The following is a 144,179-nucleotide window of genomic DNA, read 5'->3' as shown; positions in this document are numbered from 1 at the left end:
GCTTTTCCAGCAACACATTTTCAGCTCTGATCTCCAGCATCTGCACACCTCACTTTCTCCTCGAAGCTTTGCAGATCAGACAAGAAATTTATTGTTCATTTTACAGTATGTTGAAACTGGATCATGGGGCACTGTCAAAGTAAAAAGATGAGAAAGGACCCCAGTCCCCGCCCAGTGAAGCAGTTGTGGCTGCCTTGTTGATTGGTTTAAGACAAAGATAGGTAGATTTTTGAACAGTGAAGGAACTAAGGGTTATGGTGAGCAGGCAGGTAAATGGAGCTGAGTCCACAAAAATGATCGGCCCTGATCTTATTGAATGGCAGAGGCAGGCTTGAGGGGCCAGGTGGCCCACTCCTGCTCCTATTTCTTATGTTCTTATGTTCGTCTTTCCTGGATAACACTTGCCACAATGCCAAATGCATTTTGCAACTCTATTGAAGCAATGAACGCATAATTCCTGACACCTTTCCCCATGTGAAAGGGAAGGACATGCGAACCAATAGTAGGATTTTTGAGTTAAGCTGTGAGGGCCGAGCCCTGATGACCTCAAGTCTGCAGAAAACTAAGTCACAGAAAATGATGACATGATAATAATTATTGTAGCCTTGTTTCTGAATAATAAACTTGCATTTGGACAAAGTACTTGACCCTGAACCATGAAAAATAATTCAAGGATTCCCTGACAGAGTGTGTAGAGAATGGTTTGGTTAAGGTTTTGACCCAGAAATCTCACTTGAATTAATAAACCCAAATAACATGAACTTAAATCTCTCATGAGCAGTTGGAGAATTTCATTTCAGCTGTTCTTAAAGCCATTCCAGTTCTTAAAAATTTCCTGTCAGTGAAACTGACAATGAAGCTTCCACAAAGACTAAATTATTATGTCTTGAACATTTACCACTCATTCCTCAACATTGTTGCAATGTGGTTTCTATCCAGTACCAACATGATTAGCTCTTCAATGAACACTATCGCAAAGTATGGCGCTGGAAAAATACAACCAATCAGGCAGCGTCCGAGGAGCAGGAGAGTTGACTTTTCAGGTATAAGCCCTTCATCAGGAATGTGGGGGGAAGGACAGGAGCTGAGACACAAAGAGGAGAGTGGGGATGGGAAGGCAATAGGTAGATGGAGGTGGGGGCGCGGGGGTTGATTGTGATAGGTCGGTGCGAAGGTGGAGAGGATAGTTGGGAAGGAAGATGGACAGGTACAACAGCCCAAGAGGGTGAAACTGAGTTGGAGGCTTGATCTGGAATGAGATTCGATCTGCGAAATGAGAAGACTGGTGAAGTCGGTGTTGATGTCACGTATTTGGAGGATTTTAAGGCGGTTCTTCCTCCAGTTGTCACACCGAAGTGTTCTAGTGTGCGTGACAAATTATTAATGGAATGGTTCAAGAAAACAGCCTATCATAAATTTCAGGTAAGAAGGGGTGATTGATAAATACAAAACACCTCAATTGTTGTCTTGTGGGTTTGGTCTCCACATCATCATCATCCATTGTCGCTCGTTTTGAAGACAATGTCCATTCATTTGTAAGCTTTTGCCATGCCATTTAAGAAATGGTTCCAGCACTAAGGAACTTCAGCTGCGAGGATCGATTGAAAAAGCTGGAAATGTTCTTTTTGAGGAGAAGGAGGCTGAGGGGAGATTGGATGAAATCCCAAGCAGGCTGGACAGAATAGGGCGGCATGGTGGCACAGTGGTTAGCACTGCTGCCTCACAGCGCCCGGGTTCAATTCCCGCCTCAGGCGACTGACTTTGCACGTCCTCCCTGTGTCTGCGTGGGTTTCCTCCGGGTGCTCCAGTTTCCTCCCACAGTCCAAAGATGTGAGGGTCAGGTGAATTGGCCATGCTAAATTGCCCGTAGTGTTAGGCAAGGGGTAAATGTAGGGGTATGGGTGGGTTGCACTTTGGCGGGTCGATATATGGACTTGTTGGGCCGAAGGGCCTGTTTCCACACTGTAAGTAATCTAATCTAAAAAAAAAGGAGAGATTGTTCCCACTCATAAAATAAAAATGATTTAGAGTGGTGTGCAAACGAAGCAATGTTGATATGAGAAAAAAACTTTTTCACTTCGAAGGTACTTAGAGTTTGGAATTCAATACTTAAAAATGTAATGGGGTCAGGATCAATTTAGGCATGCAAAAGGATGTTTATTTGGACAGGAATTCTGGGTAGGGATATGGGAAAATGGCAGGAGATTAGCATGAAGTAATGATGCTTATTTAATGAGCCAGTGCACACTCGATGGGCCAAATGACCTCCAATTGCACGAAAGCAAATTTGTTATTCTGGGTCTTGGCGTGACTGAAAAGGCCAGTTCTCTTCAGAAACAGGGGGCAGGACATCTCATGACGTAGTGGGATCTGGGGTACAGAATTTTCTATCTTTTATTTCCTCTTCTGCCTCTATTCAGCCTCATCATTAAAACATTTGGAGTCAGAGAGTAACACAGGTCTGATGGACATGTTAGTGAATGAATGAATGATTTTATTGTCACATTCATTTTACAGGTGAGAAAAACAGTAAAATATATTGAAAAGCTTCTCCACCATACCCACAATCTGGCGCCATTTTGAATAGTTTTAAGAGTAAGAAAAAAACACAGAAAAATATAGCATAAAGAGAGCCCATCAGACCTGAGCCAACTCATTATCAATGACAGCAGTGCCACCTTCTCTTCTCCTCTGCCTCACCGCTGTCTACACTGGATCCAACCAACATTGAACCAACTCTAACCTTCAGGCACCATCTTGCAGCACTAGGCCAAATCTCCTCTGCCACTATCTTGCCGGACTCGTCAACATCAGAGTCACATCTCTAGCCACTGGGCCCACCCTGAAGATGTATTAGGACAAGGGTTAGGTGGAGTGAAACAAAAACCTACCGGACTGAAATGTTTGTGGTGAAAATGGAGGAGAAAGTGGATTCACATGGGGCCAGCAGTGAGGGAAAGAAATTAGCTCTGAACCCACACCAGCTTGGTTTTCATTCCAGTCGCTAGTCAGGGGAGTCCATCTATGGCAGCCAACCTTCCACCATCTCCACACACTCAGCTTTATTTCTTCCAGAATATTCCAGCACGTGCCCAGCTTTTTGACAGCTGCACCAACTGAGAAGAAGCATGCAGTCAACACCCAAGACTAAGAAAAGCCCTGAACAACTCGAGACATAAAATACAGCATCCTCAGAATGAGTTAAATCAAAATCTAAAAATCTGAGTACGTTGTCTCTTCAGGATACAACCCATCCATTCCCTTAAGATTCTGGAATAATCTCTCCCCTGAGCCTTCTCTTCTCTGGAGTAAACAATTTCATGCTCTTCACCATCTCCTCAGAGATCAGATTTCATAAAATAAATGTTGGCATAAAAGCTCTCGCGCAATCGACAAATCGTTTACCAGCTTTTTTTCACAAGCTAAATTGCTGCTCTTACTGTTTTATGCCTGTCATGTCTCCAGATTTATTTTAGGTTACTTATTACAATTTTCTTTTAAAATTACTTAGGATGAGTTGATTGTCTTATGAGGAAAGACTAAACAGGCTAGGCCTCTATCCTCTTGATATTTGAAGAGTCAGAGTTGACTTAATCGAAACAAATAAGATCCTGAGGGGACAGAAGAAGCATTTTTTTTCTCTCAGACGGTTATGAGTCTTTGGAATTCCCTTCGTCAGATGCAGAATCTTTAAATATTTTGAAGGCAGAGGTAGATAATTCCTTGATTACCAAAGATTTGGAAGATGATGGGGGATATGTATGGAAATAGAGTTGAGGTTAAAATCAGATCAACCACGATCTTATTAAATGATGGAGCAGAAGTAGACTACTTCTTATTCCTTGCTTACGTGTTCACACAAATGTTTGCAAAGCATTTTTTTTTAAAAGCGCAACCTAGATTGTAGGGTTGTACTCGCCAGGCAATATCATTAACTCCTTCCTGATGAAAGGCTTTTGCCCAAAACATCGATTTTCATGCTCCTCGGATGCTGCCTGATGTACTGTGCTTTTCCAACACCACACTCTCGACTCTAAATCTCCAGCATCTGCAGTACTCACTTTTGCCTAATCCTCTTTGTGCCTAATCTTTTTGATTTACTCTGAGTTAGTAAAACTGGTAATAATCTCAAAGGCTGCCTCCCAATATTCCCTAATACCTGACCTCACTCCTTAAGGGACCAGACAAAACAAAGGGAAGTATCTTAGATGAAAGCTTACATAGTACAGCATTTTTCATTTTTTTAGGAATGTATTATCCCGGCAACATAACCTAATAGAAACATCGGGACAAGAGTAAGCCAATTAATTACATCATGGTTGATCATCTCTCTCAACACCTTGGCTATTCACTGTATCCATGCCCCTCATGATTTTATAAAAATCTGTAAGATCACCCTTCAGCCTCCAATGCTCAAAGAAAAAGCCACAACCTATTCGGCCTATCCCTATTACTCAAACCTCCAGTCCCAGTAACATCCTTGTAGATCTTTTCTGCATTCTCTCAAGTTTAACAACATCCTTTCTACAGAAGAGCAACCAGAATTATACGCAGTATTCTGTAAGGGGCCTCATCAATACCCTGTACATGACATTCGAATTCCTGTACTCAACATTCCAACCAATGAAGGAAGGCATGCCAAATGACTTCTTCACCATACTGTCTACCTGCGACTCCACTTTCACTGAACTATGCACCTGCACCCCTAGGTTTCTCTGTCTGGCAGCACTCCCCTTTACCCATCTAAGTTGTGCTCTAGCTTACCTCACCAAAGTGCAACACTTCGCATTTATCTAAATTAAACTCCATCTGTCACTCCTTGGCCCACTTGAAAAGTTGTGTCTATCTCTGGGGGGGTTATTTAGCTCAGTTTGCTGAACAGCTGGTCTCCGATGCAGACTGATACTAACAGCTTGGATTCAATTCAGCTTGACAGGGTAAATGCTGAGAGGATATTTCCCCTCATGGGAGAGTTGAAGACTAGAAGATATAGTCTCAGAATAAAGTGATGCCAATTAAAGGCTGAGATGAGGAGAAATTTCATCTCTCAGAGGGTTGTCATTCTTTGGAACTTCCTGAGGAATGTTGGACCAGCCATGATCCTATTGAATGGCAGAGCAGTCTTGACGGGTGGAACAGCCTACACTTGTTCCTCGTTCTGATGGTCGAATTCCTGTACTGACTGAGGTCCACCATGAAGGCAAAAGTGAGGACTGCAGATGCTGGAAACCAGAGTTTAGATTAGAATGGTGCTGGAAAAGCACAGCAGGCCAGGCAACATCCGAGGAGCAGGAAAATTGATGTTTCAGGCAAAAGCCCTTCATCAGGAATGTGGCCTGGGAGTCTCCAGCGTGCAGAGGTAAATGGGGGTGGGGGGGGGAGGATGGGGGAAGGTAGCAAAGAATACAATAGGTGAATGGGGGTGTGGATAGAGGTGATAGGTCAGAGGGGAGGGTGGGAGAAGATAGCAAAGAGTACAATAGGTCAATGGGGGTGGGGATGGAGGTGATAGGTCAGAGCAGATAGGTGGGAAGGATGATTGGCAGGTAGGACATGTCATGAGGTCAGTGCTGAGCTGGAGGGTTGGAACTGGGGTAAGGTGGAGGGAGGGGAAATAAGGAAACTGGTGAAGTCCACCAGTTCCCACCTTCTCAAATTCACCCTTCCCCTGAGCTACAGGCATTTCTGGTATAATGTGATCATTGCATTCTTGTGTGCAACCTTGTGCTATAGAAAATCAGTACACCTGTACAGTAGAAGGGTTGTATTACGAAACAGCATCCAACTTTGTCAATTGCTTTTTTGCCAATTTGCATTGACAAACCACGTGTAATATCTGTACAGTGACCCTCAGGTGAAACTCATCACCAGCCACCTCTCTTTAAAAAAACAGCAGCCCTCTGGGACTCTGGTGACTTTATCTTTTCATTTTTCTCTTGGTTAGGCCTGAGATGGAGTATTGTATTTAATGCTGGACAACACACTTTGGGAAGGATGTCATAACCTTGGAAAGGAGACACAGAAAATATACCAGGATGAAACCTCAGGGAGTGTTCACTGGCTCAGTTGCTAACACTGCTGCTTCATAGTGCCAGGGACTTGGGTTTGATTCCATCCTTGAGCAACTGTCTATGTGGCATTTGGGTTTCTCTGGGTGCTCTATTTTCTTCCCACAGTCCAAAGATGTGCAGGTCAGGTGGATTGTCCACACTAAATTACCCATAGTGTCTAGGGGGATGTATAGACTAGATGGACAAGCCATGGGAAAAACAGGTTTATGGGGATGGAGTAGGGGGTGAATCTGGGTAGGATGCTCTTTGGAGGAAGAGTGTGGACTTGATGGACTGAATGGCCTGTTTCTGCACTGAAGGGGTTCTGTGATTTTATGAGTGACATCAGTTTTGTGGAGACACTAGTGAAGCCAGTATGTTCCCCTCAGAAAGGAGAAACAAAAGGAATAACCTAATATGACGTTGTAACATTTGGAAAGATTTTGATAAATAGGGGAATCTATTTTTACTGATAAGTGGGTCAATAACAAGATGACACTGATGTACGATCATTGGCCATAGAGTCCGAGGAGTGTTGAGGAAGAATTATTCCACAGTAAGTTTTGATTTGAAAGGGCGGTGGAAGTAGATTTGATATTCAATTTCCAAAACAAACTGGATAAATCTTTGAAGAGGAAAAATTGTGAAGAGCAGGGGTATGAGACCAAATTAGTTTTTCGTTGACTCACAGGACATGGGCATTATTGGCTGGCCAGCAGTTAAGAAGGTGCTTGTGAACTGCTTTCTTGAACTGCTGTAGTTTACAATCTATAAACAGACTCAGAATAACATCAGAGAGGAAATTCCAGGATTTCAATCTCGCAAGAGTGGAGTAATGGCGATATATCTCCAAGTCAAGATGGTAAGTTGTTTGGAGGGTCAACATCTTATTGAATATGAAAAAGATGGCATAGAAACAACTGGCTGAATGGCCTTAATCTGTACTCTACAGTTTTTTAAGACCATAAGACCATAAAACATAGGAGTGGAAGTAAGGCCATTCAGCCCATCAAGTTCACTCCACCGTTCAATCATGGCTGATGGGCATTTCAACACCACTTACCTGCACTTTCCCCGTAGCCCTTAATTCCTTGCGAGATCAAGAATTTATCAATCTCTGCCTTGAAGACATTTAGCGTTCTGACCCCCACTGTGCTCTGTGACAATGAATAATAATGCTGTGCCCAAGGGTCCTAATCTCCCTGCCTAATGGAAACAACTTCCCAGCATCCTTCCTTTCTAAACCATCCTTGTAATCTTGTAAGTTTCTTTTAGATCTCCCCTCAACCTTTTAAAGTCTAATGAGTACAATCCCAGGATCCTCAGCCATTCATCATATGTTAGGATAAGGTTCTATTGCACATAAGTTTTAAGTTTGAAAGCCCTACAAATAATGCATATGGTTAGCAATAAATCTATGTCCATTAACCTACATGTAGCAAAATTAGCAATTAGCACAGTGGCTGAGTGGTTAGCACTGCTGCCTCACAGCGCCAGAGACCTGGTTTGATTCCATCCTCAGGCGACTGTCTGTGTGGAGTTTGCACATTCTCCCCATGCCTGTATGGGTTTCCTTAGGGTGGTCTGGTTTCCTCCCACAGTGCAAAGATGAGCAGGTTAGAGTTGATTGGCCATGAGAAATCCAGGATTTCAGGGATAGGGTAAGTTTGGATGGGATGCTCTTTGGAGGGTCGGTGTGGAACCAATGGCCCGACCCTACATTGTAGGGATTCTATGAATTGAAGTGCGCAATTGTCTCGATGCATTGTAATCTGCACTTCTCAACTAAATATCTGAGCAATTTTGGATCATTGGTGAACTCATATTGATGTGGATTGTGAAGGGCCAGATTGCTAACTCTGATTGCTGCTGGCTTCAACAGCAATCAGAGTTGTTGTGTCAAATTCTATGACTCTGGTAACTGACCAACACTCACTGCCCTTGATCCAGCGCAAAGTAAGCTGACAGCATGGAAAGTACTTGAAGCTGAGCTCTGAGCATAAATGCAGGCATATCACGATAGAGAAGCTATTTTAAAACTGTTGTAAATAACTTGTTTGCATATCAGAAGCTTGTGCCCCCTCTGCAGTGCTGTCAGATAGAGGAGATATACAGCAAACGTCACTAACAATTAACCCTTGTAGAGAATTTTCACCTCAGAGTGGATTTCCCTCCCTTGCCCTTATTGAGAAACTAAAGCAAAGTGATGCCAGCTTCTTATTGCGATTGAACGTTCTCTGTGCCTGCTGAACCTCCACAAGTCCAGTGCATGTCAGCACATTGCTACAAAATAAGAGGACACTTGCTAGTAAAGACGCACTGTTATAATGCAAACACCTTGTACTTTCACAGATGAAAGAGATGGGATCCCTTTGGGGATTGAATCTATCGGCAGTCCTTACACCTTCCCCTGAATCCTGCATCGTTTTTCCTTATCATCAGTGAGAATAATCTGCAGCATGTTCTACAGTGGTATCTGTGTTACTCTGTACAACAGGGAATGCCAACACATGTCAAAGACACAGCACAAATCATTCTGAACGCCCATTATGAACACTTATTGGAGGGGCAGAGAGGATGAGGCCGTGCTAATTATTCTTAATATCCAACCAGTAATTTAATATGCTAATAGCCTTCACCACCTGCACCACAATTACTAATGCCACATTCACTAAATTGTCACTGTTATGATATGACCAGCTGGCCTCAGACATCAGTGTAAAAGAGAGAGTACAGAAATAGAAAAGACAAGGAAGAAAGACTTTTATTTTTATAACGTGTCGTCGTGTCTGTAAAAATTAAATCAAAACTCTCCACGTAAAAGAAGTTACTTTGGTATATGTGGTTCTTTTGACGGTGTTTGTGAGTATGTGATTGTTGTCGCTAATTCTCTTTCCTTTGAGCCTGAAAGCCTCATTGGTTAACAGCAGTAGAAGACCATGACATTCAAGGCTATGAGCCAAATGTTGGAACGTGAGATTAGTTTAGATAGATTTGTGTAGACTCAATGGGCTGAAGGATCTCTGAACTGAACTTTAATAAGAAGAGGATATTAATTAAACAAGATATGGTTTACTGTATGTTAGCAGCTCAGTACAAGTGACATTAGATATTGCTACAAAGACAACAAGCAGACCTGTGGATTTTTGTTTTATTCATTCAAAGGATGTGTGCATCACTGGCTAGGCCAACATTTATTGCCCATTGAGGGCAGCACGGTGGCACAGTGGTCAGCACTGCTGCCTCACAGCGCCAGAGAATTGGGTTCAATTCCAGCCTTGGGCGACTGTCTGTGTGAAGTTTGCACATTCTCTACATGTCTGTGTGGGTTTCCTTGGAGTGCTCCGGTTTCCTCCTACAATCCAGAGATGTGTAGGTTAGGTGAATCAGCCATGTTCAGTTGTGTTCAGGGATGTTTAGGTAGGTGCATTCGTCAAGGGTAAATATAGCGTAATAGGTTTGGGTGGGACACTCTTTGGAGAGTCAGTGTGGACTTGTTGGTTTGAATGGCCTGTTTCCACACTGTAGGGTTTCTAAGATTCTGAGGGCTTTTAAGAGTCAACTACATTACTGGAGTCACATCTCGTGTCAGACCAGGTAAGGATGGTAGTTTCCTTCCCTCATGGACATTAGAGAACCAGGCGAGTTTTCCCAATAACTGGCAATGGATTCCTGGTTATCCTTAGACTGTTAAATCCAGCTGCTTATTAAATTCAAATGCCACCATGGCAGGGATTCGAACCTGGGTTCCCAGGTCGTTACCTCAGTTTGTGGAGTAACAGTCCAGTGATAATGCCATGAAGCCATCACCTCCCTTCGGTCTAGTTATCACAAGGCATTCTGTTTTATTCTTTTACAAACGTGTATGGGTAGAGCTTAACGTAGTCACAACATTAACCCTTTCTGAACCATGACCTAAAGCAATTGCTTCAAGGCAGTAGAAAATTCCAAACATGCTTCACAGGAGTGTCAAATAAAACTTAACACAGAGCTCTGTAAAGAGAAAGTGTTCAACAGCTTAATCATGGGTAGGTTTTAGGAAGAATTTTAAGAAGGGGAGGTGAGAAGGAAAATGTATGGGAGGGAATTTTGATGCTTAAGTCCTAGGTCCCTGAAAACATGGGTATGAAGGGTTATCAACAAATGGTTAATTGTTTCATTGGTGGCACAGTTTGAGGAGGCAATGTTGAAAACTCTCTTTGCGAACCTGTTCCAAACTATCACTCAATGTTCCAAACTCTCCAGACTACCTTCTTCCTTGATAGTTTTTTGGTAATAATTGAGTGAACTGCTCGAATTTGACTTTTGCATTGTGCCTTTTCATTGATGCTCTGATAATAAAGGGACATGTGAATGAAAAATGTTCACACTTTTTTATGTTAACTTATTTCTTCACATCTTTTAAGCTTCTGCAAATTCTCACTGCTGCGCTGCTTATCCATTAAAGAATATCTGACGCAGATGATTAGGTCTATTATTTAATTTAGATTACTGGACCTTGTATTGACAAATTAGCAGCTGTATTTCCTGCATTTTAGCAGTAATTGTAACACAATGGTTATTCACTGGATGGCAAGCAACTTTTTTATATCCTAAAGATACGAAAGGCACGAAAAATGCAAGCGTTCTTTTACATACATGAATTCCTAAAATTTCTTCTAATCAATTCACTCCCATATATTGGTTCATTCTCAGTTTTGTAAAGCACGACACCGTAAGGTAATTAGTAACAAAAACAGAAATTCCTGGAAAAATACTCAGCAGGTCTGGCAGCACCTGTGAGAGAAAACAGAGTTAACATTTAGGGTCGAGTGATCCTTGTTCAGAACAGAATGAGAATAATTAGACTCCAGTGAGGCTGCATAAGAAGGAAAGCAAAATTGTCAGGATTCGCATTCCAGATCACTACCCCATTATGATTCCTGGGAAGGAGGACTGACACATGAAGAGAGACTGGATGGGTTAGGAATATATTAACTGAAGAATGCAGGGGCTGTAGGGATAGGAAGTGCAATCTTGTGGAAACCTAAAAATTCTAATGGCACTGGACAGGCTAAATATGGGAAGGATGTTCAACAGTTCCAGACCTGGAGGCACAGTCTGAGAATAGAATGTAGGCCACTTGGGATGAGGAGAAATTTCTTCAATCAGTGACTGGTGAAAGTGTGTAATTCTCTGCTGTGGAAGATGGTTGATGCCAAAATATTGAAAGTTTTCGAGAAACAGTTAGAAGTAATTTTCAGAGTAAAGAGATCAAATGATATGGGAAGAAAGCAGGGGAACGGGGGGCTGAGTTGGATGATCAGCCATGACCATGCAGTTAGGTAAAAACAATGACTGCAGATGCTGGAAACCAGAGTCCAGATTAGAGTGGTGCTGGAAAAGCACAGCAGTTCATGCAGCATCCAAGGAGCAGTAAAATTGATGTTTCGGGCAAAAGCCCTTCAAAGGAATACAGGCAGAGAGCCTGAAGGGTGGAGCGATAAGCTAGAGGAGGGTGGGGGTGGGGAGGAAGGAGCATAGAGTACAATAGGTGAGTGGGGGAGGGGATGAAGGTGATAGGTCAGAGGAGGGAGGGTGGAGTGGATAGGTGGAAAAGAAGATAGGCAGTTAGGACAAATCATGGGGACAGTGCTGAGCTGGAAGTTTGGAACTAGGGTGAGGTGGAGGAAGGGGAAATGAGGAAATTGCTGAAGTCCACATTGATGCCCTGGGGTTGAAGTGGTCCGAGGCAGAAGATGAGGCGTTCTTCCTCCAGGCATCTGGTGGTGAGGGAGCGGCGGTGAAGGAGGACCAGGACCTCCATGTCCTCGGCAGAGTGGGAGGTGAAGTTGAAATATTGGGCCACAGGGCGGTGTGGTTGATTGATGAGTGTGCCCCAGAGATGTTCCCTAAAGCACTCTGCTAGGAGGCATCCAGTCTCCCCATGATCATGCAGTTTCCAATGGCTGAATAGTCCAACCCTAGAACATAGAATAGAGAACAATACAGCACAGTACAGGCCACTATCTCTGGATGACCTGACCAGGGCCCTCGAGTCCTTCGAAAAGAATAAAACTCCCGGAAGCGACGGCTTACCGGTCGAGATCTATTCCGCTCTTTGGGACTGGATTGGCCGGGACCTGCTGGAGGTGTATGTCAGTATGCTTCGGGCAGGTACCATGAGTGAATCCATGAGGAAAGGCATCATCACCCTCATCTACAAGCAGAAGGGGGAGAGGGACGAAATTAGAAATTGGAGACCGATCTCACTGTTAAACACAGACTACAAAATCTTGTCAAAGGTCATCACCAACCGGGTCAGGTCTGCTCTGGGAGCGGTGATCCACCCCGACCAAACCTGTGCTGTACTGGGCAGGAAGCTCTCTGAGAGTCTTGCACTCCTCAGGGACACGATCGCCTACGGGCAGGATGGGGGGGTGGACACCTGCCTCATCAGCCTGGACCAGGAGAAAGCCTTTGACAGGATATCGCATACATATATGAGGGATGTCCCTTCCAAAATGGGCTTTGGGGAGGGAATCTGCAATTGGATCAGACTGCTCTACACCAACATTGTCAGTGCAGTCTCAATCAATGGGTGGGAATCAGATAGCTTCCCAGTCAGATCTGGGGCCAGGCAGGGCTGCCCTCTCTCTCCTGCCTTGTTTGTGTGCTGCATAGAGCCATTTGCCGAATCCATCAGGAAGGATGCGAGCCTGAGAGGGGTGACTATTCTTGGCAGCGGGGACCTACAGGTTAAGGCCTCCCTGTATATGGATGACGTCGCCGTTTTCTGCTCGGATCCACTGTCCATGCACAGACTCCTGTGCATCTGCCACCAGTTCGAACAGGCCTCGGGGGCCAAGCTAAACCGAGGCAAGAGCGAGGCCATGCTCTTCAGGAACTGGACCGACCAATCCTATATCCCCTTCACCGTCAGGACTGACCACCTGAAGGTGCTGGGTATTTGGTTCGGGAGGGCTGGGGCGTGCGCCAAGACCTGGGAGGAGCGGAACAGGAAGATAAGACAGAAATTAGGCAGGTGGGAGCAACGGTCGCTCTCCATCGCAGGAAAAAACCTGGTCATCAGGTGTGAGGTGCTCTCAGTATTGTTATATGTGGCACAGGTTTGGCCTATCCCCAGAACCTGCGCTGCCGCAGTCACCCGGGCCATCTTCCACTTCATGTGGAGATCAAAGATGGACCGGGTCCGAAGAGACAACATGTACAAAGACCGGTGCAATGGGTGAAAAAACACTCCCAATGCCACCCTCACCCTGATGGCCACCTTTGTGTGTGGCTGCATCAAGCTGTGCGTGGATCCCCGATATGCAAACACCAAGTGTCACTACGTACTGAGGTTCTACCTGTCCCCGGTGTTGCGAAGGATGGGCCTGGCCTCGCTGCAGCGGAACGCTCCGAGTAGTTGGACTGTTCCGTACCACCTGTCCTTCGTGGAGAAATTTTTGAAGAAAAACACCTTTGACCACAAGTCCATCAGGAAGTGGTCAGCACGTAGCGTCCTTGAGACCCTTCGGGAAAAGGAGAGGGCTGATCCTGTTGAGTGGTTCCCTGAGCAGACTGTCAAAGCCATTTGGCAGAATGCCTCATTGCCAGAACTTTCCAACAAGCACCAAGACATGGCTTGGCTGGTGGTGAGAAGGGCTCTACCTGTGAGATCCTTTATGCACGCCCGGACTCTCTGCCGCACCGCACGCTGCCCTCGAAGCGGCTGCGGGGAGGACGAGACTGTCACACACCTCCTTCTGGAATGTGCCTATGCAGAGGAAGTCTGGAGAGGAATGCAGTGGTATTTGTCGAGGTTCGTCCAGAGCAGCACCGTGGCGCGGGACTCCGTGCTCTATGGCCTGTTCCCCGGGACGCACACCGAGACGAACATCAACTGCGCCTGGAGGATCATCAACTCGGTGAAGGACGCTGTCTGAGTGGTCCGAAACCTGTTGATCTTCCAGCTGAAGGAGTTGACCCCGATTGAGTGTTGCAGACTGGCACATTCCAAGGTCCAGGACTACGTGTTGAGGGACGCGCTGAAGCTTGGGGCAGCTGCCGCCAAGGCACGGTGGGGAAAGACCACCATGTAACATCTGCCTGTCTAAAGAAGAACAGGGGGCCCATGCAGTCATTTGGGTTCTGCTGACGCCTCAGCTCAATATATGGGCATATGAGCGAGAAATGCACAGACCTGTATGTAATAATGATAATTCTGAGCTGTGTATGTAAATGTTGACATATGTATGGCATTACCTAATGTCCATCAAATTATTTTATGATTATTTTACGAATAAAGTATATTTTTGAAATAAAAAAAATCTACATGTTGCATCAGGAACCCTTCCTGCACACACCTGACAAAAACTGCTCCATCCAAACTATTTGTATTAAGGAGGTTCCAATCAATATTAAGGAAGTTAAAGCCACTCATGACAATACCCCTGTTACTTCTGCACCTTTCCAAAATCTGCCTCCCAATCTGCTCCTCCATGTGTCTTGCTGTTGGGATGTCTATAGAAACTCCCAATAAAGTGACTGCTCCTTTCCTGTTTCTGACTTCCACCCATACTGAATCAGTAGACAAACCTTCCTCGATGATTCTGTAGCTGTGATACCATCCCTGATTAGCAATGCCATTACACCACCTCTCTTGCCTACCCTTCTATTCCTTTTGAAACATCTAAACCCTGGAACATCCAACAACCATTCCTGCCCCTGAGGTAGCCAAGTCTCTGTAATGGCCACAACATCATCATAGTTCCAAGTACTGATCGACACTCTGAGTTCATCATCCTTATCTCTGATACTTAAAATAGACAGATTTCAACCCATCACACTGATTTGTATCTTTGCCCTATAAAGTGCCTATCCCTCCTCACAAACTCCCTGCACACTGTATCTGGCTGTTCACTAATCCATTATCTGATCAGTAACTCCAGTCCCTGATTCTTTTTTCAGCATAGCCAATTCACTAACCAGCACATATTTGAACTAGGGGAGGAAACCAGAGCCCCCAGAAAGAAACCCACACAGACATTTGGAGAATGTGCAAACTTCACACAGGCACCCAAGGTTTGAGTCAAACCTGAGTCCCTGGTGCTGTGAGGCAGCAGTGCCAAACACTGAGCCATCATGCCACAGACAGTCTTTGGGTGAAGGCAGTATGTTCTACACCAGCATTCACAGGGAACAGATTTATTCTGGACAGCTCCTGAGAGTCCAAAAAATAATTGCTTTTGCTATTCTTTAAAAATCAGTTCACAAGATGTAAGCATCACTGACTTGGCCAGCATTTATTGCCCGAGTCAACCACATTGCATGGGTCTGGAGTTACTATAGGGTAGACAATTTCCTGAAAGAACATTACTGAACCAAATGCCTTTTTTCCCCCAAAAAAACACAATGGTTTCATGGTCATCATCAGGCTCTTAATTCCAGCTTTTATTGAATTCAATTTCAACCATCTAATGTGGTTGAATTCAAGCCGAACATTACCTGGGTCTCTGGATTGATAATCTCACAATAATACCACTCGGCCATTACCTACCCCGACCAGGCAACAGGCCAACTAATTAACTAAGAAAACTATCCTTTCTATTTAGACTATCTTGTACCACTGATAGTTAGACATTGAATAGACAATACCTCAAACAACCCCAACCTTGTGCCACATTTTCAATGGGCTAAGAGATAGACAGCACAAGGTGGCAGCAGTGGCAATTGGAGATAATGCCACAAAAAGGCGTCAACTAAATCCGATTCAATTGTCAGCATTGCCACTAACCACTAGGAGAAAGTGAGGACTGCAGAGGCTGGAGATCAGAGTCGAAGAGTATTGTGCTGGAAAAGCGCAGCCGGTCGGGCAGCATCTGAGAAACAGGAGAGTCAATGAGTCCTGATGAACGGCTTTTGCCCGAAACGTCGAAAAGCCCTTCATCAGGACTCATTGACTCTCCTGCTCCTCGGATGCTGCCTGATTGGCTGTGCTTTTCCAGCACCACACTCTTGACTCGTGTCACTAACAAAATTTATTATTCACTCACATTGTGGGCATTGTTGGTTGGGTCAGCATTTATTGTCCATCTCTAGTCACCCTTGAGAAACTGGTGGTGGGCTGCTTTCTTGAACCACTGTAGTCCATTTGGTGGAAGCACGCTCCACAGTGCTATTAGGGAGGGAGTCTCAGGACTTTGACCCGACTGAAGCTGTACAATCTCTTGTGAGTAACCCACTTGCCAATTATAAAGGCTGATATATTCCAGAGCTGGCAATGGTTTAGTAATTGAACAACTATAGTTACCAGCCTTAAACTTGAATATCAAATATGAAAACAATTAAACGATAAGTGTGATTCACAAAATCAATAGCAGAGATTATTCCTTTCACTCTTTTTACTGCCTGAGAAGTCTCAGTGTGTTTTATGGGACATACAGATGTAAGCAAAGACTAAGTAAGGCACAGTAATATAAAAGTGAAGAACAGACTGAGAAATGCATAGTCAAAGACTCCTAAAGATGCCCTTGAAGTAGAAAAAGAAAGCAAAAATATAGCAGGAAAGAGGGATGGTGTCATCAGTTGATGTAGTGAAATACATAGTGTAAAGAAATAATTTCTTCAGTCAGGTTAGCACTCACAGTGCTAGGGACCCAGGTTTCATTCCAGCCTGGGGTGACTGTGTGGAGTTTGCACATTCTCCCCGTGTCGGCGTGGGTTTCCTCTGAGTGCTCCAGCTGCCGTCCACAACCCAAAGATGCACAGGTTAGCTGGATTGGCCATGCTAAATTGCCCATAGCGTGCAGAGATGTGCAGGTCAAGTGGATTAGCCATTTGATAGGGTAGGGGGTTGGTCAGGTTGGGATCTCTTCAGAGGGTCAGTATGGATTTGATGGGCTGAATGGCCTGCTTCCACACTGCAGGGATTCTATGATAACTTCAAAACATCTCCAAATGCTTTGCAGACAGTAAAGTATTTTAAAGCACAGTTTCTTAATGGTAAAAATGCTGCAGTCAATTTGTTTACAGCAACATCCCACACACAACAATGAAGAAATTGTCAGATAATCTATTTTGCAATTTTAGTTGAGGTTTAAACATTTTCCAGGATATAAGGAAAAACATCCTCCTGTTCCTTACAATTGTACCTCACACTCCGTTATGAGAACAGATCAGAAATTCAGAAATCTGCAGAAGGTAAGAACTATCAAGCTTGGAGAGATCACAGAATTAAAAAGTTGAGAATCTTTAGACTATAGTGAGCTCCTGCAGTCTATCAGCAAGATAAGCATGGGAGATTTTGCTTTCTTCAGCAACCTTCACATTTGTGTAGTGCGTTGAGGTGCTTCAGTTAGAAGAGTGAGTATCAGATTGAGAGAATGTAACTCATTTTGAGTTCTGTAATGAACTAAATTAAATTTACATGAGCCTTGGCTCAACATTTCAATTATCTCCTCTCTTCCCGTGGCCTCATTTGTCTACTCAAATTGTAAAGCTTTGCAGAGCTTTTGACACAGTTGTTCTTTGCTATATTTGAGCCGGCATTATCCACAGATTGTGGGGGTCTTCTTGAGTCAGGTATCTGAAGTTTATTTATAACTGTAATTAGTTAGAAGACTAGGAGATCTCAGACGCATGGACTGAGTTCCATGCTTACTGAACTTATTATATATCATACACGTAGGTCTGCATCAAGATTGTTGTGCTGGAAAAGCACAGCAGGTCAGGCAGCATCCAAGGAGCAGGAGAGTTGACTTTTTGGGCATAAGCCATTAATCAGGAATCCTGTTTGATTCCTGATGAATGGCTTATGCCCAAAGCATCGATTCCCCTGCTCCTCATATTCTGCCTGACCTGCTGTGCTTTTCTAGCTCCACACTCTCGACTCTGATCTCCAGAATCTGCAGCCCTCACTTTCTCCTAAATAAGTCTGAGTGACTATACTGACACTATTCCAGAGAGAGAGAGAGAGAGAGAGTGACTGAAGGCAAGGCCGGAACTTGAAACCAGAACATCACAAGTCTTGAAGTCATATAACTGTCTGAAAGGAACAGTCCTGCCTACATAATAGAACAGTCAAAAAGTGCGGCACTGGCAAAGCACAGCAGCTCAGGCAGCATCCGAGGAGCAGGAGAATCGACAACTCGGGCATTAGCCCTTTACCAGGAATAGACTCAGGCCCAAAATGTTGGCTCTCCTGCTCCTCAGATGCTGCCTGACTTGCTGTGCTTTTCCAGCTACACAGTTTTTGACTCCAATCTCCAGCATTGGCAGTCCCTACTTTCATCTAATCCAGTTGTACTGTTTCTTAAATAAGGAGACAAAAACAGTACACAATACACAAACTGTGGCATCACCAATGCCCTGTGTCACCAAAGAAAACATCAATATTATGAATATCATTCCCCTTGCAATGAACAGCAATATTTCATTTGCCTTCTTATCATTGACTGTGCTTGTATACTAGCTTGATGTCAAAGCACATTCAGATCCTTGTCCTATATTCAGGAAAAATAGTCAATTTTCAGGTGCCACTTCAAGAAAGATACCATTGGCTCTGAGGCTGAAGATTTAAGACAGCAAAACAAACTTAATTCCTCACAGGAAATTACTGGGAATTATTCTCGAGGTAAACAGTCCCATTGACACTGCTCCAAGACTCTCAAACCCTGGAACTGTCTTCCTATAAACACAGCGAGGATTGCAACACCAAATGGATGACACACATTCAAGAAGGCTTCTCATCACCCAATTCACAGGGGTGATTATAAATGAATAATAAATGCCCATGTCCCAAGAACTAATTAAAAAAAAACACTTGGAATGAGGATTCTGTTAGAATGGTGGATGCATATACATTAGCAAACTGTTCAGGAGGGGACTGACGAGTATGTGATGGAGGAAACCATTTAGGGATATGGGGCCAGGGAAAAACTGGAGAGTTCTTCAAAAGAGCTATGACGCGGAGGTGCCAGTGTTGGACTGGGATGGACAAGGGAAGAAGTCAGGATCAGTGGTGCTGGAAGAGCACAGCAGTTCAGGCAGCATCCAACGAGCAGCGAAATCGGCGTTTCGGGCAAAAGCCCTTCATCAGGAGGGCTTTTGCCCCGAAACGTCGATTTCGCTGCTCGTTGGATGCTGCCTGAACTGCTGTGCTCTTCCAGCACCACTAATCCAGAATCTGATTTCCAGCATCTGCAGTCGTTGTTTTTACCAAAGGGAAGAAGTCAGACAACACCAGGTTATAGTCCAACAGGTTTATTTGAAATCACAAGCATTGCTCTTTGACAGCTTGTGATATCAAATAAACCTGTTGGACTATAACTTGACATTACCTGACTTCAAACGAGCTGGTACAAACTCAGTGAGCTGTGTGGTCTTTTTTTGTGCTACGCTACTATCAGATTCTAACTATGGTCCAACATTGAGGTCACTATACTCAAGAGAGGAGGGAAGCGAAAGGCACAGAGGAAACTGAATTGTGGTTTCCCAGTTTTGATTGCCACCAATTTCAACCATTTCTATCCTTTCCTGCTTTAGAAATGATAAATGAGACTGTTTCTCATTGACTGTTTTTATTAATATTTTAATTAGATTTCATGAGCTGAAATCCAATTAAAAAGAAAAAAAAATCACCACGGAATACATTAATTTCTTTCCACTTGCTTAATCTAAAATGTGTAATATTTTAAATTCTCAACTTTGCAGCGGATGTAAAATTATCTTCTACACCTAAAACCTTGAGAATGTGCGGTGTTGAACAATCAATAACAAGTGACAAATTAATCAATCACCTTATTTCTACCTCTCACTTTTACCTTTCTCTCTTCATTCGTTTTCAATTTGATTTTTTTTTCCTTCTTACTTACCAACTCACTTGAGTCATAGAGATGTATAGCATGGAAACAGACCCTTCAGTCTAACCTATCCATGCCGACCAGATATCCCAACACAATCTAGTACCACCTGCCAGCACCTGGCCCATATCCCTCCAAACCTTCCTATTCATATACCCATCCAAAAGCCTCTTAAATGTTGCAATTGTACTAGCCTCCACCACTTCCTCTGGCAGCTCATTCCACACACGTACCACCCTCTGCATGAAAAAAGTTGCCCGTTAGGTCTCTTTAATATCTTTCCATTCTCACCCTAAACCTATGCTCTCTAGTTCTGGACTCCCCGACCCCTGGGAAAAGACTTTTCCTATTTATTCTATCCATGCCCCTCATAATTTTGTTAACCTCTATAAGGTCACCCCTCAGCCTCCAACGCTCCAGGGAAAACAGCCCCAGCCTGTTCAGCCTCTCCCTGTAGCTCAGATTCTCCAGCCCTGGCAACATCCTTGTAAATCTTTTCTGAACACTTTCAAGTTTCACAACATCTTTCCGAAAGGAAGGAGACCAGAATTGCATGCAATATTCCAACAGTAGCCTAACCAATGTCCTGTATAGTTGCAACATGACCTCCCAACTTCTGGTACTCAATACTCTGATCAATAAAAGAAAGCATACCAAATGCCTTCTTCACAATCCTATCTACCTGCGACTCCACATTCAAGGAGCTATGAACCTGCACTCCAAGGTCTCTTTATTCAGCAACACTCCCTAGGACCTTACCATTAAGTGTATAAGTTCTGTTAAGATTTACATTCCCAAAATGCAACACCTCGCATTTATCTGAATTAAACTCCAAATGCCACTTCTCAGCCCATTGGCCCATCTGGTCCAGATCCTGTTGTAATCTGAGGTAACCCTCTTTGCTGTCCATTACATTTCCAATTTTGCTGTCATCTGCAAACACTGTCATAGTAAATGGTAATCCAGTGGAATCTCATCCAAATGTCCATTTTTAGCATGCAAAACAAGACTTTAAGAGTTCACAGTATCGTGACACAATATTTCATTGTCAAATGTGCTTTTCTCACTCCTAGGAAATCAGAGAGCTCTGAATAAACACCACAGCTTGAAGATATGACCATGTGATCTGGTCACCCTAAGGAGATCAACTCACAAAGAAACTTATTGGGACAATAGTTTTGAAACCTTTTCAGAACATTCCACAGAAAAGGACATAGAACATAGAACATTATATTACAGCGCAGTACAGGCCCTTCGGCCCTCGATGTTGCGCCGCCCTGTCATACCAATCTGAAGCCCATCCCACCTACACTATTCCATGTACGTCCATATGCCTGTCCAATGATGACTTAAATGCACTTAAACTTGGCAAACCTACTACCGGTGCAGGCAAAGCATTCCATACCCTTACTACTCTCTGAGTAAAGAAACTACCTCTGACATCTGTCTTATACCTATCTCCCCTCACTTTAAAGTTGTGTCCCTTGTGTTTGCCGTCCGCATATTTGGAAAAAGGCTCTCCCTGTCCACCCTATCTAACCCTCTGATTATCTTATATGTCTCTATTAAGTCACCTCTCAACCTTCTTCTTTCTAACAAGAACAGCCTCAAGGCCCTCAGCCTTTCCTCGTAAGACATTCCTTCCATGCCAGGCAACATCCTAGTAAATCTCCTCTGCACCCTTACCAAAGCTTCCACATCTTTCTTATAATGCGGTGACCAGAACTGTACACAATACTCCAAGTGTGGCCGTACCAGAGCTTTGTACAGCTGCAGCATAACCTCCTGGTTCCAGAACTCAATCCCTTTGTCACTCTGTTTGGCAACTTTCAGGGATCTGTGTACCTGGACACCGAGATCTCTCTGCTCATCTGCACTCCCAAGAATCTTACCATTAGCCCAGTACTTTGCATTCCGATTACTCTGACCAAAGTGTATCACCTCACACTTGTCCACATTAAACTCCATTTGCCACCTCTCAGCACAGCTCTGCATCCTACCATGTCTCTCTGCCACCTATTACATCCTTTGTCACTATCCACAATTCCACCGACCTTAGTGTCGTCCTCAAATTTACTAACTCACCCTTCTAAGCCCTCATCCAGGTCATTTATAAAAATGACAAACAGCAGTGGACCCAACACCGATTCTTGCGGTACGCCACTAGTAACTGGACACCAAGGGCTCCGAGTTTTAGGCCTCAGTCTCTCGGAAGACTTCGCGACGGCTGGTGGGTAAGTTTGGTCGTTTATTTAATAGTTAAAAATTTAAAGTTTTCTTTCAAAAAAAGCGGTAGCAGACCCGGAAGGCGCGCTAGGTTACTTGGGTAAGGTTTTTTTTTCTCCCCTTATTTAAACGCGGGCTCCGAGTTTTAGGCCTCAGTCTCTCGGAAGACTTCGCGACGGCTGGTGGGTAAGTTTGGTCGTTTATTTAATAGTTAAAAATTTAAAGTTTTCTTTCAAAAAAAGCGGTAGCAGACCCGGAAGGCGCGCTAGGTTACTTGGGTAAGGTTTTTTTTTCTCCCCTTATTTAAACGCGGGCTCCGAGTTTTAGGCCTCAGTCTCTCGGAAGACTTCGCGACGGCTGGTGGGTAAGTTTGGTCGTTTATTTAATAGTTAAAAATTTAAAGTTTTCTTTCAAAAAAAGCGGTAGCAGACCCGGAAGGCGCGCTAGGTTACTTGGGTAAGGTTTTTTTTCTCTCCCCTTATTTAAACGCGGGCTCCGAGTTTTAGGCCTCAGTCTCTCGGAAGACTTCGCGACGGCTGGTGGGTAAGTTTGGTCGTTTATTTAATAGTTAAAAATTTAAAGTTTTCTTTCAAAAAAAGCGGTAGCAGACCCGGAAGGCGCGCTAGGTTACTTGGGTAAGGTTTTTTTTCTCTCCCCTTATTTAAACACGCAGGCGAGTCACCCGAGGCACTACACGAGTAGTGCCTCCCACCCTTCCACCTCCTCTAACCTAATAATAAGACCAATTGTGACTAGCGGGTAAGTGCTGCATTTTCCTTGTTTGTTTCTTTAGATTTAGTTGGTTTTGTTGTTTTTTTTTAAGGAAAGCTTACTTTTAGAGGGATGGCAGTGCAGAGAGGGCAATGTTCCTCTTGCAACATGTATGAGGTGAGGGAAGCCATTAGCGTCCCTGCTGAGTACACTTGCAAGAAGTGCACCCATCTCCAGCTCCTCCAAACCCGTGTTAGGGAACTGGAGCTGGAGTTGGATGAACTGCGGATCATTCGGGAGGCAGAGGAGGTCATAGATCGGAGCTTTAGGCAAGTAGTTACTCCGAAAGTTCAAGATAGATGGGTGACAGTGAGGGGGAGTGGGAGGAGGAAGCCAGTGCAGGGACCCCCTGCGGTCATTCCCCTCAAGAACAAGTATACCGTTTTGGATACTTGTGGGGGGGATGACTTACCAGGGGCAAGCAACGAGGTTCAGGCCTCTGGCACGGAGCCTGGCCCCGTTGCTCAGAAGGGTAGGGTGGAGAAAGGTAGAGCAATAGTTCTTGGGGACTCGATAGTGAGGGGTACAGACAGACGGTTTTGTGGGGGCGACAGGGACTCACGTTTGGTATGTTGCCTCCCAGGTGCAAGGGTACGTGATGTCGCTGATCGTGTTTTCCGGGTCCTTAAGGGGGAGGGGGAGCAGCGCCAGATCGTGGTCCACGTTGGCACCAACGATATAGGTAGGAAGAAGGGTGAGGATGTCAGACAGGCTTTCAGGGAGCTAGGTTGGAAGCTCAGAGTTAGAACAAACAGAGTTGTAGTCTCTGGTTTGTTACCCGTGCCACGTGATAGAGAGTCGAGGAATAGGGAGAGAGAGCAGTTAAATGCGTGGCTACAGGGATGGTGCAGGAGGGAGGGATTCCGGTTTCTGGACAACTGGGGTCCTTTCTGGGGAAGGTGGGACCTCTATAAAAAGGATGGGCTACACCTGAACCTGAGGGGCACCAGTATCCTTGGGGGGAGGTTTGCTAGTGCTCTTTGGGAGGGTTTAAACTAACTCCGTGGGGGCATGGGAACCAGGACTGTAGCTTTAGGGTACAGGACCTTGAGTGTAGGGAGGTTAGGAATAATGCAGTGATCTCTAAGGAGGGTGCCTGTAACCAGAAGGGTGGATTGAAGTGTGTATACTTCAATGCCAGAAGTATAAGGAATAAGGTAGGTGAACTTGCAGCGTGGGTTGGTACCTGGGACTTCGATGTTGTGGCCATTACAGAGACGTGGGTAGAACAGGGACAAGAATGGCTGTTGCACGTTCCAGGGTTCAAATGTTTTAGTAGGATCAGACATGGGGGTAAAAAAGGGGGAGGCGTGGCATTACTTGTCAAAGATAATATCACAGCAGTGGAATGGACGATGGAAGAGGACTTGCCATCTGAGGTAGTTTGGGCTGAGGTTAGAAATAGGAAAGGTGAGGTCACCCTGTTAGGTGTTTTCTACAGGCCTCCTAATAGTCCTAGAGAAGTAAAGGATAATATTGCGAGGATGATTCAGGAAAAGAGTGAAGGTAGCAGGGTGGTTGTTATGGGGGACTTTAACTTCCCAGATATTGACTGGGAGAGCTATAGCTCAAGTTCATTAGATGGGTCGGTGTTTGTACAATGTGTGCAGGAGGGTTTCCTGACACAATATGTCGACAGGCCAACAAGAGGTGAGGCTATATTGGATTTGGTTCTAGGTAATGAACCAGGCCAGGTGTTAGACTTGGAGGTAGGTGAGCACTTCGGGGACAGTGACCACAACTCAGTGACTTTTACTTTAGTGATGGAGAGGGATAATCGTGTGCCGCAGGGCAAGAGTTATAGCTGGGGGCAGGGAAATTATGATGCAGTGAGGCATGACTTAGGATGTGTGGATTGGGAAAACAGGCTTCAAGAGAAGAACACTAATGAGATGTGGGGATTGTTCAAGGAGCAGCTACTGCGTGTCCTCGATAGGTATGTACCAGTCAGGCATGGTGTAAAGGGCCTTGTGAGGCAGCCGTGGTTTAGTAAGGAATTGGAGTCCCTTATGAAAGGGAAGAAGGCGGCATATGTAAAGATGAGGCGTGAAGGGTCAGTAGGGGCGATTGAGAGTTATAAGGTACCAGGAAGGAGCTAAAGAGGGAGCTAAGAGAAGCGAGAAGGGGACATGAAAAGTCTTTAGCTGGTAGGATTAGGGAAAACCCAAAGGCTTTCTATAGGTATGCCAAGAATAAAAGGATGACTAGGGTAGGTATCGGTCCAGTCAAGGATAGTAGTGGGAAGTTGTGTGTGGAGGCGGAGGAGATTGGAGAGACATTAAATCAGTACTTTTCATCAGTATTCACTCAGGAACAGGACACTGTTGCTGATGTGAATATGGAATCACAAATAATTAGAATGGATGCCCTGGAAATATGCAGGGAAGAGGTTTTGGGAATATTGGAAAGGATGAATATAGATAAGTCTCCTGGGCCTGATGGCATTTACCCCAGGATCCTATGGGAAGCTAGGGAGGAGATAGCAGAGCCATTGGCCTGGATTTTTATGTCGTCATTGTCAACGGGAATAGTACCAGAGGACTGGAGGATAGCGAATGTGGTCCCATTGTTCAAGAAAGGGAGTAGGGATAGCCCTAGTAACTATAGGCCAGTGAGTCTGACTTCAGTGGTGGGCAAAGTCTTAGAGAGATTGGTAAGGGATAAGATTTATGAACATCTGTGTAGGAATAACGTGATCAGGGATAGCCAGCATGGTTTTGTGAAGGGCAGGTCGTGCCTCACAAACCTTATTGAGTTCTTTGAGAAGGTGACTAAGGAAGTGGACGAGGGTAAAGCAGTAGATGTTGTGTATATGGATTTTAGTAAGGCGTTCGATAAGGTTCCCCATGGTAGGCTAATGCTAAAACTACGGAGGTATGGCATTGAGGATACATTAGAGGTTTGGATTAGGAATTGGCTGGCTGGAAGGAGACAGAGGGTAGTAGTTGATGGATTATGTTCATCTTGGAGCGCAGTTACTAGCGGTGTACCACAAGGATCTGTTTTGGGACCATTGCTTTTTGTTATCTTTATAAATGATCTAGAGGAAGGACTTGAAAGCTGGGTAAGCAAGTTTGCAGATGACACAAAAGTCGGTGGAGTTGTGGATAGTGAGGAAGGAAGTGGTAGGTTACAGCGGGATATAGATAAGTTGCAGAGCTGGGCGGAAATGTGGCAAATGGAATTCAATGTAGCTAAGTGCGAAGTCGTTCACTTTGGTAGGAATAACAAGATGATGGATTACTGGGCTAATGGTAGGCTACTTGGTAGTGTGGATGAGCAGAGGGATCTTGGTGTCCATGTGCACAGATCTCTGAAAGTTGCCACCCAGGTAAATAGTGCTGTGAGGAAGGCATATGGTGTACTGGGCTTTATTGGCAGAGGAATTGAGTTCCGGAGTCCTGAGGTCATGTTGCAGTTGTATAAGACTCTGGTGAGGCCTCATCTGGAGTATTGTGTGCAGTTTTGGTCGCCATACTATAGGAAGGATGTGGAAGCTTTAGAACGAGTGCAGAGGAGGTTTACCAGGATGTTGCCTGGAATGGTAGGAAAATCTTATGAGGAAAGGCTGAGGCACTTGGGGCTGTTCTCATTGGAGAAGAGAAGGTTTAGGGGAGATCTGATAGAAGTGTATAAGATGATTAGGGGTTTAGATAGGGTAGATACTAAGAACCTTTTACCGCTAATGGAGTCAGGTGTTACTAGGGGAGATAGCTTTAAATTAAGGGGTGGTAGGTATAGGACAGATGTTAGGGGTACTTTCTTCACACAGCGGGTTGTGAGTTCATGGAATGCCCTGCCCGTCTCAGTGGTGAACTCTCCTTCTTTATGGTCATTTAAGCAGGCATTGGATAGGCATTTGGAAGTTATTGGGCTAGTATAGGTTAGGTAGGATTCGGTCAGCGCAACATCGAGGGCCGAAGGGCCTGTACTGCGCTGTATCCTTCTATGCTCTATGTTCTATGTTCCATCAACTACAACCCTCTGTTTTCTTTCAGCAAGCGAATTACTGATCCAAACTGATACATCTCCCACATTCCCATTCCTCCACATTTTGTACAATAGCCTACTGTGGGGAACCCTATCGAACACCTTGCTGAAATCCATATACACCACATCAATCGGTTTACTCTCATCTACCTGTTTGGTCACTTTGTCAAAAAACTCAATAAGATTCGTTAGGCACGACCTACCCTTCACAAAACCGTGTTGACTGTCCCTGATCAGATTTTTTTTTCTAGATGGTGATAAATCCTATCTCTTATAACCTTTTCCAACACTTTACCAACAACTGGAGTGAGCCTCACTGGTCGGTAATTAGCAGGGTTGTCTCTACTACCCTTTTTGAACAAGGGAACCACATTTGCTATCCTCCAGTCCTCAGGCACTATTCCTGTAGACAATGATGGTTTGAAGATCAATGCCAAAGGCTCAGCAATCTCTTCCCTTGCTTCCCAGAGGATCCTAGGATAGATCCCATCCGGCGCAGGGGACTTGTCTATTTTCACACTCTGCAGTATTTCTAATACCTCTTCCTTGTGAACCTTAATCTCTTCTAGTCTAGATGCAAGTATCTCTGTATCTTCTTCACCAACATTTTCATTTTCTATAGTGAACACTGTCGAAAAATACTTATTTAGTGCTTCCCCTATCTCCTCTGACTCCACACACAACTTCCCACTGTTATCCTTGATTGGCCCTAATTTAACTCTCATCATTCTTTTATTCCTGACATACCTATGGAAGGCCTTAGGGTTAACCCTGATTCTATCTGCCAACAACTTCTTATGTCTCCTCCTGTCTCTTCTAAGCTCTCTTTTTAGGTCTTTCCTGACTTCCTTGTAACCCTCAAACGCCCTAACTGAGTTTTCACATTTTGTCCTACATAAGGCGCCTTCTCCTTCTTGACCAGGGATTCCACTTCCTTAGTAAAGCACAGCTCACGCATTCTATAACTTCCTCCCTGCCTGACAGGTACACACTTATCTAGAACACACAGGAGATTTTCCTTGAATAAGCTCCACATTTTTAAAGTGCTCATCCCCTGCAGTTTCCTTCCCCATTCTACGCTTCCTAAATCTTTCCTAATTGCATCGTAATTTCCCTTCCCCCAGCTGTAACTCTTGCTCGGTGGAGTACACCGATCCCTTTCCATCACTAAAGTAAATCTGACAGAATTGTGATCACTGTCTCCAAAGAGCTCACCTACTTCCAAATCTAACACCTGGCCAGGCTTGTTACCCAGTACTAAATCTAAAGTGGCTTCGCCCCTTGTAAGCCTGTCTACATACCAATGGTGCTCCCCATCACATCTCCTTCACTTCCCGCTCCTCCACCCTTGAGCCCCGCCCCTCCAATTGCCACCAGGACAAAACCCCACTGGTCCTCACCTACCATCCCACTAACTTCCATATCTTCGTAGGATATGTGGCACAGTCCATCTTCCACAGCTACACTGGCACCACCCCCCACCTTTTCCTCCGCTACATCGATGACTGTATTGGTGCTGCCTCATGCTCCCACGAGGAGGTTGAACAGTTCATCCACTTTACTAACCCCTTCCACCCCGAACTCAAATTTACCTGGACCGCCTCAGACTCCTCTCTCCCCTTCCTAGACCTTTCCATTTCTCTCTCAGGCGACCGAATCAACACGGACATTTACTATAAACCGACCGACACCCACAGCTACCTAAACTACACCTCCTCCCACCCTGCCCCCTGTAAAAATGCCATCCCATGCTCCCAATTCCTTCGTCTCCGCCGCGTCTGCTCCCAGAAGGACCAGTTCCAATACCATACAACCCAGATGGTCTCCTTCTTCAAAGACCGCAATTTCCCCCCAGACGTGATCGACAATGCCCTCCATCGCATCTCCTCCACTTCCCACTCCTCCGCCCTTGAGCCCCGCCCCTCCAATCGCCACCAGGACAGAACCCCACTGGTCCTCACCTACCACCCCACCAACCTCCATACACATCGCATCATCCGTCATCATTTCCACCACCTCCAAACGGACCCCACCACCAGAGATATATTTCCCTCCCTCCACTTTCAGCGTTCCGAAAAGACCACTTCCTCCGTGACACCCTCGTCAGGTCCACACCCCCCACCAATCCAATCTCCACTCCTGGCACCTTCCCCTGCAACCGCAAGAAATGCAAAACGTGCGCCCACACCTCCTCCCTTACTTCTCTCCAAAGCCCCAAGGGATCCTTCCATATCCACCACAAATTCACCTACACCTCCACACACATCATTTACTGCATCCGCTGCACCCGAGGTGGCCTTCTCTATATTGGGGAGACAGGCCGCCTACTTGCGGCACATTTCAGGGAACACCTCTGGGTCACCCAGACCAACCAACCCACCCAACCACCCCGTGGCTCAACACTTCAACTCCCCCTCCCACTCCACCAAAGATGTGCAGGTCCTTGGACTCCTCCATCGCCAGACCATAGCAACACAACAGCTGGAGGAAGAGCACCTCATCTTCCACCTAGGAACCCTCCAACCACAAGGGATGAACTCAGATTTCTCCAGTTTCCTCATTTCCCCTCCCCCCACCTTATCTCAGTCAAATCCCTCGAACTCAGCACCACCTTCCTAACCTGCAATCTTCTTCCTGACCTCTCTGCCCCCCACCCCCACTCCGGCCTGTCACCCTCACCTTGACCTCCTTCCACCTATCGCATTTCCAACACCCCTCCACCAAGTCCCTTCTCCCTACCTTTTGTCTTATCCTGCTTGGCACACTCTCCTCATTCCTGAAGAAGGGCTCATGCCCGAAACGTCAATTCTCCTGCTCCTTGGATGCTGCCTGACCTGCTGCGCTTTTCCAGCAATACATTTTCAGCTCTGTCGACATATTGTGTCAGGAAGCCCTCCTGCACACACCGGACAAAAACTGACCCATCTATAGTACTCATACTGTAGTGATTCCCAGTCAATATTTGGATAGTTGAAGTCCTCCGTGACAATTACCCTGCCTCTCTCACTTCTATCGAGAATCACCTTTGGTGTCCTTTCCTCTACATCTCTGGGACTATTTGGAGGTCTATAGAAAACTCCCAACAGGGTGACCTCTCCTTTCCTGTTTCTAACCTCAGCCCATACCACCTCAGTTGATGAGTCCCCAAACATCCTTTCTGCAACTGTAATACTGTCCTTGACCAACAATGCCACATCCCCTCCCCCTCTTTTACCAACTTCTCTGTTCTTACTGAAACATCTGAATCCTGGAACCTGCAACAACCATTCCTGTCCCTGCTCTAATCCATGTCTCCGTAATGGCCACAACATCGAAGTCCCAGGTACCCAGGAACGTTGCCAGTTCACCCCCAGGTACCAACCCACGCTGCCAGTTTACCGACTTTATTTCAGATGCTCCTCGCATTGAAGGACACACACTTCAAACCAAGTTCTCGCTTGCCAGTGTCAGATACAGTGACAGTTTCTATTTCGATTCGCAGGGACTCCTGTGGAGAAGTGAGTGGGTGATTTTATGCTCATAATGAAGGAGGATCTGGGAAAAGATGATTATTGTACAGGAATGGAAATCATAAGACCACAAGTTGGAAGAGCAGAATTAGGCCATTCAGCCCATCAAGTCTGACCCAAATTATCGCTCCTCATATGACAAGCCCTTCATTTTTGGAATCATACTTATGAAAATCTCCTCTTCAACGCCACCTCCCCCCCCACCCCCATTCTACCTCTCTCAAAATTAATACTAACATTGTTCTTGCCTTCCTAACTACCAACTGAATCTGCATGTTAACCTTAACCATGGGTGGCACGGTGGTACAGTGGTTAACACTGCTGCCTCCCAAAGCCAGAGACCCGGGTTCAATTCCTTCCTCGAGCGACTGTCTGTGTGGAGTTTGCACATTCTCGCCGTGTCTGCGTGGGTTTCTTCCGGGTGCTCCGGTTTCCTCCCACAGTCCAAAAATGTGCAGGTTAGGTGAATTGGTCATGCTAAATTGCCCGTACTGTTAGGTATAGGGGAATGGATCTGGGTGAGTGGCGGGTCAGTGTGGACTTCTTGGGCTGAAGGTCCTGTTTCCACGCTGTAAGCAATCTAATCTAAAAAAAATCTTGAACTTGGAATTCCAAGTCCCTTTGTGCTTCAGATTTTCAAAGCCTTTCCCATTTTGAAGGTAGCCCATGCCTCTATCCTCCCTAACAATGTGCATAACTTCACACTTTCCCACATTATATTCCATCTGCCACTTCTAAGCTTCCCAAGGTATGCCTTGTTGTGATAATTCTAACCAGGAAAATTCCAGCTGAGTTGAAAGATTGTCAAAAGATAGTTGAAGTTTCAACGGAGTGTGGTGGGAAGAAGCAAGAGGTGTGAATGACTGTAAACGTACATTTTGGCCAGAAGTGTGGCATTTTAAAATGAAAAAAAAATAATGCTTTATGTGTGTACCCTTGCCCTTTGGTTCTTCCTATTGGTTACTGGGAAATTCATCTCTTTTACAGTTATCTGTTCTTAAGGGAGCCAGAAAAAAGAAGTTTGTTCAAAAGTAGACTGCCTTGCAAACAATTCAATTTCGGTCCTTAGCTGACTTCTGGAGATGAGTACTATTCACTACAAACTTGGAACTCAATTATTCACAATATTTATTAATAACATAGATGACAGGACAGAGAGCTATATTTCCATGTTCTCTCATGGCACAGTGATAGATGGTGTAATATGAAATGTAGATGGAAGCATAAAATCAAAAAGAGTTAGTGGTGGATTAAAGTGAAAATGTAGCAAAAATGGACATCAATGTAAATAACCATGTGGTAGTTTACTTTGGAGCAGTAAGGGTAGGACAGGGCACTTTCTAAAGGAAAATTCAGTGAGACATGCATTTATATTTGATGAACATGATATGTCTCAGACACCTTACAGCCAATGAAGTACTTTGGACAATAAAATAAGACAAAATATGTTGGAGATGCCCAGCAGATCAGTCAGCATCTATGGAGAGAGAAACAGAGTTAAGGCTTATGCTTTGTACTTTGTAGTGAGTTTTGGTCAAATGTCAGAGATCGGGTACTTTGCGTGGAGCTTAATGGCCTCTCCCACTTGGTGGAGGTAGGGCACTGAATCAGGTGGGAGAATGGCAGATGAGGACCCATGATTAAGTCTGTGGTGGGAAGATCCCTGACTGGTCTCCCTGCTATCCATCCATTAAGGATCTTAGGTAGTCAATTAAAGTGGCTTTATTCTGGATTCTCTTGTGCTTGACACAGATGGCTCACAGCTGCAGGAATCCTAATAAGTTATTGATGGCTGATTGCTTGTCTTCCGGGACGGGTTAGTGTCATCTCCTCTAGGCCGGATTGAGGGACGTGGCATTAAAAATGATGGGAAGGAGCTAAAGGTTTTCTGACAGTCCTTGCCAGTTATTCCCTCCTCACTGCTGCCCCATGACTCACACTTTGTGGCTTCTGTCCCACCATCGGTCATTAGCATCAGGGACCCTTGCGGATTCCAGGCCACTTTTGTGGGAGTGGTATCAGTAGTGGCTCCCCAGTGGCACTGACACTGAATGAAGAACTGCTGGCCTTTGTGTAATAGTCCACGAAGCCAATACCCCATCACCAAATCACCCTTTATTTATACTTGCACTCTACATGGTCACTGACCAGCTAGCTCAGAGCCCATCCTGAGAATGAGGATAATCCCTAAGATTGCTGTTTGTTTTTCTTTACCTTTTTTGTGCGAAAAACAAGTGAATAAATCTTTATTTATATTCCACCTACAGGAATAAAGGAAACACCCAAGTGGCTAGAGACAAGTAGTGCATTTCTCAGAGGGCAATGCTGCGTGATCAAACAGTTAAGGAGAGGGGAGACGAGACTGCTGTTTTTTTTCTCCCCAGCTCTCAGAGGGAACAGAATCTCTTTTTTTTTCATTTTCCTCACACTACCACCTGACAGTGGGAGTGCTTATTTTTCTCCCCATACCCCATGTGTGTGCAGGTGTCAGACACAGTGAAAAACAACAAGTGTGGAAATCTTCATTTATATTCCAACACCAGGAAGAAAGGAAACACCCAAGTGGCCAGTGACAAGCAGTGCCCTTCACATCAAAGGGCCATGCTGTGTAACCAAACAGAGAAGGGGAGGGCAGGGATTAAAGCAAAATAGAGTTGAAGGGGGATATAATGCACTCCACTCCCTGCGGTGCCCACTTTTCCCTGAAAATCTCGGGGGTGTTGGTGGATACCATGTGCTCCTTCTCCAGGAACATCCAGCTCAGATGTAACCGCAGAAGAGGGGCAGGCAGTCAGCCCTAATGACCCCCTGCACGGCCCGCTGCCTGGACCTGTTTATGGCCAGTTTGGGCCAGGCCCAGGAGTAGACCCACGAAGAGATCCTCTGACCTATCCTTCCCCCCTCTGTACTAGGTGCCCAAAGATCTGGAGCGTGTGACTGAAGTGAACCACACCCAATATATACATGGTCCACAGACTCCACAGCACAAGCAGTTGGGTTGAGAGAGACTGCTGTTTATTTTTTTCAAAATAAACTCTTCCATAATGCGAAGAGACCAACACAAATCAGTCTCCTCTCCTCTTTAAAGAGCAGAGTCCTTCACTCCACGCTGATCCAGCTCCCAGAATGAACAGAACCCCTGACCCACATGTTCATTGTTTTCCTTTTTCACTCCCACACTCCTGCCTAACTGCGGTAGCGCTTATTTTTTTCCCCAGCATCCATGTTGTGTGTGCGCAGGTGTGAGACACAGTGACAGACACAAGGTGCACAAATCTTTATTCAATTTCCACCACCAGGAAGATAGGAAAACACCCGAGTGGCCTGTGACAAGCAGTGCCCTTCACATCAAAGGGCAATGCTGTGTGATCAAACAGTGAAGTGGAGGGCAGGGACTAAATCAAAATAGAGTTGGAGGGGGAAATGATGCGCTCCACTCCCTGCGGCGCCCACCTCTCCCTGAACAACTCCAGGGTGTTGGTGGAGACCGCGTGCTCCTTCTCCAAGACACCTGGGCTCTAATGTAACCGTGGAAGAGGGGCAGGCAGTCGGCCCTAACGACCCCCTCCACGGCCCACTGCCTGGACCTGTTTATGACCAGTTTGGCCAGGCCCAGGAGCAGACCCACAAGGTAGTCTTCAGACCTGCCCTTCCCCCTCCGTACTGGGTGCCCAAAGCTCAGGAGCGAGGGACTGAAGTGCAATGAAAAACATAGAAGGAGGTTTTTTTAGGAAAATCAAAAAGAGAGTGCAAGTGCCTACACCCAAAATATACATGCACAGACTCCACAGCACCACAGAACATGCAGTTGGCACCTTACCGAGGGAAAAGAGCAGAGCCCTTCATTCCGCACTGCTCCAGCAAAACTGCTGTTATATATATTTTATTAAACAATTCACACTATACAAAACAATTAACATTAACAGCTGTATACAGAGAAACAGCAATTTGACAAGGGAGAGGAAAGGCAAAGCCAAATCCCAAACCCTGATATTTAACCAGTTTTCCGGGAGATGAGGACAAACCTCAAATCCTAGTTTCAATCATTATTACTGTTTGTAATGACATTTATACATAAAAGACAGTCCAATTACATAACAGTGCATACAGTACAGACCCCCAGAAAGCCCAGCAAGGCCTCCAATCCTCCTACCTTCCAGCCAGTCTAAGGCAGCCGGCACCTATACACCTTCTGGCTCTCTGTCCACCCCATGCCTTTTCCAGTTCTCGGACCGCCCTGACACACCTTTCAACCACCTCTAGGACAGCCCGTCCCGATTACCCCTTCTCGGGACAACAGCGCTCAGAACGGCCTACCCATCTTCTGGCTCTTGGGGCGACTGGCATCAGGGTGGCCTACCCACCCTCCGGCTCTCAGGGGTGACAGCTTTCAGGATGACCTATGAGCCTCCCAGCTCACAGTAAGGCCTGCCAGACCCAGGGACACACAAGACAGTGCAGGTGATAAGCCTGACAGGAAATTATGAACAAATTCCTTTCTGGTACACACATTGTCCAGCTATAGAGTCTTCAAAAATATAGAGTCCATTCCCAGGAACAGAGTCCACTCCAGTTTACAAGGTGCATTGTCAGAAATGGAGTCCACTCCAAACCGGAGAGTCCACCGCTAAAAAACAGGGTCCACAACCAATGCCAGCGTTCACTTCTGGAGGCATCAATGCACACCCCACAGCACACAGATTTTCAGACTCCATGGTGTCTTCGTCCATCCTTGGAGAACCAGGCCCACTCCCAGGAACACAGTACATTGTACAGGTGCAGTTAACTCACAGGGGTTTTGGTCCATTCCTGAAGGCAAGGTCTTCTCCCAAACTCCAGGATACAACAGGTGCTCACCTCCCAGCACATACACAGCCAGGTGTTCAATCTTCAGGGGCCCAGTCCCAGGGTTAGGCCTCCCCACAGGAACAGCTCCTCTGGTAAAATGTATGTCTTCCACAAGGGCTCAGTCCAAACACCAAAACACTGAGGGCACGTACAAAAAAATACAAAGAAAAGTAGAGTGCAAGGGCTAAGTCCTAATACAAAATTAACATTGTCCTTTTCTCAAAAGTGAAAGAGAGAACAGAGTAACACGTAGGCTGTAACCAGCCAGTGAAACAACAACCCCCTAATGAGAACTGAGTTATACCTGAAACACATTATGTGCATTAGGAGTTTAGAAATCAATCTTCACTAAAGGAATTCCAGTTAACAAACTGGCTAAATAATTCAGCCAGTTCAGGAATCAAGTTTCCTTCTCCAATGAAAAGCAGAAACCAACAGTAACAGTAACACACTGATCGCAGCACAGAGTCAGTCCCCTAAACTGAAAAGATTCTGAATCTCCTGTTTATATCCTGTCAGCCGGGGCTCCCTGATTGTCCCAGATTAACAGTTCTCATCAGAGAACTCGCACTGAATGGCCCACATCCGCCTGGCCCACAGGTCTCTGAGGTAGAGGAGGCAACAGGTTCTTTTCACATAAAACCAAGACAAGCTGTTTGCATTTTTAAACATAATCTCATGAAGAGGTGACTCTGGAGTAATCAAACCTATTGCCCTGTTGAAAGTGGTGATAAGCCCAGTTCACATCATCCCTGATAGAGACACATGCTCACAGAGCACTCCAACTTCAATAGTTTCCCTCCCATTTCCTTCTAATTTTTTTTATGGATCTCAAACATGAGAGGAACATAATATTTCAGATGGCAAAAGCTTGTTTCTCAATTACTGTGAGGATTTGAAAAGATGTTTCTTTCCTGAGAACCTTCTTTGCTAATATGTAAGTGCATTGCAGTGTAGTTTCCACCAATCTTTAGTTGAAAAAAAACAGATAAACAAATCAATAATCTCCCAACAACGACCTGTCATTTTCTGGGTCATTTATAATTGCAAAGTGCATAATTAAATTTGGAGCAAAGTCCTTCACAATGAAATTTACTCAATAAAACCACTTCATTTATTTTTGGTATTGTGATTGACAGATGAAATCATTTAGTTTGTATGCCTCCTTTTACTGTACACATTCCCTATTCCAGTTTAGGGGGAGGCGGTGGTATATTACTTAGTAATTTAAGTGGGGCCAGTCATATCATCTGATGGGTATGGGTTTAAACACCAATAGGGCAGTTGGTATAGTGTGAATTTAATTAAATCAATCTAGAATTGAATCACCATGAAGCCATCATCAATTGAAAGGAAAGTTCAAAGTTTGTGAGAAGATTTGCAGCTCGGGTGCTCGTTGTTGTGGTTCTGTTCGCCGAGCTGGGAGTTTTTTCTTGCAAACATTTCGTCCCCTTTCTAGGTGACATCTTCAGTGCTTGGGAGCCTCCTGTGAAGCGCTTCTGTGCTAATTCCTCCGGCATTTATAGGAAAGGAAAGTGAAAGCAGCAGGGAACATGGATTTAAACAGCAAGATAAGCGACAGGATCGCATGTGTGCAGGTGAGTTTAAACTCAAGGTAGACTAGGAATGCAGCAAAAAGGAAGGATAACTTAGGACATCTTATGATTTCCAATATCTCTGACAATGATGAGAAAATTACCATTAAGGCACTTTACCTGAGTGCATGTAGTTTTCGTAACAAAGTTGATGAATTAATGGCAGAAATCATCGTGAATGATTATGATATGGTATGCGTGTTTGCAGGGGGTTCAGGACTGGCAGTTAAATATCCAAGGATTTACAACTTATCGAAAAGACAGGGAGGTGGGCAGAGGGGGCAGGATTGCCTTGTTAGTTAAGAATGAAATTAAATCTATGGCATTGAATGACATAGATTAGATTACTTACAGTGTGAAAACAGGCCCTTCGGCCCAACAAGTCCACACCAACCCGCCGAAGCGCAACCCACCCATACCCCTACATTTACCCCTTACCTAACACTACGGGCAATTTAGCATGGCCAATTCACCTGACCTGCACATCTTTGTGACTGTGGGAGGAAACCCACGCAGACACGGGGAGAATGTGCAAACTCCACACAGTCAGTCGCCTGAGTCGGGAATAGAACCCGGGTCTCAGGCGCTGTGAGGCAGCAGTGCTAACCACTGTGCCACCGTGCCGCCCAATGATGGGGAGTCTGTGTGGATGGAGTTGAGGAACCACAAGGCAAAAACAAACTATAATGAGTGTTATGTACAGACCTCCCAGCAGTGGTCAGGAACAGGGGTGCAAGATGTACCAGGAAATAGATAGGGCATGTCAGAAAGGCAAGATCACAATGATCATGGGGAACTTCATTGTGCAGGTGGACTGGGTGAATAATGTTGTTGAAAGGGAATTAATAGAATGCTTACAGGATGGCTTTTTGGAGCAGCTTGTGATGTAGCCCACAAGGGAGCAGGCTATTCTGGACTTTGTGCTATGTAATGAGCCAGAATTTATAAAATTTTCCCTTAAAGTAAGGGAACACCTCGGAGGCAACGATCATAATATAGTAGAGTTCAGTCTGCAACTTGAAAGAAAGAAGACAAAATCGGATGTCATGGTGTTACAGTTAAATAAAGATAATTACGGGGCATGAGAGAGGAACAAATGAAAATCGACTGGAAGAGAGTAGAGCAACAATAGCAGGAGCTTCTGGGTGTAATTGAGGACACAGTACAGAAGTTCATCCCAAAGAAAGGAAAGACTATCTGGGAGTTGGAGGTTGGGTGGGATTAGACAGTCATAGCAGACAAAAGAAGTCAGGAAATGTATCAAAGAGAAAGAGAAAGCCTATAAAGTGGCCAAGAGCACTGGGAAATCAGAAGATTGGAAAGAGACAAAAAAAAACCAGATGATAACAAAGAAAGAAATAAGGAAGGAAAGGATCAAATATGAAGGTAAGCTAGCCAGTAACATTAGAAATGATCGTAAAATTTTCTTTCAATACATAAGAAACAAACGAGAGGCAAAAGTCGACATTGAACCACTCCAAATTGATGCTGGAAGCCTAGTGCTGGGAGATAAGAAAATAGCTGAAGAACTTAATAAAAACTTTGCGTCAGTCTTCACAGTGAAAACATGAGTAATATCCCAACAATTAAGGAGAGTCAGGGGGTAGAGTTGAGTATGGTAGGCATTACAAAAGCAAAAGTGCTAGAAAGTTGAAAGGTCGAAAAATTGATAAATCTCCTGGCCCTGATGGGATATTTTCTGGAGTTCTGAGGAGGTGACTGAGGAAATAGTGGAGGCATTGTTAGTGATCTTTCAAATATCACTGGAGTCAGGGAAGGTCCCAGATGATTGGAAAGTTGGTGTTGTAACCTCCTTGTCAAGAAAAGATCAAGAAAAAAGATGGAAAATTACAGGCTGGTTAGCCTAACCTCAGTTGTTGGTAAAATTCTGGAATCCATCGTTAAAGATGAGATTTCTAAATTCTTGGAAGTGTAGGGATCGATTAGAACAAGTCAGCATGCATTTGGTAAGGGGAGGGCTCTGCCTGACAAACCTGTTAGAATTCTTTGAAGAGGTTAAAAAGTAGGTTTGACCAGGGAAACCCAATTGATGTTATCTACTAGACTTCCAAAAGGCCTTTGTTAAGGTGCTAAGTAAGGTGAGGGCCCATGCTGTTTGAGATGAGCTACTGGCATGGGTTGAGAATTGGCTGTCTGACAGAAGGCAGAGAGTTGGGATAAAGGGTTCTTTTTCAGAATGGCAGCATGTAATAAGTGGGGTCCTGCAAGGTTCAGTGTTAGGGCCACAGCTGTTCACTTTAGATATTGGATCTGGATGAAGGGACTGGGGGCATTGTGGCAAAGTTCACTGATTATACAAAGTTAGACCATCAGGCAGGTAGTCCTGAGGAGGTGGGGAGGTTGAAGAAAGATTTAGATGGTTTAGGAGAGTAGTCAAAGAAATGGTTGATGAAATTCAACATGAGCAAATGTGAGGTCTTGCACTTTGGAAAAATGAATACAGACGTGGACTATTTTCTAAACGGTGAAACAATTCATAAAGGCGAAGTACAAAGGGATCTGGGAGTCCAGGATTCTCTCAAGGGTAACTTGCAGGTTGAGTCTGTGATTAAGAAAACAAATAAGAAAACTGAGAGGGGATATGATTGAGACATATAAGATTATGAAAGGATTGGACACTCTGGCAGCAGGAAACATGTTTCCGCTGATGGGTGAGTGCCGAACCAGAGGACACAGCTTAAAAATACGGGGTAGACCATTTAGGACAGAGATGAGGAGAAACTTCTTCACCCAGAGAGTGGTGGCTGTGTGGAATGCTCTGCCCCAGAGGGCAGTGGAGGCCCAGTCTCTGGATTCATTTAAGAAAGAGTTGGATCGAGCTCTCAAAGATAGTGGAATCAAGGGTTATGGAGATAAGGCAGGAAGCGGATACTGATTAGGAAAGATCAGCCATGATCATATTGAATGGCTGTGCAGGCTCGAAGGGCTGAATAGCCTACTCCTACACCTATTGTCTATTGTCTACTGTCTAATATAATGTTGTCATTTATCTCAAGAGAGTTGGAATATAAAAATAGCAATGTGCTTCTGAGATTTTACAAAGCTCTAGCTAGGCCCCATTTAGAATAGTGTGTCCAAGTTTGGGCCCCACACCTCAGGAAGAATATACTGGCACTGGAGTGTGTCCAGCGGATAATCACACGGATGATCCCTGGATGATCCCTGGAATGGTAGGCTTAACATATGATAAATGTCTGAGGGTCCTGGGATTGTATTCATTGGAGTTTAGAAGGTTGAGGGGAGATCTAATGGAAACTTACAAGATAATGAATAGCTTAGAAAGGATGAACACTGAGAATTTGTTTCCATTAGGTGAGGAGACTAAGACCGGTGGGCACAGCCTTAGAATTAGAGGGGGTCAATTTAAAATGGAAATGAGGAGACATTTCTTCAGCCAGAGAGTGATGGGCCTGTGGAATTCATTACCACGGAGCACAGTGGAGGCCGGGAAGTTGACTGTCTTCAAGGCAGGGATTGATAAATTTCTTGATCTCACAAAGAACTAAGGGCTATGGGGAGAGTGCGGGTGAGTGAAGTTGAAATGCCCATCAGCTATGATTAAATGGCGGAGTGGACCCGATGGGCTGAATGGCTTTACTTCCACTCCTATGTCTTATGGTCTTAATTATTGTCATTATTCAACAGGTTCACAATTGTCCTTGAGGGAATGAAACATGCTAGCTTGGTATGTGATTCCAGATTCATTGCAGCGGCCATTCTGGTGAGTGAATCAAAAGTGTCTGCACTGGTGTAATTAACAATGGCCTTGATTAGCAGCAGACATATCCCATCATAACTGTGGTATGGGATGGAAGAAGACTATCTGAGAAAAGGCTCTTGGTTTTTATATGCTCTCTGACTGAACGTCAACTTGGGACTTCTCCTTCTAATTATTAGCACCCCATACAATCTGCAGCTGTAATTAGTGTTGCAGCTCAAAGGATTTCAGAGCTGATACTGCTTTGTTTGTCTTACCAGGTCTGAAACTAACTATTGTTTCTGCCTTGTTAAATATTGTCACAAGAATACCTTCTGCAGGGTTTTCAACTGCTCAACTCTTTCTGCTGCTGAATATTCACCTGAGCAACCACTTCAAAGGGTTGTGTGAGAAAATCTTCAGATCTCCACAGCAGCCAGCTTTTTTGTAAGGTGTAGTTAAGTACAGACCATACCAGTGCCACATTGTTGTAAGAGGAATCCTCACCATAGCTTATCATGGTGTAAAGCCCATCTCGTGGATTTATCACCACCATCCTCTTTCCTGGTAGGAATCTTCAGGAACTGCAAAGTCCATTGTGTTAGTGGAAAAACGATCCAGTAGTCAATTCTTATCTTGTATATGCTATTATTTATTGCACGCTAGTAGCAAGGTATATTTCTACATTAACTACTGTTAGTAAGACTCTGAAGAAGAAATCAATATTACTTCTTTGAGATCTAAAGCCATTCACCCAACTCAATTCATTATATTGGATTCTTAAGATACTCCTCAGCATTAACCCCTCTAGACTCTTATATTCTTATCAAACAGTTGCCATGAGGTTTTCTTTACTTTATTCATGGGATCTAGGCATTGCTGGCTGAACCAATATGTATTACCCATCATTCATTGTTTCTCCCTGGAGCTGTCTTTTTGAACTGCTGCAGTTGTTAGTGTGTAGTGACTACAACAGTGCTGTTGGGAAGGAAGTTCTAGGATTTTAACTTAGCAACAATGAAGGAGGACCAATATACATCCAAGTCAAGATGATGAGTGGCTTGGAGGGAGCTTGTTACCATTAGTGAGACTAGCTTTCTAATCCAGTGTTTTTTATAATGAATTCACTTCCTGCTGTATTGGAGATTGAGTTCTTGTCGGAGTACATTTATCATGGATCTCTGGATTACCAGTCCAGATCGGTGCAAATTTCCCCTTGCAAAATTCAAAGAGCAGAGCTGTCTGTTATGGCTGGTATTTATCATTGAACCAACATCGCTCAAATGCATTATCTGCTCATTATCATGTTCCTGTTTACAGGAACTTGCTGTGCCCAATTAACTGCTATTATAACCATTACTCTTGGGAAGTGCTAGGGTCTGAGCAGTACATATGTACAAATATGCAGTAATCTGGATGGTATTGTGCAGGACTCTCACCAATTGTTCCCTTTAAAATTTTAATGGGGCACTAAAGTATGCAAATAAATTTAAAGGTACCATGCAGTAAAATCGATGGCCTCACACCACAGTAAAAGTTCAGAGGTAAAATCAGCTGTCTTGCCTTCCATGTCTTGTGATATATAGTGAGGATATTCAAATTAAAGTTGTTGTTATGAAAGTTGTTACTCAAATAGAAATCTTTATTTTTCAATTCAATGTCTCTTCACTGAAATGACCAGGTAATTGGATCTTTTACATTTAATCCCTCTTTTTCTATTGTATTTGTGTTACTCAATTTCAATTACAAATAATTCAGCACAAAAGAATAACTTATATTGTCTTTATTTGGCATGCACAACAGAAAAAAAAACGTTTCTTTCTACAGAAATCCTGAAATTGAATCACATGTGAAGAAGCTCAAGTCAGCACCTTCAATCTAATGTCCACTGTGTCTTGTTTAAATAAGACAATATCTACCACCGTATCCCAACTGACTGCAGCTGATATTGGACTGAAGCTGGAGGGATCAGCTATCAATACTATAGATTTCCCACGCGAGAACTTGGAAGAAAGTATCAAATTTCTAATAACAATTAATTTGCACAGGTATGGATTATGACCCTGCAGAAATACTTCAAATGAAAATCATTGCCACTTCTGTTTGAAAGAAAAAGAACTCATTGAGGCAATTACAGTAGAGAAATGCCAGTTTAGTTTCATAGAGCTATAAAATTAAAGATTCAAACAGGATAGAAACAGGCCCTTTGACCCACCATATCTGTACTGACAGAAAAACTACACTAATCCCTTCTATCTGCATTCACCTACACATCTTCAGGGACCTATGGATTTGTGCATCAAGATCCCTTTATTTCTCAGCACTCCCTGAGGATCTAACATTCATGTGTATGTCATTCCCTTGTTAGACTTTAGAATGGAGGTAATGAGAAGCTTCTTCAGCCAAAGAATGGTGAATCAATGGAATTCACTGTCACAGAAGGTTGTGAAGGCCAAGTCATTGAGTATATTTAAGACTAGGATAGATAGGTTCTTGAGTATCAAGGGCATCAAAGGTTACGGGGAGAAAGCTGGAGATTGAGGTTGAGAAACTTATCAGTCATGACTGAATGACGGAGCAGATTCAATGGGCTGTTAATTTCTGCTCCCATGTCTTATGGTCTTATAAAATGCATTACCTTATATTTATCAGTATTTTATTCAGTTTTATATAGTAATTCCAACCCTGTAAAAAGCCATGCTGATGTCATGGAATCCATGTGTGCCTCCTGCCACTCTCTTCCATCTCATACAACAGGATATCATGTTGTTAAATCTGAGATATACAAATTTTGGTTAGGCAATGTTCAGGGATACAGGTCAAAGGCAGGTATAGGGAGTTAGGTCACAGATCAGCCACAATCTCATTGAATGAGTAGAACAAGCTTGAGGGCTTAATGGCTTACTCCTTTTCCCATGTTCCCATATTTCCATATCCCTTTTCCCCACATGTAATCTAGGAACAGAAGTAGGCCATTCGAACCTGTTATGTGTTTTCTATTCAAACTATCTGCATTAATTATCTCATGTGGAAACAAATTCCATATCCTCACCTCACTCTACAGACAAAGAAAAGTTTTCCTCGAATTTCTACTTTTATTTATTTTTGACTATTTGTAATATAACTAAATTGTGAAACACCTTTGCAATCTTGAAAACCCGAGCAGACTGCTTGCTTCCCATTGGCAGGATGGATGTGGAAAGTTTGTTTCCTCTTGTAGGACATAATCTCAGGATAATTTAAGACAGAAACAAGGAGGAATTTCTTCCCTCAGAGGCGAGCACATATGTGCATTTTTTTTAATCCCAGAGGGTTGTTGAGGCTGAGTCTTTGAGTGTCCTGAAAGTTGAGATAGATCTTTAATTAGTAACAGAATAAAGGCTGATGGCGAATTGGCAGACTGTGCAGTTGGGTTCGGGAAAGCACTGAGATAACAGTAATGTCATTGAGCTGGTAATCCAGAGCCCAATGATAATATTTTGTGAGCATAGGTTTGAATTTCACCGTGACAGATGGTGGAGTTGGACTTCAAACAAATCTGGGATAAAGAGTTGACCTAATGGTGACCATGCGACTAATGACAATTATCTTAAAAACATATCTGATTCACCAATGCTGTTTAGGGAAGGTAAATGTCATTCTTGTGGTCTAACCTAGATGTAACTCCAGGCGAAAGTGAGGACTGGAGATGCTGGAGATTAGAGTCAAGATTAGAGTGTTGCTGGAAAAGCACAGCAGGTCAGGCAGCATCTGAGGAACAAGAAATTTGATGTTTCGGGCAGGAGCCCTTCATCAGGAATTCCTGATGAGGGCTCCTGCCTGAAACGCCGATTTTCCTGCTCCTCGGATGCTGCCTGGCCTTCTGTGCTTTTCCAGCACCACTCCAATCTTGAATCAAGATGTAACCCCAGACCAACAACAATGCAGTTGACATTTAACTGCCTTATAGCTAATTAGGGACAGGGAATACCATTGGCCCAGAATCCACTCATCCAGCAAGTGAATTTAAACAAAGGGCCTTCAAATCAGCCATCATCTCATTGAACAGTAACGAGGACTCAATGGGCTGAATGGTCAAATTCAGCATTTTATGGTCTTCTGCATTTTTTAGAGAAACCGACCCAAATCCATATCAATTAAAATGTAGAAGTTAGGTCTCCTGACCCCTGGACTCTGTCTGGGGGAACTGTCTGCCACCACTGCCAGGAATGTGGGTACAAATAGTTGGAGACATGGCATGCTTTGTACATTCTAACCTCCTTTAGTACCTCATCATACATATCAAATAGGAACTGGCGCTTACACTTGACAGGTACAGTAACCCACAGCAAATTAACATATCTAGAAATTCTTTACACATTATCATTTTGACATTTAATTATTTTACCCTGATTCAAAGAGAAGAATTATGCTATGAAGCTTCATTTAAATGGTAGATGTCACAACTGGGTGGATGGGGGAGAGTGAGGGAGGGAGCGAGGAAGCAAGTCTTGTATTTCTGCAACATTTTTCACAAGCTCAGAGCTTCCGAAAGGGTTTTACATTTCCAGCCAATGCAGCATTTTGGAAGTGTAGGTTCTGTTGTAATCTTCATATTAAACACTGTGGGATGTCTTATCCTGCTCTAAGAATAGGAAATGGTGTTAAAATATGGAGAATGTCCAATCCACCTGATATTCTCATCTGGCAAATCAACTGTGGACTGAATTGATGGAGATGATGCCTTTTTCATGAGAAGCTTAACTAAACCTTCCTTTGCTTGTTGGGATAGATGTAAGATGCATTCTGGATTAGTGGTGCTGGAAGAGCACAGCAGGTCAGGCAGCATCCAAGGAGCAAGAGAATCGACGTTTCGGGCATGAGCCCTTCTTCAGGAATGAGGAAAGTGCGTCCAGCAGGCTAAGATAAAAGGTAGGGAGGAGGGACTTGGGGGAGGGGTGTTGGAAATGCAATAGGTGGAAGGAAGTTAAGGTGAGGGTGATGGGCCAGAGTGGGGGTGGGGCCGAAGAGGTCAGGAAGAAGTTGCAGGTTAGGAAGGTGGTGCTGAGTTCGAGGATTGGGACTGAGACAAGGTGGGGGGAGGGGAAATGAGGAAACTGGAGAAATTTGAGTTCATCCCTTGTGGTTGGAGGGTTCCTAGGCGGAAGATGAGGCGCTCTTCCTCCATCCATCATGTTGCTTTGGTCTGGCGATGGAGGAGTCCAAGGACCTGCATGTCTTTGGTGGAGTGGGAGGGGGAGTTGAAGTGTTGAGCCACAGGGTGGTTGGGTTGGTTGGTCCGGGTGTCCCAGAGATGATCTCTGAAACGTTCCGCAAGTAGGTGGCCTGTCTCCCCAATATAGAGGAGGCCACATTGGGTGCAGCGGATGCAGTAAATGATGTGCACCTTCCTAACCTGCAATCTTCTTCCTGACCTCTGCGCCCCCACCCCCACTCCGGCCTGTCACCCTCACTTTATCACCCTCACCTTAACCTCCTTCCACCTATCGCATTTCCAACGCCCCTCGCCAAGTCCCTCCTCCCTTCCTTTTATCTTATCCTGCTTGGCACACTCTCCTCATTCCTGAAGAAGGGCTCATGCCCGATTCTCCTGCTCCTTGGATGCTGCCTGACCTGCTGCGCTTTTCCAGCAACACATTTTCAGCTCTGATCTCCAGCATCTGCAGTCCTCACTTTCTCCCAAAAGAAAAGAGATTCCTTGTCTCTTATCCAAGGATGTTGACTCAAATAAGATGCCAAAAAACAAATGAGCTGATCAAAGGACTCTGCAAGTACCATGCAACCAACTAGATAACTGCATTGCAAGAAGTTATACAGTCACAGAAACAGGCAACTGAAGAGGCCACTCAATTATTCCTATTCTTGTCCAACAACAAATATTATGTCGATAGAATCCATCATAAAACAACGTTGGTTGTTTCTAATTTTCTTGGTGGACATGAACAGGTCAGACACATGCCCTACCATTGGAAGCAGAAGAAAAAACTCATGTGCAAAAGTCTACCCAGAACACAGTTCTGGAGGCCCAAGACATGAACAGAATAAACCCATGCCTCCTATCTAGGCCCTGGATCAGTGGTGCTGGAAGAGCACAGCAGTTCAGGCAGCATCCAAAGTGCAGCAAAATCGACGTTTCGGGCAAAAGCCCTTCTGAAACGTCGATTTTACTGCACTTTGGATGCTGCCTGAACTGCTGTGCTCTTCCAGCACCACTGATCCAGAATCTGGTTTCCAGCATCTGCAGTCATTGTTTTTACCTCACCTATCTAGACCCAACAGGCAGGCCGCCTCTGCTACCAATCCAGATCTTGTTTTCCTTACTGCGAATATGAATGTCATTGAAATTCTAGCAATTGTTGCCCTTAACCAATTACCTTTGATCTGAGTGATGTCATGGGCCAATTTGCAGGGCAGCTAAGAACCAATCATTTAATGGTAGATTTGGAGACACATTTTGGCAAAGCCATACACAATTTCCTAACCTAAAAGGCTTTTTGTACCAGCTGAGCTTTTTGCGTGGTCAACAATACTGAAACTAGTTTCATAGCCCAATTTATGAATGCTTTAAAATTCCTGTTGGTATTTGAACCCATTCTTAGTGGACTTCCTCATGGTATTTGAACCCATTCCCTCGCACTGCACCAACCCCTATCACCCTACAGCATTAACCTAGATCTTTAGTTTACAAACCCATAATTATAATTATAATTGAGCTATCACCACCGCATGATGGATGGTTTATCTACAGACTGAAGTGATAGGCTTTTCAGGCAAATGCCTCAGCCACATATGGAGTACTGTGGGGAGAAAATTAAGCACTACCTACTTTCATCCATTTCTCCAAGACACTCTGCCCCACAAAATCTCCTCCATAATATAAAAGGGGCATATGGCACAGAGTGAAAGGAAACAGCATTACTTTAAGCTGTTGTATATCTTTGATCTGCAAAGGAGTCACTGGTCTTTGATGTGGACAGCACAAATTAGCTTGTTCATGACCAGAATAAAATACAGCCATCATTTCCTTCAGCATTACTGTCACCCCACAGTACAATTTATTGAGTAGCGCTTGGAATTTTACGACCAAGTGAAGTGTTAAAGAGAAAGCATTGCTGTGGAGGGTTATGATAATATTAATGATATCTCTATGTTGGCTTATATCATCAGGCTCTTGAATTTTGAGGAATATATATTTATTTTTAATGTTGGGGAATGTCATCAACAGTCGCTGAGAAAATACAAATCTGTCAAGGATAGATGAAGAGATGAGGTTATATTTACAACACAGAGGCCTAACTTTCGGAGACTTCTGTATCACTTGATCCATGTCTGCCTTCTCCTTTTGGCATTTCATTCTGTCTTTAGGTTTTCCATTCAACCTTTTGACAAGCTCATCCATTTCTTCAATTAGCTGGAGACATCTGTTTCCCAATACGACATTACCCTGTACTCCCAGTTTGACTGTTTCTTACTCTGATCTTCAGGAAGAGTAATAATGTAAAAATATTATTGTCAACCACCTGATGAAGGAGCAGCATTCTGAAAGCTAGGGCTTTCAAATAAAGCTGTTAGATTTTAACCTGGTGTTGGGTGATTTTTAACGTTGTACACCCCAGTCCAATACTGGCACCTCCAAATCATAACTTAAGAAAATGTATTGATTTCCCAGTGACCAATGCAAAGAATTGCCCAACAAAACCTAAAGATTTCAGAGTAACAAACTCATATCAACACTGACTAAACATTACTTAGTAAGCTGTTAATTTATTATATTACAGAAAAGGTACTGCCCATTAATTTCCTCATACCATGAGCTTCACGGGTGGCTCTGTAGCTCGCTGCCTTACAGTGCCAGGGACCCAGGTTTAATTCCACTGTCAGACAGACTGTCTGGATGGAGTTTGCACATTCTCCTTGTGTCTGTGTGGATTTCCTCCCACAGTTCAAAGATGGACAGTTTAGGTGAATTAGCCATGCTAAGTTGCCCACGGTGTCCAGGGATGTGGACCAACCATGGGAAATGCAGAGTTACAGGGATAGGGTAGCTCTGGGTTGGCGATTTCTCAGAGAATCTGTTGATGTGGAATCAATGGGCTGAATTGCCTGCTTCCACATTCTAGGGATTCTAAACAATGGAATACCCATTGGCATGGTTACATAATAAACTCTTAGCTAAGATGTCATCTTGTATTTGATATTCCCAGCACCTGTGCCAGCAGGATAAATGCTCTTTGAAAACCATCCCTTCGCTCAAACTTTTGAGCAGCAACGAATGGACGTCTAGCATCAAAGCACTCTCTGGTGACTACTTGGTCATTAACGCAACGCAAGTCTCATTACTTCAAATAGGAAACTGGTTTTGTTCAGGATGCTGCTTGATGATTAACACAATAACATCTGCACGGCATAACATCTTTGGTTTCAATCTATTTCCCCAAATCTCTCTATTTGACTAACATTGAGAGTTTTGACATAAAAACAAAAGCACTTACCTCCTCCTTTGTGTCTCATTAAAGCTTGGTCCTAACTTCAAATAGCATTTGATCTGGATCTCCGTCCCCATTTCACTGAGGTCACACGGGCTTGTCATTGGTCTGTCTTCATTCCCTTCCTCCATTTTTACTTGTTCTGAAGGATACAGTTTAAAACGTAACCAGCAGTTACAATATTGAAATATCTCTTGTCCCATAACTCTAGCTTGACACAAACACCTCTTACACAAACACTCAACTGAGCAATACTTTACTATGCCCATCTGATTTGTCCACATTTGATATATGGCTGTGCTAAAGGATGACAATATGGAAGGCTTGAGTAGTGAGGCATTATGGGTGGATTTGAGAAATAAGAAAGGTGCAGTTACATTGTTGGGGCTGTATTACAGGCCTCCCAACAGTGAGCATGAGGTGGAAGAACAAATAGGTAAACAGATTATGGAAAGTTAAAAATCACACAACACCAGGCTATAGTCCAACAGGTTTAAGTGGAAGCACACTAGCTTTTGGAGCGCCACTCCTTCATCAGGTGATTTCTCTTGTCATCCATGGTTCATGAATCTTGCCTTTCCTATCCTTTACTTACAATGGGACATGCCTATCCTGCACTATCGTTAACCTATCTTTGAAAGCCTCCCACATCTCAAATGTGAACTTCTCTTCAAGTAGCTGAATCCAACCACCTGATGAAGGAGCAGCGCTCCGAAAGCTAGTGTGCTTCCAGTTAAACCTGTTGGACTATAACCTGGTGTTGTGTGATTTTTAACTTTGTACACCCCAGTCCAACACTGGCATCTCCAAATCAAGATTATGGAAAGATGAAGAGGCAACAGGGTGATGGTGATGGGATATTTAAAATTTCCCAACATTGACTGGGATACACTTAGTGACAGAGGTCTGGATGGGACAGAATTTGTAAGAAGCGTCCAGGAGCATTTTCTGGAGCAGTATGTCAATAGTCTGACGAGGGAAGATTAGATTACTTACAGTGTGGAAACAGGTCCACACCGACCCGCCGAAGCGCAACCCACCCATACCCCTAACCTAACGCTATGGCCAATTCTCCTGACCCGCACATCTTTGGACTGGGGGAGGAAACAGGAGCGCCCGGAGGAAACCCACGCAGACACGGGGAGAACGTGCAAACTCCACACAGTCAGTCGCCTGAGGCGGGAATTGAACCCGGGGTTCTGGCGCTGTGAGGCAGCAGTGCTAACCACTGTGCCACCGTGCTGCCCTGAGAGAGTAAGCTGGCGTTTTGAGTCTGATGAGTCTTCATCAGAACTGAAGTGTAGAAGGGCAGCATTTATGCTATCATCTGATTAGATTAGATTACATTACTTACAGTGTGGAAACAGACCACACCGACGCGCAACCCACCCATACCCGTACCTTTACCCCTTCACCTAACACTACAGGCAATTTAGCATGGCCAATTCACCTAACCTGCACATTTTTGGTCTTTGGGAGGAAACTGGAGCACCCGGAGGAAACCCACACAGACACGGGGAGAATGTGTAAACTCCACACAATCAGTTGCTTGAGTCTGGAATTGAACCCAGGTCTCTGGCGCTGTGAGGTAGCAGTGCTAACCACTGTGCCACCGTGCCATGGAAGGGGCTATATTGGACCTGGTGTTGGGGAATAGCTGGGTTATGTGGTAGAAATTGCAGTGGGGGATTTCTTTGGGAACAGTAACCACAATTCTGTAAGATTTAGAGTACTCGTAGGCAAAGATGAGAGTGGTCCTCAGGGAAGAGTACTAAAATGGGCCAAGGTCAATTATATCAAAATTAGATAGGAGCTTGGAAATGTGGATTGGATACAGCTATTTGAAGGGAACTCCACATTTGATATGTGGGAGGCTGTCAAAGGTAGGTTAAAGATAGTACAGGATAGGCATGTCCCTTTGAAAGCAAAGGATAGGAAAAGCAAAATTCGTGAACTGTGGAGAAATCACACGACTAGCCAAGAGGGAAAGGGAAGCGTACATAATGTACAGGCAGCTAAGAACAGAACGGGCCCTGGAGGAATATTGAAAGGGTAGGACCAGTCTCAAATGAGGAGTCAAGCGGGCTAAAAGGGGTCATGAAATAGCTTTACTGAGCAGAATTAAGGAGAATCCCAAAGTCTTTTATTCTTATATACGAAACAAGCGGTTAAATAGAGAAAGGATTGGTCCACTAAGGGTTAATGAAGGAGGGCTGTGTGTCAAACCTGAGAGAATGGGTGAGATTCTGAATGATTATTTTGCATCAGTGATCACTGAGGAGAGGGATATGATGAATGTTTGAGATTAGAGATAGGAGTTTGATTACTCTCAATTATGTTGACATGAGTAGGGAAGGTGTGTTGGGTACGCTAGAGGTTATTAAGGTGGACAAATCCCTAGAACCAGATGGGATCAATCCCAGTTTGCTAAGGGAGGTGAAAGAGGAAATAGCTGGGGCCCTGACAGATATCTTTGTCGCATCCTTAAACACAGATGAGGTGCCGGAGGACTGGAGGGTTGCTAATGTGTCCCCCTGTACAAGAAGGGACAGTAGGGATATTCCATGTAACTACAGACCAGTGAGCCTGACATCAGTGGTGGAAAAGTTGCTGGAGAAGGTACTGAGGGATAGAATCTATTTATATTTAGAAAAGAATGGGCTTATCAGTGATAGGCAACATGGTTTTATGCGGGGGAGAGCATGCCTTACTAACTTAATAGAGTTCTTTGAGGAAATGACCATGTTGATAGATGAAAGAAGGAGGGTAGATGTCATATACATGAACTTTAGTAAGGCATTTGATAAGGTTGCCCATGGTAAACTAATGGAGAAAGTGAAGTCACATGGTGTGCAGGGTGTTCTAGCTAGATGGATAAAGAACTGGTTGAGCAACAGGAGACAGAGAGCAGTAGTTGAAGACAGTTTCTCAAAATGGAGAATGGTGACCAGTGGTGTTTCACAGGGGTCAGTGCTGGGGGCCACTGCAGTTTGTGATACTTAAATGATCTGGAAGGGGGCACTGTTGGTATGATCAGCAAGTTTGCAGATGACATAAAGGTTAATGAGGTAGCAGAAAGCATAAGGGACTTTAGAGAATACAGGAGGATATAGATAGACTGGAGAATTGGGCAGAAAAGTGGCAGATGGATTTCAAACCAGACAAATGTGAGGTGATGCATTTAGGCAAGACTAATTCTAGAGCGAATTATATAGTAAACGGAAGAGCCTTGGGAAAAGTTGATGAACAGAGAAATCTGGGAGTTCAGGTCCATTGTACTCTGAAGGTTGCTGCACAGGTAGATAGAAAGGTCAAGAAGAGATATAGTATGCTTGCTTTTATCAGACAGGTTATTGAGTATAAGAGCTAGCCAGTCATGTTAAAATTGTACACTACATTGGTTCGGCAGCATTTAGAATATTGTGTGCAGTTCTGGTAGACACATTACCAAAAAGATGTGGACACTTTGAAGAGAGTGCAGAGAAGGTTTCTTGGTATGGAAAGTGCTAGCTATGAAGACGGGTTGAGTAGGTTAGGTGTGTTTTCATTAGAGAAAAGGAGATTGAGGGAGGTCCTGATTGAAGGGTATAGACAGGGTAGATAGAGATAAGCTTTATCCCAGAGTGAAAGATTCAATAACGAGAGGTCACGCTTCCAAGGTGAGAACTGAAATGTTTAAGGGGGTTACACACGGCAAGTATGTTACACAGAGGGTAGTAGGTGCCTGGAATGCATTGCCAGCAACGGTAGTAGAGGCAGGCACGGTAGATTCATTTAAGTTGTGTCTGAACAGGTGCATGAGTAGGTGGGGAGCAGAGGGATAAGATGCTTAGGAATCGGGTGACAGGTTTAGACAGTATATTTGGATCGGCTCAGGCTTGGAGGGCTGAAGCGCCTGTTCCTGGGCTGTACATTTGCTTTGTTCTTTGTTCTCTTTGTTATAGAGTCATAGAGTCATAGAGATGTACAGAATGGAAACAAACCCTTCCCAACCTGTCCATGCCGACCAGATATCCCAACCGAATCTAGTCCCAACCGCCAGCACCCAGCCCATATCCCTCCAAACCCTTCCTATTCATTCACCCATCCAAATGCCTTTTAAATGTTTCAGTTGTACCAGCCTCCACCACATTCTCTGGCAGCTAATTCCATACACACACCACCCTCTGTGTGAAAAAGTTGCCCCTTAAGTGTCTTTCATATCTTTCCTCTCTCACCCTAAACCTATGCCTTCTAGTTCTGGACTCCCCCACCCCAGGGAAAATACTTTGTCTATTTATCCTATTCATGCCCATCATAACTTTGTAAACCTCATAAGGTCACCCCTCAGCCTCCAACACTCCAGGGAAAACAGTCCCAGCCTATTCAGCCTCTCCCTTAAGCTCAAATCCTCCAACACTGGCAACATCCTTGTAAATCTTTTCTGAGCCCTCTCAAGTTTCACAACATCTTTCCAGTAGGAAGTAGATCCGAATTGCATGCAATATTCCAACAGTGGCCTAACCAATGTCCTGTACAGCCTCGGCATGACCTCCCAACTCCTGTACTCTGACCAATAAAAGAAAGCATACCAAATTCCTTCTTCACTATCCTATCTAGTTACGACTCTACTTTCAAGGAGCTATGAACCTGCACTCCAATATCTCTTTGTTCAGCAACACTCTCTAGGACCTTACCATTAAGGGTAGAAGTCTTGCTAAGATTTGCTTTCCCAAAATGCAGCATCTCGCATTTATCTGAATTAAACTCCATCTGCCACTTTTCAGCCCATTGCCCCATCTGGTCAAGATCCTGCTGTAATCTGAGGTAACCTACTTCATTGTCCACTACATCTCCAATTTTGGTGTCATCTGCAAACTTACTAACTCTATCTCTTATGCTCACATCCAAATCATTTATGTAAATGACAAAAAGTAGAGGACCCTGCACCGATCCTTGTGGCACTCCACTGGTCACAGGCCTCCAGTCTGAAAAACAACTCTCCACCACCACCCTCTGTCTTCTACCTTTGAGCCAGTTCTGTATCCAAATGGCAAGTTCTCGCTGTATTCCATGAGATCTAATCCTGCTAACCAGTCTCCCATGGGGAACCTTTTCGAATGCCTTACTGAAGTCCATATAGATCACATCTATGGCTCTGCCCTCATCAATCCTCTTTGTTACTTTCTCAAAAAACTCAATCAAGTGAGACATGATTTCCCATGCACAAAGCCATGTTGACTATCCCTAGTCAGTCCTTGCCTTTCCAAATACATGTACATCCTGTTCCTCAGGATTCCCTCCACCTACTTTCCCATCACCAACGTCAGACTCACTAGTCTATCTGCCTACCCTGTTAGGCCCCTTGCACTAAAATAAATGCAGTTTAATTTATTAGTCCTATATTGTCCCTACCTGCCCTGACTGTTTGACTCACTTCTGTTCTCAACTGTACAGGTGAGACTCAGTTTGATCTCTTTACTCACTATCTCCCTGGGTCCCACCCACCTCCCCCATCCCACCCCCCCCACACACCTTACTAGTTTAAATCCTCCTGAGCAGCTCCAGCAAATCTCCCTGCCAGTGTATTAGCCATTCCAACTTAAGTGCAAACCATCCTTCTTGTACAGGCCACTTCTACCCCAAAAGAGATTCCAATGGTTCAAAAATGTGAAACCTTCTCCCATACACCATCTCCTCAGCCATGCATTCATCTGCTCTATCCTCTACTCCTGCACTCACTAGCTTGTAACACCAGGAGTAATCCAAATATCATTACTCTTAAGGACCTCCTTTTTAAATTCCTGCCTAACTCTCTGTAATCTTCCTTCAGAATCTCAACCTTTTCCCTCCTATGTAGTTGGTTCCAATGTGGACAATGACCTCTTGCTGGCCCGTGTCCCCCTTGAGAACATTCTGCACCATCTCTGAGACATCCTTGATCCTGGCACCAGGGAAGCAACAGACCATTCTGATTTTTTGCTGCTGCCCACAGAAACATCTGTCTGTACCTTGGACTAGAGAGTTCCCTAACACAATTGATTTCTTGGAACCCAACATACCCCTCATTGCATTAGAGCCACTCTCAATACCAGAAACTTGGCTGTTGTGCTATGTTCCCCTGAGAATCCATTTTTCAAAACAGCATACTTAAATGAAATGGGTATAGCCACAGAAGGCTCTTACACTAGCTGCCTATGTCTCTCACCATTACTGGAGTTAACCCATCTATGTGGCTGTATCTGCGACTTTCTCCCCTCCCTATAATTGCCATCCATCACATACTATTGCTGTTGCAAATTCCTCATTGCTTATAACTGTCTCTCCAACCAATCCATTCGGTCTGATAAGATTCATAACAGCATTTAATGCAGTTATAATCTGCAGTAACCCTTTAACCATCTTTAAACTCCTATGTCTGACAAGAAGCACATATCACTCTACTAAAGGACATTTTTACTCCTTCACAATCTACAGACCCAGAAAATGACACCGTCTTATTCCTCTACAAAATATTGCCCCAGGTTACATTAATAGTTAAGGCTTATATTTTAAGTTTAATCAAGAGACATATCTCAAAAAACATATAATCAAGAAAGAACCCACTCTACTCACTACTGCAGACTTTCTGTAGGTCCCACTTAAAAACAATGCTTCTGTGCTGTGAACTTCACCCAAACAGTTCCTCCAAGATTAGTTGTGAATTTCACTGTTTGATAATTTTCCCAGATGCACTCCGATGTCCAGCGATACATGAATTCAAACAGCAAAGGCAGTAACTGTGTAGGTTATCTCTCTCTCTCTCTCTCCTTCTCCTACAATGACCTCACCATGTGCTTCCTTTGTCTGTCCTTCTCCCTTTTAAAACTGCTGTTGTTTTGACTTTTTTTTCCAACATTCCAAAACAATGCAACAGCAAATAAAACAGTGATTGCTGCTCCTGGAATTTGAGGAAATCACCTCCAACACCTAAAATACCTCAAAAAGGGAGCAGCTCTTACAGCCGGAAATTTTTCGCGTTCTCCACCTTGATTCAGTTTTCATCTCCTCATCATTCCTTTCATAACCATGACAGAATTCCTTGGTTCGCAACACCTACTCACCTCAACAATAACCAAAGTGTCTTCCAAAATATGCAAGATTCTTGAGGCTGAGAGATGATCTCATCAAGGATTATAAAATCATGGGAGAGGCAGGGATAAGATAAATAGCCAATGTCTTTTTCGCAGGGAAGGGGAGTCCAAAACTTGAAGACAGAGGTTTCAGGTGAGAATGGAAAGATGTAAAAGGACTTTCAGGGCAATGTTTTCATACGGAGGTTGGTGTGTGTATAGAATGAGCTGCCAGGGGAGGTGGTGGATACTGGTATAATGACAATATTTAAATTGCTTCTGGATGGGTACACGAATAGGAAGGGTTTAGATGAATAGGGGCCAAATGATGGCAAATGGGACTACATTAATTTAGGAAATCTGGTCAGCATGGATGAGATGGACTGAAGCATCTGTTTCCTTGCTATGTGACTCTATTATTCTAAAATGAACCTTCCCTAACTGCCCCCGAACCTCGCCAAGTCTGGGAAGCTTCCTAAGGTTAGAAAAAGTACGATAAAAATGTAAGTTCCGTCTTTCTCAAAGCTCATCCCAATACCTTTGCCTTTGCACTTTCCCTTGCAAATGTTTCCATTCAAACAGTATTATTCTTAATGTAAATGGAAGGCCAGGCCTTGCCAGTTTAAATAAACCAAACACTAATCTTGCCTGTCCATCACTGGGTTCACGTAGTGCCTCAGTGATTCTCAGCGCAAGTGCATAGGAACAATATCTCAAGGCACTCATCGCCCACTGTACAGGAAACAGCAGATTGGCAGGATAGAATTGTCTGCCTTTGATATATTCTCATCAGCTTGTCCTAAAAAAAAGTTGAGAAGTTTTATTTTTCAGTTTTCCTGATACCAACACTTGTTGTCTTCAATTCCATTGGTAGTATTCAAACTCTCAACTTCTGCACACAGCATTCTAGATTAAGATTTGTCTGTGCTTTAAAAATAACAGTATCAAGTTGTTAAAATTGGACTCAATGCATCTGTTTAATGTGTCTGCACTGATAAGAGACATTTTAAGGAATGTGGCTGTGAAGAGAGCTTTGAACACAAATATCTGTGGAAATATCAATCTGCTCACACTGAGGAGAGGAAATTTAACTGCTCAGTGTGTGGGAGAGGATTTGTGAACTCATCCCACCTTCTGACTCTTGTTGCATCTGGTTAACAGCTCCTTGGTGGATCACAGCTTATGTGCAAGTCAGAGACGAATTCCGGGGTATGGTGAAAGAGCCAGGAATGGAATTAACCGAATGTTCCTGGAAGTGAAGAGCTGATGGGTTGAATGTGCTGCCTGACCTGCTGTGCTTTTGCAGCACCACTCTAATCTGGACTCCTTGTGTGCTCTGTCACTTTATATCTCTATGAACGTACAATTCTAATATTCTGGGACATGGGATAAGGAGGCCAAGTTCAAAGGTGATGTGAGGGACACTTTTTTTACACAGAGCGTGGTAGGAAGCTAGAATGAGCTTCTGGAGTGGTAGTGGAGGCAGATACAATAGGGGCATTCAAGAAACTTTTAAATAAACTCATAAAAATTGGATAGATATGGACCAAAGGCGGGCAAAAAAGGATTAGTTTAATTTGGCAACATGTTCGACACAACATCATGGGCCAAAGGGCTGAACTGTTCTATGTTCTAATGAAATAGATTAATCCTTCTTTGTGTATCACTACTGTGTTGAAATCAAGACATACAATACAGAGTTCTACTCAAACTCATCCTTTCCATTGATCATAAAATTGGGATGGAATTGGGGATATGTTGTCTTTAAGCATTTAGCTTCCTTAATCTTTTGTTTATGTAATCAGCTTGCAAAGTCTTAATTTCCCCATTTCCATTGAATTCTACTTGCCCTGCCCCACCTTGGTGCTGCTCTGCACTGATCACCAACAGCCTTTTGCTTCAGTCTCTTGAATCTTCATTGGAACAGCTAGTCAGGCTGCTGTGAGTTTGCCTTCAGACAACTGTTTCTACCTGGCAATGCTTACACCATCTCCTGTGACATAAGAAAGTGAATGTGGATATTGTAGTATTGAGGATCCAAAGGACATTTATTACAACTATTACATGCAAGCAATACATTCCTCAGGCACATGAAGGTCTAGTCTAATGCTAAACTAATTGTTCACAACAAGGGAGCATTCTTCCCGGACAGTGTCATCTTTCCAGTATCTGAGGAATGATGGAGTATGAGATCTTACGACCCTATGGTCACATTCTATGACACAGGGATATCTTGAGAGAGAGAGATATATAATATATATATATAAAACCAATTAATTGTGAGACTTTAAGCAACATCCTTCTTTTTGGAGCTTATCCAAACAGATACACATGTTGTCAATTCAATATAAATAGAGCTTATCAGACTAACATTTCAAACTTTGGAATATTTAAACTGTAACACTTTAGAGGTTTGACAACTTGCCTGATCTGTCGACCATAAACCCATTTGGAGAGATGCACTTCGTTGTCTGTTGCACTCGCTTAACAACTTGGCTGTCTTGCTGGTGTTTGCTGTCACTCAACATAAGTACACAATAATCATCATTGGAGTGTTCTTCCTCACTCTCTTCATGGATGAGAGGCATGTTATACATTGTTCAATTCTGGTTTCTGTTCCTATGCAATGTAGCAGCAAAGACTTTGTACAATCTGAGCTGGTTATATATTCTAGAAACAGTCAAGAAAAGGGCTTGGATTTATATTTGTAAATCACACTGTCTGCTCAGTGCACAGTTGTGCAGTCTACTACCTGCTCACTTGTCACGTATCTCTTTTATGAGTGAACAAAAATAATATTCTCTCAGCTTCTGTGTTATACTGCACTGTTTATGTGTTTCTGCTGAAAAAATACACCTGTCTTTTTTTTTGTTTTCCATAAGACAATCTTATGGATTTATTTTATCTTGACAGAACATATTGGCCAATCAAAAAATAAATGAGCTGTTTTCTCGGTGTTTAAAGTAAAGGTAAAATCACCATCATCCTAGCTGGCAATAGGGCAGCTCTCATATTAGAGAGTGGTGGGATTTAACCTGAGGGTCACCATGCCTCAGGTGAAATTCAGAAGGGAGGTCCTTCATAGTAATCTCAGGTGGTGCAGGAATTGAACCTATGCTATTGGTATCACTTACCAGACATCCAGCCAACTGAGTGAACCAATCCCCAAGTTGTTTAATACCTAATCTACACATCTGTCCAGTTTTCTGTACTTATGAAAATGAATGCAGTTTAAACATAAGGAACTCTCTCTTTGTCTGAGTTCTCTGATGTCCAAGGCTATTGTCTGTTTGGTGTTCAATTAAATTTTCAGAGAATTTTCCAGGAACCTGTTGGAATTTTCTACAGATATCCACCACTGCAAGTAACATCATGGGCATATCCCTTAAAGGCATACTGACAGACTGTGCATGAGATATAACACAACACGCAGCGGAATGACAAAGTGTCAACTGGGGAAATTTCAATATTGTGCAGGAAATTCCATTTAAGTTTCAGATGTTTTGTTGTTGAAAACTATGCACAACACAAAGTAGAATATGATACAGTGCACATGAGTCAGAGAGTTGGCATAGCTACGCTTGAATAAGTACATAAGAGTGTACAATATAATGATTTCAGAGATTCTCTAAGGCATAGAACGTACTTCACAATAAAGGACAATTTGCCTATGTTAATATTGTATGGAAAATTGACTTAGTTGATGGCTTTTCTTTTCTCTTTGTCACTTAATTTTTAACAGGACTTTATTTACATGAGAGAGGTTATCTGCTGTTTATGGTCAAGGTTATGGGGTCAGCCAATGCAACGTTACTAATAAACTCTTCACCTTTTTCACTCAAACCAAACTTGTAAGGTTCTGCTTTTGCTTCCATTGTTATATTTCTGAGTGCAAGATTCACAATAAAATGTGTCATTTCAAAAGTTTTTTTTTAACTGAGTGAGCAACCAACTCTTTTGTCCAACATTACACAGATTCTTTGGTTCTGTGGCAATTTAAAAATAGATCAGAAGAGTAAAAATGAATTGATATATTGTCCAATCATATCTCTCCAAAGGTTCTGGAAATATTGCATGGGCGGGTCAACTGTAGTTGATAAGCAATTGCCAAAGTTTGACTGATATTCTAAATTTAAATTTAAAAACCAGAGCAGCTGAGGATCTTCAATCGAATGAATTGACACAATTTGGAATTATGTAGTGAGTCTCAGTACATGTGACCTCGAAATTTCCACAGTGTTATGAAAGCTCATCTAAATCACAAGCTTCTGGATACATAAGCTTGTTCACTAAGAAAACATCCAGAACCTCAATCTGAGCTACAAATCTTCTCCAAGCTCACTATCACAGGCTTGTCACAAGACAAAAGGTAGGCATTCGGTCCATCTGCTGTCCAGATAAGTATGATTGAGTACCATTCTCCCACTTTTTTTCAGTAATGCTACACATTGCTTCTTTTTGAATAATCATCTAATACCCTATTGAATACCTCAATTGAACCTGCCTCCACTACATTTCTAGGCAGTGCATTGCAGACTCTATTATTTCTCTTTTCCCCGCATCTTCCTTGTTTCTTTTTCAAAACACTTTCAATCGGTTTCCTCTCTGTCTTAGTCATTTTGAGTGGGAATAATCTCTTTGTATCTAATCTGTCCAGACCCCTTGTGATTTTGAAACCTTCTGTCAAATTTCCATGTCTCACACGGATATCCTTTCAGAAAGATTTCTTTGTTGAAATGTGTCTCCGGACCCTTTTTGATTGTTGACTGTCAAGTGAAACATTCCAGCAAACCAGTCAGCAGTTCCCGATCAATTTCCCGAGATTGATGAGGTTTGGGGAATACACTGGCTTGGCTTGGTTTGTCATAAAGTCATTCAACAGAGAAGCAGGCCCTTCGGCCCACCATGTCTATGCTGACCAACTGACACCAAACTACATCTACCTGCAGTTGATCTATAGCCTACTATGTCCTGGTAATTTAAGGCCTTGTCCAGATGCATCTTAAATGTTATGAGAGTACCTGCCTCCAACACTCTCTCAGGCAGCACATTTCATATTTCTCCCCACTCTGGGCATAAAAAAAATCTTTCCACAGAACCCTCTAAACCACTTACTCTTCACCTTAAACTTATGCTGTCAACTTGACCAGGAAAGGGAAAGCAAAGTCTTTGTTTCAAACCCTAGAAATAGCATCATCATTGTTGTCAGTAAATCTGGCAGTTGATGGGCTGAAGCTCCTCTTTTGCGCCATGTGACTCTATGCTAGACAGTGAGAGCCTGCAAATGGCAGAGATGAATGACTTGACTAGAGTTAATCTGTACTTGGTTGCATTTTCAGAAGTAACACGACACCAGGTTACAGTCCAACAGGTTTATTTAAAATCACAGGCTTTCATAGTACTGCCCCTTGGTCAGGTGAAGTGCTTCATCGCTTTATTTGTGATTTCAACTAAACCTGTTAGACTGTAACTGGTGTCATGTGATTTCTGATCATGTTCACCCCAGTCTAACACCGGCACCTCCACATCTCAGTTGCACTGACTGAGAAATGATCTAGTGGGCGAGATATATCACTACAACCCATTTGGCCACACTGCTTTTGCCAGCCCTATAAAAGTTGTATTTGTCCCATGGCCCTCGATATCTTTGGTTGACTATAATACGGCAATTTCTGATTTAAATTTAACAATAGGTCCATTCACTTGTAGAGAACAGCTAACAGAGCGAGGTGACATTGGCAGCTTTGAAACCAATGACAACAAAAGACTAATGCGACAAAATGGAATGACAACGAGGAACATAAGCAGGAAGAGAAGAAAATGCTGAGGGAAAAAAAGACAAAGGACTCCAGACACTGGAAATCAAAAACAAAATCAGAAATTGCTGGAGAAACTCAGTTGGTTCAGGAGCAGCTAAGGAGAGAAAACAATTCTGAAAGCAGTCCAGTTCTGAAGAAGGGCCATTGGACCGGACACGTTACCTTTGTTTTTCTCTCCACAGATGTTGCCAGACCAGCTGAGTTTTTCCCAGCAATTTTTGTTTAAAAAGATGCTGGAATTTTGCAGCAAAATATATATCAAAGCAGCTCAGTATATTCATTAGAGATTAGAGCATTATTTTTATAATAATCAACTCATTCTTATTATTAAACAGAGCTAGCTAACTACATGACAACAGAAGATGTAGAAGGATACACTATGAGTGTTAGATACATAGCTGATGGAAAAAGAGATGGAACAAAAACCAATTGGTCTGAACAGTATGTTTCTTTGTTGCAAATTCAATGTTATACCAATTGGAAGTTGCCATGAATATAGAGAGCATATACAATTTACTTTGAAATACACTGCCATCCAGATTACTCTTCATATCGTCATCCTCTTTGGCAAAGCAGCCTCAATATTGCCACAAATCCACGAGGCAGGCAATTCTCGGATTTACAGCTGAGCCCCGTTTTTTTTGATTATCTTTCACTTGCAACAATTCGTTTCATAAGATAACAAAGCAATAACATCATTCTGATTCAGGCATCACAGTCGTTAGTGGCCCTGAGGCACTCATATGAGGAATGGTAATGAGGCCCTCAGGGCTTATAACAACCGCTGGAGCTGAATAAAATGATGTTTTATCACTTTTACTACCTGACAGCATTTCGTTCTCCCAAGGAATGCAGAGGGAAAGCTGTCGGCTCCTTTGAACATGGCTCCCTGGTTTTCTGTAGTGTGTAACTGTTGCGCTTTTTAAAGAAGAATATGATAAATTTCTGGTTAGTGTGACCAATCGCCCATTTCAGTGTAAAAGTGTAATGTAAGAAATAAAAGCAAGAGGAGACCATACTGATATAGAGGGAAAGTTACAGATTTTTTTTTAAATCAACAGGCCTGCTAGTTTCAAAGTAGGGACTCTACCATTGTGCCAGAAGTGTTTAATCAGGATGCATTATAGATATTTTTGTCAGCCTGCACAGGCACATTATGGCACATCTGGGACAAGTTGGAATGGAATCCAGGCCTTCTAACCTAGAGATGAGGACACTACCATTATACCACAAGAGCCCTCAAGGTGTATTATACACCAATACTTAAATTATTTACCAATTAACCAATTATTTAACTGATATTTAGTTTATGTCAGATTGATCTATGCAAAATATTTCGTCGATCCAATCCATGGACTGGTGGCTCAACTTGAAGTGAAGAATATAAAACAAAGAAGGTGACAACAGTCACTCAGTGGTTAGCACTGCTGCCTCACAGCACCAGGGACTCGGAGTTGATAGGAAAAAGTGAGGTCTGCAGATGCTGGAGATCAGAGCTGAAAATGTGTTGCTGGAAAAGCGCAGCAGGTCAGGCAGCATCCAAGGAGCAGGAAATGTGATGTTTTGGGCATAAGCCCTTCATCAGGATTTTCCAGCAACACATTTTCAACTCGGATTTGATACCAGCCTCAGGCGACTGTCTGTGAGGGTTTCCTCCAGGTGCTCCAGTTTCCTTCCACAGACCAAAGATATGCAGGTTAGGTGGATGGCCATGGGAAATGAAGGATCACAGGAACAGGGGAGTGAGTCTGGGTGGGATGCTGTTTGGAGGGTTGCTGTGGCCTATAGGGATCCACACTGTAGGGATTCTATGATGATGATTCCAGTTACAATCCCTGCATATTAAATCACATAATGTCCACTTTAAACAACCTTGGAAATATTGGTAACTATGATATGAAGTTTTAGGAGGAATAGTACACATTTAGACAGTTTCATTGAGGGGAAACAATGACAGTGGACTACTTCTCAATGCTTCGGAATCTGAACATATAGCCAAACAGGTAGATATATCATTGTCATCCTCAAGAAATTATATTGTTCAATAACTCATTAACATGCCTAACCAAGTTGGTTGTTGCACTCATCAGCACCTTGCCACTAATCCCCCCACCTTCATAACTCACACACCTCCCCAGTTCCAAGAATCCCAAAAGGAGAAGATCAACCATTGGAAACCTGGGTTGGTTCCACCTCAAACCTTTCCTATTGTTGGATAATGTTTTGCATCAGTTCCTGGCAGACGCCGGGCCTGAATTAGCTGTGGACATCAGTTTCCTAGCAACGATTGATCGCAGAATAATTGACTAACGTTGGCAAGAAGGCAACTCTAAAATGGAAACTTTCCTTTAAAAGCATTTGAGGACTTGCTGTGACAGAAGAACATGACCCCGGATGGAGTGGCAAAACAAGTTTCTTGGACCCCCTTATGGACATGAAAGATAAATGGTAAATGTAAGAAATAGCTACCCTGTGTGTCATTGTGGTTTATTAACTGTAGATTTGAGTTCTATTTCAATGCAGATGTGCTAGAAAGAATCTTGATGAGGTTTCAGACTTCTTTACCTGCTGGATGGACAACTGGCAAGACACCTTTTAATAAAGGTCTGCCAAACTACAATTCTTCTGGCATGGGTATGACCAACTTTAGGACTTTCCTGGATGCAATATCCAAAGGCAGAGATCTCACTTCTGAGAGCTGCTGACCCACCCCAGCCCCTGGGAACCACTTCCACCCCTATCTCAGAGGTGATCAGATGGTTAAACCATTTAGCTATCATGCATGTTGATACGCAAGGGTCCACCTGGTTCAATCCTAGAATCAACGGATGAGGCTCTTCTGTGGCAATGAATTAGCCACTTAATGGCATCAATTCGTGTATCAGTGCATGCCAACTGTAAGACGCACTGCAGAAATTCACCTAAGCTCCTTAGGCACAATCTTACAAACCCATAACACTCCAATCTAAAAGGACAAGGGTAGCCGATACAAAGGAATATCACCACCTGCAAGTTTCCCTCTGAGTCATTCATTATCCTGATCTGGAAATATATTGAAGTTCCTTGAATGCCAATGGGATGCAGTCCGGGAACTCCACACCAGACAGCATTTTGGAGCTACCTGCAACACACAGACTCCAGCAGTTCAAGAAGTTAACTCACCACCAGCTATCTCAAAGGTTGGACAAATGCAATCCTTATTTTCACTTAGCAGATCTGATTCCTAATGTACTTTCTTGAATAACTTAACCAACACTCATAACACAGATTTAATGTAGATGACCCCCAACAGTTTCCCCAAAAATCAAAATCCACTTCCATGTCTACGCCGTGATGGACCAGAGACTTGGAGAGACAGGTCATCATGACCTTCTCAAGGGTATGATCACAGCAGACAGGTCAGATCCAAAAAGGAAACTGGTTTAATTGATTATATGTTAATTTTTGCATTTGGTTATAATTGTGGTTAGTCACTGAAACATAGTCACAAGAGGTTGCAGATGTTCTTTAACAACAAAGCGTAAATTTAATGCAGAAGTAAATGAAGCCACTACACTTAGAAATATCTGATCACAAACTGTAAAGCAACATTTTAACTTCATTTGCAACAATATACTTTTACAGATTCTTAATGTCAAATAAGTGTCACTTCCATCTTAGTTTATTTTCTTTTAGGGTGTAATTTTTTTTAAATGACTGTCTTGTACATATGTACACACGTTTAAAAAATAAAAACTGGAGGTAAGCATGTACAGTCCGAATTTATCATCGGATGGAATCAACAAATACTTGTTTTTTTTTTGTCTATGATTAACAGGCAGTTAACTGTTTCTTTCTCTTCAAGAGCTAAGACCTTACTTTAATGATTTCCTTTCTAGTCTGATGGCATAAAGCTGACACAATTCTGATGGTCTAAACTTTCTCAGTTCTAACAACTTGATGCAACTCCATACCAACTCTCCAGGCTTGGAAGCTGCCAAATAAAACACTTCTGCTGTGCTGACCAGATCTCCTGGATTCCCCTGCTCAGACAAAATCTGTTTTATTTCTAAGTTCTACTGAGTTCTTCTGAACTGAGACCGTTAACTTTCGGTTCTAATGCCAAAATTAAAATTAGTGCATCTACCTGTCATAACCTCAACTGTATAAATATTTTATTCATTAACACTATAGGGTAGTCTGAATTCACATGCTTTCTTAGAAATGATACACTTAGGTCACTGTTCAATTGATTATCTGCTCTTCTTATAAAAGACACTTGGAAGGATCGAAGCAAAACTCAAAGGTCTCTTATTTTCCTTAAAAAAAGATCCAACATATTATGCACATTTATCAAAATGGTAATGATATTTTGGCCTAGGTCATAAGGCCCATATGCCATTATTGAATTATAACCAAAAAAAAGCTTCTCAGAGTTCAATAGCATATACCGATTTCAGCTGCAGCTTTATTTGTCCATTAGAAGTGAAGGTATTAAAATCTAGCACTGACTCATCCCAGACATATGCAATCTTTGAGATTGAGCTGGAGTTGCCAACTAAAGTGTGCAAATTGGTACAACACTGAGACCAACTCAGGCTTCAGTCATCTTAATTCAATTAATTAAATAACTAGATACATTGTCAAGTTAATATTGTTGAGAATTTCAATTGTGACACCAAATTTTGCATTTCAAAGAATGTGCGCAGAAATTAGTATTTGATCTGAGGTTTAGCCTTAGATATTGGATAGCTATAGAAAGTGTACAATCCAGAAAACTGATCAATTCATTAACAAGTTATTTTCTTGGGAGTTTGGAAAGTGAGCAATTATTTGGTGGTTCAGGAATCAGATGCCAGTGGACGTAATAGACATTCTTTTGGTTTAGGTATTCAGTGTCATGACCAAACACTGCCAGGGATAGAATTCTGTGCCCAGATGAAAACTAAATGTCTCTCCATTGTCTCCCATCATGCGGTTAAGTCACGAGAAAGACAGATCAAAGGTCCTTCCAAATGTCTTATTCAAGCATTTTCAGATGAGACACATAAGGAAAGTTTAACATTGAGTAAAGATCCTTGTGTATTATTTCTTAATCACAGAGAATAATTTCTTTGGATGAAGGGATAGCCAGTTATTATTCAGCCATCATTGTAGCTGCTCTGAATGGGTTGGTCAATTTATGTCGAAGGTAAAATATTTTCGTACTAAGGAAAGAGCTAGCCTTTCTAGAACTCACAACAAAGCAATCTAACATCAGTTTAGTACATTTAATGCATTATTCCTTTATCTGTGAAACATGACTGCCATTTTGTATGCAGTGAGGTCCCACAAACAATAATGAAATAAGCTACCTGTTTCTGTCATCTGTTAGATGTCACATGACATCAGGTCATAGTGCAATCACCTGACAAAGGAGCAGTTCTCCAAAAACTTGTGATTTCAAATAAACCTATTGGACTATCATCCCAGTATTGTGTGGCTTTTGATTTTGTCCACCCCAGTCCAACATCGGCACCTGCACATCAATAATATGTTAGTTCAGTGATGAATGTTGACTATGATGCTTGTCTTCTTCAACACAGAATTCAATGATTTTGGACCCTGAGAGATGTAGGATGTCTCACTCGAAAGTCAGTACCTCTGGCACTGCAGCACCCCTTCAACACTGCACTGAAACATCAACCCAACTTTTGTTTTCAATCTTCTAGGGTAGGGTTAGAATGCCACGACCGTGTGAATCAGAGGTCAGCGTGCTACTTCAGACTGCTTGGGAGCTGAGTTAATGTGTTCCATCTCGCATTCAACTGTGTCATGGAGATCCCCTATTGCTTGAACTCTTTCCTTCTCCAGTTCTCAATTTAAATGTTGGCTGAATGCAGGGTAATGCACAGACCAAATTACTTTAGGAGGCAAATCACAGACTCAAGATAAAAAGCCTGCCAAGATAATATCATGTTGCGTTGTTCAGTAATAGTCTATGTTTGGCGTCAGACTCTTTAAACCTTTTAATTATCTTATCATTTGAAATAAAGTAATGGATTTGTTTAAAAACATTGTCTGATCATTTAACATGACCACTGCATGCAGCAAGTTAGAAAATAGCAATTGTATTTGCCAACCAACATTGTCACTACATGAGATGGCACAGAAATTGAAAAGGTTTTCAAACTTAAATCAATTTATCTCAATATGAAGGGAGCACTCCTTCCAAATGTCTCTGCTTTTCTTTTCAACTACAAGAGAATGACAGCATCATTAGTAAAAGCCTCTCATAAAACATGGAGCATTGTCTCAGGCTGAGAAACTCAGAGGAAGCATAAAGTGTACAGCAGCCATCAAGGATAAAAACAATGAAGAAAATTATGAAATAAGGAAAGAAACAATCTGAATTTTCAAGCTTATGTTTTATAAGAAAGAACGAGAACCGAGGGGCACAGAGGAAATTTCACAATACACAAAATGAATAAAAGAAATCGTACCAGACATACAAAAGGAAAAAAAATTGTATTTCCATATCTACCATGTCTTCAAAAAAATCCTCAGGGCATCTGTCTTCTTTACAACCAATGAAGTACTTTTGAAGTGTAGTCACTATTAGAATGTAGGAGACATAGCAACCAATTTTATATACTCCAACTCCCACAAACAACAACAAAATCAAGAATTGCTAGAAAAGCTCAGCAGGTCAGGCAGCATCTGCAGAGAGCAAGCTGACCTAATGATTCGATTGAGCGAGCTTTCTTCAGGACTGGTAGTAACAAGGAAAAGGTTGGCATATATGCTAGAAAAGAGGGGAAGGAGTGAACAGTAAGTGGAGATGGAGCGAAGGCAGAGGGCAAAACAGTTGGGCAAACAAAGCCAGCAGGGTGAAAAACATGTACCTGTTTGTATCGATGGTGCTAAGGTGAAGGTAGTCGAGACCTTCAAGTTCCTTAAAGTAAATGCCACCAACAATCTGCCTTGGTCCATCCAAGTCAACACTACAGTCAAGAAAGCACACCAATGCCTCTACTTCCTCAGAAGGCTAAAGAAGTTCAGCATGTCCACAATGACTCTTACCAATTTTTACAGATGTACCACAGAAAACATCTTGTCCGGAGGCATTAAAGCTTAATATAGCAACTGCTCTGCCCAGAACTGCAGGAAATTACGGAGAGATGTGAATACAGCCCAGTCTATCACAAAAGTCAGCCTTCCTTTCATCGACTCCATCTACATTTCCTGCAGCTTCAGGAAAGCAGCCAACATAAGCAAAGTTAAAAATCACACAACACCAGGTTATCGTCCAATGGGTTTATTTGGAAGCATTAGTTTTTGGGGCACTCCTCCTTCGTTAGCCAGCTACTCAACAAAGGAACAGCGCTCAGAAAGCTAGTGCTTCCAAATAAACTTGCTGGACTATAACCTGGTGTTGTGTGATTTTTAACTTTGACCAATCCAGTCCAACACCGGCTCCTCCAAATCAGAATCAAAGACCACGTCCCCCACCCCACCCTGCTTATACTCTCTTCAATCCTCTTCCATTGAGGAGAAAATCCAAAGTTTGAAAGCATGTACCAATAGATTTAAGAACAGCTTATTCCCTGCTGTTTGCTGACTTGTGAACAACCTCTCATATCTTAGAATTGATATTTCTCTGCACCTTCTCTGTAGCTGTAACACTATATTTGGCATTCTGTTCTCTTACCCTGATGTGCTTATGTCAGGTATGGTTTGTATGATTAGCATGCAAAACAATATTTTTCACTATATCTTGCTATGTATGACAATAACAAATCAAATCAAATTAAATCCCATCAAATATGGTCTTTTCTAAGATTTAGGGTGACATAGTGGCTCAGTGGTTAGCACTACTGCCTCAGAGTGCCATGGATCTTGGGTTCGTTCCAATCTTGGGTGACTGTGGTGTTTGCACATTCTCCTGGTGTTTATGTGGGTTTGGGTTGGGTACTTCGGTTTTCTCCCATAGTCCAAAGATGTGCAGATTAGGTGATTTGGCCATGGTAAATTGCCTAAAGAGTCTCAGGATGTGCATGATTAGCCATGGGAAATTTGGGGTGAATGAAATAGGATGGATCTTGGTGGGATGCTCTTCAGAGGATCAGTGCAGGCATGATTGACACATGGCCTTTATCTGTGATATAGAGATTTGAAGATTTTTAGGGGACTTGACTGTGTAAATACAGACAGGTTGTCTCATCTTGTGGGAGAGTCCAGAACTAGAGGACATGATCTCTAAAGTGTTGCCCATAAAAGACAGAAATGAAGAGGAGTAGCTTATCTCAGAAGACAGTGAATCTGTGGACTTCTTTACTGCAGAGAATTGTCAAGGCTGGGTAATAAAGTATATTCAAGGCTGCAATAGTCAGATTTTTTAACAATAATGGTATCAAGGCTCAGAGGGAAATGGCAGGGATGTGGAGTTGAGGTTATCAGGACAGCTGTGACTTCATTGAAGGGTAAGGAAGACTGAATGGGTTGAATGGCCTACTTTGGACCCTCCATTTGATTTGGCAGATTGTTAGCAGCTAGCATGTGGAATCCACAGATGATAGATTTAGCCAGGGTTGAATCCAGGTGAAGGGGCTTCATGGAGGGTAAGCATGTCAACATGGGCACATACAAAATAAGAGTAGATAAAGCAGTCATTTGATCCTTCAAGCCTGTTCTGCCGTTGAATAAGACCATGGCTGATCTGCTTCACTTTCAGATTCTACTGTCCCAACTATTCCTTTCCCAATACAAATCCATCAACCACAGCCTGAAAAATATTCAATGATGCTGCTTTCACCCCCTTCTGAGGCAGTGAGCAACTGTTGTTCTACACATTGATTCAGATCAACCTTTGATATGACTTTAATCAGATGTAGGATGCATAGCTCATTGGTGCTGAGATCAGCCAATCAAGCAACATGCTTGATGCTTTTCAGACCGACAGGCCACTTGTGGGAATTTGGCCACCTTCTTGATGATATTAGGTAGTAAGATCTCCCTGACCAAATGTGCTCAAGACGCCTTTATCATCTACTCAACCCTCAAGATTCTTGTGACATGTCTTCACAAACAGCACCAACAAAGCAACTAAAATGGAGGGATCGAGAGGCTGACATCCACAGTGGCTGTGTTACCAAGATAGAAATTCCACAAGGTTGCAATGCTCAGCTCCATTAGTATTGATGGGAACATAATTCAGGGAGTGCAATAAATTTCATTTGATGCATTGAGTAAAGGATCCAGAACTCATTTGTTCAGAGTGTTGTATCTTTCACAATATGGCCTGGCCTACTGACCAGCTGCCAGGTATGTCCCTGATGGATAGGTCTTTCTGCCGTTTAATGGTCAGCGACCCCTCCGCTTTCTTTTAAAGTTTCCTAGTAATTAGTCAGAGGTCTCCATAAAGGATTGCCCTGTTCCAAAATACCTGGAGCAAGGAGGACTAGCTGAAACAATGTATCATCTGGGAGGATGAAATCACTAATCAGCAACTTGCAATAACAGCTATTTACAGGTAACACAATCAGATACGTCAAATCTGTTTACTTGAAGATCTCTAGTGAATTATTTACAACTCAACAACAGTATGGAATCATCTCTAGACATAGCCTGTGCCTCAAACGTGACAGTACAGAGCCTCTGGTTATGTAATTGCATCCAAGTTCTTGGCTTATTTACATGATAAGCTTTTAAAGGGACATTGCATCTAACGTGATTACACCACAGCATTGGCCTGGAGTTATGATTAGAGAAAAATACAACAGCTGACACTTTCTTGACAGTATGGCACTACTGGCAGTAGGGGATGGAGAATGGGCATGGTGCCAGCTTTCAGTCACAAATGTTGCCCACAACGTTTGAGAGCCTTCCCTTGACTCCAGGCACTCTCTTTCTGAGGAGAGGGAGAGGTGTATCATTCACCAAATGAAAATGCTATGAATGGATGAAGTTAAGGGTGCTGCCCTTTTAAGAAAGATGATCAGGTGACCTGGAGAGTCAGAGCTTGGATCTAGACTAGAACCATCTATGGAGGTGTTTGCAATGTCAATAAAGTGTTCCTGTTCAGATTTACCATTCATTTACCTGGCATCTAATTCCTGGTTCCAAATGAAGCACTAACATAACAACGTGGACACACTGAGGAAAGCCTGATTTATCTTCCTGCTACTGTTTGTTGCAATGGAGTCAGATGGAGTTGGTGAGGCTGAATGATTCCAATGCCACACAATGTGATGTGGGGAATTCAGTTGAAAACGTTTTCATTAAGAAATTCTCAAAGTCTTTGTGTTCTCTCTAAATAGTTCATACCAAGATTGTTACTGGAAAATGTGTGGCAGGGCCCAGTAAACCATGCACCAGATAGAGTTTGGCAAGGCCGCAGGTAGTCTTCCTCCTAAAATCAAGGTGAGGGTGGGAGACTCACGAACTTGCTATTGAGTCTCAGAATGAGAGATCCCAGGTGAAGACGAGCGGCTATACAGAGGTAGGGAAGAATGTGACAATGCAGCCAATTCAATTCAGAATGGTCAGAATCAGGGTAAAATGGTATTGAACCCCAGCCCAACAAGGGGCATTCTCCCTTGCAGTATGTGTAGTTTGACCTCTTGGTCTTGTTAACGAACGATAGCCATGCCTGCAACTAGATTAGTCCCAGCAATGGTTGGATGAGGCCTTGAAGTGATAGGTATGGAAAACAGATTTCCTTCCCAAAAGAACATGAGTGAGCCAAGTTGAATTTTACAAAAATTGAATAGGAGTTACATGATTGCAGTGACCGATGCTTTATTCCTAAGTCATTATTCATTGAATATAAATTCCATCACCTTCCATGGTGGGATTTGAAATGTCTGCACCTCCCATCATCAGCATGAACCTCTAGAATAATAGCCTGTGATGTTACCTGGAGCCCGTGATCCAAATTCTGGAGTGAGGCTTTCAACTACCTTCTTCCAGTACAGCAAGTAAAATATGCTCACATGCAAATTTGGAAAAGATCAATAGGTCAATTTAGATTACCATGTATCAGGGATTGGCAGAATCTTGTGGAATTATATCTTTACACCCATCTTCCACCAGTCTCTTTCCTTTCCCAAACCCCCTACAACAACATAATCTCTTGAGATGTGATCAGTCTTGACTTCATCCATTCACAGTCATAGAATGGGTGGCACAGTGGCTCAGTGGTTAGCACTGCAGGTTTGATCCAACCCTTTGGCAACTGTCTGTATGATGTTTGTAATTTCTCCCCGTGTCTGTGTGGGTTTCTTCCAGGTTCTCCAGTTTCTTCCCACAGTCCAAAGATGTGCAGGTTAGATAGATTGGTCATACCAAATTGCCTGTAGTGAAGAGGGATTTGTAGCCCAGGTGGATTAGCCATGGGGAAGGCAGAGTTACAGGGACAGGGTATGGGGATGGGTCTATGTAGGATGCTCTTTGGAGCATTGATGTGCACTCAATGGGCCAACTGGCCTGCTTCCAAACTGTAGGGATTCTATTCAATGAAAATAACTGTCAACTGTCATTCAAGAACTTCTCCATAGGATAGTTCATGCAGTTGCACAACAGAGCACTTTGTTAGTGAAATAAAGAGAGAAGAGTTTGGATTCAGAAGGAGAGAGACAGACATCTTGCAAGCCTCCAGTTTGGTGACATGATGTCCAATTGAAACCTAATCTGCCCAGCAAGATTGTCATATGGCAGGGTTACTCTTTGGAGGGCCAGTGTAGACTTGTTGGGCCAAAGGGCCTGTTTCCACACTGTAGGGAATCTAATAAAATGGGAAGCTAATGCTTTTTGCTGCTTCTGAAAAACTCCCATGTAAATTTGTAGATCAGAGAGAGCTCAGCATTCCAAATTATAAACGACAATAAATAAAATCAAGTAATGTCAAATGATTATCAGAGAACCCTATTTCTTGCAGCCTCTTAAATGTAAAATGCAGCATTCCTAATCACTGGGTGATGTATTGTGTATCGTAGGGAATGACAGCTACAACAAATAAACTAACACAGCAATTATATCCTGCTTTCATTATTTATTGCTGTTTAAAATCATTACAATCCAGTTATAACTTATATAGGAGGAAAACGTTAGCTTGGTTTTAATTCACCTTCCAGATGGTTTCCTTCGGTCATAATGCATTTTATATTTTGTTGTGAAGTTGAAATTTAAGCCACATGTCCATCATTTTGCTTTAATATTTCCAGTTGAAACTGTTTTCCTTTATCAGATCTCTTTCAATCTTTCTCTCAACAACAACTAGCATTAATTTGACACCTTCGACCTGCAAAAAGAGAGATTATAAAACAAAATTTGATGCATATGAAGGCTGACCAGAATTATGGCTAAAGAGAAGTGAGTGTCAACAGGAGATTTACATTAGATTCCCTACAGTATGAAAACAGGCCCTTGTGGTCCACAAGTCCACACCAACCCTCTGAAGAGTAACCCACCCAGACCCATTCCCCTATCCGAAATTTACCCCAACTAATGCACCTAACACTATGGGCAATTTAGCCTGGCCAATTCACCTAATCCACACATCATTGTGGGCAGAAACCAAAGTACCCAGAGGAAACCCACGCAGTCACAGGGAGAATGTGCAAACTCCACATAGAGGGTTTTCTGAGGCAGGAATTGAACCCAGGCCCCCAGCACTGAAAGGAAGCAGTACTAACCACTGCACCACCATGCCGCCCAGTGGTGTATGGGATTCCAGAATGTCAGGCCTAAGCAGCTGAAAGTATGGCTACTAATGGTAGAGTGGAGGAAACTGGGCCATTCCCATACAGCATATTCAGAGAACATCTCAAAAGACTGAGGGAGGGGCAAAGCTTTATAATGCATTGGAAACATAGATTAGCAAAATTGAGCCAGCAATGGCCTGGGAGTCAATAGTTATCATCTGTGCTTAATGGTGATCGGTGAGTGTTAGGCTAAAGAGAAATAACTGCTCCTCATAGAACATAGAACAGGCCCTTCAGCCCACAATGTTGTGCCAACCATTGATCCTCATGTAAGGTAAAACTAATGCATGAACCCTCAGATTTCTGTGACCATATGCATGTCCAGCAGTCTCTTAAATATCCCCAATGACCTTGCTTCCATAACTGCTGCTGGCAACGCATTCCATGCTCTCACAACTCTCTGTGTAAAGAACCCGCCTCTGACATCCCCTCTATACTTTCCGCCAAACAGCTTAAAACTATAATCCCTCGTGTTAACAATTTCTGTCCTGGGAAAAAAAATCTCTGGCTATCAACTCTATCTATGCCTCTCATTATCTTGTACACCTCAATTAGTTCCCCTCTCTTCCTTCTTTTTTCCAATGAAAAAAGTCCAAGCTCAGTCAACCTCTCTTCGTAAGATAAGCTCTCCATTCCAGGCAGCATCCTGGTAAACCTCCTCTGAACCCTCTCCAAAGCATCCACATCTTTCCTATAATAGGGCGACCAGAACAGGACACAATATTCCAAGTGCGGTCTAACCAAAGTTTTATAGAGCTGCAACAAGATCTCAAGGCTCTTAAAATCAATCCCCCTGTTAATGAAAGTCAAAACACCATATGCTTTCTTAACAACCCTGTTCAACTGGGTGGCAATTTTAAGGGATCTATGTACCTGCACACCAAGATCCCGCTGTTCCTCTACACTGCCAAGAATCCTGTCTTTAATCCTGGACTCAACTTTCAAGTTCGACCATCCAAAATGCATCACCTCGCATTTATCCAGGTTGAACTCCATCTACCACCTCTCAGCCCATCTCTGCATCCTGTCAATGTCCCACTGCAGCCTACAACAGTCCTCTATACTGTCAACGACACCTCTAACCTTTGTGCCACTTGCTAACCCATCCTTCAATCTCCTCATCCAAGTCATTAATAAAAATTACAAAGAGTAGAGGCCCAAGAACAGAGCCCTGTGGAACACCACTCACCACTGACTTCCAGACAGAATACTTTCCTTTCACTACCACTCATTGTCTTCTGTTGCCCAGCCAATTCTGTATCCAGACAGCTAAATTTCCCTGTATCCCATTCCTCCTAACCTTCTGAACGAGCCTACCATGGGGAACCTTATCAAATGCCTTGCTTAAGTCCACATACACCACATCCACCTCTTGACCCTCATCAACTTGCCTAGTAACATCCTCAAAGAACTCAATAAGATTTGTGAGGCATGACCTGCTCCTCACAAAGCCATGCTGACTGCATTTAATCAAGCCATGCTCTTCCAGATGGTCATAAATCCTATCCCTCAGAATCCTTTCTAACACCTTGTAGATGACAAACCTGAGACTGACTGGTCTGTAATTGTCGGGGATTTCCCTATTTCTTTTCTTGAAGAGAGGAATTACATTTGCCTCCCTCCAGTCCTCAGATATGACTCCGATGGAGAGGAAGGATGCAAAGATCTTTGCAAGCGGTGAAGCAATCACATTTCTCGCTTCCCAAAGCAGCTGGGGACAAGTCTGGTCTCGCCCTGGTGACTTGTCAATCTTAATGTTTGTCAAAATTTTCAGCACATCAGCTTCCTCAATCTCTATCCGTTCCAGCATGCTTACCTGCTCTTCAAAGGTTTCATTCACTACAAGATCCTTTTCTTTAGTTAAGACAGAAGCAAAAAACTCATTTAGGGCTTCCCCTACCTCCTCAGACTCTATACACAAGTTCCCTGTGCTATCCCTGATCGGCCCTACTCTTTCTTTGATCATTCTCTTATTCCTCACATACATGTCAAATGCCTTTGGATTCTCCCTAATCCTTCCTGCCAAGCCTTTTTCGTGCCCCCTCCTGGCTCTCCTCAGACCATTTTTGAGCTCCTTCCTCGCCTCCCTGTAATCCTCTAGAGCTGAGAAGGACCCTTGTTTCCTCCACCTTACGTAAGCTGTCTCTTTCTTTGGACGAGAAGCTTTTCCGCTCTCGTCATCCGAGGTTTTTTATCTTACCCCTTCTTGCCTGTCTCAGAGGAGCACATTTATGCATCACTTGCAATAACTGTTCCTTAAACAGTCTCCACATGTCTATCGTGCCCTTCCATGGAGCAATTGCTCCCAGTCCATGCTTCCCAACTCACGTCTGATAGCATCGTAGTTTCCTTTTTCCCAATTTAATATCCTCCCATTGTGCCTGCTTCTCTCCTTCTCCATACCTATGTAGAATGTGAGGCAGTTGTGGTCACTATCACCAAAATGCTCTCCCACCACAAGATCTGACACCTGCCCCTGCTTATTGGCGAGCACCAAATCCAAAATGGCCTCTCCCCTCATCGGCCTGTCAACGGACTGAGTTAGGAAACCATCCTGAACACACCTTACAAAAACAGCTCCTTCCAAACCATCTCCTCAAAGGAGGTTCCAATCAATATTGAGAAAGTTATAGTCACCCATTACAACAACCCTACTACATTCACACTTTTCCAAAATCTGCCGACCTATGCTTTCTTCCATCTCCCTGCTGCTATTGGGAGGCCTGTAGTAAACCCCTAATGAGGTGACTGCTCCCTTACTGTTCCTAATTTCCACCCATACTGACTCAGTAGGCAGACCCTCCTCGACAATGGTAACTTCTGCAGCTGTGATACCCTCTCTGATTAGTAGTGCTACACCCCCTCCTCTCCCCTCCCCCCACCCCCCCATTCTTTTTAAATGTTCTAAACCCTGGAATATCCAGTAACCATTCCTGCCCCTGAGAAACCCACGTCTCTGTTATGGCCACAACATCATAAGCACCAGGTACTGATCCATGCTCTAAGCTCATCACTTTTATTCCTGATACTCCTTGCACGAAAGCAAACATACTTTAACTGATCCCTTGGTTTTTTTTCCCAGGAAATTCCTTCTCACTGGCTGCACTACCTCTTGCTATTGCCTCATCTCCATCAACTCTCACCACCGGTATATAGCTCAGGTTCCCACCCCCTTGCCATATCATTTTAAACCCTCCTGAACCACTCGAGCAAACCTCCCACCCAGGACCTCCTTTCCTGGTCATGCATCATGTAGTATTCACTGATTACTTTCCTTCCCCCTTTATCCTGTATTTTATTGTTGATCTGACATTGCAAGATACACTTTGATCATTAGGATATAAAGGACAATTCCTAGGAGGAGCTGGACAGGTTATCATAACCTGTCCTGGTTATTCAATTGTCTCTAGGTTGTGTATCATAATCTTCCATTCACCATAAAATGTACTCACTCTGAAGTTGAGCCTAATGCTTGCCAAGAGGCAATCGTGTAACTGTGCTGCAATGTAACTAGCTAACAAGTACTAGAGAATAAAACTTTACTGTTTATCATGATTGAGTCTATCTTCTGCCAAAGACTGAATATGGGTATGCTTCTCCATATGGCATCTGTAACTTAGAATAATAACTGCAAGGCAGTTGAATGTACTCAAGACTTCTCAGTTATATAAATATATGAACATGTGAGTACAAAACCTGAGATGTAATGTTGAGTTTATACAGAACATTAGTGAGGCCTTTTCTGGAACACAACGTCCAGTTCTGGTCACCTTGTTATAGAAAGGATATCATTAAGGGTTCAGAAAAATATTTACCAGGATGTTGCTGTGAATGGAGGGTTTGATTTAGAAAAAGAGGGCAGATAGGCTGGCACATTTTTCACTGGAGTGTAGGAGGTTGAGAGGTAACCTTATAGGGGTTTATAAAACTATAAGAGGTATAGATAAGATGCATTACAGGCGTATTTTCCCAGGTGGGGGATTTCAAGATGAGGGGACGTTTTTAAAGGTGAGAGGAGAAAGATTTGAAAAAGACATGAGCGGCAACTTTTTTTTTTACAGAGAGTGGTTTATGGTGGAAAGAACATTGAGAGGAAGTGGTGGATGTGGGTACAATTACAACATTTAAAAAAGATATTTGAATAAGTTCATAAATAAGCCAGGTTTGGAAGGATATGGGTCAAGAGCAGGCAGGTGGGACTAGTTTAGTTTGGGTACATGGTCAGAATGGATTGGTTGGACTGATGACTTTCTGAGTCAGGAGCAGGAGCATCCCCTTGAGCTTGCTTCACAATTCAATATGACCATGGCTGATCTGATTGTAACCTCAAATCTACATTCCTGCCTACCCCTCATTACCTTTCAATCGCTTGCTTAACAAGAACCTACTTACTTCTATTTTGGAGATATTTGCTTGCACCGTCTTTTCATGGACAGAGCTACAAAGACTCGTGACCTTCTAAGAGAGGGAGTAAAATATCTGTTTTAAATGGACAACTACTGATTTTTTAAACAGTGACCCATTACAGTCACACCGCTGTAATAGGTTGGCAATTCAGCAACATGGGCGGCTCAGTGGTTAGCACTGCTGCCTCATAACACCAGGGACCTGGGTTCAATTCCAGCCTTGGGCGACTGTCTGTGTGATATTTGCACACTCTCTGTGTCTGTGTGGGTTTACAGGTGCTCTTGTTTCCTCCCACAATCCAAAGATGTGCAGGTTAGGTGGATTGGACACACTAAATTGCCTGTAGTGTTTTGGGATGTGCATTAGTTAGGGGTAAATGTTGGGGAATGGGTTTGGGTGTATTACTCTAAGGAGGTTCAGTGTGAATTTGTTGGGCCAAATGGTCTGGTTCCACACTGTAGGGAATCTAATCTAAACATAAAAATATCATAGCACAAAGTCCCATTACTCTCTCAATCAAAGTGGCCATTGATTCCCACAATACTCGATGAATTGCCTCAGGACATAAAAGAGACAATATTAATGTAAATCTTGTCAGTTTTCGCCTCTGTTCCTTTCTGTGTTTGGGCTATTTGTCTTTGAGTTATTTAGACTAGGAACCAATTTAGGTCAACAAACATTGTGGTGACAAATGAATACACCCTCTTTCATTCTGAATAGTGTCTGAGATTATATGTGAGGACAAAAAGGAGGATGCCACCAAACATGTCTTGTTCTCCCCACCACTCTCAGCATTCTGCAATCCTGGTACATTCCTTCATCACACTTAACAATTCCACACTCCCCATGACACCTTTCCATGCAGTCTCAGAAAATGTAACACTTTCCCATTCACCTTCACCCTCCTCACTCTACAAAGCCCCACACACACAACTTGCAGGTGAACCTGCATTTTACTTGTATTTCTTTCAATATAATGTACTGTGTTCACTGCTCACAATGCAACCTCCAAACGTGGACCAGTTATGGCTTTGTGGAGATCTTCCATTCTGTCATTGATTATCTAGTTCTGTGCAATAAAAGTAAATTATTATTTATAAGAAACCACTGTTTACCATGCTAACATTTCCATGCTTCTGTGTTCTGATGAAGAACTGGAGAAACAACTTCCACTTGTTTTCCACTTTGTAGACTTTAGAAATCAACAGTGAGTTAGACAACTTTAGAACAGGACATCTGTACTCCATTTTCATACATTTTCACAACTTTCTCCATTACCCTATCTCTGGTCCAAACCCTAACACTAACCCTAACCTGAGCCCTAGCCCTAACCCTAACACAAACCCTAACCCTAACACTGACCCTAACCCTAATCTTAAACCATCCCTAATCCTAAATTTGTTTGCATTTTATTGATTGTGCTCCCTGCAGATTAGACCAATTTTCTCCTTTTCATGCCTTCATTTACACTCATCTTTCATCTCAATTGTTCCTTTACCATCACTATCACTCCTTTGGACTGATACACTGAACACCCTGGAAACCTATCCACTTTCTCCCCCTCACCAGCATAAAAACACTGTTTTCCAGCTCCTATTAATTCTGAAAAGGAGTCATACTGGAATGGAAATGAGAACTGTTTCTCTCTCCAACAATGCTGTTAAGTTTCTCTGCTTCATTTAAGATTTCACAGTATTTTCTAAACCTTAAATTGCATGCATACCAGTAAAGTAGCATTGTCAAGTGTTTGTACACCAAAGGGAAAAAAACAATTTTCATAGATCACCATTAGATATTATTTTAGATTTTTTTAAAGGAACCTTTTAATAATACATGCAGGAGTGTTTTACCTGCAGGAGAATGACTATTGATCACACACTAGTTAAAATTATCCTGGCATTTTAAAAGCCCATTACCTTTGGTTGCATGTGGGTTCATTATCAAGCAGCACTTTCCCTGTTACATGTTGGCAGATATCAACACAAGAAAGCAATCCTACCTTTTCCACTGTCTATCTGACCCACTGATAATGTCAATCAATACAGGATTTCACTCACTTCTAAGCAGGACAATCATTTCTTTTTAAAACCTTTTTTCTTCTGCCGATTATCGAGGAAGAGAAAATAGCAAAGCAAAATTGATAATTAAGGCTTCCAATTGTGAAAAAAAATGACAAGTTACTTCTCAACATTTTAAACTAATTACATAAAAGCATTTTCATCTTTTGATAGTACTAATGCCTCATGTTTTATTTAGCATCCTGACTCTAAACATTTTTTTAAAATGGCTTTTGATTAATGATTATTTTTAGATAGGATCACAGGATTCTGGTATTTTCCTACAGTACATTTACTTACAGAATGATTGGTGAATGAGAGCAGATTACAGGGAGATAATCGAATGAAGGAGCTTGGATATCATTGTAATCCCCTGTACCAGAAACAAAACCTGTTTAAAAACATCATCACAACCCATAGATTAGATCCAGTGAAGCGAGCCTGAGTCGGGTGGTGGTAGTTTGAAGAAAATGAATATCCCTTTGGAAGCAAAAGAGGGATCTTACCCTCATGAAAGTGAAATGTCTGATTAGTGGCAAATTCTGATATATGAAATTCTCTGGTTAATTTCAGAACGATACAACCCAGAAATGGATTTATAAAAGAGTCTACTCATTGAATCTTTCAGCACATTTGCCCCATGATGTCTATGCCAGTTCTCCATATGAGCTAAATTGGTTGCATTAGCCCTGATCTTTCTCAATGGCCCTGAACATCATTTTTACTCAGAAACACATTTGCATTTGCTTTGTAAAGTTGCTGTTGAATCTACTTCCTTGACAATTTCAGACTGTGTATTCCATACCACACCAATTTATTCCTCATTTCCCATTGGCTTATTTGTCAATTACTTTCAACTTGTGTCCCCTGCTTGGTGACGTTCCATGCCAGTGGAAGAGATGTTCTGTTTTCATTTCAGCGCGCTTCCCTCTTTGCTATTCTGAGCTCACCAGCGCAGCCTGTGCTGGACTCACCAACACCACAGTGGGGTTGCCAATGCCACCACCTCAAGTCCTGCACCTTGCTGCCACCTGTGCCAGACCCATTGACATTAAAGTCACCAAAGTCCACCGCTGAACCCACCTCACCTTCACCATCTTGGAATCAATTGAAATGTCAGAGTTCACAACATTCCGGACCAAATGCAAGAGTGGAACCCTTCGAGACATCGGAGTCGGCATTGATGCCACAGACACCATTTTGGGTCTTGCGCTGGACTCACCAATGTGAAAGTTGTCATGGTCTAGTGCCATCTTTTACCACTGGACCCACACTCACTACAATCGCCAATTCCGCCGGTTCTGCCGCAGCCAAGCGACCTGAGGGCAAAAGATAAGAGAGAAAGGAAAAGTAGAAAGAACATAAGAAAAAGAAAAGAAAAAGAGAAATGAGTGGAAGAAAGCAGCAGACAAACAGGAGCCCAAATACTGCTATTCCACCATTGCCATCTTGCATTGAAATCTTTTAATTCTGAGACTATGCACTCTGGTCCCAAGCTCTCCCATGAGGGGAAGCATCCTCTCAGCATTTACTTTGTCAAGCCCCTTAAAAATCCTATTTGTCTCAATGAGATCTCCCCTCATCCTTCTAAACTTTACTGAGTAGCATCCCAACATGTTTAACTTTGGGTCAGAAGACAGTCTCTCCATACTAGGGATCATTCAAGTGAACCTTCTCCGAACAGCCTCTAAAGAAATAATACCTTTCCCTAAATAAGGGAACCAAATCTGCCCCATGTGAAGTAATCAGCAGATATGTGTTTTCGCCATGTATTCTCGTGTGTGCACATCACCGGAATAGTTTCTATATATCACTCATCCTTCAACATTTGTAATAGACGTGACTGCTTTATGTAGAAGGTACAGAGATCAATAGTAAGAATAGATACAGTATTCATTAACTTTAGTCTTCAAGTCTTCTCTCCATTGTAACTTTCAATTTTGTTTTTCCTTTATCTGTAATACTGAGTAGATCTCATGTAAACTTTCCTCCTTTTGGTCTTTTTTAAAAGCAGCTTGCATTTAAGTGGTGACTTAAATATGGTAAAATAATCTAAGGAATATCATAGGAGTGTTAGCTAATAAGACTGCGCATCCATCCATATAAAATAGATTAGGTTAAATGACCAAACCTTGTAGGTATTAAAGAGGAAGGTAGAAATCTGGACAGATTGTGCAGGACACTTTAGATTTTTGGGCTTCATTTCACATCTTTATTCTCCTTTCATGTGGTCTGCTTCTATTGAAAGGAAATTTAACTAAATATGCCCAGTGCAGAAATGGATGTGATTACATTGTATGCATGATTTCAATGTTACTTTGCAATGTCCAGAACTGAATGAAAATTGAGAGATCCGTAAGCTTTGAATTCCATCATCAGAGTTCGCCACCTCTCTATTCCATTTTCCTCTTTAACGGCATCCTTTAAAATTTATCTCGTCCGACAAGCTTCGCCTTCTTTGGCGTTAGATCAGTTTTTGGTTTTGATGTTACTTTTGTGAAGTTCCTCAGGATAATTTACTATGTTGAAGGAGATATATGAACAGGAGATGCTGTTATATCAGAAAGCTGTTTGGTGATGATAGCCTACACTACATTTAACAGTTTGGTCAGCACACTCTCTGTGCTCTCATTAGATTGTACTGGCTCTCCCAGCGAGGGACTCTGGAGTTGAACTTGCCAACACTGGGGATGCACTTATAAGGTCCACAAATGCAGCCTTGAGGAGGCAAATGTGCAAATCCAACTGAAGTTGTATTCAGGTCCTAGGGAGTCGCAGTGTCTAGATACCATCTGCTCAACTAAAGACATTGAAATAAAAATTACAGAAAAATTTCAGCCCATTGTGTCCATGGCTATATTTGAAGGGTAATAAGTCCCCAGCGCCAAACCAGATAAATACTGGGCTGCTCCAGGCAGCGAGATAGTAGCTTTAAATATTTGCCAGGCCAAGGTAGATAGATTCATGATAAGCAGGGGTTTGAAAGGTTATCAAGGAGAGGCAGATATATTTAATAATCAGATCTTATTGGATGGTAAAGCAGGCTTGAGGGCCTGTGTACATATTCCTGCTCCTAATTCATGTGTCTATACGCTCTTTGTTACAATCTTTTCAAATAAATTAAACTTACACGCCAAATAAAAAGCAAATGATTATTTAGCATTTCAACCATATTGTGAAACTTTGTATGTGATGTGAATGAAATACCACACTCCAAGACTGAACACATTGCACTTTGAACAATGGTATTTTGCAGTAGATATTCTGACGCCTACTTGAAATATTGTAAGTGCCAGGCTAAAATTCATCTCAACATTTCTTGTTAATCTTTACATTGTTCAGAAGCAAAATATCTAACAATAAGCAACAGTATAATATTTAAACTAAATTCAAATTGCTCAAAAACGTGTATGGGTTAGTTGTAACTTTGGATGGTTGTGCAAAGTGAGCTGCGCATTATTCATCTTCCAGGAGAAAGTGAGTACTGCAGATGCTGGGGATTAGTATCGAGAGAATGGTACTGGGAAAGCACAGCAGGTCAGGCAGCATGCAAGGAACAGGAGAATTGACATTTTGGGCATAAGCCCTTCTTCAGGAATGGCTTATGCCCAAAATGTTGATTCACCTGTTCCTCAGGTGCTGCCTGATATGCTGTGCTTTTCTAAATCCACACTTTTCAACTGTTCCCATATTATACACGTTTAGAGCTTTTGAAAAAACACAGTAATTTATAATCCCATTAATCCTAACTGCATTCTTTAATTCTCAAGCGCCACAGAGAGAATTCCCTTCTGCAGAGTTTGCTTCACTATTGTTTCAAGTCCACAGTGTTGAGAATCTGATCATCTCTTCCTTGAGCCTTCATAAGACCGAGCTCAAACTTTCTCTGCTTCAAGTAACCTCATCTGAATTTTAACGTCTGGTATGGAATGTTGAAGCCAAACTCCTTACACTAAGGTAAATTATTTCTTAACAGCTTTGGATGATTTCTCTTTCTCAGAAGCAACTGTTTCATACATTTAGCTTCAGTCAAGATTTCATTGAACCTCCAGAACTGAAACTTAAATGATATTTCAAAACTATGAGTATTTTGTTAATCAAAAGGAAAAGAAAGAATCTTTGATCTTCTCGACTGAAAGTCAAATGAGCAACTGTTTAGTTGGTTTGCCTGTAAAATCTCTCCCAATGAAATTAGAACCCTATTACACACCAGAAACTCCATCTCACCATTTCATTGCAATGAAATCACCATTACTGTAAAAATATTTACATGCTAATTATTAAGACCCTTCAGAAATGCACTGTACAAACCTAAATGCCAACATCATAAACACTAAAGCAAATATTAAAACGCATGTAAATCCTACTCAACAATATATCAATTGAAACTCTTGAGTAAGCTATGTTTTATATCATAAAGACCCCATTGTCCAGAATACTCATACAACCAGCAGCATTCTACTCTGTGCACATTGGTTACTGGGGAGTTTACTGTCCACAATTAAGTCTACACAAAGTTTTCTCTTAGTCAGACTGTACAGACTGGGTATTCATCAGTCAGAAACAAAATTTATCAGAATTCTTCCATTGTTCTTTCTCAGTCGTTGGACAATATTAATCACAGCTCTCATTGCGATGGACTTATATTAAATGTTCTCCCTTAACATTCAGTTGTTAAATTTGTATGACACCTGTCTATCACAAAGCCATGTCAATACTGGAAGTCATAAATAAATCATGATGAGTCCTTCATAGAATTCAGTCATTTCTTTTTGTACAAAGTGAATATATATTGGTGTCTTTCCATGTCCAGCAGAAATTCTGACCACATTCTAAAAGTTACATTGATGTTTACTTGAAAAGCCATGATCCTCAGTATTATTTAAAGGTACTCCTTGCACCACCTTTGAAGGAAGAGAGTTCCAAATACTCATGACCCTTTATAAGGAAAAAATAGAGCATTAGACCATAAGGAATAGGAATAGGAGTAGGCAATTTAGCCACTTGACCGTGCTCTGCCATTCAGCTGATCTGAAACCCCATATGTGCACTTTCTGTCCCATCCCCATAACCCTTGATTTCCTGATTGATCAAGAATCTATCTCGGCCTTAAATATACACAAGGACTCTGTCTCCACAGCTCTCTGTTACAATGACTCACAACCCACTGACAGAAGAAATTCCTCCTAATCTCAGTTTTAAATTAGCACTCATAATTCTGAGGCTATGCCATTGGTCTGAGATTCTCCCATGAGGGGGAAGTATTCTCTCAACATCTAGCTAATAGACAAGTAGTGGTTATAGGGGATTCTATAATTAGGGGGACAGATAGTATCCTTTGCAAGCCGGATCGGGAGTCTCGCATGGTGTGTTGCCTGCCCGGTGCCAGGGTGCGGGACATCTCCGACCGGCTTGAAAGGATATTGGAGCAGGAGGGGGAGGATCCAGTTGTTGTGGTCCACGCTGGTACTAACAACATAGGCAAGACTAGGGTGGAGGACCTGTTTGGGGATTACAAAGCACTAGGCAGGAAATTGAAGCACAGGTCCTCAAGGGTCATAATCTCCGGATTACTGCCCAAGCCACGTGCCAATTGGCATAGGGACAAGAAAATTAGGCAAGTAAACACGTGGCTAAGGGATTGGTGTGGGAAAGAGGGATTCCACTTCATGGGGCATTGGCATCAGTTTTGGAACGGGGGGATCTGTACCATTGGGACAGTCTCCACATGAACCGTTCAGGTACCAATGTTCTAGCGAAGAGGATAAATAGGGTGGTCAGTAGGACTTTAAACTTCTGAGTTGGGGGGAAGGGAAAGTGAAAGCGACAGGGAGTATGGCGTTAAATGGAAAGATAAGCAGCAGGATAGCATGTGTCCAGGCGGATTTAAAATTGAGGCAGACTGAGAATGCAGAAAAAAGCAAGGATAACTGAGGACATCATATGACTTCCAACATCTCTAATGATAAGGAAGTTGGCATTAAGGCACTTTACCTGAATGCTCGTAGCATTCATAACAAAGCCGATGAACTAATGGCACAGATAATAGTGAATGTTTATGATGTTGTAGGCATCACAGAGACTTGGTTACAGGGGGGTCAGGACTGGCAGTTAAACCTCCATGGTTTTTCAACTTATCGAAAAGACAGAGTGGTGGGCAGAGGGGGTGGGGTTGCCTTGTTAGTTAAGAACAAAATTAAATCTATGGCATTGAATGACATAGCGTCGGATGATGTGGAGTCTGTGTGGGTGGAACTGAGGAACCACAAAGGCAAAAAAACCATAATTGGAGTTGTGTATAGACCTCCTAACAGCGGTCAGGACCAGGGATGCAACATGTACCGGGAAATAGAGAAGGCATGTCAGAAAGGCAAGGTCACATTGATCATGGGAGACTTCAATATGCAGGTGGACTGGGTAAATAATGTTGCCAGTGGATCCAAAGAAAGGGAATTCATGGAATGCTTACAAGATGGCTTTTTGGAACAGCTTGTTATGGAGCCCACAAGGGAGCAGGTTATTCTGGACCTAGTGCTTTGCAATGAACCAGACTCTATAAAAGATATTAAAGTAAGGGAACCCTTAGGAAGTAGCGATCATAATATGGTAGAGTTCAGTCTGGAGTTTGAAAAAGAGAAGGCAAAATCGGATGTAATGGTGTTACAGTTAAATAAAGGTATTTATGAGGGCATGAGAGAGGAACTGACAAAAATAGACTGGATGCAGAGGCTAACCGGGAAGACAGTAGAGCAAAAATGGCAGGAGTTTGTTGGTATAATTGAGGACACTGTACAGAGGTTCATCCCAAGAAAAGAAAGATTATCCGGGGAGTGATTAGACAACCATGGCTGACAAAGGAAGTCAGGGAATGTATTAAAGAAAAAGAGAGATCCTATAAAGTGGCCAAGTACAGTGGGAAATCAGAAAATTGGGAAGGATACAAAAACAAACAGAGGATAACAAAGAGTGTAATAAGAAATGAGAAGATCAAATATGAAGGTAGGCTAGCCAGTAATATTAGAAATGATAGTAAAAGTTTATTTCAATACATAAGAAACAAACGACAGGCAAAAGTAGACATTTGGCCACTTCAAACTGATGCAGGAAGCCTAGTGATGGGAGATAAGGAAATAGCAGGAGAACTTAACAAGTACTTTTCGTCAGTTTTCATAGTGGAAGACATGAGTAATATCCCAACAATTAAAGGGAGTCACGGGGCTGAGTTGAGTATGGTTGCCGTTACGAAAGAGATAGTGCTAGAAAAGTTAAAAGGTCTTAAAATTGATAAATCTCCTGGCCCCGATGGGATACACCCTAGAGTTCTGAGAGAGATGGCTGAGGAAATAGCAGAGGCATTGGTTGAGATCTTTCAAGAGTCACTGGAGTCAGGAAAGGTCCCAGATGATTGGAAGATGGCTGTTGTAACCCCCTTGTTCAAGAAAGGATCAAGACAAAAGATGGAAAATTATAGGCCAATCAGCTTAACCTCGGTTGTTGGTAAAATTCTAGAATTCATCATTAAGGATGAGGTTTCTAAATTCTTGGAAAAGCAGAGTCTGATTAGAACAAGTCAACATGGTTTTAGTAAGGGGAGGTCATTCCTGACAAACCTGTTGGAATTTTTTGAAGAGGTAACAAGTAGGTTAGACCAGGGAAACCCAGTGGATGTGGTCTATCTAGACTTTCAAAAGGCCTTTGATAAGGTGCCACACGGGAGGCTGCTGAGCAAGGTGAGGGCCCATGGTGTACGAGGTGAGCTGCTGGGATGGATTGAGGATTGGCTGTCTGACAGAAGGCAGAGAGTTGGGATAAAAGGTTCTTTTTCAGAATGGCAGCTGGTGACGAGCGGTGTCCCGCAGGGTTCAGTGTTGGGGCCACAGCTATTCGCATTATATATTAATGATTTGGATGAGGGGACTGGGGACATTCTAGCGAAGTTTGCCGATGATATGAAGTTAGGTGGACAGGCAGGTAGTACTGAGGAAGTGGGGAGGCTGCAGAAGGATCTAGACAGTTTGGGAGAGTGGTCCAGGAAATGGCTGAGGGAATTTAACGTGAGCAAGTGCGAGGTCTTGCACTTTGGCAAAAAGAATAAAAGCATAAACTACTTTCTAAATGGTGAGAAAATTAGTAAAGCCAAAGTACAAAGGGATCTGGGAGTGCTAGTCGAAGATTCTCTAAAGGTAAACATGCAGGTTGAGTCCGTGATTAAGAAAGCGAATGCCATGTTGTCTCTTATCTCAAGAGGGTTGGAATATAAAAGCAGAGATGTGCTACTGAGACTTTATAAAGCTCTGGTTAGGCCCCATTTGGAGTACTGTGTCCAGTTTTGGTTCCCACACCTCAGGAAGGACATACTGGCACTGGAACGTGTCCAGCGGAGATTCACACGGATGATCCCTGGAATGGCAGGTCTAACATACGAGGAACGGCTGAGGATCCTGGGATTGTATTTGTTGGAGTTTAGAAGATTGAGGGGAGACTTAATAGAGACGTAAAAGATAACACATGGCTTGGAAAGGGTGGACTCTAGGAAATTGTTTCCGTTAGGCGAGGAGACTAGGACCCATGGACACAGCCTTAGAATTAGAGGGGGTCAATTCAGAAAAGAAATGCGGAGACATTTCTTCAGCCAGAGAGTGGTGGGCCTGTGGAATTCATTGCCACGGAGTGCAGTGGAGGCCGGGACGCTAAATGTCTTCAAGGCCGAGATTGATAGATTCTTGTTGTCTCGAGGAATTAAGGGCTACGGGGAGAACGCTGGTAAGTGGAGCTGAAATGCCCATCAGATTGAATGGTGGAGTGGACTCGATGGGCCGAATGGCCTTACTTCCACTCCTATGTCTTATGGTCTTATGGTCTTATGGAAACATATGCTTGTTTACTAATTGTGTTTGCTTCTTCAGATTGCTGACAACATTGGCATTGTGTTGGAAGGATGAAGTAGTCCTGGATGATAGTATTATGGCGATAGACCATCAAGTACTCTCTCCTCACTTGAAATCAACAAGAAAGAAAATTGGTCAAGGTGTTACATGGACTCTCAATCTGATTTTATCCATTTAGCACTTCTGTGTAAAACTAATTCCATGTTACCATCCTCCTAATGCCATCCAATAGCCCTTAAATTAACATGTACAGAGGAACCTCGATTATCCAAAGGCCACAGACAGGGAGTATTTCGTTCGGTTAATTGAATGCCAGATAATCAAACGCCAGATAACACAGTTAACCAAGCATTGGGACCTTGCGATCTTGTTCAGATAATCCGAAATTCCGAAAATCGAATGCCAGATAATCAAAGTTCCTCTGTATTACAATGTGAGAATGTTTAAATCAACACTTTACAGAGTGCTTTATTTTTAAGTGATGAGGTTTCAGATGATGTGCTGGAAAAATTCACCTGTCCTGTCCTAAGTATTTAATCACGCCTCACAGGCATCTCAACATCTTTATGAGTGAACAGGGACAGTGCAATTTTTGACTAGTTGAGTGCAAAGAGCATTGTTGCCACATGTATCCACTTGGGTCAATATTTTCCAACTGAAACCTTCAGGAAATTTTGCATTTAAAAAAAAAATCTAAAAGATGTAGCCAATACTGACTGGGCCAGCACTAGGCCATCCCTAACTGACCCAGAGAAATGGTTGAGAGCTGCCTTTTTGAAATGTTATAGTCAGTGGCAATTAGCTACATCCACAATGCTGTGAGGAAGGGAGTTGCAGAATTTTGATTCAGTAGCAGTGAAGCAACAGTTATATCCATTCCAAGTCTGCGTGGCCACAGAATAGTGTCCCTGCAGTGTAGATGCAGGCCATTCAGCCGATTGAGTCCACACCAGCCCTCCAAAGTGCATCCAGCCCAGAAACAGCCCTTTCCTTATAACCCTGCCTCTCCTGTGGTTAATCCACCTTGCCTGCACATCCCTGGACACGATAGCCAATCCATCCTAACCTGCACATTGTTGAACTGTGGGAGGAAACCGGCACACCCAAAGGAAGCCCACCTCGACACAGGGAGAATATGGGAACTCCACACAGACATTTGCCCAAGGTGGAATTGAACCCAAGTCCCTGGCATTGAGAGGCAACAGTGCTAACCACTGAGCCACCATGCTGCTGTGCAGATTGAAGAGATACTTGCAGATGGTTGTGTTCCCATGCCTGTTGTCCTTGTCCTTCCATGTTATGATACTCGTGGGTATGGAAAGTGCTGTCTAAGCAGCCTTGAAGTTGCTGAAGTCCATTGTGTAGATGGTACATGTTTTGTTATGTCTTACCATCAGAATGTGGCATAATTCTAAGAGACAAAACAAACACAGTCATTCATATGACCCAAAGGTATCAAAGTCTCAGACTCCACCTTAACCGTGCTGACTTGAAGCATAACATGCTTAAGGAAATATGCCACTTTTAGGAAATGCGTATCTTATTATTAACCCATAATTTGAAGTGCTTGTGATTATCACGTGTAGATACTGGTCAGTACAATGAAACATTTACAGAACCTTTCTCTACTATGTTGTCAGTGTCTAGGTGAAAGCCAGCAACATGTACATAGATCCCTCAAAGTTGCCACCCAAGTTGATAGGGTTGGTAAGAAGGCGTATCATGCTTTGGCTTTCGTTAACAGGGCTATTGAGTTTAAGAGCCGTAAGGTTTTGCTGCAGCTCTATAAACCCTGGGTAGGCCACAAGGAATATTGTGACCAGTTCTGGGCGCTTCATTATTGGAAGAATGTAAATGCTTCAAAGAAGGTGCAGAGGAGATTTACCAGAATGCTGCCTGGATTGGAGGACTTGTCTTATGAGGAAAGGTTGAGTGAGCTAGGGCTTTTCACACTGGAGAGAAGAAGGAAGAGAGGTGACTTGATAGAAGTGTACATGGTAATGAGAGGCAAAGGTACAGTAGATAGCCAGAGACTTTCCCCCAGGGCATTAATGGCTGTAATGAGGGGACATAATTGTAAGGTGATTGGAGGAAGGTAGACGGGAGATGTCAGAGTAATTTCTTTATGCAGAGATTAGATTAGATTACTTACAGTCTGGAAACAGGCCCTTCGACCCAACAAGTCCACACCGACCCGCCTAAGCGCAACCCACGCAGACCCACTCCCCTACACCTAACACTACAGGCAATTTAGCATGGCCAATTCACCTGACCTGCGCATGTTTGGACTGTGGGAGGAAACCGGAGCACCCGGAGGAAACCCACGCAGACGTGGGGAGAACGTGCAAACTCCACACAGTCAGTCGCCTGAAGCGGGAAATGAACCCGGGTATCTGGCGCTGTGAGGCAACAGCGCTAACCACTGTGCCACCGTGCCACCCACAAAGTGGTGGGTGCATGGAATGCACCACCAGCAATGGTAGGAGAGAGTCAGATATATTAGGGGCATTTAAGTGACTGCTGGAAAAGCACATGGACGGCAGTAAATTGAGGGGTGCGTAAGTTAAGTTGATCCTAGATTATGATCAATGTCCAGCACAACATCAGGGGCTGCTCTGTACTGTTCTGTGTTATATGTTCTCTGATTACAGTTGTGATGACACTGATCTTTTAACAAGGTTGTGTTATCTTTGGCTGTTTTATTTTCAGCGAGGTCATAAATAACACAAACTCTGCAAAGTCTAAGTTTGAATGGTTTTAGGGTCAATGTGATTACAACTAATAGATACTGCCTCAGGAAAAAGGCTTTCAAGTTTTTAGAAAGAACACTTGTGCAGTGAAAGATGAGTGGCCAGTTCTCGCATCTCAGCTTTTCTCTGGTTGGATTTGGTTTTTTCGGCAGTCTGGCTATTCACTGAAAGCAGTCGGGCAGTTTTAAGGCTGCTGGACCCAATGAAGCAGGTCCATGCTGATCCTCCTCTCACTCTGAAACCTCTCCTGTAAGTCCCTGTGTTTGATTTTATATTTTATGCCATGGCATGTTTATAGAGATTGTTCCAAGTATTGGGAACAGCACCATCAAGTTGGGATGATGTGTTGGATTTTCAGATAGGTTAAATTTTGTGGGATTCTGTTCTCTTTTGTTTGTCTTATTCAATAATCTTGTAAATAAATTCTGTTTTGTTTAAAACTACATGGTTTGACCGATTGCATCCTTCCTGGAATATTTGCTCTACACCTGCTTGAAGCAACTAGCAAAGTTAGGGTCCATAACAGATTGGGGGCTCTTTGCAAGATTTGTTCTACAGTTCCAAATTGGGATGAGGATTGTAAGTGTCTTTGGTTCTGGGTGTTGAATTCAGTCAGTTTAAACAGTGCTTGGGAGAGCAATGTCTACTTCAGCCACAAAGAGTTCTCTGGGGTTGGAAGAACTGACTTTGGGAGTTTTACAAACATGATTAAGGCCAAGCTGCTGGAAAATAGAACATAGAACATAGAATAATACAGCACAGAACAGGCCCTTCGGCCCGCGATGTTGTGCCGAAGATTTGTCCTAGCTTAAGCACCTATCCATGTACCTATTCAATTGCTGCTTAAAGGTCACCAATGATTCTGCCACTTCCACAGGCAGCGCATTCCATGCCCCCACCCCTCTCTCGTTAAAGAACCTACCCTTGCCATCCCTCTATACCTTCCACCCTTCACCTTAAATTTATGTCCCCTTGTAACACTCTCTTGTACCCGGGGAAAAAAGTCTCTGACTGTCTACTCTATCAATTCCCCTGATCATCTTATAAACCTCTATCAAGTCACCCCTTATCCTTCATCGTTCCAATGAGAAAAGGCCTCGCACTCTCAACCTATCCTCGTACAACCTATTCTCCATTCCAGGCAACATCCTGGTAAATCTCCTCTGCACCCTCTCCAAAGCTTCCACATCTTTCCTAAAATGAGGTGACCAGAATTGCACACAGTACTCCAAATGTGGCCTTACCAAGTCCTATACAGCTGCAACGTTACCTCACGACTCTTGAATACAATCCCTCTACTAATGAACACTCATCCACCATAGGCCTTCTTACAAGCTCTATCCACCTGAGTGGCAACTTTCAAAGATCTATGATCCCTCTGCTCCTCCACCTTACTAAGAACCCTACCGTTAACCCTGTATTCCGCATTCTTATTTGTCCTTCCAAAATGGACAACCTCACACTTGACAGGGTTGAACTCCATCTGCCACTCCTCAGCCCAGCTCTGCATCATATCTAAGTCCCTTTGCAGCCGACAACAACCCTCCTCACTATCCACAACTCCACTGCAAATTTACTGACCCCCTCTTCCAAGTCATTAATAAAATTACAAACAGCAGAGGACCCAGAACTGATCCCTGCAGAACTCCACCTGTAACTGGGCTCCAGGCTGAATATTTACCATGTACCACCACTCTCTGACTTCGACCGGTTAGACAGTTCTCTATCCAACTGGCCAAACTTCCCACTATCCCATGCCTCCTGACTTTCCGCATAAGCCTACCATGGGGAACCTTATCAAATGCCTTACTAAAATACATGTACAATGCATCCACTGCTCTACCCTCATCCACATGCTTGGTCATCTCCTCAAAGAATTTAATAAGACTTGTAAGGCAAGACCTACCCCTCACAAATCCATGCTGGATGTCCCAAATCAAGCAGTGTCTTTCCAGATACTCATAAATCCTATCCCTCAGTACCCTTTTCATCACTTTGCCTACCGCCGAAGTAAGACTAACTGGCCTGTAATTCCTGGGGTTATCCCTATTCCCTTTTTTGAACAGGGGCACAATATTCGACACTCTCCAGTCCCCTGGTACCACCTCCATTGACAGTGAAGACGAAAATTACATTGCCAATGGCTCTGCAATTTCCTCTCTTGCTTCCCACATAATTCTAGGATATATCCCATCAGGCCCGGGGGACTTGTCTATCCTCAAGTTTTTCAAAATGCCCAACACATCTTCCTTCCTATCAAGTATCTCCTCTAGCTTACCAGTCCATTTCATACTCTCCTCTTCAACAATATGGTCCCTCTCATTTGTAAATACTGAAGAAAAGTACTCATTCAAGACCTCTCCTATCTCTTCCAACTCAATACACAGTCTCCCACTACTGTCCTTGATCGGACCTACCCTCATTCTTGTCATTCTCATGTTTCTCACATACACATAAAAGGCCTTGGGGTTATCCTTGATCCTACCCTCCAAAGATTTTTCATGCCCTCTCTTAGCTCTCCTAATCCCTTTCTTCAGCTCCCTCCTGGCTATCCTGTATCACTCCAACGCACTGTCTGAAGCTTGTTTCCTCAACTTTATGTAAGCCTCCCTCTTCCTCCTTACAATATAAATTAACGTTTTTCTTTTCACAGTCTGTGTTTGGCAGAAGGAGATTGAATGCATACTCCAAGACAACATCATTGAAATGCGTTTCAGTAACTGGAGCTCACCCACGTAATGGTGCCAAAACTAGATGGTACCCAATGGATTATTGCAAAGTCAATGCAGTTACAAAGATTGATGCCTATGCAATTCTGCGTTTGGAAGGCTGGGTTGAAAAGGTAGGACAAACAACCTGTATTTCTAAGTTGGATTTGCTCAGAGGATACTGGCAGGTACCTTTGTCAGAAAGAGCAAAGGCAATTTCTGCTCAGCTCAGCTCAGGTCAGGTTTCTCTGGTTGGATTTGGGTTTTGGCAGTCTGGCTATTCACTGAAAGCAATCAAACAGTTCTAAAGCTGCTGAACCCAAAGAAGCAGGTCCATGCTGATCCTCCTCTCTGTCTCTCCCTCTGTTACCTCTCCAGTAAGACCCTATACTTGATTTTACCTTTTTGTGCCAAGGGGGGTTCCTGGGGATTGAAGCAAGTATTTGGAACAGCATCATTAAGTTGGTGATGATCTTTTGGGTTTTAGGATAGTTCGTTTATTTGGTATTCTGTTCTCTTTTGTCTGTGTTTCATTGAATAATCTTGTAAATAAAATCTGTTTTGTTTAAAATGCATGGTTTAACCAATTGCATCCTTCCCGGAATATCTGCATTACACCAGCTTCAAACAATGAGCAGAATTAGGGCCCCTGTCACTTTCTTGAAATGTTTTGAGGGGGGGTCTGGCCTGGTCCATAACACACTGCTGCCACCACGCAATAGTGGAGTGAGTCACTATTTAAGGTGCTAGGTGATGTGTTTTCCAATTATGCCCTTTGGTACACAGAAGGACAAGAGAAGAGAGCAAATGGGAATACCATCATTAACATATCCCTTGCAGTCAGGTTTGGATTATGTTGCTTATTTCTTCATTGAAGCTAGGTTAAAATTCTTCATCCCTCAGCCCTAATGACCCTGAGGAAGGACCAGCATCATACAGACTGAAATGATTTGGCAAAATAATTCTCAAGACCAGCTCCTCAACAGCCAACTCATGATGGAGAACAAATTCCAGCCTGGACAGCAATGTCCAAATCCTAAAAACAGGAACACAGGAACAGGAAAAGGCTATTCAACTCTTTGAGTCTGTTCTGCAATCCACTGGGATCATGACTGACCTGTCACCTAACTCCCTGTCTTTGGCCCAGATACTTTCATACCTTTACTTAACAAAAATGTATCTACTTTATATTTAAAATGACAAATAATGTTGGTCTTGCTTCTTGTGCTCTGTCTTTGCAGATCATAAGAGACAAACTTTGTAACTTAGTAACTTTGTATTCCTAGCTCTGTTCAATCACCCTATCATTTTTGTCTGTTATGATCTGCTTGTACTGCATGCAAGACAAAATTTTTCACTCTACTGGGGTACATGTGGCAATAATAAATCCAATCAAATAATTGATCCAGCCTTCACTGCCATTTGTGGAAGGGAGTTCCAAACATCTACCACACTTTGTATGTAGAGGTTCTTCCTAACATCTCTTCTGACTGTCTGGCTCAAATTCTCCCACTATGTCCTTTACTTGTTGAATCCTTAAACAATGAAAATAGTCTATCTTTATTCACTGTGTGTTTTCCTGTTAATATCTTGAAGACTTCAATCAGATAAACCCTTTTGAACTTCTATATTCCAGAGAAAACTGGTCTAATTTGGATAGTGTCTCCTCAACAGAACCCTTGAAGTTCAGGTATCGTCCTTGAATACCTGCATTGTACTCCTTTCAAGGTTAATATATCCTTACGAAGGTATGGTCCACAGATCTGTTCAACGGGTTCCCACTAGGGTTTTTGTATAACTGCAGCATGGCTTCTGCATTGTCGGACTCCACTCCTCACTATATAAAGGCCATTATTCCATTATGAACGAAACAAAATGAAAAACACACACTGCCTGGGAAACTTTAAAAAACATTTGGATGATCACTTCAAACGTCGTAACATTCGAAGATATGGTGCAAGTGCAGGAAATTTGTGATTTTGGTTGTAGTTATGTCAGTACAGACTTAATAAGCTGAAGCATCTTTTCTGTGCTGGATGAATCAGTGAAACTATCTTATAGACAGTGTTCACAGACACTAAGTGATCTATGTACATATTTTGAAGGTTCTCTATCTGACCTGGGGGAGAAGATCACAGTGTTGGTTTAAATAAAATGCTCAGATTGTTGTGGTAGTCACAAGAGGATAAACAAAATTCATGCTGCCCACTTCCAGTATTAGCTTTGAAACCTCACAGGAAAGTTGTTGTGTTTCTGTCTAATTTCATGGCTTTGTGGCCACATGGAGCAGCACGGTGGCACAGTGGTTAGCACTGCTGCCTCACAGTGCCTGAGACCCGGGTTCAATTCCCGCCTCAGGCGACTGTCTGTGTGGAGTTCGCACATTCTCCCCGTGTCTGCGTGGGTTTCCTCCAGGTGCTCCGGTTTCCTCCCACAATCCAAAGATGTGCGGGTCAGGTGAATTGGCCATGCTAAATTGCCCGTAGTGTTAGGTAAGAGATGAATGTAGGGGTATGGGTGGGTTGCGCGTCGGTGTGGACTTGTTGGGCTGAAGGGCCTGTTTCCACACTGTAAGTAATCTAATCACTTTAGGCTTCCATGAGTGAGCACTGCATTTTCTCAACTTCTCACAGTTTTAATCGAATTGATTGTATCAGCCTGTAATGGACCACCTTTATGTAGCTACTGGGTTTGAGGGCATTGCTTTGTCCTTTCCAAGTTATGGCAGGTACATGGAAACATTACTACGCTCCAGTACAAAGCGATGATTTCTCTCCTTTAACTCAGAGGACAACAGGAGGCAATTACTAAAGAGCCCTCATGCCCAATGTTTCCAATGTTTGATATTCACCCTAGTGTCACAAATATGTTCGCTACCTCACTCACTGCCTGGTGAATCATGGTAATTACCCTCTTGCCACAGTTCTTCAAGATAACAGCGGTGACAACCAAGGCATCGTTCAGACTCCTAAGGCAGTCCACTTCAAACTGTCACTTCCTTTTTGTCTTCTTTCTTTCTCTCCCTTTGTTCAGAGACACCACTTCCTGGAGGAGGGTGGCAGGAGCGGGACTTGTGGGCAAGATGGCATATGCAGGCCAGGGTTGGTCCTAGAGGTCGGGACTCCTGGTTGAGGTAGGCCCAGAGCTAGGGACTCCTGGTTGCAATAGGCCCGGACGTTGGCAAGATGGCCGCTGCAGCGGCAGCAGCATGATGTGCCAAGAGCAGGGACTCCAGGCATTACCAAGGAGGCAGTGGAACCAGGGTTCCTGGTTGCACTCATGTTAGGCCTGAAGTGTGGTCTCTTGGTTGTTAGCAAGGTGATGGCAATAATGGAGCTGGCGACTGCTGGTTATGGGGTGAGTGTGGGTTCAGCATGGAACCTGGCCTTGGCAGCAGTGGTAAAGTGGGTCTGGTGGTGAAGGGATGGCACTTGAGGACTAGTGATTCCTACATTGGTGTGTCCAGCACAGGCAGTGGTGAGGTGGTGAGGAGGGGCGGCTGCACAGGTGTCATTGGTAAGCTGACTCACGGAGATAAAGAGAAACATTTTCAACCAGAGAGTGGTGAATCTGTGGAATTCATTGCCACAGAAGGCTGTGGAGGCCTGGTCATTAAGTATACTTGAGACTGAGATAGATAGGTTCTTGAGTATCAAGGGGATCAAGGGTCTCCGGGAGAAAGCAGGAGAATGGGGTTGAGAAACTTATCAGCTATGATTGAATGGCGGAGGAGGCTCAATGGGCTGAATGGCCTAATTTCTGCTCCTATGTCTTATGGGCTTATGAACTCAGGGCTCATGGTGAAAGCTTCAGAATGAAGATAGACTCTCTTTCAGTTATATCTTTTTATTTTTAAACTATTCAAAATGGTGCCAGATTATGGCGAGAGTTGAAGCTTTTCACTGCTTTTTTTTACTGTGTTACTCACTGTAAAATATGGGTGACAATAAGTTCTTCAAAGGATGTTTCATTTCATTTCTAGTAAAATTAACAAGAAGTATCCAATCTCCCTGTCATATTAGATTTACAGTGTGGAAACAGGCCCTTCGGCCCAACAAGTCCACACCGACCTGCCGAAGCGAAACCCACCCATACATTTACCCCTTACCTAACACTACGGGCAATTTAGCATGGCCAATTCACCTGACCTGCACATCTTTGGACTGTGGGAGGAAACCGGAGTACCCGGAGGAAACCCACGCTGACACGGGGAGAACTTGCAAACTCCACACAGACAGTTGCCTGAGTCGGGAATTGAACCCGGGTCTCAGGCGCTGTGAGGCAGCAGTGCTAACCACTGTGCCACCGTGCCGCCCACAATGTTGCAAGGAAATCAGTAACACCCAAATACTTGTCCACATACTTCCAAATCTAATACAGAAGTCACACAAATTGTTGACATTACTTAAGATCAAACAAAAACTGAAAAAAACTGCAGATGCTGTAAAGCAGAAACAAAAATAGAACTTAGAATCCCTTCGGCCCAGCGAGTCCACACCAATCCTCCGAAGAGTATCCCACCCAGACCCATTCCCTTATTTCTCTACATTTCTAACACTACGGGCAATTTAGCATGGCCAATCCACCTGACCCGTACATCTTTGGACTGTGAGAGGAAACCGGAGCACCCAGAGGAAACCCACGCAGACACGGGGAGAATATGCAGACTCCACACAGACAGTCGCCCGAGGCTGGAATCGAAGTTGCTAGAAAAGCTCAGCAGGTCTGGCAGATCTGTGGAGAGAAATCAGAGTTAACGTTTCAGGTCCCTTCCTGGTCACCCAACCTGAAAGGCTAACTCTGATTTCTCTCCACAGATCTGCCAGACCTGCTGAGCTTTTCCAGCAATTTCTGTTTTTAGTTAAGATCAAACAAACTTGTTCACAAGTTGAACTATAGAACTGCTCCTTGGATGCTGCCTGACTTGCTGTGCTTTTCCAGCACTACTCTAACCTAGACTCTGCCAGCAATCCTACTCACTAAGGTATGTCTTCAGGTATATTTGATTAACAATGATGCAGGAGGAATCACTCTTAACAGAGAGAAGCATATTGTTTAACAACAACATTTAGATTATTGCATTATCACAAGAGGTACCACATCTAATCTCCGTCCCCGCCCCTGCCCCTAACCCCACCCCCACTCCCAGCTCCAGTCCCACATCAGGTCCTAGCTCCCAACCTTGCCGGATCTTCACCATCCCTCCAGACCTCCCCGTCTCTGAGGATGAAAGATCAGTCCTCAGCAGAGGCCTCACCTTCATTCCCCTACGCCCTCGGGTTAATGCGTTCAACACGCTGCGAGACATTGAACAATTCTTCCGCTGCCTTCACCTCCGTGCCTACTTTTACAACCAAAACTCCCGACCACCCTCTGATGAATCCTTCTCCCGCCTCCAACACACCCCATCCACCTGGACACCCTGTGCTGGCCTCTTACCCGCCCTCGATCTATTTATAGCCAACTGCCGCCGCGACATTAACCGACTCAATCTGTCCACCCCTCTCACCCACTCCAACCTCTCACCCTCGGAACGTGCAGCCCTCCACTCCCTCCGCTCCAACCCCAAACTCACCATCAAACCGGCAGACAAGGGAGGCGCGGTAGTAGTTTGGCGCACCGACCTTTATACCGCTGAGGCCAAACGGCAGCTCGCGGACGCCTCCTCCTATTGCCCCCTTGACCACGACCCCACCTCCCACCACCAAACCATCATCTCCGAGACCATCCATAACCTCCTCACCTCAGGGGATCTCCCATCTACCGCCTCCAACCTCATAGTCCCACAACCCCGCACCCCCCGTTTCTACCTCCTGCCCAAAATCCACAAACCTGACTGCCCCGGCCGACCCATTATCTCAGCCTGCTCCTGCCCCACCGAACTCATCTCCACGTACCTCGACACGGTTCTGTTCCCCTTAGTCCAAGAACTCCCCGCCTACGTTCGGGACACCACCCATGCCCTCCACCTTCTCCATGATTTTCGCTTCCCCGGTCCCCAAAGCCTTATCTTCACGATGGACATCCAGTCCCTGTACACCTCCATCCCCCATCACGAAGGACTCAAAGCCCTCCGCTTCTTCCTTTCCCGCCGTACCAACCAGTACCCTTCCACTGACACCCTACTTTGACTGACTGAACTGGTCCTCACCCTGAACAACTTCTCTTTCCAATCCTCCCACTTCCTCCAAACTAAAGGAGTTGCCATGGGCTCCCGCATGGGCCCCAGCTATGCCTGTCTCTTTGTAGGATATGTGGAACAGTCCATCTTCAGCAACTACACTGGCACCACCCCCCACCTTTTCCTCCGCTACATCGATGATTGTATCGGCGCTGCCTCGTGCTCCCACGAGGAGGTTGAACAGTTCATCAACTTTACCTACACCTTCCATCCCGACCTCAAATTCACCTGGACTCCCTCCCCTTCCTATCTCGGGCGACCGAATCAACACAGACATCTACTATAAACCGACTGACTCCCACAGCTACCTGGACTGCACCTCCTCCCACCCTGCCCCCTGTAAAAACGCCGTCCCATATTCCCAATTCCTTCGTCTCCGCCGCATCTGCTCCCAGGAGGACCAGTTCCAATACCGTACAGCCCAGATGGCCTCCTTCTTCAAAGACCGCAGACTCCCCCCAGACGTGATCGACGATGCCCTCCACCGCATCTCCTCCACTTCCCACTCCTCCGCCCTTGAGCCCCGCCCCTCCAACCGCCACCAGGACAGAACCCCACTGGTTCTCACCTACCACCCCACCAACCTCCGTATACAGCGTATCATCCACCGTCATTTCCGCCACCTCCAAACGGACCCCACCACCAGGGATATATTTCCCTCCCCTCCCCTATCAGCATTCCGCAAAGACCACTCCCTTCGTGACTCCCTCGACAGGTCCACACCCCCCACCAACCCAACGTCCACTCCCGGCATCTTCCCCTGCAACCGCAGGAAATGCAAAACTTGCACCCACACCTCCTCCCTTACCTCTCTCCAAGGCCCCAAGGGATCCTTCCATATCCGCCACAAATTCACCTGCACCTCCATACACATCATCTATTGCATCCGCAGCACCCGATGTGGTCTCCTCTATATTGGGGAGACGGGCCGCCTACTTGCGGAACGCTTCAGGGAACACCTCTGGGATGCCCGGACCAACCAACCCAACCGTGGCTCAACACTTTAACTGTCCCTCCCACTCCACCAAGGACATGCAGGTCCTTGGACTCCTCCATCGCCAGAACATAACAACACGACAGTTGGAGGAAGAGCGCCTCATCTTCTGCCTGGGAGCCCTCCAACCACAAGGGATGAACTCAGATTCCTCCAGTTTCCTCATTTCCCCTCCCCCCACCTTGTCTCAGTTGATTCCCTTGAACTCAGCACCACCCTCCTAACCTGCAATTTTCTTCCTGACCTCTCCGCCCCCACCCCACTCCGGCCTATCACCCTCACCTTGACCTCCTTCCACCTATCACATCTCCATCGCCCCTCCCCCAAGTCCCTCCTCCCTACCTTTTATCTTAGCCTGCTGGACACACTTTCCTCATTCTTGATGAAGGGCTTTTGCCCGAAACGTCGAATTTCCTGTTCCTTGGATGCTGCCTGACCTGTTGCGCTTTAACCAGCAACACATTTTCAGCTCTGATCTCCAGCATCTGCAGTCCTCACCTTTTACTTGTACAAGTTAATACTGGCTTGTTCAACGTATTTACAAATTCTACTAGGAACCGGACAAGTCTGGAGCTGGGCTGTCCATTCTCTAACCAATGTATGACATCAGATTTAGCTGAGCTTAAAATGATTTCCAATACTAACCCTTTCAGAACTGTTATGTTTTACACAACGCCGTCTCATAAGTGTTTTCATAGAATCATAAAATCATACAGCATGGAAACAGACTCTTCAGTCCAACCAGTCCATCCTGACATAATCCAAAACTAAACTAGTCCCAGCTGCCTGCTCCTGGCCCATATCCCTCCAAACTTTACCTATTCATGTACTTATCCAAGTGTCTTGTGAATGTTGTAATTGGAGCTGTATCCATCACTTCCTCAGGAAGTTCATTCCACACTCGAATCACCCTCTGTGTAGAAAGATTTGCCTCTGACATCCTTTTGAAATCTCTCTGCTCTCATCTTAAAAATGCACCCACTAGTCTTGAAATTCCTTATCTTAGTGAAAAGTCAACTAGCATCAACTCTATCGATACCTCTTACCATTATGTAAACTTCTATCAAGTCGCCTCTCAACCTCCTACACTCCAGTGAAAAAAGTTCCAGCCTATCCAGCCTTTCTTTATTATTCAAACCTTCCTTATGGTTAGCATGTATATATTTAACACAGAACAACAACTGTTCTAATTCTCTGGTGTTATAAATACAGGTAGCCTGGAGTTTTCACAGGTCTTCCAAACATTCTCTTAAAACTTAGATTGATAATTCTTTCACTTGAAGATGATTGGTCTTGACCCATCAATCGTTTCTCTACTGAAGGATTTTTTATTACTTAGATGTCCTTTTTGGAAATGTCAATCCTAATGAACATGGTAGCATGTCCATTATCTTATTGGAGGACCCTTAATTTCCTGAATTCTCTTTGCATTGGAACTCTTCCCTGCTAAAACTTAGGCGGTTCCTCCATAATATTAACTGGCAGACATTTCCTTTCAATAATTGTCTATTTTGGAAATGTTTTTTTCTCCCTTCCAATATTCTAGATTTTCCAGTCAGCTGTTCAGCATGGAAACTGATCCTTCAGTCCAACTTATCCTTACTGACCAGATATTCTAAATTCTAAACTTGAAAGGGTTCAGAAAAGATTTACAAGGATGTTGCCATGGTTGGAGGATTTGAGCCATCAGGAGAGGCTGAATAGGTTGGGGCTCTTTTCCCTGGAGCATCGGAACCTGGGGGGGTTGGGGGGGGTGACCTTGTCATGGTTAATAAAATCATGGGGGTGGGGGGGCATGGATAAGGTAAATAGGCAAAGTCTTTGCCCAAGGATAGGAGAGTCCAAAACTAGAGGGCATAGGTTTAGGGTGAGAAGGGGAAGTTTTAAAAGGGACCGAATGGACGGCTTTTTCACACAAGGTGTGGGGTGTGTAAGGAATGAGCTGCCAGAGGAAGTGATGGAGACGAGTACAATTGCAACATTTAAAAGTCATCTGGGTGGGTACATGAATAGGAAAGGTCTAGAGGGATAAGGGCCAAATGCTGGCAAATGGGACTAGATTAGGTTAGGGTATCTGGTCTGAAAATGTGTTCCTGGTTAAAGGGCAGCAGGTCAGGCAGCATCCACGGAACAGGAAATTCGACGTTTCGGGCATAAGCCCTTCATCAGAAATCAGGAATCTCTTCTCCAGCATCTGCAGACCACACTTTTTACTCTAGGTTATCTGGTCCCCATGGACAAGTTGGACTGAAGAGTTTGTTTCCATGCTGTACATCTCTACGACTCTAATTCAAGAATACTTCTTTGACCTTTTGCACCTTTTAGTTCTAGAAAGTGCTAAATAACCTGAAGACTTTCTTGTGTTTTCTCATTTATTGCTATTTTTGTTTCCATGATCTGAACACAGAGATTTACAAGTATTGTCACATCACAAACCTTTCTCACCAATAATTATTGGCATCCCAGTGAGCCAGAACCAACCAGTGACAGCAATGGCACCAGACAGCCCCAGAGATGATCAAGAAAAGATTCCTGTCCTTCCACAATATCACATCCAATAGCTACTCAACAGTTATTCACCCTAAAACAGCCCTTGTGTGATAAAAGAGTTCTGGTCCCCATCAAAATGCATCACATGGAAGCAGATCAGTCAATAACACCATTTAAAAGATAACCATTTGATTTTTGGATACTGGGAATACTTGAGACAAGGAAGATGTGTTACGCAATTTGGAAATGTTGCATTTCTTTATGTCTGTTGCTGTCAACTTTAAAATTTTCGTACATTCTTTTCACCTTAAGGGTTTTTTTTTGATATAATGTCAAGGCAAAGACCTGAAACTGTAGAAATATTGTCCTGTTTGGCGCAGAGAGGGTGCAGAAGTCAGCTCAAGTGTCAGGATCATTAGACAGGAGCACTTACACTGAGGGAAAAGCCTGTCACCTTTCAGGAGCCCAAGACGTTTCAAGGTGTCTCATAACCCAGTATGAATTTTGTTGGAAGAGCAATTTGTTTGATGCAACATAAAAAACAACAAGATATCGACTGAGCGAGTTACAAATCACACAACATCAGGTTATAGTCCAACAGGTTTAATTGGAAGCACTAGCTTTCGGAGTGCTGCTCCTTCATCAGGTGGTTGTGGAGAACACCATTGTAAGGCACAGAATTTACAGCAAAAGTTTACTGTGTGATGTAACTGAAATTATACATTGAAAAATACTTTGATTGTCTGTTGAGTCTTTCATCTATTCGAATACCATGATAGTTTCGCTTCTTTCATGTGTAAGTCACAAAACCTTTTTTTTAAAAGTTGTATCCTCAGGTTAACTGTAACAATTGGTGTTAGCTAGACAATATGTTGAAGGTGCTAGCCCCTTGTGTTCTCTGTCTACGCCATGATGTTTAGATTGTTTCTAATATAAAAAGTGAGATAACAGCGTTTTACATGAATACATGTAGTTTTTGAACAAAGTACAATGTAACTCTGTAAGTACAAATTCACCCCACAAATGTGTATGTATATGTGTGCGTGTGTGTGTGTGGCAGGGTGGGGGTGGGGGGGTTGGAGGGTAATGAGTGTAAGAGAGAGGAGAGAGAGTGTATATGTGTGTGTATGTGAGTGTAGAATGTCTTAAGTCTGTGAGGGGTTGCATGTGTGAGTGTGGGAGTGTGTGTCTGGGTGGGGGTTGTGAGTGTCTGTGAGAGAGAGTGTATATGTGTGTGCATGAGTGTAGAGTGGTCTCAGTCTCTGAGAGGATGCATGTGTGAGTGTGGGAGAGTAAGTGTCTGTAAGGTTGTGTGTGAGTGTCTGTGTGCGTGTCTGTGTATATGTGTGTCCATGTGTATGTGTGCATACAGGAGTGCGCATGTGTGTGTGTGCACACGTAGAGGAGTGGCTGTGTGTATAATGCAATGGTGGTCACCTGTAATGTGACATGAACCCAAGGTCCTGGTCGAGGCCCTCCCTATGGGTACCGAACTTAGCTATCAGCCTCTGCTTGGCCACTTTTTGCTGCTGCCTATTCTGAAGTCCGCCTTGGAGGATGGTCACCCGAAGGTCCGAGGTCGAATGTCTTGGCCCACTGAAGTGTTCCCCAACTGGGAGGGAACACTTCTATCTGCTGAGGGCCACACACTCTCAGACGTCAGCCCTGCCTCAGCTGAGGGCCACACTCTCTCAGAGTCAGCCCTGCCTCAGCTGAGGGCCACACTCTCTCAGAATTGCAAAGGACCCACTCTGTACAACATCCTCAGGAAAATTCATACTCTCAACAAACAGTAGTTCAATTCCATCTCAAACATCAAAAACTGTAAGTACAACAAACTTTTATCTACCCACCTCCATAACCAGTGCTCCTCAAACATTCCAGAAGATTCCCCTGGCCTGGGAAACTACTCAGACGCAATCAGCCATGTGGCTGATGCAGCTGCAACCCCCACACTGATTGATGATGTCACTTCCACCCCCATCATGGTCACTCCCTCACAATTCCTCATGCATCACACGTGACATCACGTCTGCCTCTCACATCATCACTGATGCCACACGCTCAGTGACCCCTACTGTCATGGTCACCACCATTTCCGCCCCCACCAGCGCCACTCACCTGCATTCTGCTGACACGCCCCCCACAGACCCCACTGTCACTATACCCACCCCCCAGAGCCCTGAGGGGAACACTACCCCTGCTCATGACTCCACCCCCATTCCCCCCACAATCACACCCACTCCAGTTACTGGCTCCGACCCCACTCCCAGCTCCACACCCACACCAGATCCCAGCTCCCAACCCGGCCGGGTTTTCACCATCCCTCCAGACCTCCCCCTCACTGAGGACGAATGATCAGTCCTCAGCAAAGGACTCACCTTCATCCCCCTCCATCCACGCATCAATGAATTTAATACACGCCGTGACGTTGAACACTTCTTCTGTCGCCTCCGCCTCCGAGCTTACTTTCACAATCAGGATTCCCGCCCACCTTCCGAGGACCCCTTCGCCCACCTCCAACACACTGCATCCACCTGGACACCCCGCGCTGGCCTATTACCTGCCCTTGAGCTCTTCATTTCCAACTGCCGCCTGGACATTAACCGCCTCAACCTGTCTACCCCCCTCCCCCACTCCAACCTCTCACCCTCAAAATGCGCAGCCCTCCAATCCCTCTGCTCCAATCCTGACCTCACCACCAAGCCAGCAGATAAAGGGGGCGCAATGGTAGTCCAGCACACTGGCCTCTACACCGCTGAAGCCAAATGCCAACTCGAGGACACCTCTTCCTGCTGCCCCCTCAACCATGACCCCACCCCCCCATCACCAAACCATCATCTCCCAGACCATACAGAACCTCATCACCTCAGGAGATCTCCCACCCACAGCTTCCAACCTCATAGTCCGGGAACCCTGACTGCCCGGTTCTACCTCCTTCCCAAGATCCACAAGCCTGACCACCCTGGCCGACCCATTGTCTCAGCATTCTCCTGCCCCACTGAACTCATCTTTACCTACCTCGACACTGTCCTATCCCCCCAGTCCAGGAACTCTCCACATGCATTCGAGACACCACCCACACTCTCCACGTCCTCCAAGACTTCCGTTTCCACGGCCCCCAATGCCTCATCTTCACCATTGATATCCACTCTCTCTACACCTCCATCCGCCATAACCAGGGCCTCCAAGCCCTCAGTTGTTTCCTCTCCCGACGTCCGCAACATTACCCTTCCACCGACACTCTTATTCGTTTGGCCGAACTGGTCCTCACCCTTAACAATTTCTCCTTCGAATCCTCCCACTTCCTCCAGACTAAAGGGGTAGCCACGTATGGGCCCCAGCTATGCCTGTCTCTTTGTTGGCTACGTAGAACAATTGATCTTCCGTAATTACACTGGCACCACTCCCCACCTCTTCCTCCGCTCCATTGATGACTGCATTGGTGCCACCTCGTGCTCCCGTGAGGAGGTTGAGCAATTCATCAACTTCACCAACACATTCCACCCTGACCTTAAATTTACCTGGACCATCTCTGACACCTCCCTCCCCTTCCTCGACCTCTCCATCTCCATTAATGACGACCGACTTGACATTGACATTTTTTACAAACCCACCAAGTCACACAGCTACCTGGATTACACCTCTTCCCACCCTAACTCTGGCAAAAATGCCACCCCTTATTCCCAATTCCTCCGCTGTATCTGCTCCCAGGAGGACCAGTTCTACCACAGAACACACCAGATGTCCTCCTTCTTTACAGACCGCAATTTCCCTTCCAACGTGGTTAAAGATGTCCTCAAATGTGCCTCGTCCACATCCCGCACCTCTGCCCTCAGACCCCACCCCTCCAACCGTAACAAGGACAGAACGCCCCTGGTGCACACCTTCCACCCTACCAACCTTTGCATAAACCAAATCATCTGCCGACATTTCCGCCACCTCCAAAAAGACCCCACCACCAGGGATATATTTCCCTCACCACCCCTTTCCGCCTTCCGCAAAGTGCCGTCCGTGACTACCTGGTCAGGTCCACGGCCCCCTACAACCCACCCTCCCATTCTGGCACCTTCCTCTGCCACTGCAGGAACTGTAAAACCTGCACCCACACCTCCTCTTTCACCTCTATCCAAGGCCCTAAAGGAGCCTTCCACATCCATCAAAGTTTTACCTGCACATCCACTAATATCATTTATTGTATCCGTTACTCCTGATGCGGTCTCCTCTGCATTGGGGAGACTGAGTGCCTCCTAACAGAGTGCTTTAGGGAACGTCTCCGGGACACCGACACCAATCAATCACACCGCCCCGTGGCTCAACATTTCAATTCCCCTCCCACTCTGCCGAGGACATGGAGGTCCTGGGCCTTCTTCACCACCAGACGCCTGGAGGAAGAACACCTCGTCTTCCGCCTCAGAACACTTCAACCCCAGGGCATCGATGTGGACTTCTAAAGTTTCTTCATTTCTGTTTCCCCCACCTCACCCTAGTTGCAAACTTCCAGCTCAGCACTGTCCCCATGACTTGTCCGGACTTGTCCTACCTGCCTATCTCCTTTTCCACCTATCCACTCCACCCTCTCCTCCCTGACCTATCACCTTCATCCCCTCCCCCACTCACCCATTGTACTCTATGCTACTTTCTCCCCACCCCCACCCTCCTCTAGCTTATCTCTCCATGCTTCAGGGTCACTGCCTTTATTCCTGATGAAGGGCTTTTGCCCAAAACGTCGATTTCGCTGCTCCTGAACTGCTGTGCTCTTCCAGCACCACTGTTCCAGAATCTGGTTTCCAGCATCTGCAGTCATTGTTTTTACCTTGTTGATTGCTAGCACCAATTGTTACAGTTAACCGGAGAATACAATTTTTAAAAAAAAGTTTGTGATTTAAATATGAAAGAAGTAAAAATATCATGGTATTCTAACAGATGAAAGACTCAACAATCAAGGTATTTTTCAATATATAATTTCAGTTACATTACACTATAAACTTTTGCTGTAAATTCTGTGCCTTACAATTGTGTCCTCCACCACCACCTGATGAAGGAGCGATGCTCTGAAAGCTAGTGCGCTTCCAATTAAACCTGTAAGGCTATAACCTGGTGTTGTGTGATTTTTAACTTTGTACACCCCAGTGCAACTCTGGCATCTCCAAATCATGACTGAGGGAAGTATTCAGTTTTCTGACGGAAATGCTCAAGCGAGCATAGGCATGATAGCAGCATATATGTGGATACCAGGAGCTGAAATAAATACCTGTTGGATCTTCCAGTACTACATCCCCCATGTCTACTCCTTATGTTACAGGAGCAAGCATTAGTGTCACCTCATCAGGCATGAATACCCTGCTGAAGGGAGAAAGTTCATTGTTACATCCACAGCAGACTGTGAGGGCAGAATAGGTCAGGTTTAACATTTCTGATGGTGCACGGGCAGTTTAATATGTCATCAAAATGTGACACAAACTATTCTGTTTACATGAACATCTCTACAAAGTTTACCTACTGCTCGATTAACACAGTCAGTTCTGCTATCATGCTTCTTTCATTAACGTGAATTGGCTGTAACGTGACTGGTGAATAAAGAGCACTGTTTCTAGAAGGGGAACTTGTAGAATGTGTGTTGAATATAACGTGGTTAGATGCTCCACACTTTAAGTGTTATTTGTATTGCACAATTTTTATGTGGGGTCGCACAGGAAAGTGACTATCAAGTTATAGAAGAAATGGCCATATACATAAAGTACAAACCAGTCTCCAAACGCAAGCCTATGTCTCGAGTGCCACAGAGCTGATTTACTGCGGCCATGTGACAATATCCAGGCTATCTGGCTCACTAACATGTCGATCCCTTAAAGGGACAGCATTCCAAATGTGATAATACAATATATGGCAACTTTGATCATGTAGAAATTTTTCTCTACTGCTCTGGAAATACGAGCCTTGATGATGTGCTCAAGACTGTCGAGTCAGACAGAAATACTTAATTGTCCTGAGATATGAAAGATGTTACATTTATGCAAATACATTTTTTCATAGGACTGGGTGTGATAGATATTGCATCATTGTCAGATTGTTGGTGCTAGTCTGAAACTTAGCAAATGTACATTCAGAAGTTTTTAACAATGTGATAATTCCTTCAAGCAAGCAGTGTTGCAACAAATGGAATCAAAAAATGAAGAAAAGAAGAACAAGGGCAAATGTTTATCAGGCATACAATCACACGGAGGAGAGGTCTGTCAGATAATGCTAACCTGTTGTTAATAAAACATGGATTAGAAAATTAATGGCTCATTTATGGAGTTTGACCTAACTGTGAGTTCACTTAAATTAAAATCAACAGCAGTGAGGGGTTCTGTATGATTAATTAGAATGGACGAGCTACACTTAATCACATTAAAAAAAAAGAAACCATTCTGCAAACAGCACATGGTGTTTTAAGTGTTTGATTATACAAATCCAAGCAATTACTGACAGAATGCTTTAACTCTATAACCTTTCCTTAATAGCATTGCAATGACAGTGTGTAAAAACTCCACAAAGAATAAAGTGACAGTAATTAGCTGAATAAAGTACCCGATATCTGGAATGCCATCAAACGCAAAGAAGTTTCCCTCTATCCATGAATTTGCCCATTGCTAAAGTTGCTAAAGTTTTTAGAAACAACGATCTCTACCTTGACTTCATACAGTAAAACGGTCTTCTATACTCAACCTCTAATATGAAAAATCTTCATTTAGTTCTGCTTTTCACTCTCTCTCTTATTCACAGCTTTGCCTGCTCATTCATAACACAAACTAAAGAAAATGGTCTACCCCTATTTATTCGATCAAAGTAAATCATCATTTTAAAACACTCAATTTAATCTCCTTTCACCCTTTCTGCCTAATATCTCAAGCATCTCTTTATAATTATAGTTTCCTATCTCTGAAATCACTCGAGAGAATAAGTGTGTTACAGTGCTCTTGCCATTGTTATTCTGTAATGAGCATGCAACTACATGCAGTTCCATAACCAATGCTTTAACTGAAACTATCAAGTCCCACTCCAAACTGTTATGCTCCAAATTTAATGGAATATTCCACTGTAGTACTGAGAGAGTACTGCACTGTTGGAGGGATTATCTTTTATATCATATATTAAATGAAGGTCACTGTTGTATTTGGGTTTGAAAGAGTTAATACTGAGGATTATCCCAAGCACCCTCCATTGTGGAGATGTCATAATAATGTTGGAACAATTGATAGTGTGTCCCTTTTCACTGTACTTAGGCACACATCATAATCAACCAATCAAAATCTCAAACTCAAAAAATTAAGACCGAACCTCTGGTCCTCCTCAAAACTTTGGAACATTGTCTGTGAAATCAAGGTAATTTGTAACTAACTGTCAAAATTCAATAAGAAAAACCCTGTTACCTATGAGATTCTTTGAGTTCGACCAGAAAGTGGTTTTCCTCTATCACATGGCATCCAACAGATCCTGTAGTTTCCTGCACTCAAGGAGGATGGTGTCAGAAACTGTCACCCTAAACAATAACAGGAGCTCACACAGTATTATGAGTTGGACCTGTTATGAATCAGTTTCCTGATGAAGGGCTTATGCCCAAAACATCAATTCTCCTGCTCCTTGGACACTGCCTGACCTGCTGTTCTTTTCCAGCACCACACTCTTGACTCTGATCTCCAGCATCTGCAGTCCTCACTTTCTCCGAGCATTGTGAGTTGGTAGAACTACTGCTCTCTGAGATCAAACAAGGTAGTGGAGTTTTCCCAGGTGTCTAGTCCTGTACTTGTCTTTCAATTATCATTCTATGTGATAATCCCTCCAAAAGCTCAATATCATATTGCTGTTCAGGGAAGCTTGCTTGTGTAACTCCCCTTCTCATTTTTCCAATACCATTACAATACTGTACTTCATTGTCTGTAAATAACTTCTGATCATTTGATCAGGTGCTGTATAAATGCAAGACTCTCTTTTCTTTTTCCTTTGTGCTTTTTTTCAGAATGGACAATTTTATTCAGTCCTTTGTTGATAAATATTGGCTTACTTCTTATCGCACTTTCAAGAACTTGAAACTCTGAACTTTTAAAGTCCCCCTGCTCACTCATATCATGCTTCATTCAACAGGCTTTATTCCTCTCAACATGCGTAACTTTAATATCTTCATGGGAAATTGTAGAAGACAGAGGATGGTGATGAAGGTTTGCTTTTTTGACTGGAGGTCTGTGACCAGTGGAGTGCCACAATCATCGGTGTTGGGTTCACTGTTTTTCATCATTTATATAAATGATTTGAATGTGAACACAGGAGGTATAGTTCATTAGTTTGCAGATGACACTAGGTGTTGTAGACAGTGAAGAAGGTTACCTCAGAGTACAACGGGATCTTGATCAGACTGGGCAATGGGCTGAGGAGTAGCAGATGGAGTTTAATTTAGATGAATGCGAGGTGCTGCATTTTGGAAAAGGAAATCAGAGGAAGACTTTTACACTGAATGGTTAGGTCCTGTGGAGTGCTGCTGAACAAAAAGGCCTTAGAGTGTAGGTTCACAGCTCCTTGAAAGTAGAGTTGCAGGTAGATAGGATAGTGAAGAAGGCATTCCTTTATTGGTCAGAGCATTGAGGAAAGTACTTGGGAGGTCATGCTGCACTGTAGAGGACATTGGTTAGTCCACTGTTGGAATATTGCATGCAACTCTGATTTCCTTCCTTTCAGAAGGATGTTGTGAAACTTGAAAGGGTTCAGAAAAGATCTACAAGGGTGTTGTCAAGGTTGGAGGATCTGAGCTATAAGGAGAGATTGAATAAGCTAGGACTGTTTTCCTTGTACTGTCAGAGGCTGAGGGGTGACCTTAGACAGGCTTATAGAATCATGAGAGGTATGGATGGGATAAATAGGTAAAGTCTTTTCCCTGGGGTGGGAGAATCCAGAACTAGAGGGCATAGGTTTAGGGTGAGAGGGGAAAGATTTCAAAAGGATCTAAGGGACAACTTTTTCACACAGAGGGTGGTGCGTGTATGAAATAAGCTGCCAGAGGGAGTGGTGGAGGCTGCTACAATTACAGCATTAAAAGGCATCTGGATGGGTGTATGAATAGGAAGGGTTTCGAGATACATGGGCCAAGTGCTGGCAAATGGGACTAGATTAAGTTAGGATATCTGGTCGGCATGGACGAGTTGGACCAAAGGGTCTGTTTCTGTGCTGTACATCTCAATGACTTTATAATCTTCTCATTATTTTACCCTGTTGATGTCCTTCTAAATGACACACTCTGTCTCACAAATCTTCAAAGCTGTTTGGCAAGGCTTAGTAGAAATTCCCATCAATGGTAGACATACACTTCCATGGCCAAATTCCCAAGCAATACTTGCAGCTAGCAAGAACTCATGAAACTGCCCATATGCAATCAGTTTTGTGTCCTTGCATTTTAAAAACAATTTTCACTTGTTGTGAAATCTCTCATATAATTCTTGTCTTATTCATTTGAAGGATCTGCAAAGCCCTGATGAACTTCACTCCTAATTGAGCTGTTACTCTGCAGTTATTAAGAGATAGAAAGGTTGATGGACAAATGAAGATTAAAGTTATAACAAAGAACAAGTTGCTGTTTGAGATGGTCTCAGAAGTAACAATGCAAAATCGTAAAAAAAAATTGAGAGGGAATAACTCTGGAGAGGAATCATAGAATCTCTATTATATGGAAACAGGCCCTTTGGCCCATCAAGTCCACACCTACCCTCCAAAGTGCATTTCACCCAGACCCTTACCCTGTATTTCCCATGGCTAATCTGCCTAACCTGCACATCTTTGGACTGTAGGAGGAAACTGGAGCAAACCTGAGCAAATCTATTCTGACACAGAAAGATCGTGCAAACTCCACACAGACAGTCATCCAGGGCTGGAATTGGACCTGAGTCCTTGGCGCTGTGAGGCAGCAGTGCTAACCACTGAGACACCATGCTCAGGAAAGTCAAAAATTTTGCACAGCTTTATTTTTAACCTATATTTATGGCTCATAGGCAGTCTCATATCAAGGTGAATGCGGCAGTATTCAATATAATTAATGGCTGCTCATAAGTCAACATGAGCTATTGGAGGCTTTTATACTTCTGTGTTTCTTTTCTGTGGACAAAGTAGAAAACACAACATGGTTAGTCCAGGGTGTCTTAGTTAAAAAACAAAAACTGAATTTATTTTAATTATTGGTCATACAAAAAGAGAAAATGTGTGTATCCAGAGATAAAGCAAAATAGAAAATACTGCAGATGCTGGAAGTCTGAAATATAAACAGAAAATAATGGAAATGTTCAGTAGATCTGGCAGTATCTGAGAAGAATGAAATAGATGTAATGTTTCATGTTGTGATCTTTTTCAATATGAACCTTACAGTCTTCTGGATTCACTTTGAATTTGACAGTTTCAAACAATGATGTCTGTCCTCCTTGACATCACTCCCCTCCCACAATGCATCCCTTTTCTTTGCAGGTTTTGGAGTTAACATTGGTTTCCTCATTCTGCTATTGGACAGTAGCTATTCATTATATTGCCATTGACTCTTTCTTTGGCCAGTCATCTTTTGCCAGTATTGTTTTGTCTATTCTGTCTGCATCTGTTGACATCTTACATCTGCTATTTGCTGCCTTTTCATAAACCTTGGTGATGTCTTTGTTTGTCATCCCTTTGTCCTGTCCCCATCACATCAGAAGCTTTTACATTTTGAACTTCTCCCAGTTTTAAAAAAAGGTAATGGAACATTAACTCTATTGCTGTCTGTTGGTGCGACTAGAAGCCCAACACTTCCTGTTCTTTTTATTACCTTTCAGAACATTTGAACAGTAAGTATCTTAAAATGAAACTTTAAAAAAAGTGTAGCCCACACTTTAATGTGGGAACCATGCGGTTAACTTTCAAAAGATCCCACAAGCAGCAAGGTAATAAAATAGGGAAATCTTTCATAAGTAATATTTTTGGAAGGATAAGCTTTGTCCTGGACACAGGGTAATTTCATTTCTCTCCCTTGAGAATGTGTTAAGGGATCTTTAAAATCCCAAGAGAACAAACAACTCCTTGACTGAACATCTGCTCCAAAGACAGCAACTCCAAGATACAAGTACCTGCCAGATTTTATGCTCAAATCTGGTGTGAGACTTGAATTCAGATTCTTCTGCCATTAGTGAACCCTAATTCCATTGATTGAGCATATGAAAGGAGGATCATTTATCACCACTAGTACATCATTTGACATGCAAACTTCTTCAACTGTATGGGAGAAAATACATTCTATATTTTCTGATCTGAATTGTATTAAGCCTGTTGTTAATGCATTTGAACTGAATAAATCAAAATGGGTGTCAGAAAAATGCCAATCAGACAATTTAAGCTTCAGCACTTAAAATCTTAGCAGGTAGGGTGGATTGGCCATGCTAAATGGAGAAAGTGAGGTCTACAGATGCTGGAGATCAGAGCTGAAAATGTGTTGCTGGAAAAGCGCAGCAGATCAGGCAGCATCCAAGGAACAGGAAACTCGACGTTTCGGGCATAAGCCCTTATGAAGGGCTTATGCCCGAAACGTAGAGTTTCCTGTTCCTTGGATGCTGCCTGACCTGCTGCGCTTTTCCAGCAACACATTTTCAGCTTTGGCCATGCTAAATGTCCCATCATGTTCAGGGATGTGTTGGTTAGGTGTATAAAGTTAAAAATCACACAACACCAGGGTATAGTTCAAAAGGTTTAATTGGAAGCACTAGCTTTTGGAGCGCTGCTCCTTCATCAGCTGGTTTAGTACTTCCAATTAAACCTGTTGGACTATAACCTGGTGTTGTGTGATGTTTAACTTTGTATACCCCAGTCCAACGCCGAATCAGGTTAGATGTGTTAGCTATGGGAAATGCAGGGTTACATGGACATGGTAGGGGGAATTGGTCTGGGTGGGGTGCTCTTTGGAGGTTTGCTGTAGTTTTGTTGGGGCCAAGTAGCCTGTTTCCACACTGTCGGGATTCTACTCATGCAAGTTTCTAGAATCTGTCTTCAGAATCCCTATGTCAGATTTATTTCTTTATTTTCTAAGAAGGTCTGCAATGTGTAACTTTTAATTTTTTTGTGTATTTTACACTATACTATAATTACTGAATTGATGAACTTTTAGCTTTATTCTTCTTTTCTACCTTGTTTGTAAGATTCTGAACTTTGGTACTTGTACCTAAGATGGTGTCTTGTGTGGCGGCATTACATACTTTTCACTGTACTCCTGTATTTTTATACTTGAGTACAGGTGACAAAAAAATCAAAGTCGAAACCAAATAAGTACAGGTTTTGGTCATGCAAGTCCTTCTAGTTATTCCACTGACTGCCTGGATCCCCCAAATCCATTTTTTTGCCTTTGCTGCATTTCTCTTCATTAACTTATTGAACAAAATCCAACCACCCTAGTTTATTTGTTTTGCAATTGGCTCACAGTCCCAAACAGTACATTTTCTTTTGGATGGCGGCTTGGTATTGGTGAAAGAGTTCCAGATTTCTACTACACCTTGTGTGAAGAAGAGTTTGCTGACAATAACCCTCAATGGAGTGGGTCATAATTTATTATTAACTCCTCTTGCTCTTGACTCTTCCATCAGAGGGAATGTTTTTCTCCATTATTGATCCTTTACCAATCTTAAATACCTGAAGTAGCTCTCTCCAGATACCAGTATAACCTTCCCGTTTGGTAGTGTTCTGAGTGCAGGCTAATTGGAACTCCATGTAATGACTATGTAGTTTTGAACTCTAGACTGTTGAACTCTAGACTGTTAACATAATGACCATTATTTTATTCACCTTTTAATTTATTGTTTGTGCCTGTCCACTCACTGTCAAAATTTGCACATGGTTCCTTCTAGTAAAAAGTGAGGTCTGCAGATGCTGGAGATCAGAGCTGAAAATGTGTTGCTGGTTAAAGAACAGCAGGTCAGGCAGCATCCAAGGAACAGGATGAAGGGCTCTGGCCCGAAACGTCAAATTTCCTGTTCCTTGGATGCTGCCTGACCTGCTGTGCTTTAACCAGCAACACATTTTCAGCACATGGTTCCTTCTCCCAGCCTAGTTGTGAGAATAGGCAATTAAACCTGGCAACCGAAGGTAGATGGAAAATTGTGACTTTATACAAGTCGTCTCGATGTTCAAAGGCTGACTTCGAAGTGCCAGATCAAAAATATTCTTTTTAAATTGACAAATGCTGATTCTAATGATCAACTCCATCAGTGAGTTGGTTGTTGAATCACTTACTCATGACACGTAGTCATGGAGCAAAACAACGCAAATTGGAATTTCGCCTGGCTTGAAACTCCTTTGATAGTTCATCAATCAAAGATAACGATAACTGTTTGCTTCAGTTGGTAACCTTCAAGGACTACAACACTTCAAGGACGTGGGATAATTTCCAATGCAAGTCGCTTATGGTACACAAATATTTCAATGTGGAACTAATGAATCTTGATGGTCCTTATGGAGATTACTACACCATTTTTCTACCCCAAAAAAAGCGAACAAATTCTCAAAGGATGCAATCATCTGAAATTCATTTCAAACATTTTAAAGCAGGGTGAAATGAAATGCAGAAATATCGCTGCTGCTCAGGCATGAGGCCAGTTCTGTCAGAATGGCACTAACCAAAATGTCTCCAGTTATGACTGTACTGATTTGTTGTCTATTAATAGTATTTCAATTTCCACCCAATGGGGAGTTGAAGTTGTCCAAGTACTTGTGGCTAGAATCTGTCCTGCATCAGTTTCTATTGGGTCATCAGATTTATCTAACGACAAAGTGGCACAGTGGTTAACACTGCTGCCTCACAGCGCCAGAGTCCCGGGTTCAATTCCCGCCTCAGGCGACTGACTGTGTGAAGTTTGCACGTTCTCCCCATGCCTGCATGGGTTTCCTCCGGGTGCTCCGGTTTCCTCCCACAGTCCAAAAGATGTGCAGGTCAGGTGAATTGGCCACGCTAAATTACCCGTAGTGTTAGGTAAAGGGGTAAATGGAGGGGTATGGGTGGGTTGTGCTTCAGCAGGTCGGTGTGGACTTGTTGAGCTGAAGGGCCTGTTTCCACACTGTAAGAAATCTAATCTAAATCTAATCTCACACCTTGCCAACTCCAGAGTCATTGCAATGTGGCCGATCAGCTGAGATCACTTGCACACAACCCAATAAATTCTGAATGCAAAGTAAGTGAGCAATTTAAAGAAGATTAAAGGTGTTAATTAATTTGAAAGGAATTACTGGTAATAAAATCCCCGCCATGTAGCATTTGAATGCATGCAGAGAATCGAAAAGAAAACACTGTTTAGAAAAACGTGGGACTTTTAGGGATCTTAGAGACTGCATTGCTGGAAAATAGCCACATGCCTGCAAGACAAATGAAATGAACCATAAGGCTTCATAAGATCGACGGTATAAGCAAAATGATAAGACTTTCATTTGTGGACATATAAAAGATAATGACAGCCTGTTGAAGCAGCCACAGAGGCAGACATGATTTGGAGATGCCCGTGTTGGACTGGGGTGTACAAAGTTAAAAATCACACAACACCAAGTTATAGTCCAACAGGTTTAATTGGAAGCACACTAGCTTTCGGAGGACAATCACCTGATGAAGGAGCGTCGCTCCGAAAGCTAGTGTGCATCAAATTAAACCAGAGGCAGACTGTAAGCCTTAAATGGCAATAAATCTATATACAAAAGCAGAGAGAAAGATCAGACTTTGTAGGTTGCAAATTGATTGAGTTTACCAGTATTTTTCCTTTGAAAAGTTGAGACAAAGGTATTCCAAAAAATTATGTTAGATTGTGGTACAGTTTTATTTACATCTTATCTGAACGAATATTTAATTTCTTTTAAGGGAGATTTTTCTAAGTTCATTTGTGAGATTTGAGCATCACTGGCTGGGCCAACATTTATTGCCCATCCCAAGTTATTCTTGAGAGGGTGGTTGTGAGCTGCCTTCTTAAACTACTGCAGTTTATTTAATTTAAATATTGTGTATAAACTTAAAGTAGAATATTCATAAGTAGCTTATGTAATTGTGTGTTCATTCTTATAGTGTACTTTAGAATTAATACTACAGTGCATATTCAGAAACAATTATTAGAAATATTGTCACTTCATATTTATACAATCACATACCCATGTCTAAATAAAAATATTGTGGAATTTTTAGGCAAGGATTCATATGTCGATATTGCCAAATTTAAAACAAGCCTGTTTGTGCTGTAACATACCTGCTGATATATTTTACTCAGACAATTTTGCAGAGTGGCACGTGGCTAACATCACTGCCTCACAGCACCAAGGACCCAGGATCACTTGGGGCTTTGAGTGACTGTCTGTGTGGAGTTTGCATGCTCTCCCCAAATCTGTGCGGGTTTCCTCCAGGTGCTCCAGTTTCCTCCCCTCATCCAAAGATGTGCACACTTGATGGATTATCCATGGAGTAAATTGCTCATAGTAACCAAGGATGTTCAGGCTCAGAGGATTAGCCATGGGAAATGCAGGGTTGTAGGGTTGGGGAGGGTGCAGGAGGAGGATCTGGGTGAGATGCTCTTTGGAGGGTCAGTGTGGACTCAATAAGCCAAATAGCCTGTAGGGATTCTATGATCCTAACTTCTGGGAGAAGTTGCTAAATTCCATTAATAATCTGATATTTGCTTTTAGTTCAGATTTTAAGCTAACAATAGGTTTGAATGAGTATATTCACTTTGTCATGGGTGGGGGCAAAGAATGATGTTAACAGAAGCATTAGTATGAACACAGTATAGAATTAAATAGCTGCAACATCCCATTTCCACACTGATTGGATTTTGGATTGGAGGTGGGAGCCCAAGAAAACAGAGCAGTCGGGGTGGGCCAGATTGGGGATGGACCCCCAATATATTTCTTCCACGTGGGAATCAGCCCAGGAATTTCCTGTAAATTGAAAGACTGTTGGATTCATGTTCTTTATAGAAGGAAATCTGGTCTGGCCTAAATATGAGGCCATTATCAATAAGCAATTTGATTGACTTTTAACTGTTTTCTGAAATAACCAGGCATGTTATTCAGTTCCAGGGGAATTAGGCATGTACAACAAATACTAGCCTTGCCTGATAGGCCTACATTACAAGACAGTTTAAAGCAAAATTATGTGACATTATAATTGCGCATTATCAAATAATGTTTCTTCATGGGTAGAGTTGATAGTATTATTTCTTATGAATGTCTTTTTTTAACAAATGTTGCATGATATTTCTTCAATACTTTTCCAATAAAAACATTTCCTCCATCTTATGTTAGTGGACAGTGGCATTTAAAGAAGATATCAAAACTAACACTAATACAGAGAAACATTGAGACACACCTATGGATGCAAGATTAGGCTAGATTAGATTACTGACAGCGTGGAAACAGGCCCTTCGGCCCAACAAGTCCACACCGACCCGCCGAAGCACAATCCACCCAGACCCATTCCCCTACATTTACCCCAGCCCCTTACACTATGGGCAATTTAGCATGGCCAATTCACCTAACCTGCACATTTTTGGACTGTGGGAGGAAACCGGAGCACCCGGAGGAAACCCATGCAGACACGGGGAGAATGTGCAAACTCCACACAATTGAACAAAACAATTTATATATTATCTGAAAATAACGAAGCTCTGTAAGTGTGTTCAATTCACTTCAAGATTTGTATGTCTGTAAAAAACTCTGATGGTTTACAAAAATATTCAAATTTCTAGAGTTAACAGTCATAAAGCATCATACTCTCAGTCATCATTAATTTTCTAGTGTTAATAAATAATAGAACATTCATAATTTTCTTCCATAAATAGCACTCCTCTGGATATTCCATATGCCATCTTGTGTGTGTAAGGACCATATATTTTTACTTTTGTGCTTTTTAAACTTGCATACTGAAATGAGAGAGACCTTTTAAATTGCTGCTAAAAAGGCAGATCTACAACTTTCACTCAGCAGCAGAAGGAATGTTAATGTAGTTCAACGCCAGTGTGGTATGCGACTTGGACAGGAACTTCCAGGGCGGTGAAGCTTCCCATGCATCTCCTGCCTTCATCCTCCTAAGTAGCAGGGGCTGCAAATTTGCAAGGTAGTGTCAGAGATGCCTGTCAGTGACAGAATTTATATGTTTCCTTTATTGTTCATGATCCAGATGTTTCAGCAAGAAGTATACGTTCCATTACTCTCAGTGTGCACATCCCAAATTGTATGACAGGTTGTTCTGTTATAATGCATGCTTCGTTAGTGCGAATTCACTGTAATGAAATTGATGAGTTGGGGATACTGTTTCTAAAGCACAAACTTTTAAAATATGCGTTGGCTGTAATGTGATTACATCACCAACACTTTAAATGCTGTTTTTAAAGCACGATATTTCTAAAAAAAAACCTGACTGTGTTCCATTATAATAACAGAAACGGAGATTCATTATGGGAGAGAGGAGGCATTCAAATATTTCAGTCTGCATTTGCTCTCCAAATAAACATAGCTACCAATTTCCTGCCTTTCACCTGTATTCCTGCTCATTGTTTGTATTCAAACAATCATTTAATAACCTATTGAATGGCTGAGTTGAGCTGCAAATGTGTTGCTGGTCAAAGCACAGCAGGTTAGGCAGCATCTCAGGAATAGAGAATTCGACGTTTCGAGCATAAGCCCTTCATCAGGAATACCTGCCTTCCATCGTACCTTCAGGCAAGGCATTAGAAGCTTGTACCGCTGACCATGTGGAAAAAAGATATTCACATACAGCAATTAAGTTCAAATTCTTGTAAATTCCTACAATAATTCATGGACCCAGCTGTTGTATTATCAATGCATTTATAAGTGGGGACAGCATCTCCCTATCTACTCTGTCTAGTCCTGTCATGATTTTGGAAACATTGACCAAATCTGCTCCAGATCATCTTCTACCAATAGAGAAAAAGGACTAAATTTTTTTGTAACTGAAGTTTCAATTCCTTGGAAACATTCTTGCAAATCTCTTCTGCATTCTCTCCAATACATTTGCACTCTTCCTAAAGTGTGACACCCAAAACGTTTGTGAATTTTAAATGAACAGAAGTTACATATTCTCACTCACATACAAAAAAAATTCACTCAATTGTTCAACATATGCCCAAAGCTTAAATGCAGATGAAGGTAATGAACTATTATAGCTACTACTTACCTCAACCTCTTTTGTGATTTTTGGATGTATTTAATGCAATAAAATAGAAGCAAGGATCTTGTAAAGTGAAGGATTGTCAGCAAGCTAGGAGATTTCATATAATCAATGGTTGGTTCTCAGGTGAACTCAAATTTGGAAAAAGTTGAGGAGGTCCTTCTTTCTTTTGAGATCTCAAGGCATTCCAGGGAAGCACAGTGACTCAGTGGTGAGCACTGCTGCCTCACAGCGCCAAGGACCTGGGTTTGATTCCAGCCTCTATCTGTGTGGAGTTTGCATGTTCTCCCCACGTCTGTGTGGGTTTCCTCTGGGTGCTCTGATTACCTCCCACAGTCCAAAGATGTGTAGTTCAGTGGTTGAGCATTCTAAATTGTCCAGATAGGTCAGCCATGGGAAATGCAGGGTAGCAGGTTGGGATTCGCTTTGGAGCGTCGATGTGGAGTTGATGAGCTGAATGACATGCTTCCACACTGTAGGGATTCTCTCTATTGCTGGTAATTACTCTGACTGCTTGCTTATATGCACCTAGCTTTTTTTCAGGCTGAATTTTGTCTGTGAGACAACCTCTTGAGGATTTTAAAAGCAGGCAACACAATGTATCTGCATCGTGTGATTTAGCTCATTTCCAAATAAATGGATATGTTCCTTCCACTTCCTGTGATTTGGTTTTAACACCTCAAGAGTTTACAGCTGCTTTGCAGTTTGCAGTTGAATGGGCCATTTTGGTTAGCTCCAGGAAGGAACATTGATTTAAAATCAGTACGCAAGTCAAATGACCCCTAGGCTGGCCATCTTTTGCAGCCTTTTGCATTAAAATTTCAACATTGCCAATGCAAAACAGAGCTTGAAGTTAAAAAATATACTGGGGCTAGAGAGTACTGTGTATGTGTTTTCATAGTCAAAGTAGATACAAAAAAATCTCTGAAATAATGGGAAACCAAGAAATGAAAATGTTGAGAGTGAAGAACCTAAAGTACATAATATCAGTGGAGAAAACCTGCTAAGGAAACTAATGGGTTTAAAAGCCAACAAATCCCCTGTCTCTGATCTGGTTCGAAAAGAGGTAGCAGTCGGGATAATGGATGTAATTGGTTGTAATCTTCCAAAATAAGGATCTGGTCATTTTCTGATTTCCGTGAACCTTGAATTGAACAGAAACCATTGAACTGCTTTAAAGTGTAATTAAGCGTAATAAAAGGGAGGTTATTAAATTTACCAGTCACTATGTTCATCAATTATTTTTGTTGATCTCATAAAGAGCATCTATGTTGTACATTTATCCCTGGACAGTTTAGATGTTAAATGATATTGCTGCATTACTTTCACAACAGAATATTCATTACACTGAAATCACAATATCAAACATGCGATTCAGCCGAACCAGAGTAGGTTTATGTTTACATAGAAACATGGAAACGTAGAAAATAGGAGCAGGAGTAGGCCATTCAGCCCTTCGACCCTGCTCTGCCATCAATATGATCATGGCTGATCATCTAACTCAATCCCCTGCTCCCAAATTCACTCCATCTTTAATTCATTTGGCCCCAAGAACTCTCTCTCACTCCTTCTTGAAAATGTTCAATGTTTTGGTGTCTTCCTGTGGCAGAGAATTCCACAGGCTCACCATTCACTGGGTGTTTAAATTTCTCCTCATCTCAGTCCGAAATGGGACACCTTATATCCTCAATGGAGTTCACGTCAATAACTCATTGGTCAACAATAATCTGTGCCATGTCCTTGATAATAATGAATTACAACCACAGTGTGAGGGCCGGGTGTTGCCTCACTGTTAATGTGGGGTGTGCTGCTGGGATTCAAACATAGAGTGAATGCTTCAAGATCTCAGCAATGGTGAGCACTTTGACCGTTCCTGCCATGAGGTTCCATGTGAAAGGTGTCCAAGTGGCCCATTGTGCAATTCATGAGGTGAAGAGTGGACAGTTCTGAGAGAACAGTCATTCTGAGGCACAGTGGACAGACCATCATGAATCACACTTCAGAGTTAGTTTCGATAAAACACTGGAAGTGCCTTGCTCTCAGCACTGAGGCACCCTACACTCCAAGGACTGCAGCGATTCAAGATGGTGACTCAGCACCAATGATCCCTGTTAGGTGCACAAGGTTCCATGCAGGGTGCTTGGGGTAGTCATGTCAATCCGGGCATTGACTTCCAGTTACAGAAACTACTACTGTGCATGGCCTTTCAGAGGCACACGTAGCTGGTAAGAAAATGAATGGGAAACTTGATCATCACCGTGTATGGAATCTTGTACACATGTGCACCTAACAGGGATCATTGGTGCTGAGCCACCATCTTGAATGATACATGGGCAATGAATGTTGACCTAGTCAGGATGACCACACCAATACCTGATTAACAAGGAGTGAAACAAAATTTACATCTTCAATTAACAGAAAAAGTCCATTGACTAGGAGGGGGGATTTAGGTAGTCCATTTGGCTGCACAGTTCATTTGCAAGATGGAGGGCTGGCAACAGCATGGGTTCAGTTTCCAAACTAATTGTGATCACTATGAAGGACTCTTCCTTTCCCTCATTTGAGGCATGGTGACTGTCACCTTAAATCACGGCAAATTATCTTTCTTTAATGAAACAGCAGCCCTCGGGTGTCTGAAGACTATGGCGACCTTGTCTTCATCGAATGGAAGCAATTTCCATTTCAACATATTGAGGTAACAGATACAATTTTGTTAATACAGGTAGTTCTTCTATAACGCAACCATTGTGTTCTTTTGCAAACCCGCTGATATATTTGGGCAGCAGCTGAACCCAAAGACACTATCTGTATAGTATCTCCCACCCACCCTCCTCCTCTAACCAAAAAAAAAGGACTCTGCGGTGTGTTGATAAGGTAAGGATTTTGATAAGTTAAGGTAAGGTGGTCAAAAAAAAGTCTCTAGTTTTTCGTAACCTTAGTCTTAACTTAGGTAAAGCTTAAGATTAAAAATGGCAGGGGATCTCAGACATGGGTTATGCTTCTCTTGCTCAACATGGGAGCTCAGGGACGTGGCTGATGTGTGTGTGTCCAGTTGCAGTTCTTCTTAGAATGCATGATGCCTCTGAAGCTGCGGATGGACTCACTTTGGAGCATATGCAATGCTGAAGGGGTTTTGGATAGCACGTTTAGTGAATTGATCACATCGCAGATTAGGTTGGCTGAGGGTGAAAGGGAATGGGTGACCGAAAGGCAGGGAAAGACCAGGAGGCAGTGCAAGTGTCCCCTGTGGTCACCTCCCTCCAAAACAGATATACCATTTAGGATACTGTTAGGGGAGATGGCTCACCAGGGGAACGCAGCAGTAGCCAGGTTCATGGCACCATGGCTGGCTCTGCTGTCCAGAAGGGCAGGAAAAAGAGTGGAAGAACCATAGTCACAGGGGATTCAATTGTAAGGGGAGTAGATAGACGGTTCTGTGGTTGAAAATGAGACTCCCGAATGGTATGATGTCACACAGGTGCACGGGTCAGGGATCTCTTGAATCGTCTCCAGAACATTCTCAAGGGGGAGGGTGAACAGCCAGTTGTTGAGGTGCATATAGGCACCAAGGATACCGGTTAAAAAATGGGATGAAGTCTGAGAAGCAGAATTTAGGGAGTTAGGAGCCAAGTTAAAAAGTAGGACATCAGAGGTAGTAATCTCAGGATTGCTACCAGTGCCACATGCTAATCAGAGTCGGAATGATAGAATATTCAGGATGAATGCGTGGTTTGAAAGAAGATGCAGGAGGGAGGGATTCAGATTTCTGGGACATTGGGACTGGTTCTGGGGGAGGTGGGGCAATTACAAATTGGACAGTCTATACCTGTGCTGGACTGGAACCAATGTCCTTGGAGGTGCTTTTGCTAATAATGTTGGGGAGGGTTTAAACTAATATGGCAGCGGAATGGGAACCAAATGAGGAGGTTGGTGGATAGTAAGGAGGTAGTAACTAAAGCCTGTAAGGAACTAGATAATGAAGTCAACATGAATAAGGGAAAAGTAGGCAGGAAGTGGAGGATGATCCCAGACGGACTTGCAGCCTAATTTGCATTTGTTTTAATGCAAGAAGTATAGTAGCTAAGGCAGATGAACTTGGAGCTTGGATTAGTACCTGGGAGTATGATGTTATTACAATTATTGAGACTTGGTTGAGGGAAGGACATGATTGGCTATTAAATGTCCCCGGATATCGATTCTTCAGGTGGAATAAAGAGGGAGGTAAAAGAGATTGAGGAGTTGCATTACTGGTGAGTGAAGGTATCACAGCTGTGCTGAAGGAGAGCACTATGGAACACTCGAGCAGTGAGGCAATATGGGCAGAGCTCAGCAATAGGGAGGGTGCGGTAACAATGTTGGGGCTGTAATACAGGCCTCCCAACAGCCAGCATGAGATAGAGGTACAAATATGTCACAAGATTATACAAAAAATGTAGGAAAAACAGTGTGGTAGTGGTGGGAGATTTTACTTTTCCCACCATTGACTGGGATTAACTTAGTGTTAGAGGTGTAGATGGAGCAGAATTTGTAAGGTGCATCCAGGAGTGTTTTCTACAACAGTATATCAATAGTTCAACTCGGGAAGGGACCATACTAGACCTAATGTTAGGGAATGAGCCCGACCAGGTGGTTGATGTTTCAGGAGGGGATTACTTTGGGAATAGTGATCACAATTCCATAAGTTTTAAAGTACTCATGGACAAAGACAACAATGGCCCTAAAGGAAGAGTGCTAAACTGGGGGATAGCCAACCTTGAGGAACCTCAATTATCTGAACAAGGTGGGTGGGCGCTATTTCATTCAGATAATTGGTTGTTTGGTTAATTGATTAATGGCTCTCCTCTGAGGCTCAGCGTTTTCTGTTAAGTCTGCTCCCTGTTCAGGAGACTAGGTAGCAGCACACTGCACGTGAGCCCCTGCCCCCTCCCACCCCCAACCCCGTCGCACCTGCCCCATCCCCCAACACTGCCCCTCACCCTCCCCCCAACCCTGTCCAACACTGCCCCCCCCCCGCTCACCCCCATCCACTTCACTCCCCAACCACGTCTAACACCATCCCCTGCCCAACCAAAGCCAACACTGTGCCCCCATCCACCCCCACTCCCTTCAGCGCCCCTCTGGGGCAGCTGGACTAGACACCAACAAAAAGACTGCTGCTACCTTTGTGGAGTAAGTCTCCAAACAGCGTTCATACACACGCACACATACACACGCACACTTACACATGCACACTTACACACGCACACTTACAATGTTTTACTGTAACTTTTTGACAAGTTCCACCTCTGCCATGCACAGGACAATGTTAGAGAGTATATCTGGGGAAGGGGTGTTTAGGGTTCTTCCCTATGTAGAACTCCAGGGACAGTGTGGGGTGAGGGAGAGAGGGTGGGAGGTCAGTCATTTGGAGACGGTGCCTGGGCTCCCATTGATGTCCAGGACTGTTCTCAGCAGCATTTCAGTGAGCCGAGATCATTTTTAATCATTATAAACAAAAGACGCAATCAGTGTTGGAACAACTCTTTCATGTAATGTTTCTATCAGGACCTCAAGATCTCCTTCGGATAATCCGATATTTGGATAATTAATATTCAGGTAATTGAGGTTCCTCTGTATCCCAAAATTTGGCAGGAGCTGGGGAATGTAGTTTGGGAGTAGCTGTTTGAAGGGAAATCCACATTCAATATGTGGGAGGCTTTTAAAGAGAGGTTGATTAGATTTCAGAAGAGATATGTTCCTTTGAAAATGAGGGATAGAACTGGCAAGATTAAGGATGCATATTTAAGGTCTAGGTGACTGAAGACAGACAAATCCTTGGAAGAATATTGGGAATATAGGACCAATCTGAAATAAGGAATTAAGAGGGTTAAAAGGGGTCATGAGATATTCTTTGCAAGCAGAGTTAAGGAAAACCTCAAAGCCTTTTATTCATATATAAGGAGCAAGAGGATAACAAGGGAAATTGTTGATTCACTCAAGGATAAAGGAAGAAGGTTATGCGTGGAGTCAGAGAAAATAGATGAGATTCTTAATGAGTATTTTGCATCGGTATTCACCAAGGAGAGGGACATGATGGATGTTGAGGTGAGGGATAGACCTTTAATTACTCTAATTCAAGTCAGCATAAAGTGAGAGGAAGTATTGTGTATTCTAAAAGACAGTAAGGTGGACAAGTCCCCAGATCCAAATGGGATCTATCCCAGGTTACTGAAGGAAGTGAGAGAGGAAATAGTTGGGGCTTTAACTGATATCTTTGCGGCATTCTTGAACACAAGGGAGGGTCCTAGAGGACTGGAGAATTGTTCATGTTGTCCCTTTGTTTAAGAAAGGTAGCAATGTACATACCTGTGAGCCTGACGTCAGGGGTAGGGAAGCTACTGGAGAAGATACCAAGTGATAGAATATATACCCATTTGAAAGAAAATGGACTTATCAGTGATAGGCAGTACGGTTTTGTGCAGGGAAGGTCATGTCTTACTAACCTAGTAGAATTCTTTGAAGAGATGAAAAAGTTGATTGATGAGGGAAGTGATGTAGATGTGATAAACATGGACTTTAGTAAGGCATTTAATAAAGTTCCCCATGGTAGGCTGATGAAGAAGGTGAAGTTGCATGGGGTCCAGGGTGTTCTAGCTTGATTGAGAGAGAACTGGTTGGGCAACAGGAGACAGAGAGTGATAGTGGAAGGGAGTTTCTCAAAATGGAGACCTGTGATAGTGGTGTTCCACAGGGATCCGTGCTGGGATCACTGTTGTTTGTGAAATACATAAATGGTTTGGAGGAAGGTGTAGGCTGCCTCATCAGCAGTTTGCAGATGACACTAAGATTGGTGGAGTAGAAGATGGTGAAGGGGACTGTCAGAGAATACAGCAGAATGTAGATAGATTTGAGAGTTGGACAGAGAAGTGGCAGATGGAGTTCAATCCAGACAAATGCAAGGTAATGCATTATTGAAATGCAATTCCAGAGAAGACTTGTCAGTAAATGGAAAAGTCCTGGGGAAAATTGATGTACAGAGAGATCTGTGTATTCAGGCCCATTGTTCCCTGAAGGTGGCAGTGCAGGTCAGTAGAGTGGTCAAGAAGGCATACGGCATGCTTTCCTCCATTGGATGGGGTATTGTGTACAAGAGTTGGCAGGTCATGTTAGAGTTGTATAAGACTTTGGTTTGGCCACATTTGGAATACTGCATACAGTTCTGGTCGCCACATTACCAAAAGGATGTGGATGCTTTGAAGAGTGTGCAGAGGAGGTTCACCAGGATATGGAGGGTCCTAGCTATGAAGAGAGGTTAGAGAGCCAAAGTATCTGTTCCTGTGTTGTAATGTTCTTTGTTCTATTACAGAAAAATCGCGCTTTAGAAACAGTGCTTAAAATGTGAGCAACGTAATTGCATTACAACAGCACACCTTTTAAAAGATCGCACATTCGAAACAGTGTCCCCAATTCTTTACTTGTGTTACAGTAAATTCACATTAACAAAACGTGCATTATAACAGAATGACCTGTATACGTTTATGTTCACTGTACTTGGTTGTGGACAATTTTATGAGATTACATTTCTTTGCCAGCCATTACCAGATCATACAGCGAATGAAGAAATGTTCAAATTACTGAATAATTTCCTGAAATCAGGCAGTGCTACTAACACAGACAGTGCTGCCATTGTGACAGGCATTAAGGCTGGTGCAAGGATTAGAGCTGTAAAGCCATAGGTAATTGTGACACAGTGCATGTAACATAGATAGGTCTTTTCTTCAAAAAGAATGGAACTTGAAGTACACAATGTCTTACATGCAGCATTGACAAGCTGTGAATTCTGTGAAGTCCAAGGCTATGAATTTATATCTGATTGCAAAACTGTGTTCAGTAAAGGGTGCAGGGCATCTAAAATGATTAACTTGGAACACATTATTAACAGAGGTGCTGTGGCTTATGTCACCGATTAAGGTTAAAAAAATGTTCCTGCCTTTTCTCATCAGGTGCAGTGGGAATATGCCCTTCCGGCTACAGTGTGGATCCAGCCACAAGGTAAATATGAATGATAATGACATGGTATAGTTTGAATAAAGCCATCATTGTCTATATGCTATCTGGAACCAGTCACTCCCTTCAGATGTACCTACAGAGCGAGACGTTTAAGTGTTTATAAGATTTTCTCTGTTCACTTTCATATTTTAACCCCTCCCCATCACTGTCTGGGACTGCCTCCACACCCCTGATCACCGCTGTACTGAACCCTTCCACTTCCCATTGCCTGGCCTTTGTCCATCTCTATTCTCCATATCCCTGGCTCACCCTCAGCCCCAGCACACCCTGACTCTTTTCTGATATTGGTGGGATTAATGTGCTGGGGACCTGGTGGTGTGTGCCTGGATGGAATGGACTAGGGGATAGGCAGTGAATTGGGGTAGCAAAGTAATGGATTCAAGGAAGAATGAGCTAGGTTGTTGGGTCTGAGGGGAGTTGGGGGGTGTGCTGAGCAGAACCAGTGGAGGGAGTAAGGGATATGAGGCCAGCGCCGGAGTTTCATGTGACATTGATAAAAATACCAGATCATTTAAGCATCAACTTGAACAACCTCAAAGTTGACTGGAATCAAGTGTTGCTCGTTGGACTTTGTATGTAAGTGGAAAAGTGTTTATGGACAGCAAAAGGGTCGAGAAGGGAATGGTGGGAACTGATGTTTGTGATAAAATGCGGAGTTATGACGAAACCTTTGTGAAATCTCAAGCAGTGTTTTGCTATCTGATTCAATATGTGGATATCAATCTCTTGGGAGTTGTTTAGCTCAGTTGGCTGGATGGCTGGTTTGCAATGCAGACTGATGCCAACAGTGAGGTTTCAATTGCTACACCAACTGAGGTTACCATGAAGGATTCTCCTTCTCAAACTCTCCCCCTGCCTGAGGCATGGTGACTCTCAGATTAAGCCACCATCATGTCTTTTTCTACTGAGAAAGCAGTCCTATGGCTATGGTGACATATATTCAATCTGTTAAGCACCAGGGTGGGTGAAGAGTTCCTGAGGAACTATCTTGGGAAGTTTTGACTGAATCACTGCAAATAATTGGGTAATTCCCAGGCAAACAATGCAGGTTTACACATTGATAGATCCCAGTAGGGCCATCAGCTTAGGCTCTCATAAAGCCATTTCTTGGGAAGCACAACTTCAAGATTCCTTCTGTAACTGGGCTCCCTGGGGTTTGTGTTGCCATTATGCTTTTCAATAGCAGCTAACGTCTCAGTGTGTGACACCATTGAAATCACAAAATCCAACTCCTGAAGTGCTTTGGTTATAGAACATAGAACATAAAACATAGAACAATACAGCGCAGAACCGGCCCTTCAGCCCTCGATGTTGCGCCGACCTGTGAACTATTCTCAGCTCGTCCCCCTACACTATCCCATCATCATCCATGTGCTTATCTAAGAATTGTTTAAATCTCCCTAATGTGGCTGAGTTAACTACATTAGCAGGTAGGGCATTCCACGCCCTTACCACTCGTAAAGAAATTGCCTCTGACATCTGTCTTAAATCTATCACCCCTCAATTTGTAGTTATGCCCTCTCGTACAAGCTGACGTCATCATCCTAGGAAAACGTCTTTCACTGTCTACCCTATCTAATCCTCTGATCATCTTGTATGCCTCCATCAAATCCCCCCTTAGCCTTCTTCTTTCCAATGAGAAAAGACCCAAGTCTCTCAGACTTTCCTCATAAGACCTTCCCTCCAGACCACGCAACATCCTGGTAAATCTCCTCTGCACCTTTTCCAATGCTTCCACATCCTTTCTGTAATGGGGCGACCACAACTGTACATAATATTCCAAGAGTGGCCGCACCAGCGTTTTTTATCATTGCGGCATAATAATGCGGCTCAGGAACGCAATCCCTCTACCAATGAAACCCAACACACCATATGCTTCTTAACAGCACTACTGCTCCTCGGATGCTACCTGAACTGCTGTGCTCTTCCAGCACCACTAATCCACTATCCACCTGGGTGGCAACTTTCAGGGATCTATGCATATGGACTCCAAGTTCCCTCTGCACATTTACACTACCAAGAATCTTTCCATTGACCCAGTACTCTGCCATCCTGTTATTCTTCCCAAAGTGCATCAGCTCACATTTAGCTGTATTAAACTCCATTTGCCACCTCTCAGCTCAATTCTGCAGTTTATCCAAATCCCCCTGCAACCTGTAACATTCTTCCAAACTGTCCACTATTCCCCTGACTTTAGTGTCGTCTGCAAATTTACTAATCCATTCATCTATGCCTGTGTCTAAGTCATTTATAAAAATGACAAACAGCAGTGGTTCTAAAACAGATCCTTGTGGAACACCACTAGTAACTGGACTTCAGACTGAATATTTTTCATCAACCACCACTCGCTGCCTTCTTCCAGAAAGCCAGTTTCTAATGCAAACTGCTAAATCACCCTCAATTCCATACCTCTGCATTTTCTCCAACAACCTTATCAAAGGCTTTACTGACGTCCAAGTATACCACTTCAACTGCCCTACCCTCATCTACATGCTTGGTCACCTTCTCAAAAATCTCAATGAGGTTTGTGAGACACGACCTGTCCTTGACGAAACCAAGTTGACTATCTGAAATCAAATTGTTGCTTGCTAGATGATTATAAATCTTATCTCTTATAATCTTTTCCAAAACCTTTCCTACAACAGAAGTAAAGCTCACTGGTCTATAATTACCTGAATCATCTCTGCTGCCCTTCTTGAACAAGGGCACAACATTTACAATCATCTAGTCCTCAGGTACTAAACCCGTCGACAATGACGACTCAAATATCAAAGCCAAAGTCTCTGCTATCTCCTCCCTAGCTTCCCAGAGAATCCTCGGATAAATCCCATCCAGCCCAGGGGGCGTGTCTACTTTCACTCCTCTAGAATTGATAACACCTGTGCATAACTAACCTCAATCCTTTCTAGTCTAATATCTCGTACCTCATTCTTCTCCTCTACAATATTCTCCTTTTCCTGAGTGAACAGCAATGAGAAATGTTCCTTTAGCATCTTTCTGTTCTCTACAGGGTCCACACTCAACTTCCCACTTCTGTCTTTGACTGGCCCTATTCCTACCCTAATCATCCTTTTATTCCTCACATACCTATACAAAGCTTTAGGATTCTCCTTTATTCTATTTGCTAAAGACTGCTGTGTCCTCTCTTTGCTCTTCTTAACTCTCTCTTTAACTCCTTCCTAGCTGATCTGTAACTCTCCATCGCCTCATCTGAACCATCTTGCCTCATCAACACATAAGCCTCCTTCTTCTTCATAACAAGAGATGCAGTTTCTGTTGTAAACCACGGTTCCCTTACCTTATCACTTCCTCCCTGCGTGATAGGGACATACCTCTCAAGGACGTGCAATATCTGTTCCTTAAACCAGCTCCACATTTCCATTGTCTGCATCCCCTGCATTTTGCTATCCCATTCCATGCATCCTATTTCTTGCCTAATCGCATTATAATTGCCCTTGACCCATTGATAACTCTTGACCTGTGGCATGTACCCACCCCTTTCCATTGCTAAACTAAACGTAACTGAATTATGGTCACTTTCTCCAAAGTGCTCATTTACAACTAAATCAAACTTATCTCATGACAAAATATCTTAAAATTATATTCAGTTTTATGAAGAGATTCTAGCTCCCATTTTTTTGTCCACAAGTCTGCATTAACCTTAGTTATCTCTGCCCAATTATCTATAGTGAAACTTGCACATCTTGTGGACATTTTCAAGCTTTTAAATACGTGGAATCGACCTGCAGGGAACTAAGGGGCAACTTTTTCACGTAGAGCATAGTGTATGTAAGAAATGAGCTGCCATAGGAAGTGTGGAGGCGGGTACAATTACTACATTAAAAAGGAATCTGGATGGATATATGAACAGGATGGTTTTAGAGGGCCAAGTGTTGGCAAATTAGACTAGATTAATTTATGATGTCTGGTCAGCCTAGGTGAGTAGGACCGAAGTGTCTGGCTTCAGTGCTGTACATCTCTGTGACTCGATCACTCTATTTATTCAATAGGCGAAAGTGAGGACCGCAGATGCTGGAGATCAGAGTCAAGATTAGAGTGGTGCTGGAAAAGCACAGCAGGCCAGGCAGCATCCGAGGAGCAGGAAAATCAACATTTCAGGCAAAAGTCTTTCACCAGGAATGATGATTCCTGATGAAGGGCTTTTGCCCGAAACATCAATTTTCCTGCTCCTTGGATGCTGCCTGACCTGCTGTGCTTTTCCAGCACCACTCTAATCTTGACTATTTATTCTATATTTGACTATGTGAGTCTGCTTACACCTTGTGCTCACTGTGTTTGATTAATTGAGAGTGGGTGTAGCCTCAGAGTTAAAAAAACAAATTGCAGAAAAAACTGGCGGCCAGAGCTGAGGCATGGGATAGATATTTCATACAATAAAACCTTTGGACATATAGAAATTAGTGGTATCACTGCACAGACACACAATGTAAAATATACAACATTATCAATACAAGGGAGAAACATAAAGGCTTTGAAACTGAGAGGTTGAATTTCAGCATTTAGGAAGAAATGTGAGATCTGGAAGTCAAAACTACACAATGGGGCTTCAGAAATTCTCTATTTTCAGTCTCAGGCTTCACTGGTTAGACCAGCATTTATTACACCTCCCTAATTATCCTGGAGAAAGTGGGGAGCTGCCTTCTTGAACCACTGGAGCCCATTAAAATAAAATAGTGGTACAGAAGGGGCACAAAGAGTAGGGTCGACATTAAATTTAAAATTAGAGAGGTCTTTTCAGGAGTCTAATAACAGCAGGGAAGAAGCTGTTTGAGATGTTTTTGGTGCATGTGTTTAAGCTTTTGTATCTTCTGCCAGATGAAAGAGATTGAAAAAGATTATAATCAGAGTGGCAAGGGTCTTTGATTATATTGGCTGCTTTTCTAAGGCAGCGGGAAGTATAGATGGAGACAATGGATGGAAGGTTGGCTTATGTGATGGATGGGCTGTGTCCACAATTCTATAGTTTCTTACGGTCCTGGGGAAAGCCGTTGCCATACCACACTGTGATGCATCTGGGATAGAATGCTTTCTGTGCTGCATCAATAAAAATTGGTCAGAGTCTTTATGGACATGCTGAAATTGCCTTAGCCTCCTGAGGAAGTAGAGGCATTGTTGTGCTTTCTTGACTGTAACATCAATGTGGGTGGACCAGGGCAGATTGTTGGTGAACATCATTCCTAGGAACTTGATGTTCTCAACTATCTCCACCTCAGCTCCATTGATGTAGGTAGGGGTATGCCCTCCAACTTGCTTCTTGAAGTCAATGACCAGCTCTTTCATTTTGCTAATATTGAGGGAGACATTGTTACCTTTGCACCATGCCACCAAGACTCAAGAGTATTGTTGAAGCTGCACTCATTCCAGCAAGTAGAGAGTATTCCTGATTTAACCAAAGAACATAACAATTCAGAACAGAATCATAGCTGATCATAAGGATGGCAGGAGTAGGGAACATTGGGTGATGAGAGATATTGAGGCTCTGGTCAAGAAAGAAAAGGAAACATATGCCAGATATAATCAGCTGGGATCAAGGGAATTACGTGAAGAATACAAAGGTTGTAGGAGTACACTTAAGAGGGCAAAAGGGGATATGAGACAATCTTATCAGATAAGGTGAAGGAGAATCAAAAGAGATTTTACAAACATATTAAGGACAAAACAGCATCTAGAAGGAAAATAGGGCTCCTCAAATATAACAAGGTCATTGTTGTGGTTCTGTTCGCCGAGCTGGAAGTTTTTGCTGCAAACATTTCGTTCCCTGGCTAGGGAACATCATCAGTGCTATTGGAGCCTCCTGTGAAGCGCTGCTTTGATGTTTCTTCCGGTATTTATAGTGGTTTGTTCTTGCCGCTTCCGGGTGTCAGTTTCAGCTTTAGTAGTTTGTATGTGGGGTCCAGGTCGATGTGTCTGTTGATGGATGTTCTTGCCGTTTCCGGGTGTCAGTTTCAGCTGTAGTGGTTTGTATATGGGGTCCAGGTCTATGTGTCTGTTAATGGAGTTTGTGGATGAATGCCATGCCTCTAAGAATTCCCTGGCTGTTCTCTGACTGGCTTGTCATAGGACAAGCCAGACAGAGAACAGCCAGGGAATTCTTAGAGGCATGGCATTCATCCACAAACTCCATTAACAGACACATAGACCTGGACCCCATATACAAACCACTACAGCTGAAACTGACACCCGGAAACGGCAAGAACATCCATCAACAGACACATCGACCTGGACCCCACATACTACTAAAGCTGAAACTGACACCCGGAAGCGGCAAGAACAAACCACTATAAATACCGGAAGAAACATCAAAGCAGCGCTTCACAGGAGGCTCCAATAGCACTGATGATGTTCCCTAGCCAGGGAACGAAACGTTTGCAGCAAAAACTTCCAGCTCGGCGAACAGAACCACAACAACGGACACCCGAGCTACAAATCTTCAACCAGACTTTATAACAAGGTCATCTATGTGTGTAGCCACAGGAGTTGGGTGAGATTCTAAATGAATATTTCTCATTAGGGTTTACTGTTGCGGAAGACATGGAAGCTGGGAACTCAGGGAAGTAAATAGCCATGTCTTGAAAAGAGTCCACACTACAAATAAGATATTGGTTAGGCCATTTTTGGAATATTGTGTGCAATTCTGCTCTCTCCCTCCTATTGGAAGGATAATGTGAAACAGGAAAGGGTTCAGACAGAGACTTGAGCTATAGGGAGAGCTGAATCATTTGGGGCTGCTTTCCCTGGAGCATCGGAGGCTAAGGGGTGACCTTATAGAGATTTATAAAATCATGAAGGGCATGGATAGGGTAAATAGTCAAGGCATTTTTTTCCCCTGGGGTGGCGGATTCCAGAACTAAAGGGCATAGGTTTAGTATGAGAGGGGAAAGATTTAAAAGGAACCTAAGGGGCAACTTTTTCACACATAGGGTGGTGCGTGTATGTAATGAGGTGCTGGAGGAAGTAGTGAAGGCTAGTACAATTACAACATTTAAAAGGAATCAGGATGGGTATATGAATAGGAAGGGTTTGGAAGGGTATGGGCCAAATGCTAGTAAATGGGGCTAGATTAGATTAGTATATCTGGTTGGCATAGACAAGTTGGACCGAAGGTGGGGGAAAGTAGCAAAGAGTACAATAGGTGAAGGGGGGGTGGAGATGGAGGTGATAGGTCATAGGGGAGGGTGGAACGGAGAGGTGGGAACGGAGATTGGCAGGTAGGAAGCAAATGTGACTGTGGTAGCAAGTCTGTTTCAGTACATGATTGAAGAGCTTCAGGGCAGAGGAGATGACCTGGGGGTGCAATGAGAGAGAGAGAGACTCACTGAGATTCTTGTTGAGAGAGAAGGAGAACTTCTTCAAGGTAGGCATCCTTGCAAGAGGATTCGCAGTAAGGTTAAAATCAAGTAGACAAAAGTAAGGACTGTAGGTGCTGGAAATCAGAGTTTAGATCAGAGTGGTGCTGGAAAAGCACAGCAGGTCAGAGGCACCCGAGGAGCAGGAAAATCGATGTTTTGGGCAAAAGCCCTTCATCAGGAATAGAGACAGGGAGTCTCCACTTCCATCCCTACCCCCATTCACCTATCATACTCTTTGCTGCCTTCTCCCCAGCTACTGCAATCCCCCCCCTCCGCGTTCCCCGCACCCCCTCCCCACCCTCCCCGCCCCCACCCCATTGATCTCTCCACCCTGACTCAGACTCATTCATCTGCAGCACAGACATGTGGAATGTCTAATCCCTGGCCATCCTGTTGTATTGGTTATACATACAGATGCTGCACAACTCCCACTCCCAGACATCACTGAGTACTTGCTTCACACCAACAACTTGGATTCAAGAAGCCAGAGAGCAAAGAGCAAAGAGGACAAAATAGAAGAACTGCACAGGAATAGGCCCTTTGGCCCGACAGGTCTGTGCCGATCACCATGCCCTAACTAAATGAGAAAACAAATCGTCTGCCCTTATTCGATCTTCTTTTCCCTCCCTATCCTTGTAACCATCCAGATGCCTCTTAAGTGTTGCCAATGCACCTGTTTCCACCATCTGCCCTGGCAGTGCGTTCCAGGCTCCTACCACTCTCCTTTAAACTTTCTCCCCTCACCTTGAGCCTGTGCCCCCTTGTAATTGAAACTTCAACCCTGGAAAAAAACCTCTGACTATCCACCCTATCTATGCCTCTCATCATTGTGTAGACCTCTAACAGGTCTCCTGTCAGCTGGTGTCTTTTCAGTGAACACAATTCCAGTCTTTTTAATTTGTCCTCACTGTCAATGCCCTTGAGACCAGACAACAGCCTGGTGAACTTTTTAAGCACTCTCTCCAAAGCTTCCATATCTTTCTGGTAATATGGTGACCAAAACTGCGTACATACTCCAAATGCGGCCTAACAAGGGTTTTATATCGCAGCAAAATCATTTGCCAACTCTTGTACTCCATGTCCCAGCCAGTGAAGGCAAGCATACCATATAGAGTCATAGAGTCATAGGGATGTAAAGCTCAGAAAAAGACCCTTCAGTCCAACTTATCCATGCTGACCAAATATTCTAACCTAATCAAGACCTATCTGACAGCACTTTGCCCATTTCCCTCTAAACCCTTCCTATTCATATACCCATCCAGGTGCCTTTTAAATATTGTAATTGTACCAGCTCCACCACTTCCTCTGGCAGTTCATTCCATACACACACCAGCTTTAGTGAGAAAACGTCCCTTTTAAAATTTTCCCCTCAGACCTTAAACCTATGCCCTCTAGTTCTGGACTCACCCACCCCAGGGTAAAGACCTTGTCTGTTTATTCTATCTATGTTCCATTTGATTTTATAAACCTCTATAAGGTCACCCCTTAGCCTCCAATGCTCCAGGGAAAACTGCCCCAGCCTATTCAGCCTCTTCCTATTGCCCTCCCACCCTAGCAACATCCTTGTAAATCCTTTTTGAACCCTTTCAAGCTTCACAACATCCTTCCGATAGGAAGGAGACCAGAATTGAACTCAATATTCCAACAGTGGTCTAACCAGTGTCCTGTGCAACCACAACATGACCTCCCAAATTCTTTAAAAAGAATAAAGTTGAAAATCACACAATACCGGGCGGCACGGTGGCACAGTGGTTAGCACTGCTGCCTCACAGCGCCTGTAGACCCGGGTTCAATTCCCGACTCAGGCGACTGACTGTGTGGAGTTTGCACGTTCTCCCCGTGTCTGCGTGGGTTTCCTCCGGGTGCTCCGGTTTCCTCCCACAGTCACAAAGATGTGCGGGTCAGGTGAATTGGCCAAGCTAAATTGCCCGTAGTGTTAGGTAGGGGGTAAGTGTAGGGGTATGGGTGGGTTGCGCTTCGGCGGGTCGGTGTGGACTTGTTGGGCCGAAGGGCCTGTTTCCACACTGTAAGTCTAATCTAAAAAAAACCAGTTTATAGTCCAACAGGTTTAATTGGAAGCGCACTAGCTTTCTGAGTGCCGCTCCTTCATCACGTGGTTGTGGAAGTGCTGTCGCAGGCTGTCTGCTCCAAAATTAATTTCTGATATTTCCTCCAAAGATTTGGAGTCCTGAATCATGCCTGCATTGTTACATCCAGAGCTACACCGAGACTCGAGCAAACAGATGTTATGCAAAAATGAGCAAATGATTAAAATGCAATAATTTATACCCAGCACAGAGTCACCCAAGTCACCAAAGTGCCTAAAATAGGTTTTTATTTCTTATTCTCCCTCCCACTGTATCTCAGTGTAGTCCCAGACAGTGGGGTGGGGGATGGGGAGGGTAGGGGATGGGGGGGATGTGCCAGTGAGGGGTGAGGGGGTGTTGGGGAGGGGACTGCTCAGTATTGGAGCCTATTAGTCCTGGATGTTTGGTCCGAAGACCCTAAGGGGCGTCTATCTCGCAGTTAAAACCATTCTAGAATGCTTGATGCGATCCACACTTAGCCAGATAAAATAGGGTTCAACCGCTGGTGAAAAATTGTCATTTGTGAATCTGTTTACTATTGATGCTCTCACTAAACTTAATTGGTTAAAACTTGCTGCGGAATCAAAAGTAAATGAAGCTCATTGTATCATAGAACTCTACAGCACAGCAAAAGGCCCTTCAGCCCATCAAGTCTTTGCTAGTCAAAAACAACCACCTGACTGTTGACATCCCATTATCCAACATTCAGAAAGCTGTGTGAACAATTGCAAGAAAGATGTATGCTGGAATATTTTGATGCATTTTAAATGAATTTCCTCTACAAATTTGAGCTGTGTGATTTGTAATATAATATATATATCGGTGTTATATAAAAAAATGTTGTTTCTGTTGTTTTGGACATATAGTAACACAGTCAAATAGATTACATTCATTCTACTTGGGGTTCTCATAGAGAGCCATAATGACATGACTGCCTTTTTTAACTTGGTCCCAAATGATGAGTTTTGTTAGTTGAAACGGGTGTTTGACGGTGATTCTCTCAGTGTAAATGGAACCCTGACTGAAGAAAAAGTCATTAAAAAAAATCCGCACACAATCTTAAAATGTCACACTTTAAAAACTCTTTGAAATGTTGTGTTGAAATGTTTTGAAGGTGGAAGTGTAGGAAACCGAGAACACCGAAGACCCTCTCATCAAACATCTGAGAATTGTTCAAAGCACTTGGGGATGGAAATCTGTTCAGATAACTCTGTTCCTAACACCAATTACTTGTCAATGGAGCCTTTGAAGCATCAAGCAAGAATGGATCTTATTATCCCCCAGTAAATGAGGGAACTTGTATCTGTAATAAAAAGAAACATATCCTCAGATCAATGTGCCTCTCTGCTAATTCTAGGGTGCTTTAACAATTTAATTCCTGCTGATAAGAGCAGACTCTGAGAAGGAGCGTCAACGATATTTTCATGTAAATTCCATCTGTACTTGACAGACCAGCATGCCAAAGCTGATGTACAGATTCCAGGTGTGTGCTCCAAGACCCACTCACAAAAACAAACCTTTGAATATTTTAATGCCATCTAAAAGTACTGTACAAGACTGTCTGAAAGGTAAGCGATGTCAAAAGTGTAAATAAAGTCTGCAAAATGACTCACTTTCTTTGGGAGTGAGAAATAGAAGAAGCCAGTTATACAAAAGGAGAGAAAAAATTCAAGAAAATTGAGTTTTTCTTCGAATTGAAAGTATGACTTTCATTGGAACTCCATTTTGAAAGATCAGCTGGGGCTTTTGTGGTACAGCAATAGTGCCCCTACCTCTGATTCAGGAGGAACAAGTTCAAGTCCCATCTGCTCCAGAAGTGTGCAATAACATCTCTGGACAGGTTGATTTGCAAATATAGTTCCATAGCAATAGAAGCAGGAGTGGCCATTTGGCCCATCGAGACTGCTCCCCCATTCATTCAGCTCATAGATGATCTATCCATCGTCTCAGCTCCTCCTACCTGCATTATCCCCATAATCCTTAATTCCCCTACCATGCAAAAACTCATCCAAGTGTGTCTTGAATATATTTAATGAAGATGTTTCTATTGCTTCCTTGGGCAGAGAATTCCATAAAAGATACCTGCAAGGTAAGAGCCACAAAATTCCTAGACTCATTACGGAAACAGGCCAATTGGCCCATCTTGTCTGGACCGGCTCTATCGCTTAATATGAATATCTTGTCTTTTCTCCATAACCCTGCAAACCATTTCAATCCAAAAAGAAGACATCCAATGTCTTTTCGAATGTTTAACTGAACATGCCTCTCCCCCATTTCCAAGCAGGACAAAAGTGAGGACTGCAGATGCTGGAAATCAGAGTCTAGATTAGAGTGGTGCTGGAAAAGCACAAGCACCCCAAACGTCGATTTTCCTGTTCCTCGGATGTTGCCTGACCTGCCATGCTTTTCCAGCACCACTCTAATCTAGACCCATTTCCAAGCAGTCCATTCCGTACCCTAATTACTCGCTGCGTGAAAAAGTGTGTTTCTCACCGTATCCTTGCTTCATTTGCACATCACTTTAAATCATTGCCCTCTCAGTCTGGTTTCTTTCACAAGCTGAAACAGCTTCACTCTATCTACTCTGTTCAGTCCACTCATGATTTTGAACACCTCAATTAGATCGCCACTTAGCATTCTTCCCTCTGAGGAGAATAGCCACAACTTCTTCAGTGACTGAAGTTTCTCATCCCTGGAACTATTCTATTAAATCACTTCTACACTATCTCTAATGCATTCATTTCTTGCCTATGTGTCATTCACAAGTTTTACTGTATTGTCCTTCTGGGAAATGTAGCATTTTAAAAACCTTCAAGACAAAAGACCCCTGGAGATTCAAATACTCAAATTGCTGAGAGGGAAAGGATAAATTGGTTTTTCTTAAAAGAATCTCTATAATCCTGGACTTTATAGCTAGGGGCACAAAAGCAGTGTTAAATGTATGTAGCTCACTATAGGCTTCCCATAACGTATACTGAGCAGGTCGGTTGCACAAAGGCTGCCAAAACTTGGGAGGAGTGTCCAGTAGATTTCCGAGAACGTTACCAGGAATGAGGAAAGTGGAAAGAAAGAAATTTGGATTTTTATTTCATTTCAACAGAAACAAATTGGGCAAACTTGATAAAAGTCAAGATTAGAGTGGTGCTGGTAATGAACGGCAGGTCAGGCAGCATCTGAGGAGCAGGGAAATCGACGAAGAAGGGCGCCTGCCAGAAACATTGACTTTTCTGCTCCTCGGATGCTGCCTGGCCTGCTGTGCATTTCCAGCACCACTCTAATCTTGACTCTAATCTCCAGCATCTACAGTCCTCACTTTCCCCCAGATTTAATCCTTCATCAGAT

The sequence above is a fragment of the Hemiscyllium ocellatum genome, chromosome 17 (assembly GCF_020745735.1).
Source record: "Hemiscyllium ocellatum isolate sHemOce1 chromosome 17, sHemOce1.pat.X.cur, whole genome shotgun sequence".
NCBI lineage: Eukaryota > Metazoa > Chordata > Chondrichthyes > Orectolobiformes > Hemiscylliidae > Hemiscyllium > Hemiscyllium ocellatum.
This window is presented reverse-complemented; position numbering follows the sequence as displayed.